Here is a 131,092-nt window from a genome sequence, read left to right on the forward strand (position 1 = left end):
ACTGAAATTTCAAAAATCTTCTTCTCAAGACCCAGATATGGTAGAATCAAATACTCTTCATAGATGGAAGGGTCTTAAGGTTTATGACCCTAGGGTCTCATGTTTACCCCCTGGGGAAGGAGGGGGGGGGGCAAAATTTATTATTGTTTATAATGGCAAATGATACTTTGAATATTACATGTTAATAACTTGATTGGAATTATAACCTTGAATTGACAGTTTGATACTTTGAAAATTTTGAGCCAGCCCTACCTCCAAGGGCTGTAGGGTGGGGCTCAAAGGAGTCAGTGTGCTAAAATTTCTTCATTTTCCTTGTTAAAAATCAAAGGTGCTAGTTTCAAATCCTTTTTAGTCTGAAATCTGTATGCTAGATATTGAGTAAGGGGGTTTTATTGTTTTTTGTCACTTTGAATAATATTTCTGTTCATGTTAAAAACAAAATCAACTCTCTGTATAAATATATTAGGTGACCGTTAAGGCCCATGGGCCTCTTGTTTCAATAAGATTCATCAGTTTGGAAATATATATCCATCAAAGTTTCTCTTTATACAAAAACAATGTACATATTAAACAAGTCGAAGCGATTCAACGCGTACTGGCCCCTTTGTCAAGCTATGACTAGGTGAGCAATTTGTGCTGAGTACTGTTAGTGTACATGTACAACGATGTGACAAAATTGTAAACTTCAAAATTTATTGTGGCTCAACGTTTTGCATAACTCTAAGGAAATCTAAACAAATTCAAGATGTTTTTGTCACAAACCCCAGAGCTGTGCTAATGTTCAGTATCATAGATTCTCGCACCTCAGACAGAGATATCCCACGTGACGTCATACCCCATGCTAGATTTTTCTATCTCGTCCGATCTGTCTTGCACCTTTACGTGACATTTCGCGGATTTTTTACACTGCGATGTATTCATCCATGCGTTGACTGCTTGAAATTGACAATCTGCATTATAAATGTTCTATTTTGTTGTTATATGTATAGTTTTGATGTTGTTAGATATTTGAATATATTAGTCTCGGGCTAAGATTCTGTAACATCCCAACCTCGGCTTACGCCTCGGTTTGGATTTTGTTACAGAATCTTAACCCTCGACTGAGATTACCCGATCTCGTTCAGTTACAGGTAATAGATTTTATTAAACCATACTAAACGTTGTTTTTATTTTTTCAATGATGCCATTGTTAGCAGCTTGTCTGTTATTCAGAATGCATTGAAATTTTGAGCTGCACATGACTTTGAAAAACCTTAACTTCATTTATTTCTGTTCAGTACTTTTAGTCAGTTATTATAAGTTACAAGTATGGCATAGACTGCATCTATCTAAAATGTAGTTTGTGTAAAGTTCTGAAAGTAGTCTTGTCACAACTGACAAAACCTAATAAAAATCCTGTTTTGGCATTAAACATCAGAACAAGCTGAATATATTTCAAACTAAAAGCTACTTGAACTAATACTATAGTTTTACTGTGTTATTTATTTGTTTACACAGGTAATGTGTATGCACTCCGTGTGAATCTCAGCATTGCTTTGGTTGCCATGACGACTAATTACACCTTTTACATCAATGGGACGCAGCAGGTATGTTGTTTATCATTAATATCTGACTTGGGTTGACATGGACTATAGACTGTCAGTGTGGAGTTACATTTTGGCCCTATGTAATAATCTATGAACTTGGTTTTTCAGATTTAGATTGTCAGAGGCTATTTTAGATATAAGTTACAACTTCATAATCATCGAAAAAACAAAATTCAGCTCACCTGGTCAGAAGGACCAAAGTGAGCATAATTGCCATATTATTGTCCATCTGCCAACAATCTCTTTAAACAATTTTTCTCAACTGTTGATTGAAATTTACCCAAATTGTACTGGAAGCATCCCTAGGGGGCTGGGGGTCAGGGTTGAAAATGAATAATTTGTCCAAATTTCTTTTAGCGACTTCTTTTCTAGAACAAAGAGATGTATATCAGCCATAGTTTGTTAGAAGCATTCCCAGGTTGTAGGGGTTCCAAATTGTACCAGTTAAAGAGCTGACCCCTTGGAGGGGACTGATGACAGGGATAGGGCCCAAAAGGGGTAATTTAGCTATACAGATTTAGCCACTTCATCTCTAGAACTAAGAGAGTGATATCAACCATATTTGGTTGGAAGCATTTCTCAGGTGGTGGGGATTCAAATATATACAAATGGGGGGGGGGGGGGCTGAGAGATGTGGCAAAAAAATATTTAAACTTAGAAATGACTCAGATCCCAACACCCATTTAGATATTCAGATCCCCATCCTTTAACCATATAGTGTCATCTCAGAGTCAGGTTTTATGTTTTAAGCTTACCTACCACATGGTACAGCGTCCTTTGTCCGGCCGGTGTCAACTTTTTAATTTAAACAACTTCTTCTCAGTAACCAAAAGGCCTAAGATGATGATATTTGGCCAGTAGCATGCTGGCATGGGATGAAGGGCTACCAAATGTGTTCAAATAAATGACCTTGACTTATATACAAGGTCACAGGGGTCAAAACCTTTAAACAACTTCTTCTGAATAACCAAGAGGCCTAGGGTGATGATATTTAGCCAGTAACATGCCGGGATGAAGGGCTACCAAGTTTGTTCAAATGATTGATCTTGACTTATATCCAAGGTCACAGGGATCAAATATGTTTAAAACATTTTAACAACTTCTCCTGAATAACCAAGAGGCCTAGGATGATGATATTTGGCCAGTAACATGCTGGGATGAATGGCTACTTAGTTTGTTCAAATAAATGACCTTGACTTATATCCAATGTCACAGGGGTCAACACCTTTAAACAACTTCTTCTGAATAACCAAAAGGCCTAGGGTGATGATATTTGGCCAGTAACATGCTGGGATGAAGTACTACCAAGTTTGTTCAAATGAATGACCTTGACTTATATTCAAGGTCACATGGGTCAAGTACGGTATGTTGAAAACTGTGAACAACTTCATCTTTATAACCAAAAGGACCAGGGTGATGATATTTAGCCAGTAACATGCTTGGATGAAGGGCTACCAAGTTTGTTACAATGAATTACATTGTACCTTCACCCATTTGCGAGGTCACAGGGGTCAAATAAGTTGAAATTTTTAAACAACTTCTGAATGATCTAAAGGTCCAGGGTAATGATATTTGGGCAGAAGCATGCTGGTATGAAAGGCTGTAAAGTCTGTTCAACTTATTGTCCTTGTTTGACTTTCAAGGTCACATGTGTCACATGTTTAAATCTTTTAATAGATTCTTTTGAATCAAACACTGGTATTTTGCCTGTAGATGTTTTTCAGTCCACTATTAAGACTACAAGTGTAAGATTAATACCAGGTGAGCGATTCAGGCCCATTGGGCCTCTTGTTTATTAATTTGAATGGGGCCTTATTGTCTGATTTTGGGAAGAAAATAGACCAATTGGGAAGGAATTTTTTAGAAGTAAACTGCACATTTTTGTAATGATGCACTAGCATGAAATAGTCCCCAAAAAGTCCCCAGAAAAAACCCACTGAGAATAGACATAGACGAAAGCATTTATGCTGTCAGGATTGCTGAGGGATCTGGCCCCACCCATGGAGACTTTGTCCCTGGGACTTAACTTTGAAACAGTCGAGATCCCCTCCCCATAACCAAATATACAGTTACTTGGCATGAAGAGACAATTACAAGTATGTTACCGGAATTGGCCATGGGGTATGCTCCCACCCTTAGGGACTTAGTCCCTTGGTCATAATATGAAAACTTTTGAGATACCCATCCTATTACAATACACAATTGCTGAGCATCAAGATTTGGATACTATACTATACCTGGGATTATATTTTTTACCATTACTGTTTAAATATCCAGGTGAGCGATACAGACCTTCTTGGCCTCTTCAAGTTCATTAAACCATAATTTTAAGTATTACAGTGAAATCCACTTATTATGATATCGGTTATTATGATATATCAGTTATTATGATATTTTTCCCATGTACCGATTTTTTCCTTCTTTAACTAAGCAAAAAAATTTGTTTATTATGATATAGTCAAAGGTAGGAACCCGTTTATTATGATATCCTATTTGCCAGAGAAAAATATCATAATAACCGATATATCATAATATAACATTGTATAAATGTGTCCAGTGAAATATTTGCGAAATATTTCTGAATTTGTATCCTATTGATCGCTGTCTCAGCTTGGCATGGTAAGAAACAAGATTCACATATTTTGACATGATTCTTATTTTCTAGATGGTGGGCCCCGAGTTCCAGTGGACTCGGCAGCAGGAGGGACTGATCCTAGGGGCCTTCTTCTATGGGTACATCGTTACCCAGATGCCTGGAGGTAAAACTTTATAGGTTTTATATTATTTTGCTCCCGAGTGAGTCATATCTCAACTTAGTTCCTAAAGGCTAAAAGTTCTGCATTGTATATACATCTGTAGAGACGAAATCATATATGTTACCAGGATTGGTCTCAGGGGTCTGGCCCCACCCAGGAAGACTTAGTCCCAATGTCGTAACTTTGAAACAGTGAGTGTGTAAATCAGTGAAAACTTTTGTTAATGTATTATAAAAATCACTGGTCCACCTAATGGTCTAGTATATAAAATTAGGTCTGATTTAATAAGTAAAGAAGTAATCTGTGTGTCTGGCCTTGAAAGAGCTAGAGTTGTTTTTTCACATCTAGTTATATCCACACTAACCTTGTTAACTCATTCACCCCTGAAATTTCATAATCAACTATTCCAACCTTTGAATTGGAAGAGTTCACATGTGTCTTCAGGAGTGAATGAGTTAAACTACCAGGATAGAAGAAATGGCTTCAGCCTCTAAAATTATGACATTATCTGTCTATGATTTGAACTGAGACATCATCGGACAAATTCTTGCATTGTATGAAATAACAGACTAGTTTACGTAACAGGATGATTTAGACACTTAATCTTAAATAGAACTGAAAATACATTCAGCTACATTTTAAAGTGGTAGAAAAGATGTAATAGACGTGTGTTAGTATAATAGTTAAGCGGAACTGGGCTGGGTCGATTGCCAGGGTCCATGTAGCTCAATTGGTTAAACACCTGTCAAGGGTTTGGAGGGTCCCTTGTTTGAATCCCGGTCTGAAATTATTCCCTAAAGCGCAAAGCTAGAAGGCAACAGTAATTCTGTGTTCAAACACGATCTGCCATATTATAATGGAACATATTTTCTGAGTTTCGAAAAATGTTGAAAAATGTGTAGTTCACACAAAAGTGGCCTTTAATAATATTGGTAAAAAAAAATCTTAGCCTCATTATATTTGTTAATTATTTATAAAATGACCAATGTAGGAATGAAAGATGAAAAATGATCAATATCTCGAGTAATTCTTAATGGGTTAACTTCAAACTTCATAGGATGGCTCAAACAAGTTAGATCACTGCAATTATTGGACTGTAATTAACGGAGTTATGGCCCTTAATTAATTTGCCCAACCATTGTCCGGTCGATATCTCTAGTAGTTTTCAATGGATTAACTTCAAACTTAATAGGAAGGTTCATTATCATGATAGCTCAGACAAGTTCGATAACCACTATTGGACTCCAACCATAATTTATGGAGTTATGGCCCTTTATGTACAACCATACAGACAACTGCCTATGCCGATGAGCGTATCATGTTCTGCTTTCGCGGTCCTTGTTACTACCTAATTTCTCCTTTAGTTTGCTTGTTTTCTTTGTGCTATTTTGTTACATTATGAAAGTGTATTGGTTGAAAAGTTGTGTTTTATTTAACTGAAAATTTATTAATCCATGCTTGACTGTACATGCATTTTGAGTAATGTGAATGTATCAATTCTAAGCCATTTTGTTGAACATTTTGCAGGTTTTTTAGCCAATCGTATTGGAGGAAAGCACTTGTTTGGAGGTGGTATCCTGGTGACTGCTGTTTTGACCCTACTGACCCCTCTCTGTGCCCGCTGGAATCTGTACCTCCTCATCACCATCCGCGTTATCATGGGGCTCTTCGAGGTAATTTAAAGATTCAATTATTTTAGACTGAAGTTGAGATTCTGCAAGTTTCAGGGTATAAAGTCATTGGTCGTCTTTAACAGCAGCAGGCTTCTTTGTATACCACAGTGATGAATCCAGTAACCTATTTCAGAATTTGTCAGAATATGATTTCTAAATTTCCAAAATAGATGGTGTGTTTTTTTTCTCAGATTGGAGTGTTTCCTGAAGCTCAGAAATGCACCCTGGGTCCACAACTGTAATAAACAAGGACAAAGAACTCAAAGAATGTGATATATAGAATTTATGGCTAATAAAAATCTATATTCTTTATATTATAAAGAAAATGAAGTCAAAAATATCAAAAATTGTCCATCCCCAGACCTTGGTGCCTTGATACTTTTAGAATCATAATTTTCGTTTTAGTGTCATGTTGAACCTATTGCCATGGCAGCGCTATATATAGCTAGCTACCACCTTTTGACCAGGATTACTGAAAATCTTGGGTGACCAGCTTGTCGACTTATTGGTGAAATTTCTTAGTGTCAAACCCTGAATCAGCATAAAAGGATTCTGATGTGATATAGAGATAATAACACCAATTATGCAAGAAAAAGCGCTTTTAAATGCCTGTACACATATATAGTAGAAAAGCTGTGGAACTCTTTACTCTTCATTATTTATCCGGCAATAAGCCCATGCCTGGTAATAAGCCCACCAACTTCTATTGCAATTCAGTAGACTAACTAATAAACTTTCTACTTGAAACTGATTTAAAATGTAGTACTAGTATAACAATAGTTATCTGGCAATAATTTTTGCCAGTTAATAAGCCCACCCATTTCCATTACAATTCAGTAGGAATGAACTCTCTACTTAAAACTCATGTAAAATGTAGCAGTAATCTCGTTAAAAGCCGATTTCCGCCAAAAGTAGCTTACTATTCATCATCTTTTAACCCCCTTTTTTCAGAATATGTAAAGGTCAGTATTATAGTACAGTATGTGAAAATTCAACCAGTTCTTTTGAAGTCAACCATCTATTTTAAAACTTGGTGAGAACACTGTAGTACCAGTATTACAGTATTTATCCAGCAATAAGCCCATGTCTGCTAATAAGCCCACCCATTTTGATTGTAGTTCAATAGAAATGCCTTTAAATGCTATATAAATGCCCCGAAATAAGCCCAAAAACTCTCTACATTGCCTGGTAATAAGCCCATACATTTTGATTGTAATTAAAAAGAAATGCCATAAAATGCTATTTACATGCCCTGTAATAAGCCAAGAAACTTCCTTCGTTGAAGTGGAAAATATGTGTTGTCTCCATGGGCTTATTGTACGATAAGTACATTTAACTACTGCATTGAAACTGGACCCTGTATTTATATATATATATATATATCTTACCAGGGTGTGACCTACCCTTCCATTCATGCTGTCTGGGCTAAGTGGGCACCTCCAATGGAGAAGACCAAGCTTGCTACCTTTGCATTTGCAGGTAAGTATTTTTTTCTTACCATGATCTGTTCTGATTTACATTACCTGTTATGTTTTACTATTATTTTGTTTTTAGCTTCAAACTGGGTTTTATTTCCCCGGTATCTTTACATCATCTAATCTCACGCAGGAGGCCTCTTAATCCCTTCATTCACTCTTCTCTTTCACATCTTCTCTCAATCTACAAATCATTCACTCGTTCTTTCTCATTCATTTCAATAATAAATAAAAGAAAAAAGGATCAAAATGATATGTGAAATTACACAAACCATTCCTTCTGTTATGTTTTACTAACCAGATCCTGTAAAGGTTGTTTTTGTTCACATGGTTTTAAATTTCAAATTTATTGTGGTAACAATTTTTTGACGAAAAAAATACAACTTCCAAAATTGGTAGGAATTTAATCTGTGCTTACCATAGCACTCCGTTCTAATGGCCACTAGACTTGAAATCTGTGCAAAACAGACCCAAACAATTGATCATTTATACAAATCTGTTGAAGTGCTGGGAGCCATTGGTGAAGTTTCTCTCATTAGGACCACATACACCCTCACATGAAGTATTAATATGTAGCTCTACAGATTAATTCAATAAAACTCTTCTTAAAAGATTTGTCAATTAGAGATCTCAACAACCTACAAAGTCATATCAATAAAAAAAAATTAATAAAAATATGTAAACTTAGATATATATTAGGTAGGGTCATACAAAAAAGACAATATTGATAATCTTACATTGTACCAGGATAGCAATTTGTTTTTGTGAAGACTATTTTGTGAGGTAAAATCAGTCAGGATTCAAATCTCACAAACCACATTTAAGTATATGATATCCAGTCGGTAAGATTCTCGTTAACAAATTATCACAACACTGGCCATTGCTTTGCTGTTCCACACATCACTTCTATAGGCTGACTACAGTTAACATTGAAGAAGGGACACAACTCTTTCAGACAGACTACCGACAAGATCCAGAATTCCAGTCTTTACATTCTCAATGGTTTGCTATCCCAGCAAAAGTGTATTTCATGATGCGGAACATCTGATCTATTGACTCTCTTTATAAATAATGTGCTTCTTGCAATCAAATCATCTATATTGTAATTACAATTTATCATTAAACACTCCTGATTTCAAGAGAATACAGCAGTTTACAATAGTCATCCATTGTCATCGGGTTCTTATCCAATGATGAATTTTTAGAGGTTATCATATGACCGTTTCCATATCCTACTCCATATCAGACCTAGGGGACAAAGGTCTGAGGGCTGATATAGAGTTAGGATATTGAAATAGTCATAGAAAAACTTTTTATGCCCACGCCATAAAATGGGGGGGGGGGGGCATATATAGTGTTGCCCATGTCCGCCCATCCCATCCTGTCGTGTCGTGTCCCGTACTGTCCCATCCCATCCATGAGCGGGGGCATTTATGTCTTACAGACATTTTCTAGTTAATCATATATATACTGCTTTATATCATCAAAATTATTAGCAGCAACATATAAAAGGCAGATTATTTATATTCCGTGTGCTAAATATACTGTATACAATTTTCACCGCAGTTTAATGTTCGCTTTTCTTGCCCGCTGTATTGAGGGCGAATTTATTAGAACAGTGAATATTAACAAACAACATAATAGGCACAGTACAATGTAATTAAATGTGAAGGACGAAACTAACACTGGGTGAATACGGACTATTCTGGCGAAGGACGAAAATTTGACGGGCGAACATTTTCAGGTATACAGTAATCACATCGTACCTTGAATCAAACACAATGAACAGAATAGCAAATACAGATGGATATGCAGATTGTACCCTACCAGTCTGAAGTGTGATTTGTATGCCCCCGCCATAAAATGGGGGGGGGGGGGGCATATAGTTTTGCCCCTGTCCCGTTCTGTCAAGTCCCGTCCCATCAATGAGCGGGGGCATTGCCCTCATGAAAAAAAATTGCTGAATTTTGCTGAACATTTAACTGAATTTTTGCTGAACACTTTGCTGAACGAATGCTGAAAACCCACAAAGCGCAATTGCTGAAATATACCTGAATTTGGCCCGAATCCAGGCATTTTTCAGCAAAATTCAGCAAAATTCAGCAAATGTATTTCAGCAAAGTTCAGGAATGTTTCAGCAAAGTTCAGGAACTTTACCAGCAAATTACAGGAATGTTTCAGCAAAGTTCAGCAATGTTTCAGCAAAGTTCAGGAACTATACCAGCAAATTACAGGAATGTTTCAGCGAATTTCAGGAATGTTTCAGCAAAGTTCAGTAACTATACCAGCAAATTACAGGAATGTTTCAGCAAATTTCAGGAATGTTTCAGCAAATTTCAGGAACAATTCAGAATTGTTTCAGCAAAGCCAACTGCTATGCATAAGCAAACCTTAGCAAATCTTAAGAAGGCAAGAATTACACAAACCCTGATGATCACTACGGTACAGTATAATTTGTGTGATCATGTCTTGTACTAATTCCCTAAGGAACTCTATCTAAATCAGAGATTTATAACGATAGATCGTTATAAATTTCTGATTTAGATAGAGTTCCTTGGGGAATTAGTCTTGTACATGTAGTTAGAAAGTGACAGTATTATTGTTCCATTATTGTTCACAAATTTCATATTGAATACTTTGAGATTGTTATATTTTATGAGATTGTGTCATCCTGTACGTATGCTGTTTTAAATCATAATGTGAGATGTTGAAGTGTGTAATTACCTAGAATCGTATGCTGAAAGCTTACATAGTCCGATATGAACACCGAAATCTGTACTCTTATTGTTACGGGAATTCGGGTGTAAATGAACTCATATTGCTGTATTTCATCAAATTGTAACATGATACAAGTATTCCATTCAAATAAGATCGTAGTAATATGTTGTGAGTCTCTTAAATTAACGATATAAGTGAGTAAATGCGTGGTGAAGACTGCATATTGAACCATTCAATGTGTAAGAGCAGACGATAAGTCCACCGCTATTTGTAATCTGTATTTTTACGGGAAACACACGTTTATACTCAAAACGATTGTTCAGCGTGTTGAGATAACATCATACCTGTCATGTGTATTCCATTTAATCATACTGTCTGAACTTTTATAGTCAATTAGAGTCGAAAGTTTGTCTCTGACTTAGCGGTTCGTCTTCTACGGCAGCCATATTTGTTTATCTTTTTCGGTTTCACTCGGGAGTCAACCACATAGTATTTACTCGGATCTCTCGGACTTTATCCACTTAGTATATTAAACGCGGGAGATATGATTGGCTAGCTATATAGCTAGCACTTTCTATAAATTTTGACCATCAACTTATATTACTTCTAACTACACTTGTTTCAGTTAATTAATGATCATTAAAAAAAAAAAAAATATATTTAATAATCATAAAAATTAGTATCATGAGCATTTAATTCTCATTTCTTTTATTCTTGAAAACAATAATGGCTTGATTTTTTTTACAGAACAGTTCAGCATTTTTCAGCATTATCCTGAACAGTTAAGCATCTTTTCAGCATTATCCTGAACAGTTCAGCATTTTTCAGCATTATCCTGAACAGTTCAGCATTTTTCAGCATTAACATGAACAGTTCAGCATTTTTCAGCATTTTCCTGAACAGTTCAGCATTTTTCAGCATCATCCTGAACAGTTCAGCATTTTTCAGCATAGTGCTGAACAGTTCAGCAGTTTTCAGCATTAACCTGAACAGTTCAGCAGTTTTCAGCAGTTTTCAGTTAAGTTCAGCAAAATTCAGCATCTGTAGAAACTGTGTAAGCAATGGTTCAGCATCCAATTTTAGTTTCAGCAAATTTTCAGCAACAGTTCAGCAAATCCTCAGCAAAATTCAGCAATTTTTTTTCATGAGGGTTATGTCTTACAGACATTTTCTAGTTATGAAAAGTGTTGAACTGGAAGTTAAACAGATACGGGGCGTGGCGGGCAGATATGGGGCGTGCCGGGCAGATATGTCGTGTGCTAGGGGAGATATGGGGCGTGCCGGGCAGATATGTCGTGTGCTAGGGGAGATATGTCGTGTGCTAGGGGAGATATGTTGTGTGCTAGGGGAGATATGGGGCGTGCCGGGCAGATATGTCGTGTGCTAGGGGAGATATGTTGTGTGCTAGGGGAGATATGTCGTGTGCTAGGGGAGATATGTTGTGTGCTAGGGGAGATATGTCGTGTGCTAGGGAGATATGGCTGGTCCAGGATATATGGCCTATGCACAACTAGAAGTATCACACATGAAAGACAACTCATATCAAGTATATGGTAATGATTATTAAACCCAAATATCCAATCAGCGCAAAGACAACATCAACATGTCGGTTCTTTATCACTCATAAACTTGCCAAAGTCCATGACCGTTTTCGTTTAAACGGTCAAACCGGTCGGACCACTGTTGTTCGTTTATTAAATAAGATCGGACCTGGTAATCTGATGCTGCTTTCAAGCGAGCCTTGACCAAGCTTTGCAAGGCCTGCATAAACATTTGCAGGTCCGCCAGGATTTATACCCGAAATTGTTACATTTATAAACGGTCAAACCGGTTGTTCCGCATAAACGAACAGGCCCCATATGTACAGTCCTTTTAGACACCGATTTTCAGCATCAGCTACAAAATCAGAGATTTTGAAAAATTACAGATCTTTACAGATTTTATCTTTATGAAAAAGTGCTAATCTTATACATCTCAATACTGTCTTAATGTATTTAAATATTAGCAGGGTCACAGTACACATACCGGTATCATAGGTTACATCAGCAGTAATTTAACATTATGGCAATGGCTTGACATACTTGCCAACTCTTCCTATCAAGGAGGGAAACTCCCGATTCTGGACCCTTAAATTTAGCATTTTCAACCAGTGAATTTGCTAAACTATTCCTTTATTCTAAGAACGAATTATTTCATCTAAAAATCAACCCAAAATATATATTTCTCTCATTTCCCTGTGTGTAAGATAGAATTGTCCAGGGTAAGAAAGGGGTGTAGGAAATTTCTATCTTACACCCCATTTCACGTGACGTGACGTGACAATGGCTCAACAATGACGTGACGTCACTAATTTGGAACTCTCTGATGCCGCAATGCGGAAAAAGCCACGTGGTGAAATTAAAACCTTTAGCGATATATTTACCGTACACGTTCGAAAGATGTGATTAATTTTTCTGCGTAAACTGTGTTTACAAATATGGGATATGCTTAATCTGGATGGCTTATTCGTTTTTGTCTAAAAAGCTCATTGGAAAATTTGATATTTTCAAAATGGTGGCCAGTCCAAATGCATTTTCATGGTTTCTGAGCTTATTCTGGTGGTTGGAATGAGAGAAAAATACTCTTTCATGCCCAAGGGTGTAGGATAGGGAAATTCCACCCTCGGGATTTCCCTAACCTACACCCCTTGGCATGATAGAGTCTTTTAAAGGGTTATTTGGTGTCTAAGGGTTATATAAGGGGTTTAAGCGAGCAGAATCTACCCCATGGAAATTTTTCAAAAAATGGAAAGTGTGGCTTGAAGCAAATTTAACCCGAGGAGCTGACACTTTTCAGTTTAAATTTTGTGAATGAAATGCCACCTAAGGTGTCTGGCTGAAAACTAAAAACCAAAATGTGAAGAAATTCACAGTCTTTGTCATTTTATTAGGTCACCTTAGACAAAGTCTCAAGTGACCTAATAGACAAAGTCTCAAGTGACCTATTGCGATCGCCTTTTGTCCGCCGGCGTCCGGCATGAGTCCGTAAACAACTTACATTTTCGACTTCTTCTCCAAAACCCCTGAGCCAATTTCAATGAAATTTTGCAGAAACCTTCCATGGCCAAAGGTCAACTAAAATTGTGAATTTCATGACCCTGGGGTATCACGTTTCTCCCTGGGGCGGGGGTACACTTTACTATAGTTTATATAGGGAAATCACATTTTGGACTAACATTTGTTTCATTACCATTGGAAGTAATTCAATTTAGGTTAGCATTATCAGTATTGGATAGCGGTTTGATTGTATGCACATATCAGCCCTGACTGACTCCCAGGGGGTGATGGGTGGGGCCAAAAAGGGTCAAATTGACTAAAATTTCAAAAATCTTCTTCTGAAGACCCAGATATGGTAGAATCAAATACTCTTCATAGATTGAAGGGTCTTAAGGTGCTTTACCAAATTTGTGAATTTCATGACCCTGGGGTGTCACGTTTCTCCCTGGGGAGGGGGTACACTTTACTATAGTTTATATAGGAAAATCACATTTTGGACTAACATTTGTTTAATTACCATTGGAAGTAATTCAATTTGGGTTAGCATTATCAGTATTGGATAGCGGTTTGATTGTATGCACATATCAGCCCTGACTGACCCCCAGGGGCTGATGGGTGGGGCAAAAAGGGTTGAATTGACTGAAATTTCAAAAATCTTCTTCTCAAGACCAGATATGGTAGAATTAAATACTCTTCATAGATGGAAGGGTTTTTAGGTGCTCTACCAAAAATTGTGAATTTTATGACCCTAAGGTCTCACGTTTACCCCTGGGGAAGGAGGGAGGGGGGCAACATTTGTTATGGTTTATAAGGGCAAATGGTTCTTTGAATATTACATGTTGAAAACTTGATTGGAATTATAACCCTAAGTTGACAGTTTGATACTTTGAAAATTTTGAGCTATCCCTACCCCCATGGGCTGTAGGGTGGGGCCCAATGGAGTCTGTGCTAAAATTTCTTCATTTTCCTTGTTTAGAATCAGAGGTGCTAGTTTTAAATACTTTTCAGTCTTAAATCTGCATGCTAGATATTGAATAAGGTGGTTTTATTGTTTTTTGTCTCTTTGAATAATACTTCTGTTCATGTTAAAAACAAAAATCAACTCTCTGTATAAATATATCAGTTGACTGTTAAGGCTAATGGGCCTCTTGTTTTTATTTTTCTAATTGTCCTTTATAAAATTTCAGGTTCTTACTTCGGGACGGTGATATCAATGCCGCTGTCTGGTGCCTTGGCTGAAAGTGCCGCAGGATGGCCGTCAATATTTTACGTGTTTGGTAAGAGTGCATTTCTACACATTTACTGTTAAAGCTATTATAATGTAGATAAGGCTGTCCATTTTGTGATTCAAAAATAAAACTATTTACAATCACAAATATATATAATTGTAACACTAGATTCTTTCTCAATTCTGCATTTCAAATTAAATCATGTATATTCATGATATATCTGTATTTCCTGTTATATCTGTTATATTTAAGTTTAGAAATGTATACACATATTAACATATTATTACCTCACCTGGCCCGAAGATTTTAAACAACTTCATCTGAATAACAATATTGACTATGGTGATATTTAGCCAGTAGTATGCTGGGATAATGGGCTATAAAGTTTGAAGGTGTTTAAATCTTTTAACAGCTCATCTTTTTGTATGACGTTGAGTGTGGGATTAATACCAGATGTGCGATGCAGGCCTATTGGGCCTCTTGGATTACTTTACTGAAGGGTTACTAGACTAGTATGTCATTGTTACTAAAGATGTTACTAGACTAGTATGTCATTGTAACTAAAGATGTTACTAGACTAGTATGCCATTGTTAATAAAGATGTTGCTAGACTAGTATGTCATTGTTACTAAACATGTTACAAGACTAGTATGTCATTGTAACTAAAGATGTTGCTAGACTAGTATGCCATTGTTACTAAAGATGTTGCTAGACTAGTATGTCATTGTTACTAAAGATGTTACAAGACTAGTATGTCATTGTAACTAAAGATGTTACTAGACTAGTATGTCATTGTAACTAAAGATGTTACAAGACTAGTATGTCATTGTTACTTAATTTGTTACTAGACTAGTATGTCATTGTTACTAAAGATATTGCTAGACTAGTATGTCATTGTTGGCTCACCGAGTCCGAAGGACCAAGGTGAGATTATGCCATACAGTGGCGTCCAAAACAACTTCTCCTTCTTAACCACTAATTGGAATTTAACTGAATTTGAATGGAAGCACTCCTAGGTAGTGGAGATTCAAAATTGTACAAATGGTGGGGCTGACCCCCCAGGGGGCTGAGGGGCAGGGGTCAAAAGTGGATGATTTGGCTATATTGCTACAAACGACTTCTTCTGTAGAACTATGCACTGGATATCAATCATATTTGGTCGAAAGCATTCATTGGAGGCGGGGATTCAAAACTGTACAAATGATGGGGCTGACCCCCCGGGCTAAGGGGTGGTTCCAAAAAAAGTGTATTAATTGGAAATGGTTGAGATCCCCAACGTATAACCACATATATACAATTGCTGAGTAGAAAGAGAAGAATGCATATATGCCCCCAGGATGGCCCTGGGATCTGGCCCCACCCTTGCAGACTTAACCCCTGGGTCATAACTTTGAAACGATTGAGATCCCCACCCCAAAACAAAAAGAGACGAATGCAGTTATGATATTAGAATGGTCCTGGGGTCTGGCCACAACCCTAGGGACCTAGTTTCTGAATCACAGATTAGAAACAGTTGAGATCCCCACCCCATAACCATACATAAAATTGCTGGGCATGAAAAATCTAATACAGATATGCTTCAAGGATAGGCCTTGGGGTCTGGCCCATTCCCTTGGATCTCATTTGGTGAATATTTTGCCATGATTGCTTAGATATTCAGGTGAGCAATACAGGCCTCTAGTCTGGGCCTTTTGTTACTAAAGATGTTACTAGATTAGTATGTACCGTTACTAAAGATGTTACTAGATCAGTATGCCATTGTTACTAAAAATGATACTAGACTAGTATGTCATTGTTACTAAAGATGTTACTAGACTAGTATATCATTGTTCCTAAATTTAAAGATGTAACTAGACAAGTATGCCATCGTAACTAAAGATGTTACAAGACAAGTATGCCATCGTAACTAAAGATGTTACTAGACTAGTATGCCATGTTTACTAAAGATTCAGCTAGACTATTATGCCACCGTTACTAAAAATGTTACTAGACTTGTATGCCTTTGTTACTGTATATGTTACTAGACAAGTATGTCACTGTTACTAAAGATATATCTAGACTAGTATTCCATCTTTATATGCCAGTGTTACTAAAGATGTTACCAGACTAGTATGCCCTCGTTACTAAAGATGTTACAAGACTAGTATGCCATTGTTACTTAAGATGTTACAAGACTAGTATGCCATTGTAACTTAAGATGTATCTAGACTAGTATGCCATTGTTTCTTAAGATGTAGCTAAACTAGTATGCCATCATTACTTAAGATGTTACAAGACTAGTATGCCCTTATTACTTAAGATGTTACAAGACTAGTATGCCCTTATTACTTAAGATGTTACAAGACTAGTAGGCCATCGTTTCTTAAGATGTAGCTAAACTAGTATGCCATCATTGCTTAAGATGTTACAAGACTAGTATGCCTTTGTTACTTAAGATGTTACAAGACTAGTATACCATTGTAACTTAAGATGTATCTAGACTAGTATGCCATTGTTTCTTAAGATGTAGCTAAACTAGTATGCCATCATTACTTAAGATGTTACAAGACTAGTAGGCCATCGTTTCTTAATATGTAGCTAAACTAGTATGCCATCATTACTTAAGATGTTACAAGACTAGTATGCCCTTATTACTTAAGATGTTACAAGACTAGTAGGCCATCGTTTCTTAAGATGTAGCTAAACTAGTATGCCATCATTACTTAAGATGTTACAAGACTAGTATGCCATCGTTACTTAAGATGTTACAAGACTAGTATGCAGTTGTTACTATGTTACGGCGTTGTTACTTTAGATGTTATGACATTGTTTCTATTGGAGTGATATGTCACTATTTACAGGTACTATTGCTATTATTTGGTTCCTGTTGTGGTGTTACATCGTCGTGGAGAGTCCTTCTAAACATACATCCATCTCAACCTCTGAACTGGATTACATCCAGTCTAAGATCGGGTACACAGAGGAACAGTCTCAGGTAAGACAGGAGTTATCTCCCCTGACTCACAATTGATTATGGAATACATCCAGACTAAGATCGGGTACACAGAGGAACAGTCTCAGGTAAGACAGGAGTTATCTCCCCTGACTCACAATTGATTATGGAATACATCCAGACTAAGATCGGGTACACAGAGGAACAGTCTCAGGTAAGACAGGAGTTGTCTCCCCTGACTCACAATCGATTATGGAGTACATCCAGTCTAAAATAGGGTACACCGAGGAACAGTCTCAGGTAAGACAGGAGTTGTCTCCCCTGACTCACAATTGATTATGGAGTACATCCAGTCTAAAATAGGGTACACTGAGGAACAGTCCCAGGTAAGACAGGAGTTGTCTCCCCTGACTCACAATCGATTATGGAGTACATCCAGTCTAAGATCGGGTATACCGAGGAACAGTTTCAGGTAAGACAGGAGTTGTCTCCCCTGACTCACAATCCAACATCAGAGTACAACCAGTATAGAATAGGGTACACAGAGGAACAGCTCCAGGTAAGACTTATCATGTCACATACCTGATAAACTGATTTTAAAAATGAACTGTGACTGACAGGAGTTATCTCCCCTTACCCACAATCGAACATCCCTCAGTAGTTTCTGCTTAATACTGTAAGAGCTACAGAGAAATCTGAGTGTGACGAAAAAAAGTTAATCATCATCTATGAAAAGAAAATAGAAATAGCCATATCAATGTAAACAATTTTGTATAAGAATTTTGTGGTCGGGTGGTGCAGTGGATAGCGCACTTGTCTTTCACCCATATGCCCATGGTTCTATTCCCCAATCGGAATTGAAAAGGTATGGGGTCACCTGCCCAACTACATGGGTTTTCACTGGGTCCTCCAGTTGCTTTCCAAATAAGATCCCCCTACACGTTAATATTCGGGAAACAAGAGTGATATATATAAGTAAAAATAACTAGTTTCATAATTGTTGTAAAATAAAAAAAGATGTTATTTTTACTTTTTTTGTCCCCGACAGGATTTGATGCCGCCGTGGATACAGATCATCTCCTCCCCTGCAGTGTGGGCGATTGTGGTGGCCCACTTCGCCGAGAATTGGGGATTTTATACCTGGCTGACAGAACTGCCCTCCTTCATGAAATTTGCTCTGAATTTCAATATTCAAAATGTAGGTACATTCCATTATATGAAGTGATATGCAAAATTTAATGTACAAACTTAAGTATTTTCTGAAGTTTGATGCAAATTGTGTAATTCTTTTTAATAGGTCATTTCTCAAAGGAAATTTCGTGAGTTCTACAGTTAAATGAACTATATGTAACAATTCCATAGCAATGCTCATAATCAAAACAAATACACCTCTCTGTTATCTATTCTTTATTACTGCAGATCACCGTAAGCAACTACAAATACATAAATAACAGATAATAAGCATATGACACTACACTACAAATGATACGAGACAGTTGGACCTGTCATTTACATACTAGTAGAGCCATGCTAAAAGACATAGTGACATCATGGGCGGATTGATCGAGTGGCTTTACCAATCTAGTAACTTTGTGTAATTACATAGAACTGTCATTTCAACAAACTTCAAAGTTTGAGGTTCCTTGAAAGTTATCAGGCAGAACATGAGCATATGTTCACGTCACACATTCACTGTAATATGCAAACCTACACTGTTGTGGCACGGCTGGTTCCAGAAGAGCATCCCAGGAGCTTTACAAGGCGAAGTTGACAACAGAGAATGTCCTTTCACATCCTTGACATGAGGGTCACTTAAGAACAAAGAAACCTTTTTTTCTTGCTTCTGTAGCGACTACCTGCTGCAGCGGAGAACAGTAAATTACAGATAATCACGGAGTCGCTATTTAGCCGCATAGCTACTCTAGAGATACATATGGGGATGAAGGGGTGGGGTTCAAAATCCTAGAATTACACGCTCAATATCGTATAACTCCATCCACCTGTGGATTTGATCATGACAAAATAAAAAAATCCCTGTATGCCCAACCTTACAGACGATACAAATTGACTTCTCTTACCTTTGATCAGGTGTTTATATTGTTATGTAATTTTACTTATATATATCTATATATCATAACTAGATTTTCAATAGTAATGTTTTCACTGCTCACCAATAACTTTATAACAGGCCGGGTTCCTGTCTGCCCTGCCTTACCTTGTGATGGGGACTGTGGTGATATCTGCCGGATTCCTAGCTGACTATCTACGCTCGCATTTCCAGCTCAACACAGGATTGGTCAGGAAACTCTTCACATGTGGAGGTAAATAAGTCACTTCAACTTTGGAGGCAATTATGTTTATATTTTGATCTTTACATGTGGAGGTTAACCCTTTCACCGCTGTAGACCAAAATGTTCTCATCCCGATCAAAGCATATGGTAGAGTCTACTAAAGTTACATAGGGGTGAAAGGGTTAATAAATAAATCATGGAGGTAGTTAATAGAGCCCTATTATGTCCATCTATCCATCCTTCCATTCGTCCGTCTGTCTGTCCTTTCACACGTTTGTGTCCATAGATTCTCAGAATCCAAAAGACTAATCTTTCTGAAGTTTGAACATGGTAACACACAGTGAAATAAATGTAGATGTGCAATAGAGGCTTAAAAAGTTTCTGAGGGTCAAGGTCACTGTAACTAAAGTAGACTATTGGGGAGGGGGAAGGTACAGTCCTTATTTCTGAATCCAAACGATTATTATTTTTTTTTTTAAATTTGACATTGTGATTTTCATAAATGCGTTAGGGGTTTTAAAAGTTTTTAATGTCAAGGTCAAGGTCACTGTCACTAAAAATAGTTCTAGTGCAGCTTTAATGTTTATCATTGGGAGGTAATCAGTGGCCAGATGATCACCCAGCCAATGTTACTACTGGTATAGTGTCTTAAAAAATGCCAAACATTATAAGATTTCTTATTCAGCATCAAGATTCAAAACCCTGTTCATTGTGAAGAAATAATATTTTGTGTTTCAGCGTTTGGATTTCAGGTTGTGTTTATGGTCAGTGCCGGCTATTCCACCTCCGTGATTGGAGCAGTCACCTGTCTGATTTTGGCCGTTGGTATCGGAGGATTTGCATGGGCAGGATTTAGTGTGAATCATTTGGACATAGCACCTCAGGTAATAGGTCGGCAACAGTTGCTAACCAGTTATTCACAGAAATATTGATCATTCTACACATACTGTAAAAAACAGTTATGACTTTTTACTGGGTCAATATCACAGTATATTCACCAAATAAAAAGTAATTAATTGTTTTACTATATATTAAAGAGGAATCAAATTTTATTTTGAAAAAATATGGGGAGTGGGGAATCAAATGTCTGTGCAAAGAGTTCCAACGAAGTTCTGTGTTACCCCCTAAAAAAGTTTGTGTTATTCCAATTTCTATGTTGAGAATTTGATAATCACCAAAATTCAACAAAACCTGATGATTATGGCATATTATTTCATTATCTGATAAAGGTCTCTCAGCCAATCAGACGTAGTTTATTTTTAACTTATAATGATAATATTTCATTTTTGTGTCATATGTTTAACATATAGGTGACATAGTTGGTTATGATGCGATAAAATTGAAAAGACATCGAGCCATATGTGGCCTAAAAAATAATATATATTAACTGTTTAGTGTCCTAGGTAAATAGCTCTTAAAATTAAGAGTTCATGCCATAAAATTTATCGGCACATTCTTTCCTACACTAAAACCTGGTAAAACGCACCAAAGATAAAAAGCGACAGTCAGTATATTTTTCAAAGATAAAAAAACCCAGCTTACCCTACTTTTAAGAAGGGATGAATAAATATTCCCCTGTAATGTCCTGTTCAACATCTAAACTATTTTGGATTCACAAATTTAAAATTTAAGATTTTTAGGTAGGAAGGTACTTTAAATACATTTTACGCAGGTATGAAAATTCTGAATGAATCTATTATGGTCTACATTGGTGAAAGGGTTAAACAAAATGAAATAAAACCAAACCAAAAGTCATTTATACTGCTTGCTTGGCTCAGATTGTTTTAATACAGCTGCATTGACACCAACTCTAATTACAACTTTACTTTTAATCAAAATCAATACGACCTGAGAATCTACAGTATTAGGGAGATGTAAATCTGACAAATAATATTGACCCTATTTTCTTGATAAATGTAAATGAAAAACATTATGACAGATTTTATTAAAAATTGTGATTTCTGTTTGCAGTACGCCAGTATCTTGATGGGTGTATCCAATACCTTCGCCACCATTCCTGGCATTGTCAGTCCTCTGCTGACAAGCATTATTGTCGAGGATAGGGTCAGTATATACAGTCCATGATCCTCGATACAACAGGGGTACAGAGAGCGAAAGTGAGCGTAACCCCTGGAATGTGTCATAGCAAAATTAAAGGCGCAGGACAAGATACTTGATTGGTCTTAGGTAAAAAAAAAATCTCTGACCAATCGCTAGGCTGATACCTGTCCTTTGAAAATTACAGAGGAGCAACATCCGACTTCAAAGCCACTCAATATTACCGTTACGCCATCTAGAGATTCTTTTGATGTACATCGAAGGATCAAACTAGACTAGATCCTTCAATTTTGCTATGACATATTCCAGGGGTTTATAGAGGGTAAGTGGCATAACCCCTGAGGTATCGAGGATGCAATTTCATTTCTCAAGTTTTAGCCTGCTATCATATATCTACTGGAATGAACTTTATTTTCATATTAAATATGGAAAGTTTTCTCTAGCCCTGACATAAAATCTGTAAGCCCCGGGTAGTGTACTTGTGGAGTTTTACACCCCAAGGCATTTAAATTTTATACTGACAGAGGGTGTAGCCTAATGTGGGAAATATAGGTTAATCTTTAAAATGGAGAGTGTTGCCCTCTTTAGGCCTGCATGGTGTGGCCCCATGTTAGGGCTGAAGGGTGTGGCCCCATGTAAGGGCTAAAGGGTGTCGCCCCATGTTAAGGTTGAAGGGTATGGTCCCATGTTAGGGCTGAAGGGTATGGGTCTATGTTTGGGTTGAAGGGTATGGTCCCATGTTAAGGCTGAAGGGTATGGTCCCATGTTAGGGCTGAAGGGTATGGTCCCATGTTAGGGCTGAAGGGTGTAGCCCTCGTCAGGGATGAAGGGTGTGCCGTGCGTTAGGGCTGAAGAGTGGGGCTCATTATAGGAATTACAGGTAATTTATTGAATTCCATCTCCTTGAGTATGGATTATAATATATTAAATAAACTAAAGGACTATGTATGGTTTGGGCCTTTTTTGGCCCCCAAATCCATCAAAATTAAAAATCTGCAATAGAAATTTCAAACGACTGTTTCTATAATTTTGAATACTTCCCCAGTATTGTTATGTTAACATTTATTTGTGTTTTCAATTTTGGCTGCCATGGTAACAAGGTCATGTTTGCATAAATTATTGAAATTTGATTATTTAGTCAATTTTGACAGGTTTTCACCTAGTTTTTCTCTTAGCTACCATAGAGCTAACTTCACGAGCCAAGGGTGTTCAATACGATACTCTCCTAGGAGAGTATCGTATTGAACACCCTTCCCAGTGGGCACAAAACGTTGTATAGACGTCGGGAGGACGTCGTATTGTAGTCGCGACGTCGGCAACCTTAATCTAACGTCAGGAGGACATCGTATTGTGGTCGCGACGTCGGCAACCTTAATCTAACGTCGGGAAGACGTTTTTTCTAGACGTTATACCGACGTCTGCATCTGACATCGCTACGACGTCTGGTTAAGGTCGTACCCCAACTTATGCATATTAAATAATTATTGAAATGCATGTTATTTAACATTATGAATATTAAAGAACAATTGAAATACATGTTATTAAAGTATGTCACTGTTAAAGGATCATCCTTAACAAACCGTAGTCTTAAATTGATACGTTTACGAAGTGAAAATGTGAACACTTTAATTCCCTCCAGACAAACTGCTTATCTCCCTTTATTTGTGTTTCCTCTCCAAAAGGGGTCACTACAAATCACGTAAACAAATTAATAATATGCATTCATATTACTTTGCACGTAGTTCATTTTAAATTAAAAAAAAAATCAAATGTATGGTCGATTGTATTTAAATATATTTACGTATATTGACATTTCGATAATGGAAATATTTGCGGGCGATTTTCGACTTCCGGTTCTTTGTTCGTTGACCATCACTGACCACGCGACTGACCAGTGAATCAGCTATAATATATTAACAGTTTTCTCCGCTGTTCCTCCACTTTTCACAAACTTCAAGGTATGTAACCCTTCTTATTTTTGTGTTTTTCAATCAGTTACCGCAACTTAGCTTAGTGAGACCACTAACACGTGTTTCATTTGTTTTTGTTTACATGCATGTTGTTGAATGCATTATGGACGAGTTCAGAATTAACTGAGCTCGCGAGTACCGCGTAAAGTGAACTGGCATTTGCTATTACTGTAATAATTTAGCCATCATATTGAAATCATATGATTTTGCTGAGTTAGGTTCGGACAAGTTTCCAATAACTTCAATATTCTTAAAAATACTGCAGTATGTTCTACGTGACAGTTTTGTAATCGCCTGGCGATTGAGCTCCATGTCCATGGCATGTGCATCGTTAATTAACTGTTAAACTTGCAGTATCATTGAGTATGTATATATGGTCGACTATGATTGAATCTTGTGTATGTTTCTGCACGTATTTGTTAATTTTAATGGTGAATAGTGTCGCTCTGAGTAAATGGATGGTTCTATAAATAGGCATAATATATAGTCTTCGTAACATTGAGAAGGGACGTAACTCGTAAATTAGGTCTATATATATGTACTATTTTTTATATAGCTTACTAGTTTGAGATAGGTTTGCAGAATTCAATACACAAAGTTTATAATTTTAAATATTAGGTCTTTTAAATGCTTAACATTTCCCATAATAATTGGTGACAATCAAATCATAATGTACATATTAATGTACCAGGTAACTAGGTGTACAACTTGTTTATCTTGATATTATACTTTACCAAATGATAATTTAATTTGTAACATGATAAATTATAGTTATTCTTTACAAAATAATTCTCTATGCATATGCGCAGCTCATTTAACTTGTCAATTATAAAATTAGTGCTTTAATTTAGAAATACAACTTTAAAGTATATTAAATTAAATGGATATATCTTTTAAATGGCATAAATTTAGCAGCATGGAAGCTGATAAATAAAAACAAAAATAATTTCAGAATCTGAAATTGTTTAAAGTTGTGCTTGGTAAGACTCTAATGTTTTATACATTTCATATACCGTTTATATTAATAAATTTTTGAGTGTCAGATTTATTCCTTCTTGTGGCTCTTTTGGCAAAATGTACACATAAGTTTCAGAATGTATTGCTATGTTTTAATATTGTAAAACAATTTATTCATGTCGTAAAATTTATCATATTTTATTAATGATTAATTGATTTAATTGCAGATGCTGTAGTACGTACTAAGCGATACACAGAAACTACAGCAGAGACCGCCATGTCTGTAGCCTTGAAGTATGCCCCAGATAGGAAAGGAGGGGGTGGAAGGAAGAAGGCTGATGGGGAGCTGCTACTTTCCTAATAAAAACATTGTCATGACACTGAAATAAGTTGTTTTTGTTGTTTAATCATCTTTATTACCGGGTACGTAAATGTATGCAACAGGAAATTTTGATTAAGGATAACTACGTCACAACAACATTGTATAAACGTTACATAAACGTTGCATATACATTATATATACGTCATATCACAACGTCTTCACAACGTCGGAAAAGACGTCTAGAAAACTTTCACTGATAACCTTACCACAACCAAATCCCAACGTCAGAAACCGACCTTATGGCAACGTTGCTACAACGTCATGTGCCCACTGGGTTGGCTCGTGAAGTTGCTATAGAGCGCACTCTTGAACAAACTTTATATTTCTCCTAAAAATGTGTTACAGGTGCTTTCTTCAAGCATGCGCTCTATAGTTTCTAGGAGAAAAACTAGGCAAAATATCACAATATTCACTGAATATTCAAATTTTTATAATTTATGCAAATTTGAACTTGTTACCATGGCAACAATAATTAGAAATATAAATAAATATATACATAGCCCTTTGTCTGGAACATCCTTGAACCAAGGGGATTCACTGTTGATTGTTGGCTCCCTTCTATAAATATAGTCAGCAGGAACTATTGTTAATTCATGTATAGAATGTAATTTGATCGAAAAACAAGGTCTTTAAAATCAACATATAATTCCACAAGAAACTAATGTTTCTTAAAAGACTTTTGGCATATTACAGTATTCTTTGAAATCAGATATTTCTGTGTGGTCCAATTTTCAGGTTTTCCTGACAAACACACCAATTTGTGAGAACATGAATTTGTGGAATAGTAGTACCCACTCCAATGGAGAACTGCTTTATATCAAACTTGTAATTACCCAGTGTACCTATGAGTTCATGGATGAAGATTGCCAATAAAATCAACAAAATAAAAACCCCACAGTAGATTGCATATTTGTTTTTCATTGGTTGTGTATTTAGAAATATATATTTTCATTGACAGTCTGATGCTGGGTTGTGTATATATAAATATATATTTCCATTGACAGTCTGATGCTGGGTTGTGTATATATATTTTCATTGATAGGCTGATGCTGGGTTGTGTATATATAAATATATATTTACATTGACAGTCTGATGCTGGGTTGTGTATATATAAATATATATTTTCATTGACAGGCTGATGCTGGGTTGTGTATACAAATATATATTTTCATTGACAGTCTGACGCTGGGTTGTGGCAGATTGTGTTTTACTTGGCAGCCGGTATATACCTAGTTGGTGGTATTCTGTTTGGTCTGCTGGCTTCTGGGGAGCGACAACGCTGGGCGGAGATACCAACTGGCTACTTGTCTCAACAGGATATAGAAAGGGATGATCTTTGATCTGTATTAACCTGTATTAGTATTACACTGATAGGAATCACAGTTGACCTTCTATCTGACCAATTGGACGTCTGTCACAGCTGGAAACATTGAAATAAATTACCTTAGACATTGTCCAGCAAGTATGCCCCAGAGTATTGAAAAGGATGACCTATGACCTTCTCTCTTACCTATTGGAAGCTTTTCTCATGAGGACAATGATAAAAATACCAATAATTTATTGTATCAGTATTACATAGACAGAAAAAACGTATGGCGCCAGTGTGATAAATGTTCCTCTATTTAAGGAGATTCCTTATCTAAAAAAAAATCCCCAAAAGTATTGCAGGGGGTGGAGATATCTTAGTTAAGAAAAGTCCTTAATTTAAGTTCATCCTTTGGAAAAAAATGTGGAACCAGAGCTCAAGGTCTGATCAATTTTATTTTATGGTTCGATAATCAAAACTTTAAAAAAAGATTGAAGAAGTTTTCTAAATAAATTAAGGAATGTTTATGAAACTGATTTATGACTATCATGCTGAAGTAGCCATGCTACTGTATGTCCTTCTATCTGACCAATCAGGTGCCCTGTTTCATAATGATATAGACAGTCATGACCTTTGACCTTAGTGTTATTCAACAGATCGTAAGGTACAGTATTGAGATAATGCAATTTATCATAAACTATTTAAAGTTATATCACGTATATCAAATGTTATGATGCCAGTGTTTATGTTAAGTGGTTTTTAGCTTGATGTTCGATGGTACTTACCTTCTATATATATATATTGACATTTCTCCTTTCTTCACCTTAGCAAACTGTGACAGCTACAAATTAATGTATACACAATGAAAAAGGTCTCGGCGGATTGATACTTGTTTCAAATATGGCTCTGTGCACGTTTCTGTGAGATGATAGTCCGATGACAACCATTGGACCATAAGGCCAATGACATATAACACTAGAAAATATAAATGTTATTTACCAAGATTAACCCTTTCACCACTGTAGACCATAATGGACTCATCCAGATCAATGCATAGTAGAGTCTACTAAAGTTGCATAGGGGTGAAAGGGTTAATGTACACCTCTTTATACAGGGAAACTTTCACCGAGTCAAACTTTCGCCACTCACAGGTAAAATCCATATTCCCCCAACATCATTTCGCCCATCACAGTGTGACTCTCAGTCAAGCAGTTGGGCCAGTTCCTACCAGCAAGCACTGTCAGGTCTCTTGAATGAAGTATATATAACATGAAGATCACATAAGCATAAATCAAGGATGATGCCTGGATCTCAGATGAGTTATGGTGAACCGTCTGGTCAACCCTAACATTTTCACAATTAAGAACTTGAGATATGATACTTGATCTATCTGCCAATCAGATACTGAGATTCGGTACTTGATATATCAGCCATTCAGATACTGAGATTTGATACTTTGTGTATCAGCCATTCAGATACTGAGATTTGATACTTTGTGTATCAGCCAATCAGATACTGATATTTGATACTTTGTGTATCAGCCAATCAGATACTGAGATTTGATACTTTTTCTATCAGCCAATCAGATACTGAGATTTGATACTTTGTGTATCAGCCAATAAGATACTGAGATTCGATACTTAGTGCCTATTTGACACGTGATGTATACAACCAGATTCAATACACAGTAAAACCTCTTTTTAACAGCCCTCGGTTTATTTGTTACCTCGCCTTCTGCCACTGTAGGTCACTGCCCATTTTACTTTTTTTCTAAGCTGTATCTCTATATATCTGCCTGAATAAAAGTGCCAACTCCTTTAAATGATGCCAACATTCGCTGGACAAATAATGGCAGTATATTGAGGTTTGATGTTTAAATAATCAGACCCCAAGTTTTGATACGTGATGTGTATATATCTACCAATATTTCGGCTTAAATTACTAAATAATTTACATGTATATATATACGTTTAGTTAGAGAAATATATATATATATATATATATATATATCAAACATTTGATGAAATGAAAATTTTGTTCCAAAAAAACAAATTCTATATATATATATATATGTATTTCGTAGTTCATAAACAATTTTGTTTGGAGAGACAATTTTATTGATATTTGATGCAAGAAAGTAGGAAAATTGATAAACCATAATGATATAAGATATCCTAGAAAGCCTCCTCTGGTAGAAATCACGGTAATGTTAATATTCTAAAAATAACCAGAACTGATGATCATTCATTTGAAAATAAAATAATCTGTTTTAAAAATATGTGAAATTTTGAATGTTATTTACCAAGACAACCCATGTCAAGTATTTGTTAGAGTAAAACAAAGAAAAAACCTATCCATTATGAACTGCTATATCGAAATTCACCTACCATTCATTATCGCCTGCCTAAATTACAAAGCCAAAACGAATTTGATAAGCCAAAAAGTTATTGCTAATAAAGATAAAATGCTGCTGTTTGTTTTTGTATTTCGAACCTTATTTCTCAGATTTGTTGTGAGTAAAATATAAATAATTTGCATTCTAGTGACGTTATATGCAGAAGAAAACTGTTTCAGTATGTTACTTAATTATTTTCTGCAGACGGACTGGTATGGTAAATTACAAAATGATTGATTCCTATTAATAAACTTGGTAACTTTTTATAAATCAACAGATCCGTACAAAATTGTGAAACTTACGAAAAGGTTTTTCAGGTTTGGTAGGAAAGAAGACAACAATAAAAAAAATACATTTGTACAAATATGTATTTTTTCCTTTGGAAAACATGTAGAAGTATGTTTTGCGTATGCATTACTGTATATTCTACTTATCTTGTGGAACCACGATTTGATAGTTCGACAAAATTTCATGAGTTTCATCTTATTATATTGTCCCTGCGGGACGACAACAACAAACAGCAAGTGACAATTATGTTACACTGTCTGCAGTTGCCTTGTCGGTTGATATTCGTTATTTATTGTTTGTGAAGATGAACAGAGGTACCGTGGACATATTGTTGTTATTGAAAACAATGGGAGCATTACATGACAATGTTATTATAGAATTATGTAGGGATATTATTGATCTGACATTGTCCATGTTAGTGTATTTTTTTGTGTTACGAATGACACCAGCTATAGTCCTTAATGGACTAAGTTTCCTGAAAGTGTTCGTAAATGTTTGGCTTTCTGTTTTGACTAACTGAACATTTGAATAGGTGTTTCGTTATTGGTATATCATACAAGTAATTATTATATCTTAGCTACATAAGCACACTATGTATACATAGTAGATGATAAAGAAACAAGTTCTTGCGAAGGTAAATATAGAATAAAATAACAAGTGTGACCGCTTGGCCTTTCTGCCTTCTTGGGCTTCTTCAGGCTGAAGTGAGGAGTCCGCCCGAAGAAGCACAAGAAGACTGAAAGGTCTAGCGGCCAGGCTTGTATAATTGTTATTTTATTCTCTATTTATATTCGTGATTGAATCTTGACAAAAATTCATGCGTAAATATTGTGTTAAAAGTTATTCAAATCACGGAATATCCAAGTCCGTGTTTTATAGTAATCAAGTGATTGGTAAAAGCTTATTATTGTGGGCAAACGTTTTGTCATATATTTTGATAAATGTACATAAATTATTCCAATGTGTTGTAGTTCTCAGTACATTTCTGATTAAAAGATCACTGCCAATATGGATATATACTTGACCACCTAATGTGTTACCGCCGTTGTGAGGAGAATGTGCTCCGTTCACAGGTTCTCTCCCGAGTTTGGATGCTATTTGCCAGTGTTGTATTATGACTATCGTCTGTGATTGATAAACAGCCCTATATAAGCCATTTATTTGTATAAACATATTTAATTTGTACCCATATACAAATTTAACTGTATAGACTGCTGTGCACGAGGACATTTTTCAGGATTATAATTATTTAGCAACTCATGACTTTGTGATTTTGATAAGTAAATACTTTTCATGATATTTTATTTTTTAATTACAATGTTTTCGATAGAACGTTGCCGTTTTGTGAATAATTTATGATGAAGTTGTTGACGTTTTCTACTTAAATGTGATCATATTTTCGTTGTCATTGATTTGTTAATTATAAGTGATTATATCAGGAAACCTCACTCTACTAACATTTAACGTAAATTTCACATTTCTTTCTTTTTGTTTACAGTGTTTTTGCTAGTTGTCCTTACCGTTTATATTATTATACTGTTAATTTTACGTACGAGGAATTATCGCCCATAAAATAAATATATTTTGGAGAATTGAGAACGTTTTTATAACATGTAGGTTTATGATTCTGAGGTCAAGTTTAAAAATGATAGTTGTTATATTTTGTGATTGATTGTTTAATTATTATATATTGTATGTGATCCTGTAAATGGTTGTACATTCCGCAATATATTGATTTTATTCATTTCGTGACATATGTTATCTGTTATTATGGAACGCTATTCCAATTCAACTAGTCAATTCATAATTTGTTTCAGTGTATTTATTGTGAGTAAATATATCCGTATTTATTGGAGATTTACTAATTGTTGTGTTGCTGTATTGCATTCCGGGGGGGGGGGTATTGCATATAATTATCTCTCCTTTCTTCTGCATGTTAAATAGACTGTCTGATATAATAAGTACTACAAACGTAACTTGAAGTTACTCCCCCTTGTATTCTGAAAACAGCACATGCTGTATGATGGTTTTTTGTTAATTACCTCCCGCTGTACACGACATATGTAATGATCGTCGGTTTCCTCATACTGTAGATTTTTGAAAAGCAAACGACACGAGGTTAAAGTCGCCAGTTACCCCCTCCACCATTGTAATTCTGCAAACAGTACACGGCATGGGTAATGATCGTCAGTAACTTCATTTTTATTCTGACAACAACACACGACATAAGGTTTACCGGTTGGAATATCTCATGCGTATTTTCGGGAAACTGTTGTTACTTCTCCATGGTTCTTAAACAATACACTAGAGGAGGTTTGACCATATCTTGTGCAGTCATTCATTTGTGTGCAGAAACATGCTTAATTAGCATGTGTTGAATCTTGTGATGTAAATGTAACTATGTGTCCAGTATAGTTTTGTATTTATACATGTTCAGAATTATCTATATTTATTTATATATACCCATGTGTTGGTGTACCTATCAATGTATAGAGATTATATTTTTGTCGTAATAAGTGATTAACGTTTAAAGGCATTTGTTACGCGTCTATATATTATCAGTAAATGTTGTTATGAAATCAGACAGTGGTCTTGTTGATATTCAGTTCCAATATCCGTGTAGAGTTTGACTGCCTCGTCATATAAAGATTTATTTATTTTATGTAAGTGTTCGAAAAGAGGTGTAAGGGAATGATTATGCGATCATTTAGTATAATCAATTTGCCGTTATTCTCAAGGTTTAAACAACGGTTAAGACTACCCGGATGCTCTTAATCAATACAACAAGCTATTTGGCTTGATGTCTCGACTGCGCCCCGCTTTGACCACCGATGCACATGTCAAATTTGGTTGGGTTAGCACTTTAAAGTTTCAGAGAAACTAACTTAAACACACAACCTTAATGTTGATGGAGATGCTGACAAAGTCAATGGGCCATGAAAGGTAGGCCGCATCCAGCATTTGCTGCATGGGTCGAGATGTACTACCTAAGATGTGCATCATCTATGGTTTGATTGGTCTAGCACTAATACTTCGAGTGAAACTAACTTAAACGCAAACACTTAATGAGCAACACATTAGTCTCGCTACTTCGTGGCGGCGAAACAAAAACGTTACGACACTTTGTTCCATCTATGTTATGATTCCTTAAAATTTATCATTAAAAGGGGAACTACAACAAACCTGAAATCAATCTCTTCGTAATATCGATTATTCTGTGATCATTAAACCATTATCGTGGTCCAGTATGATTTTGAATCAACTAACAGTGTAGCTTACTGTCAAGAGATTGAGTAAGTGATTCAAACTGGTTGTCGGATTCGTGTCTCTCTAGTTTTTTTACAAACATATATACTAAGATCAAGGAAATTGGCTTGAACATAAAATAAGAACGTTTTCTTGAATACGGCTCTGATCACAACACCAACAGACAATAACAAAATAAAATTACAATAGCTTCATAATCAATAAGTAAATCAATCAAATATTTATATATCAGTATATTTAAGTTAATGAATCCTAAAAAAGTATTTTTTGTATATTTAAATATTAAATGGTTTCCATGTTAATTTTTCTTTTATATTTTTGTCATAGATTTATTTAACTATTATACATGTTTTGCAAATTTGGAGTTTTTTGCTATTTGTTTATTAATTTTAATATCCTCACAATTTTCAAAATGTTATCAATATGTCTGGTTATTTCTATAAAAAAATGTATTTTCAGTATTTATATTTTTTTGGACAATTGCAAGTTACTTAAATTGACTTTTTTAAACCATTTAAATTTTGCATATAAAACAGTATATTTCTTAATGTTTAAACGGTGAAGTTCTGTTATGAAAAATGATCGAAGATATTTCTGAAAAATTTAAATCAAATTATACGATTGAACGAGGTTAAAGATCAAACATAAGTTAACCTCCATTTTCTTTTTTTATTTACAAAAATCACATTAAAATAATTGAACATATCTAGCAACCTTATTACACAGGGTTAAAGATAATAAAATTAAAATGATTCATTTTGTCGCACTAATGCCAAGTATTTTGTAAATAAAGTGACTACAGTTGGAATGGTTATGGAAAATGTCAATAATTAAAATATTCACCAATACATCTGTTAAGTGTTCAAAGTGAGAACACTTTAAAAAAAACGAAGCGGGCGTACATAACCTCAACTGACAAATTGCCCTGATATCTGAAAAATAGTGAACGCAGTTTGAATGTCTGTCTCCAAGAGGCGATACATAAATCCCTTAAAGTAGTTGGTCGCTGGACACAATATAAAATACTGGAAGTGCCGTCATATATCAAATGACTACATTCGCCATGGGTCCTTTAAAAATGAGCTGTATAAAACTCAAAGTGAGAACCACATTAGAACAAAACTCCAAAGGCAGCGAATTTATTTATTTATTGTGTTCTTAACGGCCTATCAACACAGACGAGGTCTTTAGGGTCAACAAAAGTGAGATAAATCACGCAGGAGGCAATGACATCAAACAAACAAAGGGATACAAAGGCAAATGCCAACGTGAAAAGCATTGTGATATTTACCGTTTCGTAGAGAGATTTGAGATTTTTTATATTACGTTAAATTCTTTTCTCGTGTTGGCTGCAAAATTTATTCATAGTCAATCAATCAATCATTAATTTATTTCAGTGTCACGCATCACGTCGCATGGAGCATATGTAGATAATAATATACCTTGCTGATATATCATAAGTACAATGTATCATTAAAAATAGGTTTACAAGAATAAAACTGATGTAACGCCCGGACGGAGTCGGCTTATGAGAAACTTTATAATTATTCACATAATTAACACAATAAAATTTATTTTACCTAGGTAATAAAACTATTATATATTTAAAACATGAGGATTAGCGACGTTGCAAGTAAATATTGTTAATCATTAGATTGCATCAGAAACGTTTAATGACTATTGAGACTGGTAAAATATTTAATATATAGTAATGCCATATTGAATAGTTCTCCTTTAATATTTTCATTAGTAGTAGTCACAAAGAAAATGTTCTTTTTTAACGGTGTTCGAACAGAACGGACAGTACCTCTCTTACAGATGGTGTAAAGATCCATAAAGGAGGCAAGCAAGTCTCAATTCCATCGATAACCTCTCAACAAATTAGTTTGTTTTGTAAGCTGTTCTGATCTGACCACATATATGTAAACCATTTTGATTCATCCATCCTCCTAAATTGTTTCTTGATTTCACACAATTTATAAATTTAAATGATCCTACACATGTAAGGACATCACCTGGTTAGTTTCCCAGCTAGTTATACTCTTTATACAATGGTGGACATACAGCCTATATACTTCTAATCGCCGCTTAGTTAGACAAGAAGACCATCAGTATTAGATGCTCGTTTACTTACACAGAGAAAAAAGTTTCGCCGCACGAATGTGAATGTTATTAATCAAACTGTGCTCCGTCTGATCCCAAATTGCTGAACCTCGACAAAGCCTTAGGTTTTACCAAATTTGAAAAAAAACTCGGTGGTAATGTCCCTATCCTAGACAACTGAGTATGAAAGAGTCATATAGTGCTAAACCCCCTTGGTGCGCCCCCGGTAACTATCGACACAGCCGTAGATCTATTCCAAAAACTGGTGATATTTGGAAGGTGAAGTAAACTCACTTTATTCCATGTGCGCATGTCTTTTTTTATGTTTCTATGATATCACAATGTTCACTGTCTTGGTTTGAAATCATAAATCAATTATGAATACACCGAGTAGGCCGAAGAGAAAACATGTCTTGCTAGATTTTGGACAGAAGTCAAAAATTCTACAATATGTTCAGGTTAATCCCAAGGCATCCCATCAGGAAATTGCAAACCACTTTACAACATTGTCGGTTGTCCCGATAAAAAGGAGAACGATGAGTGGTATTATCGTTAAAAAAGAAAATATGATCGATGATGATGATATTCCAGGGACCCCCCGAGAAAACGACACCGTACCTGACAGTATTCTGAAACGGAAAGTGTTCTATTCATGTGGTTTACTAGTGCACGGTCACAAAACATTCCGATGACGGACGAACTTTTAAAAATCAAAGCAAAACGATTCGGTGACGACATGGGAGTTCCACACTTCCAATACTCCAATGGATAGGTCATTAGATTTAAGGCCAGACACGGGATTGTGTCCCACATCAATTTGTGGGAAAGTGCGGGAATTTACCCCGAGTTAATTACAGTTGGTCGTCGAAAAGTCATGTCTGTAACGAAAGATTACGATGTGAAGGATTTAACATGGATGAAAATGTAATGAAAGATCGATCACCTGGTGATCGGCTCCCTTGTTATACGCCACCCTCGATATACCGTCATTATTGACAAGAACGGAAGGTGGCGGTTTAACGAGGTTGTACTGTGTTTACGTATTACCTGCATACCAGTGTAAACCTCCTCGATACTCCAGGGGTTACGTCCACTTTCACTCCCTGTTCGCATAAAAAACATATGTCAAGGCAAAATCGAAGGTTAAGTGTGCGCTTCCTTGTGGATGAGACTATTTTGATCCTTTGATGTACATCAAAAGAATCGCGCGATACGGCACCTGTCAAGTTGACGGGCTCTGAAGTCGTTTGTCTCTGTTATCCTCAAAGGGACAGGTATTAGCCAAGTGATTGGTAAATGTGTTTTTTTTACCTGATATAAATTAAATATCTAGCCCCGTGCCTTCAATTTTGCTTTGACATGTTCCAGGGGTACAGAGAGCGAAAATGAGCGAAACACCTGGAGTATCGAAGATGCAGTGTAAGCTGACATCAAACAATATATGAAGAATGGGTTTAATCACCAATCGACAACTATTGACCTCAGTAATGTTTAAATCCGAAAGAGAAGTCAATTTAGGTTTTTAACAAAATTCAAGCCTGCGTCACGGAAATATAATTACGGCATCAACTAAACTCAATGTAACTTCAAGCTGAGAGACAGTAATACACAGTTCTGAGACAGTTAACACACGTAAATATCCTACCTGTGAATTAAAAGGTATGTTAATTACCCGTAGGCCATACCTCTTAATACCATGACTAAAGTGCATTTACGATACCTACCTGTGAATTTATAGTTACGATAATTGCCCATTACATCTTACCTGTAAATAACATGGTCAACGGGCATTATAACCAATACATAGGTAGTAGGTGTACCGGCGAGTTCCCTTGTTTCAACTCTGTTGAAAGAAAGGTTCTTCAAGAAAGAACTATAGTCATTTTCAACTGATTTCAACTGTATTTTACATCAGGTTTTACTTGAGGCTAATTACCTGGACTAAAAGCTGACGATGTTAATAAGATCAAAATGTGTGTGTGCCATATACAGTATTAGGATTTGTATGAAATTTCTGAATTCTTAAGTTATCTTATTTTTCTTGTTATGATGGTGCTAAAATGACATTAACTGAATTTTCTAAAATATCAACATGAAAACACCTATTTAACATTTATTTTAACAAAAACAGTATCTTTAAGGAAGGATTCAAGGTTTATTATTTTCGATTTTATCATATATATGTCACCGGAGACCGCCAATGAATCCGAACAAATTCCAGTTTCCATTTATATACATTAAAAACAATCACAAAACCAAAGTTGTGTAGCCTAGTTTAATTGAGTGTCACCGATAAGAGACAGACTTATTTTCGTTTTCGAGTATGGATTTCGCGTATAATTTAAAGCTAGCGATGAATGGAGATTTGGGATGTTTATTTTCTGAAAAATAAGCATAGAATATGAAACAAAATTTGTTTTTGCTTAAGTTTGGGGTAATTACTTCAAGTCACACCTGAGTGGCGATTGGGGAAGCTGTTTAATTATTTGTAAAGATGTTGTACAGACTTATTTTAATCGTAGTTGAACGGAGTAGGCAAATAGTCTCTGAGAACTGTACACATTTTTTCATATATTTCAATACACGTTAGAAAGTACAAAATAATATATATGGTTTTATTTCATACGTGTTAGTGTTTTTAAGTGAAATGAATAAACTCAACCGTTGAAGTGAGAAAGGGACCATTTTCATTGTCGTATCCCGATCTCAGCAGACATATAAAGCAATATTTCAATGAAACCAATATTTTAAAATTGTTTGTCATTGACAGTGTTATTGTCACTAGACAGAAATCGGTTGTTCACGTACACATGTGGGGATATGATTAAGAAGTATTAAACTATATTGCCCGGTGTTTTACTTTTCACGTGATCTACATGTGCAAAAGTACACGCGTTCCATATACAATATCAAATTCGGAAGCAAAAGTTTGTGCTCTAATACTTCATCAAAGTCTGAAGCAAATGTGTAGCCGCTGTTTTAAACGGGTTTCTTATTTACGTCCTTGCATATCAGAATCGTCCTCCTAAGTAATTTTTTACGTTAATAGTCATTTGTCTTCGTCTTTTCTTTGGCTTAAATTGGTAGAGAACTGTATCTAAACTTAGTCTAACTTAGTTCATTTTTCAGATCATAGTGCATATTTATTTAATCATAATATATAACAATGTTTTTGATGTGACATCACTCCAATGTTGTTGTGAATCTCCTTTCATCACTTTCCCAAAATTTATCAATGCGGTTTTCAAAAGTTATTAGATTTGATGCTTCAATCACATTCTAAGGTAGAGAATTCCAGTTGCTAACAATTCGTTGAGTAAATGAGTATTTACTATTACTAACGTCCAGTCTGCTCCTTAATTTTTCCAGATTTATTGTGTGTCTTCGAGTCCTTTAATCTTGTTTATTGACAAAAGTCCCTGTGATGCTGTTGTATCATAGACTCCCCTCAATATTTTGAACACATGTCTCCCCTATTATGTCTATAGAATAACGACGGGAGTTTAAGACGACGCAATCGTTCCTCGTATGAAACAAAATGTCATTCCTGGCAGTAATTTAGTAGCTCTCCGTTGGTCACTTTATAGTAGTTCAATATCCTGTTGTTTGTATGGTTTTTATACGCATGCTCCATACTCTAAACTAAAGCTTTATGCCGCTTTGTAGAGTAGGCAGAATTATTTTTTATCCAAGGATATATATGTTCTTCTGATGGCTCCAAGCATTCGGTTTGCTTTGTTTACCGGGGCTTGTGTATGATTTCTAAAACTTAATTTATTGTCGACAATTATTCCAAAGTCTTTCTCTTCCATTTTCTCAGTGAGCGTTACTATTGTTCTCAGACCATCAACATCTTGGTATAAATGAAGATCATTTTAACTTTATTCCTTTCCCAAATACGTTGTTTTGCATTTGTCCGACCATTGTTGTAGAATGTCTAGGTCCTGCTGAAGATCTCCATTGACCCTGGTGTCTTTATACAATCTAGTATCATCGGCAAACCGTAGGGCGTTCGAATCTACAGAACAAATAATGATGGTCCCAGTACACGGCCTTGTGGTATTCCGCTAGTAACTTGTTTCCATTCAGAGGTGTGGCCATTGGCAATCCAAATGTTATTAGTTTGCTGATTGGCCTTCTGTGTGGGAGAGTGTCAAAGGCCTTCATGAAGTCCATATAAACCGCCCCTTCATCAATGATTCTTGTCCAGTCATCCACGTCTTTAAGAAACTGGAGTAATGTGGACCTTCCTTCCACAAAACCAAATAGCTGAGTACTTAGAAGCTTGTTGTTTGTTAGATGTTCCATAACGCGATTCTTTACAATTGTTTCCAACTGTTTGCCTATGATACTTGCTAGTCTGACAGACTTGTAGTTGCCTGTATTACGCTTATCACCCTTTTTATCATGAAAATAGCTTTAATCCTTCCATCTGTCCCCCCCAAAATTGATGGCACATAACCCGTACGCAATGATTGATTGAAAAGTATTTTGAATGGATTAGTTATAACCGGTCCAAATCAAGTTATTTTAATATTTTTTCTATATGCTTAACTGGAAGCAGAGGTATTCTACTTTTGAATCACATCTATCACTGCTGAAATAGTCCGCCAATACGTTTGCCGTTTCACTGTCGCTTTTAGCAATATGAACCATTTGACTCTTGTCCTGTACATGCATATCAGATAATTGGCGTAATTCCAAAATTTCTTCGGGTTGGTTCTTACATCCTTTGCGGTTTTTTGTTCCATTTGTTTTGTTTTAGCTTTTTACATCAAGCTCTTACTTTGATTCTTGCCTTGTCATACTCTTCATATTTGTTGTGATTCTTTGTTTCCATGAATCGTCTCCATCATCTTTGTGGGTTTTTTCAACTGATTCTACCGTTTCTTCATCTAATTGTTGTATTAGGTTTGTAGTTCATGCCAATAATCACACTGTCAGACATGTCCATTGAAACAAATCAATAAATATGAAATATACAACAGGTGTAACTCCTTGAACATAAGCTATACTGTTATAATTCAGTTTTATCTCCTTTTAAGCGAGGTGTAAATAGCATCTCACCTGCTGTGTAAACATCCACCTGATTGATTCGCTTGTCATATATCTATCTACATGAGAAATGAATGTCGCCCTTCGTAAGTTCGTAAAGCGATAAAATACATCGTACCCATGGTTAGTTTTATATCTCAAACTATAAGTATGTCGTAGGGTTAAGATTTTGTGATGTGTCCGTTAGTTTATCGTCTTTATTTGGCATTTTATGCAAATATTTTCCTATTCAGGACGCTGCGACTTTACGTAGAGAAGAACAAAATAAAATGTTTAAGAACTGTGGTGCAAAGATGTCTGTAAACTAACAGCTAAACACTTATTTAGTACGCTTTAGATACGAATAAATGTATACGTAATTGATGTGGTTATCATACATAACAGGATGTACTACAGGAGATGTAAGATACAAGTACAACCTTACTTATTGTTTTATTGTTAGTTAACAACGGTGTCTCGGTCAGGAAAATAACGCGAGAAGTTGTTGAAGCACCGATAAACTTGGCGAGTCGTAAACACATATTTTCTAAGCATGATAAAGAGAATTTTTGGAAATTTACAAATAGGTTTAGATTTGGTTTTGTTTTTTGTTTTTTTCCAATCACCCTGAATCCCACAGACAATGCTCGTTTTTAAAGTTTATTTATTTTATTTGTTCTTTTGTATTTTTTTGGTGGGTTGTTTTTATAAACAAACCAGATTAAAGAAAGATTTAAGAAATGTGTTGCAAAGTTGTATGTAAATAAACAGGTACATAACTATTTAGTACGTTTTAGTTAAGAATATATATAAATGTAAATAACTATTTATAAAATAGAATACCGAAGTGTCAACAAAACTACACTTCGAATTCTAAATCGACAAACTAGGGTATAATATGAAGAAAGGAAATATGTACACGGATACACTAAAACAATTACATGGAGACTTAGACCAGGTGTTCTGGAAGGGTAAGCGTCTTTTGCTTCATCGATGACACCCGCCATGTATATCTAAGTTGAATCCCACATCGAGACCTCGATTAGTGACAACAAAACTTCAAGGTACTCAAAATAAAAAGCATCGACTTTCCTTACACACATGCACACAAACACAACACACATTGAGGCAAGAACACCAGTATATCTTGTCTCCAGCATACACACACTCTAGCACGCATACACAACACACATGGAGGCACGTCCTTAAATGACCTTAGCTGTTAATAGGATGTTAAACGAAATAAAACCAAACTAAACTCTTGTTGGCTAAAGGTCCAAAAGCTCCCATGCAGCTCTGGAAAAAGACTGTACCTGCTGTATAAAACAATACGTCGTAATATAAACTAATGTGTGTGTTGTGGGAGTGGGGGCATAATCAGATGTTTTCTGCTGTATCTTCTGCTCAGTATAACATGCCAGAAACCAAAAGAGAGATGCTCCCCGTTGCAACGTTTGGAATACTGTGTTGGGTGCATTCGGCATGGTTCAGATCCGCGCTGCTTGGAGGCACGTCCATAACTCTGTGAGCGCCAGGAAGGCTACAGATGAGCGGTATATAGCACATTTAATTGCTAAACATTGGTATTATGCAAGGCCGTGAAAATGAAAAGTTCAACTTAGAAATAAACGCTAATGTATGATGCATATCACTTACAGTTGCTAGTTTCTGACTGCTCACAGACACTTAGCTTAATCATGTGAATGCTTTTAAGAATATTCATTTTTTATCTGCTTTTATCTTCGCTACTCACATGTTTGTTTAGATAAATAAATCACCATTGCCCTAAATGACCACAGTTGTCGATTGGCCGTTAAAAACAAACATACTTGCGTCTGCTATGTTGGTACAGAATGACGTCATGACAAACATGCAACAAAAAAGGGCAGTAACAGTCCTATATAAATTATATTTGAAATGCGAAACTCTTATATGGATTCCAAAACTGAAGGCGAGTTTGATTTAAACTACAGCAGTGATAGTGATGTAGATCTTCCGCAGGAGCCTGAGGTATATCCAAGAATTTGAATTACGTGTCCGACGCGGAACGTTACTTTCGACCACACCAAGTCATCCAGTTTCAGCAGCATAACGGCCCGGTTAATCCACCTCCCCGAGGTTTCTCATATTTGCGATATTTTGACAATCTAATCACCGAAGATTGAGACATTTCGATAGTAGTTTTAGTTTTAGAGAATAACAACTGAACGGTGCTGCTCTAGGTCATGTTCCGGATTTCACGAATGGATGGACACTAACCCTGTCGAAATATTGGCCTTTTAAGGAATATATTTGGTAATGTTTAAGAAAACCAAACATGGAGGCATACTGGAGTGATATCAGCAGCACCTGGCTACGTCATGCATCAAGCTTTTCATCCGTTAGGAAACGCAATAGGTTTCAGCTTCTGTTGCAACAGTTGCATTGTAATTAAAATGTTTCTGCCATGCCAAGGGAGACCTGTGGTCACGACACAGCACATAAAGTTCGTCCTGTACTGGACTTTGTGAACACGACATTCAAAGAATCGTATGACCTGGCACGTGATGTGACAGTAGACAAAAGTATGGTAGGCGTCAAGGGTGAGTACATCATTGTACAGTAGTGTCCCGGAAAAAATGACGCGTCGCTCGGGAGCAAAGTTGGTTGCACTGGCCAATTTCTAGACATGGTACACATCGAATTGTATGTAGTTGTGCTTTGTAATGTAAGAAAGCGAGAGAGGAGTGGGAGGACGGGGGGACGGAAGGGGGATTACAGCCCCCAATTCCAATTTATAATTGTATCAATTTGGTAAAATATGGTCGGGTTATAGTTCCTCCTAGACAAATACGGAACTATTGGTAAAATGTTCACTATTCTTAACAATTGTTGCGTCAATATACACCAATACAAATGAACGTGCTATTTTTTAGAGAAAGCTTGTGACAGACACAGCTCTCTTGTTATATAGTCATTTATAACATTTGTTATCTGTTTTTTTTGTGCCAAAAAAACGACAGCAGTAAAATGAAAAATGTATAAAGAAAATGACACCACAGAAATATTTCAACCCTTCATCTCTTTCAATTAGGAGAAGTTGAGAACTTCTAATTACTCAAACGGCTCTGTGTACTGTTGATATGAGTTGATTCTTACTACCACAATTAAAATATACATTTAGTTGTGCCTATGTTTGTTAAATTTTCATTGGCTGGATGTTTTTGTAAATATTCATGTTCATAAACAACGGATTTTCGTAACTGAAATTATTTTTAATAGTCATATGGTTTATATTTGGTGTGATTAAAATTTCGTGTTGATTTTATTTCATAGATTCTCTAAACCCACGAAATAAATGAAATTAAATCCCAACGACATTTTATGATTTTACAGTACAGTTTATTACTTATTGTATGGTCCTTATGGGTATGGAGGTAAACAGAAGAATATAACACACTATTAATTCGATATAAAACAGGGTAAACACCGGACGGTCGGGTGGCGCAGTGACTAACGCGCTCGCCTTTCACTAAGGCGGCTGTGGTTCGATTACACGATCTAATGTGAAAAGGTTTTCTCTGGCTTACCGGTTTCCTCACATTTAGTGTATACTGCATTTGTAAATAATCAAATTTTATAAATTTTACAACATATATTAATATTAAAAACTGGAACCTCCATTCAATACAGTAAATATTAAATATTATTCGTTGAATAATTTGTATTACCAACTAGTCCTCCATCACCACTACTACTCCAGATAACAATTATTACTGGGCAGCACGCTTCATCTTATCTAGGTTATCATTGATTTGTACGCAGGAGTTTTGGATACAAGTAACTTAAGTAATACATTGTTTAATAGGTGATTTCATAAAGTTAAACAAATTTTGACGTATTTATAGATACACAAAATACAAATGTGAACTTTTAGAATACCTCGGACGTAAGAAAATAATGAGAGACAGATTCTATAACGTACCGCCAATTTAAAGTTTATTTGATAACCTTTCTGTGCTGTTAATGTATGACTTTATACATTTAATTGATCTTTACAATAATATTCGAAATGTTTTACAGCCAATTCGCTTGCTATTGATGTATTTTACATCATTAACGTATTTTCACCTATTCTGTTTTCGATTGATGCATTCATTTTCATGATAATCTATTTCTACCGCGTTGTTTGGCCATTGATGACTCATCTTGTCGACAGGCCGTTAAACAATACAAAAAATATATATGACGAATCACATAGTTGTCCTGGCAATAACTGTTAAGGAAATAATACCTAGAGCATATCATACATGCCGTTGACTAGGACTCGAGGGTTGGCTGCTAAGAAGCAATCGACAAGGACGTGTACTCAAGGAGTTGATGTTCTAAAAATATCTTTGTTACAACATCAGATAATAGTTCTCGATACAATTTTTGCTTAAAAGACGCCATGTTCTCCAAAAACATGCAAAAACTTGTCTTGTCTCGTGTAAAGTTATCCAATAAAAAGACAAATTGCCAGAATCACCTCGCTATGGTGTTTGAAAAACGGCATATCTGGAGGCACGGTAGTCCAGTGGTAGGACGCCGGGCTCGTGACGGCACGGCAATGTGTTGTATCTTTGAGCAAGATACCTTACTCCGCTTGTTCCAGTTTACTCAGCTGTAAATGAGTACGTGGTTGGGCAGTGCTAGAATTGTTGAATGTTAGCTGTTAGCGCCGAAATGGCAGCACCGGGCTGTATGCTCCCCAGGGAGTTGAGAAAGGTACTGACTGGTTGCAAAGGCCCTATAACCAAGGATAATAATTTGTGAACCGCTTTGAGACGACCTACGAACTAGGTTGTGATAAAGCGGTATATAAGAACCTCCAATTTTTATTATTATTACATTAATATTCGCTACAATACATGAAAGATAAATAAAGCACTGTCAATAAACACAAAAATTAGATTTACTACGATTAATATATCCAACTTCAGGCCATGGTCTGTAAATATGGGATACCTCTGTTGAGGTGCAATAAAAATCGATTTTGGTCTCAGGTGCTTTGGACATGTTGGTGACAACACGTTAAAAAGACATAAAATTATTTCCACCAATCAAACTGGGTATTACAAACACTAAATATTTCCATTGTTCGTTTGTGATAAGGCTACACGTAACACTATACAAAGGTAAAGGTAGCGTGACTACTTGTTTAAGTACAATTGTTGGGATTAGAAATTTTAGACTCGGATCATGTACCCATCTTACTGTAAAATCGCGGTCAGAGGAAAACGGTTGATGATGTTACTGCTAGCTGGAGTTATATCTGTTTTTACAATGCATGTATTAAGTTCGGAACAGATCCTTTCATTGACAGGTAAATATGTGTTTTCTTAATTGTTTTTGATACGAGAACATCTATGTATACCACTGCAGGGACATAATTGGTCTGCTGCATCTATCTACATGTGAGTGTAAAAGACGGGGACTCTGGGATAATCCAAGGCTTTTTTCCGCCACTTCTGCTGATATATTATTGGAAAAAGTGTTATGCTTTTCTCACTTCTTCCTACTCTTTTCGTTTTTCTGTCTCTCTAGGCACACGGCTTCATATTACCTTAAAACATATTGCTGCTTGGGTATCAAACCCCATAAAAACCGTTGCTGTATATTTAGTTCTTTTCTCATCACAACTATTTCAAATAATATGATTAGGAAAACGAATTTATAACTTTTATTATAAATTGTTCCCCAAATATAAGTGCAAGAAATCAAGTCAACCTTTCTCCAATACAATACCTATCGAAATATTTTAAGTATTTCATTTATTTAATATTGCATTTTTCTATCGGGTGATAAAAAAATAAGAACAGGTCATAAGTGCGCACGGGTATTCTAAATACAGATTCAGATTGATCAACGACAAAAGCATGCTTCATTGAAAATAATTGCTCTTGTTTTTGTAAATAAAATAAAACTCTTTATGGCAAGAAGAGAACTGTTTTAGATTTAATATGAAACTACAAGGGGCAAACAAAAAGGTTAACCGATGGATAGATCAATACCCTAGGTTCACTGTGAATCAGTCATAATATGGTTTATGTTAAAAGTGCACTAATGTTTAATTCGTTATGATGTAGTAGATGTTAAGCAATATATGGAAAAAGCTATAAACTGTGCGACAAATAATGCATTTTATATTAAATTGCTGAGCCATTGTTTTATGTTCTATGGACCACAATACCTGACAAGTTCACTTCCGGCAACTATTTTAAAGGCAAATCGGTATTGCTGTAAGTAACAGAGATGAAAATACAGGTTGTGAAGAAAATGTGGAAAAGAAATGTTCACCATACTTTCAACTGAAACAATCGACTAAATGGTAACTACTAGAGAATTCGGATTAAAGGGGCATTACGCTGAAGTAACTATTTTTTTGTGTCTTTTTTTCAAATACTACATAAACATATCAAGTGAGACTCCTAATGGAAAATAACGATCGGATTTGGCTGAAATAGATTCATAAAAATGATTAAATCTAAGATAATCATCGGTATTTCTACCTGTCTGACCAACGTTTTGTTCAGGGATTTCACTCTACTAGCGCATACGCATTGCACACCATTTCTTTGTAAACAAAAAGAAAAGTGTTGTACCGTGTCAGCTACGAGGCGAAAAGTTGCCAAATGGTCAAAAGATAGCGCAAGGAGTACGTTACGGAATCATTATTACAGGTGGGAAGTATTCAAAGGAGAAAATAACTGCCCTAGAAGTTAGTGCGGTGCATGTATTCTTCCGGAGAGCCGGTTAAGCTGAAATGGAATCGACAGAAATGCTAGCGCTGTTTATGTTATGAATAAATATCTAAAACTATTAACCTCGCTATTATCTTTGTCTGAGTTTAAACACATTTTAACTTAGTTTAATATGTCAATGGGCATGTATCGGAGAGAGTTTACTTTGTGTTTCTATAATTATACAGTGGTTTATGCGAAAGGAGGGGATAAGTGACTGGTTAGTTTGATTTTGTCATGAGGCCCTCCAAGGGTTAACTGTTGTGATAGCCACGGCGTATTCTGTCTCTGTCGGTACTCGTGATCGGGGTCAAATGAGATACGTGCGCTTTTAGATTTACATAATTTATAATATTACCGGGTTCAGTAAAATGGTATGATTTAATTATATTGCTGAATTAAACGATTTTTTGTTTGTTTTTACATACAAGAGAACCTACTTCTAGTATATAGGATCGCGTAACAATTTTTTTTAAATCATAATATTTCAACAGTTCATATTTTCATATGTTGTTGACTTAGAATGCATGATCATGTAACAACCTTTTCTCTATAAAGAATTAATCTTCGACTTCAGATAGAATCGGAATACGTATTGAAAACGGGGGAAGAAACATTTGTTTACGTTGGAAAATGAAGCGTGCTCCCGATAACTACAGTCCTGTTTCGGACAAAAATGAAATGATTAAAGAAAAGTTGACTCAACATAAAAAGGGTCCATTGACAAGAATGCTTTAATCTATGAAAAGTATTGAAAAAATATAAATATCAAGTAGCTCAACACGTCCCATACCTGACACATATTCTACATGTACACGTAGTGGTTTTGCCATACAGTTTAGTGTGTGTGATGGCTAATATGACTTAATTTAGAGTGTTAGCGTATGGAGACAGTGAAAGTGGGAAAGAGAGTATATATATTTTTTGTGCATGGTATAGAAAAAAAAATGGCCAAAGATATTGAGTTGTACAATGTAATAAAAAAAATCACAAACGTTTCTCTTTTTTTATACGCGTGTAGTTTGTCATGGCATATATGCACTTTATGAAAACATTTGAAAAGGGATATTCGTCTTGTGAATATTCCTTTTGACAGAAAGGTTTGTCCCATGGTTGAAGAAAGGTGTTTAGCCCCGTACAGATGTCACATTCCGGTACTAAATTCAATATATATTTATATATATTTACTTTATGTTTATGCCTATAATCATTGTTGACATTTATTATAAATGTATGACGGGAGAAGGTTGTGATAAATTGTAAAAACGTGTGACCCATCCCTTGTTCAATTTTATTGGCAGCAAATATGTTTAAAGCTAAATAAATTTGAATTCTGAATATTGGCAAGTGTGCAATTAACGTCTGATGATGAATAACTACTGTTCAATAAGTTTTAATACGGACTTAGAAATCATATTACTTGGTTTCATAGTGCGGTAAGAGGTTGGAGTTGCCTGACGCCCCTCTCTGGGGGCCCCATTGGAAACCGTTTCATCTCGCCCAGACCGCTCGTGTTTATTGCCTAGTCAGGTGACGTTATCGGCGCTATTTTTAGCAGGGCTTTCCCGAACAATTCAAGTGGTCAAACTGGACATTTGGAACGGACTATGTATATCGGGATAGCGAGGTAACATAAGTGGAAGTGCATACAATACATACATTCATTAAAAAAAAAAAAATGGCTTTTCACGTGATGTCCCTTTAAGGGCCATGTCATAATTTGCATGGGTTGGTTAAAAAAGCAGCTGATTTTGTTTGAAAGTTTAAATATTGTTTTCTTTTAACACGCGTAGTGAGTGTATATCTATTTCACTTTTTGTGCTTCCCTTTCTTATCTTATTTTATGCCATGCTGCTTGTTCACATGGTATGACGTCAAGACTGCAAGCATGTACACTAGACAACAAAACTACTCCAGAACAATTGTGATTGTGATGGCCGTTTATTATAACGACGTTATATAACATTACACAACTGCATATGACTTTACGTATTTTTTGGTATTAAAACAGTACATATAACAGTACATAACATTACGTATTCGCCAAAGTAATGTAAAAACAAGTTTGACTAGTGTAGCTGACGGTATATCTGGCCTCATTAAACCCTCTTAAACAGATAGAGGTATTACAATGAACAAAATGCTGAAGAGAAAAATATCACACTAAAGAGCAGAGGCAATGTAAAAATTAATTACTTAGAATACCACATAATCTCACCCTATTGGAGATAGGGGAGGTGGTGGTTATGCAAAAAAATGGCTTTTTACCTTTTTAGCATTTGCTCTTTCTTTTCAGTCTTTGTGTGGGAGTCAAGTGACCTACATGCAAAAACTTCCGCCAGGCGTCAACATGTTGTCACGTGACTAATTTGAATGTCAAATCGTGTGGCTTATAAAGCACATGTAAATAACACTTTATTAAATTAAAATTAAAACCACAAGCACACATAATAAATGCAATTAAATATAGATATTTAATTGTTTATTTATTCGAATTTCACCTCCCCTGGTTGTATTTATCTCACTACTGTGGATGTTAACGTCGCTGTCACCTTAACGATTTTTTTTAAAAATTATTCAATTATTTGAAAGAAATGAAAAACGTTTGCGATTTAATAGTACATTTAACGGGGACTTAGGAAACTGTATTACCTTGGGGCAGAACCCTTTGCCTTCCTCACCTGGGCGAACGTTCAACATCAAAGCCAAAATTGAGGTATGAAAAAGCTAGGCGCTAGCAAATAAAAAGAAGTTAGAAGTAGAGAGAAAATGAAAGATCCCTAATATTGCAATGGGTGCAGCAGATTTACTTTGGTCGCTAAAGCAAATCCCCAATTATGCAGAGGGCTCCCACATTAGCCATAATTAACGATATATTTTTCTCGATCCCCAAACTGCAGGGGTGTCGACTAAAGAGAAATACGTTCCATTTAAGTTGTAAATATTAGATAAAAAAAACATGTTCCAGAACTAAAAGAAGTCCTTCAAACTTAACTATGTTGAGACATTTTACATTTAAACCTAGATTATAAAATAAATATTATCTATGAATTGTTGTTGGTGCTTTTGATTAGTTCAATATATAGAGATTTATTTCATGATCAAATATATCTATTTATTACATTTTAGAAGGATTGCAAAAAAAGAGAGGGGGGTTATTTATTCTTTGCTGATCGTTGGTCATTTGTGGTTTGTTAGTGGTTTTATTTTGTTTAACGTCCTTTCAACAGCTAAGGTCAAAGTGAAGTATTGCAAAGCAAAGCGATTGGAGGCAAAAAGGTTGCTAGGCAGCAGAGAAAAAATACAAATATCTCAAATGGTTCAATGGAGGCAGCAGATCTATTTTTGCTTCTTTAAATGTTTCCTTACACAGCATAAAATTCCCCAACCCCGACGATTTTGCATTGGCCCTACATTAATGCCTTTTATGACATCCAGTGGAATATAGGATGCCTTACTGTGTTGTCATTTCATTCTTGAGCAACAATGGGTAAAAACAGGTTTGTTGTGACCAATTCTTCTTATAATGGAAATGTAAACACATGAAAATGAGAAATACAAGTGATTTTGAAGAAGCCGCCGCTAATTATGAAAACATTAATTACTGAGTGTATGATTTAGGTGTACGTTTTAAATAGTGCTAATTCGGACTGTCTTTTACTGTACTACTTTATGGTGCTGTTGGTTGTCTTGTTAATGTTAACTATTTCAATATTGATTTATTTAGCATTATTGCATAGATGTAATGTAAATTTTATGAATCTATTTTGATAATAGGTCATTCTAAATCTCTCAAAATTAATTACATCCGGATTAATTATTCGAGTTTTTGACGTTAAATTTTATATAATATACAAAGTTCAGCATAGTATACTGCAAAATACCTTTCTCATTGTAGTGAAAACAAATTATTGTTACTAGATAGCATAAGTTGGTCGTGTGACATTGACCACGCAGGTAAAATCCAGGGTCAACTGAGGTCAAGTTTTGGATTATAAACAAAAAATTGTAACCGACGACAGGTTTTCACACCCACTTTTCCACTTAAACCTAAAGTGGGAGGATAGAACACACCCGATTGTTTATAATTCTCTCCACATTATTTATTTTCAGTTTAACTTAAAACCGTAATCGTGATAAGAATAATAAATCGAATATAAGAAGTAGCTCATCTTTCTACAATACATGGATACATGTCGTGAGAAAAATTATATTTTGAAATCTTAGCCTCTTTAAGAGATTACACAGGTAATTTACATACGTTACATCAATGCATTGTTTTTATGACGTCTGATGACTTTCCCCGAAATTGTTCAAACATTCGTTGATTCAAACCGAGCCTACACATTCTACAAAAGACATTAATCTATGGAATTTATACAATTAGATTTACCTCAAACAAGTTTCGGAAACAATATATTATATACTATATGTAAAAAACGAGGAGAGGAACGATGCCTTGTTTATTGCGAAAAATGTACATGTTCTTTCAGTAAGAGCAATCAACAATATCCCTACCAAACCTCGTCACTGAATAAATTGTATTTAATTTACAGAATCGTTAGTACATTGTTTTAAGTAAATTCTTATCTACATTTATTTCATTTATATACTTATTTGTTATGCCTTTTTATCTTCAATATTTATAACTGTCAGTGTAGGAATACTATTATGCTTGTGCTGTAAGGCGACTTAGAGTATTTTATAGGGCGCTATGTATATATTAATATTATTATCATTATTATTATACTTTTTACATAGCATTATACTGTGTACTATTTTTTATTAATTATGCGCAATGGCATATTTTTTAATCGGTAAATAAGGACTACGTTATATAATAAATCAACATTGAAAAGTTCCTTCACATTGCTTTAGAAGTACAAGAACTATTTTTGTAATATTTCCAAACTTTCCGAATACAGAATAGTTCCTACGAGAAGAGTTTAAATTTTAACAGATCTTTAACATGCATGTAAGTTGTGACCATACACAAAGGATGAAAAACCCCAGGTTCTTATACTCTGCAGTTTATTTTCCTGAAGAAGCTAATTTTATTGTCTTCTCTCATACTAACTCGTGTGGCTGTTGGTGATCGTACAGTGCTGTGTGTAAGTTGTCGTATAATGTTTCAGTAGTGCGTAAACTGGTAGCGTTCTCTTTGGCTCGCGCAGTGAACGTGCACACAGCTGATGTCTGCTCATGCATTTATACCCGCGACCAAAGTAGGACAAACCATGCAGTTGCATTTACGACTGAAAGAATGGTTGATCATGGTGACCTAACAAACAGTGACAAGATTCTGTAAAATGGTACCGATTTGGTCACAAATTGCAGAATTCTGGCGCCATATGTTACTGCATGTGCTGATGGATTGGGGGAAGTACATTTAGTACAGCAATTCTTGATTGGTCAGTCCTACAATCCATGCAGGAATATATGGAAGTTAGTCGAACTGGTGGCCTTGGCTGAAATGCAAACTAACATGTACCAAATTTTACTAACCTTACCTAGTATAGCATCTTATTAATTTCAACAAACACAAATCTCTTTTTCGAAAAAATAACTGTCTACGATTTTAGGCAATCAGAAAGCTGTTTGGTCTTTTAAATAAAATATGAGTCACTATGGCCACTTTCATTATTCAAATTGACGTTTGTCTTTCACCTTTTAGTATGTTTGATGTTGTTGTTTTACATTTGTTTTTGTCGACCGTTTGTTGGCCCGAATAACCTATCTTGTGTTGATTGGCCGTTAAGCACTTATTGATAATAATATCCCAGTGCAATGTTTACTAATTCAACTATCTAGATTATCTGTCATTATTTACAGGGCATTTCAACACGTCTGTCTGCGACATAACAGTACATTGTTTAATATTCATTCATACAAATTTAAATTGCAATACTTTAAAATCTCCTAGCACATATGTTTTGTTTACAAAATAAGCATTTTCTTACACTATTCAAATTAATATAATTACTTTCGGTTCGTCTAAACATTTCCAGGTCAACACATACATGTTGTTATACTAAATTGATGGTGGGACTTTATCTCAGAAATTACTGCTGTTATATACAGAATAGTGTAACAAATATTTGAGAACTTTCTGTGGAAAATACAATAGAAATAATTTTCTTCTGATGTTCATTGAAATTGCTTAACGTACAATTTGTAATTTCAGTCTCTTTGACAGCATACTAATTGAAAATCGTCCATTAACGAATGTTATTAAGCTAATACAATTGCTGTTTCGTCAATGTCAGCAGGTCAACCAATTTTGTCAATACCCGTAATGCTGAACGTAAAGCCGTGAATAACAAATTCCAATTTTATAGACTTCGCTATGTGAAGTGTTGAAAGGTCGTTAGAAGTATAGAGAAACACAAAGATCCCTAGTATTCCAATAGGTGCAGCAGATATATTTTGTTCTCCTTCGATTTGGTTTCGTATTGTTTAACGTCCTATCAACAGCTATGGTCATTTAAGGACGGCCTCCCCTGTGTGTAAGATGCATGCGTGTAATGTATGCGTGTGTGTTATGGGAGGCTGCGATATATTCGTGTTTGTCTCCGTATGATAGCGCGGAACTGTTGCCAACTTCATAGTGCTATCTCACTGAAACATACTGCCGAAGACACCCCACCCGGTCACATTATACTGACAACGGGCGAACCAGTCGTCCCACTCCTAAATTGCTGAGCGTTAGGCAGGAGTAGAAACTACAATTGTTACAGACTCTGGTATGTCTTGGCAAGGGGACAGAATCCAAAGCCTTCCTCACAGGGGCGAACACTCTTACGATCATGCAATGGGGGCAGCAGGTACAATTCGTACGTTCTACCTGCAGGGACACAGCCCAGGTGAGGTAGGCTATGGGTTCTGTCCCCAGGCCGGGACATAAGTTCTTAAAACTGGAAGTTGTTCTTCCCTGCTTAACATTCAGCATTAAGGGTTTTTCTTTGTATCCTCTATTTCGGGACACAAAAGTGACCAAAATAAATCTGATGCACCCATTGCAATATTTTGGATCTTTATCTTATTTCTGCTTCTAACTATCTTTTATTTCCTAGTCCCTTGCTTGGCAACACCTCACTTTTGGCTCGAAGGTTGAGCGTTCGCCCAGGTGAGGAAGGCAATGGGTTCTGTCCCCAGGCCGGGACATACAAAAGACCTTTAAATGGTAGTTGTTATTCCCTGCTTGACGTTCAGCATTAAGGGAAATGGCAACAACTGGTTCACTCGTTAGCTGTTAATAGGAAGTTAAACAAAACTAAACTAAACCAATCATAATCAGGGTCTGTTATGCATCCCCCCCCCCCCCGTCATTAAATATTGCACAGTGTTATATTTGAATGTTCTGGGACTGATTAAAAGTTGTACTTTGCAGGAAAACGAGCAACAGATTCGGTACTTCTACAATGGCTCAAGATTGGACCAGCCGGTATATCACTGGATACGAGATCACCATCTGATGATAATACTGCCGATGAATTAACGCAACGCTTAATTAACATGCGGGACAAGTGTGGCATCAATACATCGTTTCCAAAAATACATGGAAGAAAATCGATATTCTTTCGGTCAAAATCAACAAATATTTCATGTTGCAAAGCTCCAAAAACAGGAAGTTCTTTTTGGGGAGCAATAATAATGGCTATTGAATCAATAAACACGTCTCGTAACGTGTTTAATATTAACCGAAATACTATCCATGGTCATAATGAAGTTACAATACAAAACGTTTTTAAGTCTGATACCAAAGTAATGGTAGGACGAGACCCGTACACTCGACTGTTCTCGGCTTTTATCGACAAGTACTTTCTACTCGGAAATCTTGGGAGGTCATTAAGGGATGCCGTCGGTGCAGGTCCCTACCGAAAAGATGGAAATATATGTGGTTACAACGTCACGTTTAGTCAGTTTCTTGAGAACATCACACAGAGAGCTCTCACAGGGGCTCAAATGAACGAACACTTGACCCCTGTTTCTGACCTCTGTGACGTATGTGGAATGAAATACGACATGTTGATTAGACAGGAAACCCTTAATCGAGACACACAACACCTCTTACGTAAGGTCAATTTGACAGAGTCAACACAAACTGCAATTCAAGAGGCTATCAGTCCTAAGGGAATCAAGCAAACGATTCATTCGCTGATTGCCTCGTATCTAACAGACTACGCCACCTACCGGAAGGATTGTCCGTCCCGTGTCCTTCACATGGAGAAAGTGTGGGCCACTCTCCAGATACAGGGGTATGTCAACACAGGTGTACCATACCCAAAACAACTCTTTGAAAACATCCGTGAATACAAATCTGACAATATTACTTCTATTGTTCTTCATGCAATCGAATCTCGACCAATGACAAAGGAGGAGAAAATAAAACAAAGGGCGACATTTGTGCGACGAGCGTACGAAGTCGTCGAGGACGAAACTATTAGGAAAGTGCAAACAGTATTCATGAAAGATTTTATATTGCTCAACTACGACCTTACACCTCCGCACAAAAGATGACCAAAACATGATAATCTAGCTTCATTTTAATTTGCTTGATGTGTTTAGTATATTTTATCCGTCATTTTTGTATTTTGAAATTCGTGGCAGTATATCGTGAAATTAAATATAACCAAAACTGTTTTTTGGCATTTAAATAATGATTTTGATGAGTGATAAAAAGTAAGAATATTAATTCTCTATAAAAATGAAATTCACAATTTTAATAAATCACATTTTGACCTTTATCGCGGTTTAAACGGTTGAACGGGTTGGACCAGAGTTTTTTCTTTATGAAATAAGATCGGATCCAGTAATCTGATGCTGGTTTCATGCGAGCTTCGACAAAGTATTACAAGAAGTCCATACATTTGACTCATATAAGAGGTGTTGCACCATGGTGTTATTTCAAGGTCATCTGTCGTAGTAATATATCTAGCTGCGTCAAGTTTGAGTAGAACGACCACTTCATTTCGGAGTCATATTAAGGGGGGGGGGAGATTTTTTCGTTATCCCCCTTTTTTAATACTTTTATTCGTAGGTAAATTTTTAATTATTGGTAAGATTATTGTATGGTTCTAATATGAATTTATGCAATTGATGACATAATTAAGCCAATATATAAAAAGGTCACAGTGACCTACTTATCAACCATGTGTTACTCTTAATATTTGCAGCTTAAGTGTCACGCAATACACCAAAATAATGAAGGAACTTTCTAAAAATAACATGCAGTTTTGTCAAAAGGCGTCCATTTGTGATTTTGATCTCCCTCTTTACCCCCTCATATCTCGGGATTGTCTCCAAGCTGACCTTAATTTCATGTCATATCATGATGGCATAACCCCAAGGTATGTATATAGCAACCAGAAGGCCACAATTGGCATCCCTCCTTTGTTGTTAAAGAAGATAGGTAACAATTAAAGTGTTGTATATAGATGTGTATCAGACTATCATAATATATAACTACGGTAAACAAACGCTAATTTAAGGTTTTGGAAAGTCGAATCTTTGGCATCATAAAATGTACAACTCCCAGTTAAAATTAAAATTAGCTCTTTTTGGCCCCTAAATGTGAAAAAATGCACCTTTTCTTTTGTTTTATGATAAACGATTATTCATGAGTATTTATGTATATATTGTTATGAATGTCGCTAGTTTCTTGTAGTAGCAAGTTCAAAATTGTGCTATGACTGTATCGTGTAACTGAAGTTATTGTGAAATGCTTTTAAAACAAAATTAGTTTTAATAAATTGCAAGTGAAAAATTGGATACCAAAATGTATTCGTCAATAGGTATAGATGAAATTTAACCTCTTGTTTTATGTAAGGTGTTTAAATTGTTACATCACTGTATGCTTTAGAGAATAAACAATAGTATACCGATTTAACACGATCAAAACAACTGGCATCATTATTATAACCATTATATCAATGTATGTACAAAAATCTTCAACCATATAAAACAATGACAATGATGTAGATGCTGGTATTATGTGTATGCAGCGTTAAAATATTTCAACAATAGTACAAGGATGAGAGAAGACAACAGAGGGAGACATTTGTTCGACGGGCGTATGAATTCGTTGTGGACGAAACTATTGGAAATGTACAAAGAGTATTTATGAAGGATTTTATGTTGCTTAACTATGACGAAACACCACCGCACAAAAAAAAGAGTTAATATCTCGGCATTGGGACGTACAAAGCATAGCAAATCTATTCGTAATGAATTTTCCAGGTTTTGGCTTTTCAGTCAGTTCAATGTTGTTGTTCTTTTGTAATGATTTTTTTTTTTTTTTCATTCACACAAAGCCATTACAACATATAACATGATCACATATATCATAGCAATTATAACTGCAAAGGACTCACACAACTAAATCATTTACTATATGTTATTACCAAACATTTTAGCTAATACCTTTAATATTTGAAGTTCAAAACCAGTGACAACTGTCTAGATTCATAAATATATACCTTGCAAAGGCTACAAAATTACTTTTTTGGCTGGTTAAGTGGCATATTGAAGTGTCACAGCGTCCAAAAGTTGACAACCGGAGGTTACAAGCAAAACCGGTGACCCAAAACAGAAACGGCCCAGACATTTTGCCCCTGTGCAAATCCGCACACAGAAATGGAAAAATATCATAAGTATACATTTTTAAAAAGTTAAATACCTGAACATTTCATTTATCTAAAAATCTGTCAACAGTTCCATATTAAACTCCTTCAGTGGCCCAGTAATTAGCCGGAACCTATTTTAGATAGGAACTATTAACGTATGAAACACTTTGCTGATTGGCTGATTGGTTGTGCGAGTCCTAAACAATTTTTTTTCTTTCTACCATTACTTATTTTGTTGTTTCAGGTAATTATTAATATTAATTAAATAACTGTTCCCATGAGCGCCATTTTTCAGTTAATTTGTGAACTTTTTTTATCTGTATAACTTGTAAGCTAAAAAGTCAATTTCTCGATTTAGTTTAAAAAATATTGAGACACCTATTGACGGTATACTAGACCTACATTTGCAGATGTATATGTACCGTCTTATTATCAAAAAGCAGCAATTTAGCAATGTGTTATTGCTTTCGCCGGAGTAGTCTTTGTTGGTGTCCATTGTACTTATTTCAAGTTCTATATTACATTTTACAAATAGTAAGCCTGAGAAAGTTCTCCAAATGGAGTCTATGTGGATACAGTGCCACAAAAGATGATGCATATCTTCATCTTCATAGTTACAGAGAGTACATTTTTTATCATCTTTTATGCCAAATTTAAACAGAAACGTATTTGTGCATAGTATTCTGTGATAGATCTTACACTGACAATTTTGCAAAATGACATCATGAGTGCATCTCCTTAGTATCGAGTAGATTAATTTCTAGTTAACATCTAAATTTTAAGTGTCTTCGGACCATTTATCCATTGCTTTTTGGTTTGTAGTTAGAATTGTAGAAGCAAATTTTGAATAAACTATCTTTGTGAGTTTTGTCAACGTTCTTATAAGCGTTATATTTTCTTTATCTCTAGTATTATTTTTGTCCACGTACCCTGGGATGGTTGAGATAATAGCATAAAAACGAATCATATCAATGTCTGGATAATTAAATTTTCTTGGAATTTCCTAAAGGTCATAGCGTGCCATCGTTTTCAAATATATCTGCTACCTTCATTATATCCAGTTCTTGCCATGTCTGGAAATATACTGTTTTTATGCACCCGCCATAAAATGGAGGGGCAGATAGTATTGTCCATGTCCGTCCCATCCCGTCCCGATTCAATGTAAACACGCGTTCCGTCCCGATTCAATATTGGTCCAATTTTATACGAAGGCCAAGTATGAGTATACTTCGGACATCGATGTGTTTCAGGGATCCAAGGTCAAGGCCAAGGTCACACTTGCTTTATATAGAAAGTCATAAACTGATTAAATTTAAACATTTAGCAACATCGTTCTTTCACGGATTTTGGTCAAAATTTATACAAAGGTCAAATATGGGTAAACCTCTGACATCATTGTGTTTCAGGATGGTAATAACATACAGAAAAAAACATATGAATATTAAAATTAACTTATCAACTTTTAGTGTAGTTCCTTGTGTGTGTGCATGTTTCAGGGTATCAAGATCAAAGTGGTTGTAACGTTTTTATAGAACACTTGAAACTAATTTCACATGGCAGCAGGGGCATTTATGTCGTTCAGACATTTTCTAGTTTTTATATACTTTTATATTGTGATTTAACCAATTTGTCTGCGAGTGGTTTGGTTTGGTTTAGTATTGTTTAACGTCCTATTAACAGCTAAGGTCATTTAAGGACAGCCTCCCCTGTGAGCAAGATGCATGCGTGTAGTGTATGCGTGTGTGTTTTGGGAGGCTGCGATATGTTCGTGTTTGTCTCCTTGTGATAGCACGGAACTGATGCCGACTTTATATTGCTACCTCACTGACACATACTGCCGAGGACACTCAGCAGGATACCCCACCCGGTCACATTATATTGACAACAAGGAGTAGAAACTACCATTTTTACAGACTGGTATGTCTCGGCCAGGCGACAGAATCTAAAGCCTTTCTCACAGGGTCGAACGCTCAACTAAACGCCAAAAGTGAGGAATTGTCAACATAAACCTAATTTTATTAGGAAGAAAACAGTTGTTTATAAAGAAGATAAAGATAAGATCCCAAATTTAGTCGCCTCTTACGATCATTTGATGGGGGCAGCAGGTACAATTCCTACGCCCTACCTGCACGGACATTTTTCTTCGTTAAGTAATATTTTGCAATTTTATGTTCGAAATTTAATGTACTCCAACCTACAAATCTCTCCCGGAACCAATAAAGTTTTCCACGATTTTTATCATATCCTTTTTGAGGATCGAGTTATTTCCTTGTCCAAGTAAATGTTGAAGCTTTAATAAAACTTTCTATGTCTATCATTTCATTCCACCGATTTCGTAACTATTGTTAACGTAGATCTCTTAATTTTGTCTTAGTAATATTCCATATAACTTAAAACAGATTTGTTTTATTTGTCGAACAGTACGGCAAGGTAGATTTAGTAAAACTGTAAATAGTTGCACGAGATAGCAAGGGTTTTTTAGTATCCGAGTTACCTCTGCTATTTTATCATCATAGTTTACGAAAGTTGTTTCAGTTTTACTAAGGTCATGCTTGATGCCAAGGAGTTTAATTTTCCAGTAAAGTTCCATTTTAATCCTCCTTCAGCAGTTTTTCGAGGATACTCTTAATCATACCGAGCCATACTGCCTCAGTTTTATCGTAGTTTGCTACAAGACCGAAACATTTACCAAATGAATCTAAAATATCTTAAATTGATTTCAATGAATTATCATCTTTGATTTCAATGATTTATCATCTTCAAGACTGATAGTGGAATCGTCCAAATACTGACACGCAAGAATCTCTGTTTTATCAATCGTAATGCCATTTATATTTGGAGATAGCTTTAATGTAGCACTTAGTAGTTCTACATGTACTACCATGATAAACAAATATGGCGACAGCTGGTCACCGTGACGCACCCCTCTTTTGATCGGAAAAAATTGAGCAAAATCCGTTATTTATTACGCAACTGGTGACGTTATAATAAAAAAAATATATCCATGTTTTTTTATTGCTACCAAAACCAAAGAATTTTAAGTAAAGTCGAGAAAATCCCATCCCACCGTATCGAAGGCCTTTTCATATCGATTAAAAGTATTTATCCAGCTATATCTTTCTGATCTGTTTTCTCGATTAATCATAACTATATGTGCATTCGCCTATTTATCTTCCTTTAAGAAATCATTTTGTGTGTTTCTGATAATGTTATTTAAAACTCATTTTAATATGTTTGCTAATACAGAGGTGGGAAATACGTACCAATATTGCACGTGCAATTTTGTAGCTTTGACGTAAGCGTTTAGACCGTTGAAATAATTAATCTAAGCGGTATCTTAAGATCACGTGACACGTTCCTCAGTACATGGCCTCAGAGATGTATTTTATCCTACGTATATAGTATACCGACCGACAAAAGCAGCTACACTCAAATTATAACAAGCAAAAACAAAAAACCTAACAAAAATTGTTTGTGTAAATTATCAGGGTGTACCTACGTTTGGCGTACAGTAGGTTAATACAGTTACAGGACATAACGCATCCTTAATGATCGTATTACCTAATTACATATCTCGAGTCACACCCTTGAAGGTTGCCTGTAGGTATATATCATTTGAGCATAATACGAAATAGATACAGGTAACACACACACCCCCCCCCNCCTGAATATCAAACCACTGAAACGCGTGTTTAGTGTTATAAAAAGTTACCGATATATTATTTTCGCCTTAAATGTAGAGACATGATTGTATATAGTACTTAGCGACCGAAATCAACCAACGTTTATTTCATACATTTTGCCACATATCACAAACAGCTCGAGGAATGGCGCTTCTTTTAGGTAGGTCAGTTTATAGTTTGAACGTTCCTCTTGTCTCATCTGTATCCGTTCCCCAAACAGTTCGTATCGCAGTTTGGCCAGATGAGGACGATGTATCGTTCCATAAGTGACAGGAATCGAACAATAATGTTCCGCTTGCCTACGGGACCATAAGTTAACCGCTTGACACAACATATGTGTGACGACGTCATCGTGTGTTTTAAGAGAAACCTTAAAGAAGTTCCGAATAGCTACTGGAGTCGACGGGCTTAACATCCTTTAATCCTCTTACCACTAGGTTCAATTTTCTGCCCCAAACCTCCAGCGCTAATCTTCAATCTGATTAGTTTCTTTATCTTTTTGGTATGGTCGTCTCTTCAGGAGTTTTATTCACTTTATGGAGATTTTCCACAGATAACTCCAGATATTCAATTTTACTTGTCTACACTTTCTTTTATACTAGAAATGTCAGCATCAAGCTTTGGAAAATGTTGTGACATTTTAGCCTCCAACTTCTCAGAACAGTAACTTATGCTCTGGATTACAGTACATGTATACTCCGACATATTTGATTATGTGGCGTTCACCGTCCCAAGGTGTGACAGATACTGTTAGCACTTGTGATATAAGTTAGTTGTCCCCTTTTCTAGTCTTTAAGGGTTGAGAGGATACGGCTATGTGGCTATAACTTAAAAATAACAACGGAGTCGTTCTCGCGCGTCATTACCCTGTACCTGCCATACCGGCCAAGGTTTCGATATTTGCGCGTTTGCAGTGAAGTTGGAATATATAGTAAATGTATGAGTATTTTACTGTCTGCACTTTTCAGCGGTTATTAAGTAAACGGGAAATGAGGAATTAACATAAAAGGGAAAAAATTGTCTTCACACAAAACAACTAAAAAATTACTTGCGATGCGAACCCTTGCATGTTCGGTGAAAGAATATGCCTACTGTATCTCATTGCATGTATGTTAGAGACGATTAATGCGGAACCCCCTACGGAATCGGGGTTTCTTCCGTGTGTTCTATTTAGGCATCCGTCATCATATGACCTGAGGCAAGGACGTTAATGTTATCGATAGGACGTAGACCTTAATAAAACCTTGCCAAACCCGCTACAAACACATTTTCCAATAAACCGTGCACTTGCAACAATATTCCTTAATATTTTCCTTATAGCAATGCCTAAATAGGAAGGGTAAGGCATTTATTTTTGTATATATTTGAAGATTTGCTGACTAACAAATAGAAATGTCAATTCTACATCCTGTTCAGTTAACGATCAGAATGTTTCGCCACACTTACCAGGAAGCTTTCTTCAAAAAGTGTTTTTAAGTGTTTGAGGTCATTTATTTTGATTGAAATAAACATTTTGTGTTAAGTATGTCGTGTCATATATGTGGTTCTGTATCGTCTGTCGATCTTTGAAACCAATTGGCGACTATAAATGAAGCCTGTGGAATTTTATGACTCAAAATTGACTTAAGCAAGCAAAAAAAGGGCAGTTAGTCACACTGTCTGAAATGATAACAGCGCATATCTTGTTGTGAGATGTTAAGAAATAACACATGTTTGCATGCTGAAAGGAAATATACACGAAAACATTTTCATTATATTTTACTTGTTAGAATAGATATATGCGGCATTACAGCATTTGCGTTTTTATTAATTATCTGTGATACTTTCTGTATCAAGTGTATTACTTGTAAGTCAATGGTTATATTCATTAAAATACAGTCTTAAGTTTTATATTTTGAGAAATATATTTGTTTTACTTGAAAATTATATTACATGGGTGTTATGGGTTAGCGTTAAAAACTGGTTTAGGAACATCTTATATAGCTTGCAAAAACTGATAAACGAAGGTAGAATTATGTGGATGTTCAAGCTGATCCAGATTTATCAGTCGTTCATTCAATAATTAGTGATTAATAATCAGTGGATTTGACACGAGTTCTAACAACTTTCTATGACTTCTCTAGACAACATAACATACTATGACGACCTAAGATAAAACGATACGAAAATCCTCTCATTATGAAAGCTAGCAAAGAGATAAATGGTCTGAAGGAAGTGGTGATAAGAGGGAAAGGGGGGGGGGGGAGATGTTTAAATTGTACCTATTACCAAAGTTTCAAAGGTGCAATCACCGGTTTGTGTTACGTTCAATTTCCAGTAGTTGTCCCCTGATTGATTTCATACATTCTGGTTTGTTTTATGAATGAAGTTGTTTGCCATTTTTAAAATACATCCAATGCTCTTAGTATTTTGAAAAGACAAAACAAAAGGTAATGACACGTATACTGCGATCATCACATTTGCAGGTTGGGTGGAGAAATATCTACTGGAAAATATCACTTTAAATACCACCACAGTTGAGTCTGATCGTGCATTAAGACAGAAAGATTTGTTTCGAAATGTTTTGAACAAATGAAACTTTCACAACCAGAGCGAAGGATTACGTAGTAATATTAAGAAAGTTATTTTATCTTTTTCACAAACCTAATACAGACGAGAAACGTTTCTTTATGAAAACATCAAATGTATAGCTTTGCGATTTGATGGGAGTATGGAAACCCCGATGAAAATACTTTCCTTTTTAAGGAAGCAAAGATTGCAGATCACCTAGAACTATTGCAAATATTTTAGAAAGTTTGGAGGTGTAACTTTTCTTCCAGATATTAATGGTACCCGTTCGGTTCTAATGGAAAGTGTGTTACAAAAGGCTGCATACAAACGACTTGAGGGATTCAAATAGAACACTTTTCAAGACACATTTATATCTGATCGTTCGGCGGAGTCTCATAAGGAGGAGGCATATCATAATAACGGATGTGTAAACTATAGTAGTTTATGACTCTGTTCATATTTGCAAGTAACTTTTTGTTTATTATCAGGTGGTTTGGAAGAGAAAGGAACGCCTCTTATCTTTGCAGGAATGAACTTCCCAAGCCACTGATCAGATCGATCTTATACGCATGGGAATAAGTGTTGAGCCTAGTCCGCTGCTCATTATTGTATTCATTCAACAGATACAGTGTCACAATAAACAATCCAGTGAAGGTTTGGAGGTTGTTTTTTATTCAGAAAAGTTTAGATCAAAGGTTACCTCAAGGTGCATTTGCCAATGTTAACTCGATCAACAGATAAGAGAAAAGTAGAGAAAAGATCAAGCTGACAAGGAAATAATGAGGATGGTCAAAGGTGGGCGCCAAGATCCCCCTGAGATCTGTTGTTGTATTTTTTACGCCCCTGATTAACTCATTTTACTAAATGTTATCTAGCAATGTAAATAGTATCTAGCATTACACAAGAAAATAACTCTCAAATTAAGGCGTATGTGTTGCAAAAGTATGTTATGGTAAAATTGAGGACGGTGTATTAAGACCCTTCCAGCTTTCCTTGTTGGAATTACCAGATATATATATTATGTAATGATTCTGAAAAAACCCAACTTTTGATGAAGTTGTGATGTGTCAATTTGTTTATTTTCTATGGCACTAGGCTACCCGAATTAACATCGATTTGTTCAAAATACTATAATAATTATATTAAAACTGTAATATTGGAAATTCGTGTTAAAGTGCTGTACTTGTATTGAAATGAGGATTGTAAATGATATATGCACTTTCGCATATTTTATACTAACGATAAACAACGAAGCTTTGTTTTAATCCTCACGCCACGCTTTCTTGATAAGTGTTCCCCTATCTCTGCCATAATTCGATGGCGTACCCTCGCATTTCATTCAAACAATAAATTTCTCTTTTTACAATAAGGCACCTGGTCTCTGTCGGATGCATGTGGTCAATATGATGCATTTATCTCCCTATCGTAAATTATGATTCCTATAGACTGTTGATTTAACACTAGCATTGCGACATTGAAACTGTTACAAAACAAAATTTATGTAGGCTTTGAGTTACGGCATGGTACGTTACACTTGTTGATAGGCACATACATACGGGTACTTTGTGACAGGTGAGCGTTGATTTCTGTATTGATCGTTTCCCCCTTTTTAACTGTCAGAGTTAATGGAATATTTGACTTCAATGTTTTTGTTAATCGCGATAAATATTTTGATATTGAATGCGGTTGCCGAGTCATTTCGGAGCATGGATTGCGGTTAGATGTTTTATGTAGTAACGACATGTTCGTCTGAATGTTAAGTAATGTAATAATAACGTAATAGTTTTGCTTAACTTTGTTTATTGGTAGGCGGTTATTCTGGCTGCCCCGTCTACCCTTACTTTGTTATAGACTAGGCCATATTTTAACAGAAATATTTTTCGGCATTTTTATTAGGATTGGGTAACACAGAGACGTATAAAGCCTTATGTGTTATATACGTCTCTGGGTAACATAACAATTGCTTTCTAACTCGAGGTTGTGTAATCGGGCTATGAGAGTAACCAAGCTGGTATTTTAAGCTAAATTTCCCTCGAAAATTAAACAAAATTGACCGACAAAATTTGCATAATTTTTTAACAATCAACAAGAATACATTGGAGATATGATATACATAATCAATTTATCGTTAAATCATGTTGAAAAAAAAAAAGTTAATAAAAATACCTTCTACATTCTACTATAAGGATAAAGGTGCTGGCCCCTTTTTTATTAAAAAAACCCATATCTGTCATAATATTTTATATATTTCATCAGTTCTCAGGTAATAAAGCATTCGTAAAATAAGTAGTTTCATGTTGAAGTTAGGTCAATTGTAATAAAAATGGTTATTGCATTACATTTTATTGCATGCTTTAAAACTAATATAAGTTTAAGGTGGTCATTCAGTCAAAAGTAAGATGACAACCATCACCTTTCTCAACACTATGTTTAATGAAATACAAACCAACCATGTTTAATTTAATACAAATCACTTAAATAAATCGCATATTGAAATGGTAACCAATACATTATCAGCATTGTTGTTATAAACAAAAATATGTGATATATCATAACTTTCCGTTTCATATGAAAAAAAGGTATAATTTTAATTTTGTTTTAATTTCTTTTCCTGATGTGGCCGATAAAACACAATACACATGGGACATAATGACGGTGTGTACATTGCTCACTCACCATCATTTAATATTTGGATTTAAATAGCCAAAATATTTCGACACGTAATATATTGTTTAAAAATCTATCCAATAATGAGTGTTTTTAAAATCACTATAGAGTCGCAATGGGTAGTTCCACATTCCAGGAAAAATGCAGTTTAAAAGTTGATTATGTTTCTTACATTTCAATATTAGTTCATTGAATTTCGTATTCCTTCCTTACCGATGCCTAATGTGTTTTTATACTTTGTGTTGATGCGAAAAACATTTCAAAACCTTTTTGATAACATCACTTTCCAAAATCAAAATAATCAATTATGCTGGTACTATTGTTGAAATATTTTAACGCTGCATACACATATTACCGGCATCTACATAATTGTCATTGTTTTATATGGTTGAAGATTTTTGTACATACATTGATATAATGGTTATTATAATGATGCCAGTTGTTTTGATCATGTTAAATCGGTATACTATTGTTTATTCTCTAAAGCATACAGTGATGTAACAATGTAAACACCTTACATAAAACAAGAGGTTAAATTTCATCTATACCTATTGACGAATACATTTTGGTATCCAATTTTTCACTTGCAATTTATTAAAACTAATTTTGTTTTAAAAGCATTTCACAATAACTTCAGTTACACGATACAGTCATAGCACAATTTTGAACTTGCTACTACAAGAAACTAGCGACATTCATAACAATATATACATAAATACTCATGAATAATCGTTTATCATAAAACAAAAGAAAAGGTGCATTTTTTCACATTTAGGAGCCAAAAAGAGCTAATTTTAATTTTAACTGGGAGTTGTACATTTTATGATGCCAAAGATTCGACTTTCCAAAACCTTAAATTAGCGTTTGTTTACCGTAGTTATATATTATGATAGTCTGATACACATCTATATACAACACTTTAATTGTTACCTATCTTCTTTAACAACAAAGGAGGGATGCCAATTGTGGCCTTCTGGTTGCTATATACATACCTTGGGGTTATGCCATCATGATATGACATGAAATTAAGGTCAGCTTGGGAGACAATCCCGAGATATGAGGGGGTAAAAGGGGGATTAAAATCACAAATGGACGCCTTTTGACAAAACTGCATGTTATTTTTAGAAAGTTCCTTCATTATTTTGGTGTATTGCGTGACACTTAAGCTGCAAATATTAAGAGTAACACATGGTTGATAAGTAGGTCACTGTGACCTTTTTATATATTGGCTTAATTATGTCATCAATTGCATAAATTCATATTAGAACCATACAATAATCTTACCAATAATTAAAAATTTACCTACGAATAAAAGTATTAAAAAAGGGGGATAACGAAAAAATCTCCCCCCCCCCCTTAATATGACTCCGAAATGAAGTGGTCGTTCTACTCAAACTTGACGCAGCTAGATATATTACTACGACAGATGACCTTGAAATAACACCATGGTGCAACACCTCTTATATGAGTCAAATGTATGGACTTCTTGTAATACTTTGTCGAAGCTCGCATGAAACCAGCATCAGATTACTGGATCCGATCTTATTTCATAAAGAAAAAACTCTGGTCCAACCCGTTCAACCGTTTAAACCGCGATAAAGGTCAAAATGTGATTTATTAAAATTGTGAATTTCATTTTTATAGAGAATTAATATTCTTACTTTTTATCACTCCTCAAAATCATTATTTAAATGCCAAAAAACAGTTTTGGTTATATTTAATTTCACGATATACTGCCACGAATTTCAAAATACAAAAATGACGGATAAAATATACTAAACACATCAAGCAAATTAAAATGAAGCTAGATTATCATGTTTTGGTCATCTTTTGTGCGGAGGTGTAAGGTCGTAGTTGAGCAATATAAAATCTTTCATGAATACTGTTTGCACTTTCCTAATAGTTTCGTCCTCGACGACTTCGTACGCTCGTCGCACAAATGTCGCCCTTTGTTTTATTTTCTCCTCATTTGTCATTGGTCGAGATTCGATCGCATGAAGAACAATAGAAGTAATATTGTCAGCTTTGTATTCACGGATGTTTTCAAAGAGTTGTTTTGGGTATGATACACCTGTGTTGACATACCCCTGTATCTGGAGAGTGGCCCACACTTTCTCCATGTGAAGGACACGGGACGGACAATCTTTCCGGTAGGTGGCATAGTCTGTTAAATACGAAGCAATCAACGAATGAATTGTTTGTTTGATTCCCCTGGGACTGACCGCCACTTGTATTGCAGTTCGCTTAAATGCTGTTAAATCGACCTTGCGTAAGAGGTGTTGTGTGTCTCTATTCAGGGTTTCCTGCCTAATCAACATGTCGTATTTCATTCCACATACGTCACAGAGGTCAGAAACTGGGATTAAGTGTTCATTTATTTGAAACCCTTTAAAAACTTGATGTGTGATGTCCTCAAGAAACTGACTAAACGTGACGTTGTAACCACATATATTTCCATCCTTTCGGTAAGGACCTGCACCGACGGCGTCCCTTAATGACCTCCCAAGATTTCCGAGTAGAAAGTACTTGTCGATAAAGGCCGAAAACAGTCGAGTGTACGGGTCTCTTCCGATTAGTATTTTTGTATCAGACTTAACGACTTTGTGTATTGTAACTTCATTATGACCATGGATAGTATTTCGGTTAATATTAAACACGTTACGAGACGTGTTTGTTGATTCAATGGCCATTATTACTGCTCCCCAAAAAGAACTTCCTGTTTTTGGAACCTTACAGCACGAAATGTTTGTTGTATTTGAGCGGAAAAATACAGGCTCTCTCCCATATACTCGTAAAAATGGTACTTTGGCGCTGCAAGCATGCATCATATTCCTCAAGCGTCCTGACAGTTCTTCTGCAGTGTTGTTTTGGTGCTTAGAAGTTGCTGGTTTTACATTATATTCTATACTAGCCAGTCCTGTTTTGAACCATTTTTGCTGAATTATGTACATCGGATTAGGTTTGTAAACAATAACTGTTTGGTTCTTCAATGTATCTGAAATAACACAAAAGAAAATCTGCAATGAATATTCTTTTAACACAGGAAAAAACAAAATGTGACATGTTAATTAACAAAGCATTAATGTGTTGTTAGCTAAAGCACATATTGTCGTGTTTGAATACTAATTTGCTTAGCCGTTATTCCCTGCTTAACGTTCAGCATTTAAGGTAATGGCAACAATTGGTTGACCCGTTGTCAGTATAATGTGACCTGGCGGAATGCTGTGCTGTGTGCATTCGGCACAGTATTTCAGTGAGATAGCACTGTTTAGTCGGCATCAGATCCGCGCTATCAAAAGAATGCAAATACACGAACAAACCCTGTCTCCGGCACAGATACACGCAAAAAAGGAGTGTTGAATCAGATGACGGAAATCCTTGACTTCGTGCCACATGTAAACGGAAATCCTTGACTTCGTGCCACATGTAATTGATGAGCTGGAAAAATATGTGTGCTGTCTTTGGATTGTTTCCATATTGCGCTGTCATTAATACTCCGCCTCGACATACACGTGCTTACATCAAAACGCCGATGGAGTGTGTATATAACTGTCATTCTGATTGGTTCAAAGTTTTTTAGGGGTAGAGCGATAACTCGGTATATCCGCTAGATGGCAGTGGAGGGAATTATGAAAACATGGCTATATCCGCCAAGGGTAAGAGGAGTGCCACAGTTGTCAAAACTGTTGAGTTATTGTAATTTTAAATGCAAACAGATAGCTTATCTTTATGTAATTCAATGTATAAGATGGACACTGTAAAACAAGACGGATTGAACAAATTTTACAACAAACAAACATGCTCAACTGAAAACTCTTATGTCCGTAGAAGAATACCCTTGATAGAAAAGTAGGTAAAGTAGAAAAAGGATATTTTCCAGAAATTTTACTTATTTGTGGAGTATAATTGAAATAGGAATAGAAAAGTATAAAAGTATATGGTCATGGCTGGTTAGATCGTATAGAGATTAAAACAGCTGCATTTGTATATAGCAACATGTTTTATTTTTTATATCCAAAATACAAGAAGTGTATGAAGTAAAATGATATATATATATGATGAACTTAATCTTACTGTATATTACATAATTTCCATTTTTATCAATTACCAGCTATTATTTGAATAAAATGTATTATGGAGAGAACTTAATAAAGGCTTTTAGTCTGATGTTTAATCTAATTGATCATGATTATCAATAAAATATGTTGAAATTGAAATTGTTAATGATATAAAATATTATTTCGCCATAATGAATAATAGTGTGCATGTATATCTCAAAACATAATTAATTAAAACGTATTAAAATTTGGACATTTATAATGCAGCAGACACCTCATTACCTCTACATTTATTCTTAAAGTATAAGATATCTTGTTATTTTTCCACTTAAGAGATATCAATATTTCATTTAAGTATATAAAGTATTAAATAATGTATAAACAATTTCCGCAATGGTCCTTTCAACTATGGAAGCTCTCTTAAACATGCAGTCAATATGCTTAAAATATCTCAGTTGTTGGCGTAATATTACAATTATTTTTGGGAAGTTTATTTTTTTTACCAAATTAATCAATATACTCGACTTGTCCTCTGAAAAAGACCGGTTTATATTCTTAACAAAAGCTACGGATAAGCTAGAAGGTGTCTGCTTTACTTCACCTTTGTTTCGGACTGGGTCTTATCACGAAAGGTATTTTAACCGTTATGATATATAATATGTACACATTTTATAAAATGTACATGTACAAGTCTTATTCATCTTAGATATAAGATGTGACGGCCGCTATCGGCCATCGTATACATCAAACCAACTCTGACTTGCGTCCTGTGCGTTTGAATCGAATGTGATTTATTTTTTGAGTGTCTAGTCAAACTACTTAGTTTGTTGTCGTCTGACAGGTAGTCACAATATCGCGGGTCGGCAGAGAATACCCTGTCGAGTTTAGATCATGTAGAATTGAACTTGGTGTTATTTAAATATTTGTTTCGTCATTATGTATATTTTAACACATTGATGAGAATGCATTCATTGTTTTGCAATTACACAAGTGACCTAGTCGTAGTGCGCATTGATACATGCCTACTGCATTACTCTTGTTATTTATTAACCATCCGCTCAACCTGGAAGTCGTTGTAATTGTGTCAATAAAAATGCATTTTTAACAACGTTGATTTAACACTATTGGTACAATAAGTTTTTTCCCGTAATAAATGCTTATAACTCAAAATATGCCACACGGAAGAAATTTATTATTTATAGATAGAACTATATTTGGTGTTTTGTTGTCAAGACATGTTGGCACCGCCACCAGCCATAACATAAGTCACAGAACTTTTCGCCGCAAATAAGTACACTCTCTGTGCTATTTTGGTAACCATGCATAAACCAAGAAAAAATATTTGGTTTATTCGTAATTGCATCAATGAATGTAATCAAATATGCAATCAAATTTATTTCTATAATTTATGTACCATTATTTAAACATATTTGTCATGAATAGATGATATCGCGATCAGCGGAACTATTCAAATAGGAGGGGATTAAACTGTACTCGCTGGGGCAACGGGCAACATGGCAGCGCCAAAACATTCAGATACGAATTTCCACGAACTTCCATGTAATGAATTTGGTAATACTTTAAAGTCAAAAGGTATCACCTACTCCAAATTAGAAAAATGGGGAGCTAGTATACCTATGACAGCAAGCAGACATGTTAAATGGCCAGATATTGAACAAGAGGACGAAACTAACGCGTCACAGTTGTGACGGATCGTCAGCGGCGTACAGAGTATCGTGTGTTACCTTTATGTAAATGAAACGTCAGAAGGCTTGTTTTGGACAAACAGTTTGATTGGAATGTCATCACTAAATGCATTTGATGTGACCTCTATTCTTGTGAGTTATTTGTGTTGGTTCAATACAGCGAAGGTGGGGCATATTGTTTACACATGGCAGATTGTTTTGCCCCCGTATCCTCGTATTCTCTTGCGAGACTTGTGCATTTTCCAGCAAGAACTCTTCGTAGGGGAGTAGCTCGTGGATGGTCGCGATAACAAGTATTGCTAATGCGATTAATGAAATACGTCCAGAAATTCATGACATCATAAATGTTTAAAAATAAATAAGAAATCAACAGTGGTACCTATTGTGTTATATTTCGGTTTAAATACTATGTATTCAACAATTTCACTATGATTGCACAATAATTGCATAATGCAACTTAATTATATCACTCTAATTAAACGTTCGCACAAAAAAGACACCCGTCAATTATATGCACATAGTTGATACTTAAATAGTGGTTCGCAATAACTGATATATACATTGTTTTAAATCTGTTTGAAAAAGGTGAACACTTTATGATAACTGTTTTAATGTTTGAATCGATACAAGAAAGAAAGGAATGCGAATGCGTCTTAAGTTCATTTAATAAAAATAATTGGTCAAACATGTTCTTGTATTAAGTCTAATCACACACCACACTTACTTGAACAAGACAGCACATTTTCCGACTTGTATAAAAACAGAGAAATAGCTGCTAGTACGCCAACGAACAAAAGTTTCCACAATAGTTTTCTTCTCGCCATTTTATGTTTAACTAGGTGCATACTGCAGGTCCAAACTGATTAGGTTTCAGTTAACTTGCAGATATTGATCAGCAAGGTATGGCAACGAGTTCGATTTGATTGGTGGAATTTTTCACGTCAATCACTTTCTTGTTTAACAAAACAAGTCGGTCTCGATTCGGTTTGCGTGTTATACAAAATAAATTGATTGCTTTTTTTGTTGATTTCTTTTTGCAACATTTTTTAATGCATGTACACTAAAACTGGTAGCTTCTATTCCCTGCTTAATAGTTAGAATATAGGGTAATCACAACACCAACACAACACCTGGTCTACCCCTTGTAAGTATGATATGACCGGTTGTAATACCTTGTTGGGTGTCCTTGCATTTACAATGCATTTCAGTGAAGGAACATATATAGCACTATACAATATTCATCAGCTCCGCACGTTCGCAAAGAGGTTAATACACCAGCATAACCGTCTGCGACACAAACACGCAAACATTCCACGAATTGGGGCATAATCTTTAATGACATTCTACAATAACCTGCACTGGGTTTTAAACAATATGCTAATTATGTAATACGCGTATTTCAGCTGTTGAATAAACAGTAGTTGAATAACATGTCAAACCATCGAGTAACAGAATTTTGCTCTGTTGATTGGATGCAAATCTTACATTTGACCCGAGAGTGACATTTTTACCCAAACTACATTTTTTATTAACTTTGACTCTAAACCCTTTTAAGACAATCCAAACCAAACGTTTTGTAACTGATCATGAAATAAAGGAGATTACATAATTCTAAAAGAATTAATAGTAATTTGTGTTTGTTATTCATAATAATTTCAACGTAGTCATATATTACCATGTTCTAATATGCAGTTCTAAGTAATAGGCCAACAGAGAAAGTGACAATCTAGAAATGTCTAGTCAGTAAGTTATTTTTAAGGCAAGCTAGTAGCCGAGGTTTGGTGGCTTGAATTCGTACAACACTGCAATGTTTCGCTTTATTTATTTTGGGTTATACACATTGTGCATGTGCATTATTTATCTTTGCTGTGCACATTTATTTACGGTCTGCCTGTCGACAGAGATATTTTAACTGATAGTGTTACCCCAATCGACAGTGTAGCTTTGTGATAACGATCCTGTCGAGATAAGAAGGAACAGTAAAACGTTTCAGATTAGAAACGCTTCCGATTGGGAAGTGGTCTATTCATACAATTTCCGGGTGAGGGGAGTGCTGGTGATTCCAAGGGTGGAAACCATGTTCTAGAAGTGTGTGATGATGAATGATTTTTAATCATCGCGGGAAAAGAAGCAACGGTGCAAGTAAAAATTTGAATTCTACCGAAGTTGCGCCCACCTTTTTTAGATCTGCTCCATATTTTAGAAACTTAGTGACCCACCACTGCCACGTGGTATGCTATTGGTGTCCTCTCGCGACGTCACACATACTTATGTAATATGATATCCGTGGGGAGAGCCAGTCTGTCCAGCGTCGGAAGATGAAAGTGATCCTATATTAATTTTGGTTTTCCCCAAAACTACCGACAAACTGACCCGCGGCTATCCCGAAGAATGTCCAGCTGCGCCCGTCAGATGTGGAGGAGTATCCGAGTTATTAACCAATCAACAGGATCAAATGCATTCAAACCTTTGAGTCTGATCCTTCATATGGAAGAAGACAGAAGAAGAAGAAGTTAAAGGGATTATTGCCGTATATTTCATACCCAGGGCCCGTATTCATGAAACCCGTTTTCATGCTCAAGCATGGATTCTGTGCTCAAACCATCTTTTTTGCAACTCGCTTAACTTATGTCACACGATCACAAAGTCAAATGTTAACATTGGAAACAACATCTGGCATTAAGTCGCTCAAAACGTTTCCAAATCATTGACAAATTTAGATTGATTTATTAAGTTATAACAAGAATAAGAAATTAGACTTGAACACAAAATCTATGCTTGAGCATGAGAACGGTTTCATAAAAACGGGCCCAGGAAACAGGAAATTAGTACTGTATATATATATAAATATACTAAAAATAAAGAGATTTGCGCGGCAATATCGCATATGGACACGTTTTACGGGACTGGCACCCTGTGTTTCTCGGCTGCAGTTTGTATACAGCGCCATGCTCGTTTATCTCGAAGATTGCCGAATAGATCGCATGGTCCGTCACTTGACAATTCTGTCCTGCCCCGTCACAGCAAAAATGGAAACCGAGGTGTATGTAAACAAAGACAAGTGTGTCAGGTTTTATACCTCGTCTCTCTTTTCTTATGCACGTCTCGTTGCTGGATAAAATCTTTTTATCATAAAATAAACCAGGGTCCTTGTAAATCACAATTATCACGGACGATTATCGTATTTAAAATAGTTCACGTCATCGCTGGCGGCGAAATTTAGCTAGCGGAGGCCAAAAAGGGGTATCGAAATCTATCGGAGCTGCGTATATATTTAATAATTATAATAACTGAATTCACTTTTTACGTTCAATTTCGGAAGGTGACTAAATACTACAAAGGAGAATATGTTTTCTTCATATCAATGACCTATAATTTTCCTGTAATAAAACATCGTAATTATACTGTATGCTAGCTATATCAAGCCTAGCCCTAGTTTCCTCTGGCCCGAACACCAGACGTTTTGACCAGACATATATATGTCAAAATGTCTGGTGTTCGGGCCAGAGGAAACTCGGGCTATCACAAGTCCTATACATTTGACATGAAAATCAATTTCTTTTTAGTAATATATTTTTTTAAAATTTTGACATTAATTATTAACCGAATGTATGTATATTGCATTAGATATTGTATGTTTAGTTGTTTTTCTCGAAGCAGTATGAAACATTTTTCTGAATTTTCATTTTTAACTTTCACTACTAGGACTGACAAACTTACAATGGTAGTGACAGGGAGTGTCTACTTGAAATCTTTTTGATAATTGTGCTCTATGGATCTTGCGTAAATCTATAAAGCCCAGTATGCATTATAAATGCAGCAGAGTAGATCAATGCATTGACTAAAACAAGTCTACATGTTCTTGTCCATAGCACAAACTTGCATACACCTGTTCATGTCCACCGACAAGAAAGTTATATAAAACCGATTTTTCTAAAACCAATCAATTAACCAAAGTGAGATCAGAAATCTGACACTATATCACTAATAAGTCACAGAGGCGTGGCACATACCTCGGCCAACAGCCATCAGTACATATGTATTTAATTTTTATTATAACATCTATTGATAGGTTCTGCAGATCCGCAGAGCCAGTAATGACCATTTGGAATAGGCCATGGCTAAACATGTATTTATCCTCAAGAAAGATGTCTATTATTAATACACATATATGGACTTGACAGGGACTTGATAATTTGTTACATCTACATTTGGACCTAAACTAAGGTATTCAGATTAATTGTACATGTTTGTTGGTTTAGAGTGTATATATCACTATTGAGGGTAGTTTATTTTACCAAAAGTTGATCTAAAACCCTAAAAAATATTTAAACATACTCTGAACACATTATTGAGGTCCAAATGTAGCTGCAACAAATTCGTATATCGCTGTGCTTATAGGTATTGATGGTGCAGAATTAACAGCGCCAATTGATCATGACCAATGCAAATGTCAATATATACATAACCATTGGTAAGCGAAAATGTCAATACTATAAGTCCCCACAGAGAAAATTGCCAGGTGTCAAACTTTACATATTTATGATATATCCCCTACTTAGGCTTGGAACTAATGTTGTTGTTGTTGTTGTTAGACTTACACAAGTGCCTATCTCAAGAATTATGGTCAATTATATTTCCAGTTTTTAATTAAGTAATACGTATACACCGCCAACAACATTACCCCTAATGGTGCCCCACACTGCATTCTAGTATGTGTTGTTGCCAAAATATACACACAATCAATCATGTAACCAGTTTGGCAGTAAATAGTTTTGAAACGATAACCTACCCGATAGTTATCTCACTGTAAAGCATTCAACAACCGGGTAACGTTGGGTAATCGTCGCCGTACGCGTATTATCATCACTATTCGTGTTAAGTTATGTGACCTATTTACCTGTCAGTGTCAAGCAACGGCTATGAAAGGTCGGAATCAATATTTTGTCTGTTTCTTGATGTGTGTGCTGAATTTCTGTGCAACCCTCTTGGCTTGCCTCGTTTTTAAGGTATTTAATCTCTCTCTTTAGCTACTTTGCCGTCTCCGTCACGAAGTCGCTTCGCAATGTTATATTATTTCTCGGAAAAACGCATGCGCAGTACTACTCGTACGAGACTTAATATATGCAATACAAACGCAATTATTAAATATGTTATCAGACACTTTTAATTAGTGTTATTAAGAGAAAGTGTAAGTTTTGTGACATATTTTCTGAAACGACACTTTTTATGATATTCTTGAACAGTTATTTTTACCAATATAGTACCTACTAACGTTTATTGAATATCACACGGCTAAGCTAGCCGTTAAAACATGACAAACAATACGTACATTTATAACAGTTGTATATATTATAAGACAGAACAAAACCTACAGTGTAGAGAAAAGAATGTATGTTTAGTTAAGCTATATATATCAGCCCCACGTGGTAAAATAAAGCCTATAGGTAACTGTAACTATTTTACGGTGAAAACCACAACCTCCCGGAACACTGACATACGTTAAGATAACAAACCTTAAGCATACCCTAACCTTCCCTAACTTGGATGTACTGCTTTCAGTACATCGGTAGCACTGTTTTCAGCGCCTCGTTGGACGGGTTTTTCCATCCTGGTATACCCGCCTTTCCGGCCACGCACGTCCCCGTTTTTGCCCGTTCATCCCCTTTAATACCCTAGCCTCCTGGCCCTATTTAACATGTATCGGGCACCTATTCTGATTGGCTTAATATATGACGTATGCGCAGAGAGCTCGGAAGCTCTTCCGGTTACTCCCCAAAATCCGGTCGTCTCAAAAGTAACCACCCATGTAAACAAACAGACTGCACCAGTGATATCGCTACAAACGATAATAGCCCTACCGTACCTTTAGTTACACTAGGATGGCAATGACGAGAAAGGAATAAAACACATTTAGGCTAGCAACCTGTTTTCCCATAGTTACATTTTACGTTAAGGAGACCAACCTTATTGTGATGCATGTGATCAGCCATTCAGTCAAACATTTAATGATTGAATGCGCTGATTTCAGACATAAACGTGAAAGGATGTATAATGTATCGTCTATGAAAAATGTATTTGATACAATTTCTGTGCAATCAATACGATTATTGGCGGCCTAATCGAGTGGTTAACATTCCGGCCTTCCACGCAAGCGACCGGTGTCCGATCCCTGAAGTCGTAATACGCATGTGTCTTCATAGGCACCCGTCCTCATACAACCCTGACTGTTGCGAGGACGGTAAACCACAATCAAACAAACATTATCAAAACCGTATAATGAATAAGGCCCAAGACTACGTACATTTGACAAGACCCCATCGCATTGAAAAAAGTCCTCGACGTGTCATTATCAAAAAGCAACAGAAATAAATTTGCTGATAGTTGCAGCGAATAGCTTAACCATTAAGCCTTTATATACATTATCCATTAGCAAAGTGAAGTGATATTTAAACAAAACGTGCACATTTGTAAGGTTTTGGACAAAATAAACTGTACCAGGGCTATTGACAAACAAACTACCGACTACGTTTCAATTTTTTGTTTGCTTTGGTTTATATTCAGATAAAGGAACTTATGACATATGCCAGGATATTGAATCAAAATGGCGGCTAAAGGATCGGCTTGAGTGTGGGATTTGAGCTCGTTCCTTTTTGAAGCATAAAGTGGTCGCGTAAAGTGACATTAACATGTTTTTATAACCCCCGGATAAGGTGTAGATTTCTCGAACGTTACTGATAACTGTACGATTCAAAGCAGGATACAGTCACTAAATATATTAAACTTTTTTTTTTTTTACAATGTAAATATTCCAAATTATTGGATTTATACCTTTGCCAATTTAACATGAAAATATGCGTTTACGGTAAACATACTTATTTCAGTTTACTGAAATATTCATTGTGTTCGTAATGTTAATTTTTAACATATTAGCGTATTGATGAATTGGACACCCCAAAAATTTACGATAGAAAACATCATACAGTGAAGAGAATTGTCACCTGACCGGAACACATAATCCAAGTTATATTTGCATGTGTACTCCCAAGTTTATTTACTACTCGTATATTATATACAACATTCCCTATCTAGTCCGAACAACACAGCTAATTCCTTAGTTAATTTACCCGCAGCTAAGAACACTAAAGACAGACCTAACACGTCTATACCATTTATTCTCCATCGACCATCAATATCTTTATATTTCTCTCTACCTCTAGCTTCTATTTTTATTTCCTACCATATTGTTTGGCAATTACTCACTTTTGGTTTTAATGTTGAACGTTCGCCCAGGTGAGGAAGACAATGGGTTCTGTACCAAAACTAGGAAATAGCGAAGTCCAAACAAATGATAGTTGTTATTCCCTGCTTAACGCTCAGCATTTAGGGTAATGACAACAACTGGTTCACCCGTTGTCAGTATTGTGTGACCGGGCGGTATTTCAGTGAGATAGCACTAAAGTCGATGTCAGATCTGCGCTTATGCAAGGTAGCAAATACACAAATATACTGCTTCAAGCGCTCACACACACATTCAAGTTTGTTTATTTCCTTCAGCTATACAGCTCACAAGTTGTGCATATATACAGTGCAACGTGAAGTAAACAATTCAACAACAACACATATACACATCGCCTCTGCACGTACTCCTAGAAGTGAAGAGAGAAAACTTGCACTGCTAACAAATAATACTTAATAATATATAGTATTTTATGATGAGGACATATTAATGTATTTCTGACAAGCACTAAATACAATTGATTCAAACAAATTTTGTCCTCTACTAGAAATTCGTACATATTTGGCCAAATAAGCCATGCCTGTTCCACTTACTGTGGACAACAACTTGATAAATTTATACATACTTGTGCGACTGATAAAGTAAGGTTTAATAAATGGAATGCGTTAATTGGAAAAATGCACAATTAAGAACAAAGCGAAATTTATCTTCTACATCATATAAGACGCATAACAAACATATATTCCTATTAACAGCGAAGGTCCGTCATTTAATGACGTGCCTCCATGTGTGTTTTGTATATGTGTGCCGGAGGCAGGGTATGTTGGACAAGATGAACGGATCATAATTCATAACCGATCAGGTAATAAGGGGAGTGTCGCGAGACTGTTTACACTCGCTAGTTAAATCGACCCTAAGCAGGAGAGTAACTTGAACAGACTAGAAATAGGTTATTTTAGTACTCGGGGTGTCGGCGGGTATTTTGTAGACTGGCGCGGCGTGGCGTGCCGCGGTCGCCGGGTAATTGGCGTTTAACACTACGGTGGCTAGGAATAGCCGGCGCAGCGCGTTTAGGTTGTTTGAAGCTTGGCCACGACCACAGTGACGGACGGGGCATCGTTTTCTACAGTACTCATGTCGCATGTAGAAATAAACACATACACCTGTGTATCATGTCCATATTCCATTTATTCATTGTTCATGTCACAAAGGCATTTGTCTGAAATGTATCTGTACAAACATTCAGTTTTCTCGCCGACATATCATACATATATAAAGTCATGAGAAAATAATCTAAGATTGATTAGCGAATAACATTTTGACAATAATTCTCAATAAACAGCTTGATAATTATAACACTCATACAGCTGTAATTGTTCATTTACAATTGGTGCATACTATAGATTACGTGTCGATATTGCCATAAGTTACAATGAAGGACAGTATGTTGTAATACGATAAGTTAACAGTAATCACAAATAATTCATTCACTATGAACAGTATAACTCACCCTAGGGAAGGTTTGGAGTAATTCACGAATTCACTGTTTTCCTACATTGCGTAATATCGAACAGCCTGTGGTAAACAAATACAAGCGTTCAATGACACGTACCAATACACATATCTACATGATTGTAAAATACAACATAATAAAATTGGCTAATCTCTGGGATTCGATCCCACGACTAAGAGGTACGAGTAACCTGACGATTACAGGGCCACGACGTTATCCATTACGCTACTGCACATACTATGTAATGAATATACTAATAGACACTTACAATGAGCTACATGCATATATATATATAATTGAAAACAGATATACATTTGGTAGCGCACACAAATATAGAGTTGAAACTAATATACCAAATAATCTAAATAAATCCTGCAATTAATACTCCGTATTCTTATACTCAATCATAAATATATAGATATATTACTCACGTATTTCTTATATTCCTTGTCGGGGATCGGTGAGCTTTAATATATTCCAATTACATTTGTACGTCCGAATGACCAGCTGTCTAATCTGAAACTGCTCACCGCTAACCAGGAATTTACTTTTGAACTGACCGCTTGATTGTGATTGGCCGAAATAGTTCGTAAATGTCCGTTGATAGAAATTTTAATCATTATATATCTGCGATGTAATTAATCAACGTAGCCAATTAAAAAAATCATAAACAATATCTATAAAACTAACTAGTAAAAATAACATTAATATAGTGTTAACGTACTTATATGTCACGTTATCGTCACGTGATCCAGACAATTACGGAATCTACGTACTATATTAATAATGTACATTACAGAATAGGTAACAAGTAAATACAGAGCGTGTTCAATCCACAATGTTACACTCAAAACCATATAATTTTGTAATAATACCCCTTAAACTTTTACTGTTGTTTGGTTTCATTTCAACTTCATCCCTGGACTTCACCAGCTGGAGGTATTCCACATTACATAACCTTTGTCCGTGAGATTGTGACTGTCAACAACCATCAATACTAATTGACTGATTCATTAATCTGATTGATCCTATAACCATGATTATATACTATAATTATATACTATACACATCTAAATTACTATATGGGCAGACTATAAAAATATGCAAGTCACATTAATTATTTACTTTCAATCGTATGAAATATTGCTACACCTTTCCTCTAATAATTGTAAACAAAGTGTAAACTTATCAAAATTATAAATAGCAGCCTTACTAATTGTGTGTTTTCGTCTACAATGTTGCCATATCTTATAGTATACCTGTTTTTGTTTTCCCTTTGTTTAACGTCCTATTAACAGCTAAGGCATGTTCTCTTTGGTCCTTCTGTTCAAGATACACCTGTCACCTGTCCATAATGAGAATGCATCCGTCATCGACAGTATTTCTATTTATGTAGTTACGCAACTCCTATACAAAGTACATTTGTCATCGCGGGCAAGAACATATGACATTACAAGGTTTAAGTTAATGAACAAGATTCTCGTTTAGAATTATTTCTAACGTTGGTTTGGTTTGGTTTAAATTTGTTTACCGTCCTATCAGCAGCTTAAGTCATTTAAGGACGTGCCTCCATGTGTGTTGTGTATGCGTGCTGATTGGGTAATATTACCTGTAAGGAAAATGAAGAGCAAAACAGGTAATTTATCATCCTTTGTAGATATGATAAAGGTCCTGTAATGGTGGGCGCCAAGATCCTTCCATGATCTCTTGTTTGTACGTTGCTATATAAGATGATTTATGCATTGAATATACATGTATTTTTTTTTAATTAGCGTTTGATCTTTGTGGTACTTTTGTCCTACGTCGATAAGAATAATTGATTATATATTTAGACTGTTTTTAAAACCTCAACACGGCTATTTGTAAATTATTCACATCTTGACACCAAGTTGATCCAAAACCCGCCAAACGTCAGTATTTTAAGATGAAAATGAACAATAACACGGGATCTCCTTAAACTTCGGATATCCATATAATTAAGAAGATTCGTGTAAATGGATGCAGATAAATAAAAAAAGTACATTTCCAGGTATCATAGATACAACTCATCACTGACGATAGGTAGCATTACTTGTGACACAGGGAGGGATGGCTACACAGGTATGACTTCTGATATCTTGTCTAATCTATGACTCGGGCGTAAAAAACATCTATTTAAAAGGTTTGCCCACACCTGGCCCACGGCATCTTCTTGTCAAAACAGCGACGAGGAAAGCATGACAACTTTACAATTTCTGCTTGTCGTTGTGAGTATATATGTAACCATTTAAATATTTGAAAAAAACAGTATCATGTATATTGTCATCAATGAAATGTGTTAATGAATACACGTATTAATGCCATATTAATGACTTCGCCAGGAAATATTTTTACAAGTCAACGAATAAAAGATAGCAGCGTTAAATATACAAACCTGGGTAAAATAATGTACTATAATATATTCTAACTGACTTATCAACTATTATATATTTACCCTCAACAGGTATATACAAATGATGTAAAAAAATATATTAAAACTTTACACTGACCTTTTAACTGATGCTATATTTACTCTCATCAGGTAGCTATGACTTAAAAGTTTATTGTGTCATATTGGAATGCATATACAAAGGGGCCGGTTTTGTTAAAGTGATCATGCTGGTATTCATGTTGATCGATTGTAAAGTTTTAGTTTTAACAAAATGTCATATTTACATATACAGCAATGGTTGCATATTGATATCAATATTGCGTTTAAAGTGATGTTTCATTGATTTGGGTTATATATGCAACATGCATTACAAATGTTAAATACATTGTGAAACTTCTGGAAGTGGAGGTTGACTTAATCAAATGAAGCATTGCACACAAAACTTTCTAGAACGACACTAACATTGCATACAAAACGAATCAATGTATCATTTAACTCTTTTGACGAACAGTGCTAATAAATCAGTTCATTAAAAAAAATCACTTCAGCAAGAAGAGGAAGGAAAATTCCCGCTATCTCACTTCTGTTTTGAAGCTAAATGATAAAGCTAAATAAGAAAGCTAAATAAGAAAAACGCCGCTACACTTGTTCACAGTTAATGCTTTTCAATTCAGTTGAAAATATTATACTTTCTCTCTCTCTCTATATATATATACATCAAGTATGATGCAGACTTTTGTAGCTAGACATTAAACGTTCATTTTTATGTAACAAAACGCAATAATAAAATGTATGCTCTTTTTTTTTATCTCTTTACGTGTCTTTCCATCATAGTATTGTTATATTATATAATGAAGTAAATGATGATGGACGATTTTTACCATCTCTAAGTGGATCTACATGAAGGTCGTCATATCCATATGAATAATATATATTTTTTGTTTACATACTTATAATAAAGTTAGTTGGTTGGTTGAATAGGGTTTAACGACCTATCAACGGCTAAGGTCATTTTAGGAGATACCAAAGTCTTTAAAAATGGTAGTTGTTATTCCCTGCTTATCGTTCATCATTTGGGGAAATGACAAAAACTGGTTCACCCGTTGTCAGTATAATGTGACCGGACGGAATGCTGTGCTGGGTGCCTTCGGCATGGTATTTCAGCGAGATAGCACAATAATGTCGGCATCAGATCTGCGCTATCACAAGGAGGCAAGCACATCAACATATTCTGCCTCCGGCACACATACACACATGTACGCTTACACATCACACATGTACGCTTACACATCACACATGTACGCTTACACCTATACACATGTACGCTTACACATACACACACGTACGCTTACACATCACACATGTACGCTCACACATCACACATGTACGCTTACACATCACACATGTACGCTTACACATACACACATGTACGCTTACACATCACACATGTACGCTCACACATCACACATGTACGCTTACACATCACACATGTACGCTTACACATCACACATGTACGCTTACACATCACACATGTACGTTACACATCACACATGTACGCTTACACATCACACATGTACGCTTACACATCACACATGTACGCTTACACATCACATGGTCTTTAAATGACCTTAGCTCTTAATAGGACGTTAAACAATATGAAATCAAACTAAACCATTTAGGGACGTGTATCCATATGTGTTGTGTATGCGTGCATGTGTGTTTATGTGCCGGAGTTGGGGTATGATGGTGTATTTGGTTCTTTGTAATACCTGCGATTTGATGCCGACTTTATAGTGCTTTATCACTGAAACTTAGAACTGATTTAAAGTAAACGTATCCATTCTGAATAGATATATTTTGCTAGGTTGAGTCAAAACAAAGTATATATATATATATATATACACACCATCTGTGTAGTTCCTCAAATGTTGACGTTAAAGTGCACTGCTAATTTTGGCGTCAATTTTGGTAGGTTGTATTGTGACGTCATAATACATCATGACGTCATCACTTCCTGTGTTGTATTGTACTCTCAACATAAATAAACAGTTCCCTGATGAACCCCTAAAAAGGTGAACGCGCTAGGGAGGTACAAAGAAACTAGAAAGAAGTATTTGTTTATATTTATATATATACATATATACTGAAAGGATAAAGACAAGCAGGGCAACAGAATATGAAACACTTATTTTACTGCTTGGCTTAAAATTATGAAAACCGATCAGACGAGTATCTTGGTATCTGTGCACTCCAGTCGGTCTCTAAAGCTACTCAACCATGTAATGTACCGTGCCATATAGTGAAAGTGTTAAACTGCAAAAGACACGTGCAGAATAATGATGATAAGTTCGTCAACACATCTTGTCATTCCACTTGATGCTCCTGAGGTATACACACCGCTTTCCACTATTTACTGTCAATTTGAATCTCTTGCAATCATGCTACGGCTGACGGAAGTTCAGAGGAGTCAGGCTATTGCATTGCTAATGCAAGGTAAAAGGCAACAAAAGATTGCTTTTGAAATTGGTGTGAATTTTTCCACCATAGAACGTATTGTCCGTCGTCTGAGAGACACCGTGAGGTTTGCCGACCGACCGCGATCGGGACGTCCGTGCGTAACAACGTGACGACAAGACAGGATTTTTCGTCTTGCCCATCTGCGCAATCGCCACGTTACTGCCACTGTAACCGCTTTTAATACGAAGGCAATCGTAATTGCCACATTCACTCCAAAACTATAAGGAACCGAATGCGCGAGATTGGTGGCACATGCTCCCAGACGATTTCCAATGAGGCGATGGAGACGGATCTTTTTCAAGACTGAGTCCCGAATCACTCTTTTTCATCCGGACGGTCGACGTCGTATACACCGACGTCATGGAGAATGCTTCGCCGACGCTTGCGTTCTGGGGAAGGATAGCTTTGTTTGTTGTTTTGTGTCATTAAAGACTGCCTTGTTGGAAGAGTGGAACAATATCCCCATGAGAAGGATAAATGCACGGATAAACTCCATGCACAGGATAATTAGGGCTGTGACAGATACACTAAGCGGGCATACGATACACTGGCGAGTCAGTCGGTTTCGCTTTGCGATATTGGGGGTACCGTCAAATGTGCTTCAATTACTCATGAGTTATCGGTCAAAATATGATGATACTTTTGTAATTTGTTTATTAATGATGTTTTTTTATACACATTTAAATTATTTTATATAACGTTCAAATACATAACATTTCATCACCTCAGATGTTTACCCTGCGGTTTTTCTTTCTTTCAGTATATGTCATTCATACCACATATTCCACACGTATAAGCTGATATGTTATAATGCCCCAAAACTGTGGGAAAAGCCCAACTATTAAAGACACGGAAAATGCAACATTTTCCATGTCAGTCATTATTACTGATTAAATTTTCTAACCAATTGAGGTATATTTTGTTTTTACTTCAGTTTTCACTAGGATGTGCTGTTGCGGTATCTCAAACCGATGTTACAAGTAACATTACATATGGTAAGTACACATGACGATATTTGAAAGATACGTTTCCAGAAGTTTATAAGCAATGGAACTTAGTGGTATATAATTATTGCATAGTTGTATAAAGCAAATCAATCAAAAAAGTTATTTTCTGATGATATTACTACAAAACATTGAACATTGAAATTAGCCGTCCCGGTTGGTCATGTAGCATCACCGATGAGTCCTAGAACAATGGAAGATTTTCAATATATAAGATAACAGGTTTTAAAGATGCTGTCACATTTGTGTATGATTTACGAGCATATTAAACCCGTATTTGTATTACCGATCGCATAGGGGTGGGGCCCAATAGGAAAATTTGAGGTTTAAATATTTAGACATTTTATCAATATTTGGCCTGACGCGTCCTTTGGCAAAGGGAAGTCAATTTTGTATAAATGGAAGATGTGGCCGCTCTGGATGCAACGAAGCGGGTAACCAATAGGAGAATTTGAGGTTTACTTAATTAAAATCCTTCTTTTTCTGTATCATTAGAGGGGTTTTATCCAACATTTGGCCTGGAGCATTCTTGGGCAAAGGAAACTAAATTTTGTATAAATGGAGGATGCGGGCTTTCTTGGGGCGGAGCCAAATTGGAGAATTTGAAGTTTAATGAAGTAATTATATACACATTTGGCCTAAAGCATCCTTGAGCAAAGGATATACAAATTGAAGGTATTGCCCCTCTGGGTGCAGAGGGACGGCGCCCAATATAGGGGAATTTTAGGTTAAATATTCAAAATCTTACATCTTCTGTACTATTGGAGGGATTTTATCCAAGCTTGGCCTGGAGCATCCTTGGAAAAATTGAGCAATGTTTTTATAAACAGAGAGTGTGACTCCTCTGGGGGCAGAGGGGCAGGGCCCAATATAGAGGAATTTGACGTTTAAATATTCAAAATCCTTCTTCTTCTGTACTAGTGAGGTAATTTTATCGAAATTTGACCTGGAGCATCCTTTAAAGGGAGAATGTGCCCTTTCCCAATTTTCATTTTGTGTAGAGCATCATTTTGTAAAGGGGACGCAATTTTATATAAATAGAGGGTCGCTTTTAACGGGCAGAAAAAAGGGACCTAGAGAGGGACGAGTGTTGCTGGGAGACAGAGCCAATATTTTGAAATAGTTGTTAAAAGAATAATTTTCTATGATTACATTATTATCTCGGTGAGCGATAGAGGCCCTCTTGTTACAAAGATGCGTCTTCTGAAATTAAAAAAACCCACATACTATATGAAAGAGGAAATTAATGTTTTTTTCAAATCGTTTTGTAAATCAAATAAATATAAATTTGTTAATCGAAATCTTATTTTGATGAGTATTGGCAGATTTTGAAAATAAAACTTCTTTTAATAAAATACCAAAAACATCGGACAGTTTGATAGATATAACAAATAGGTATTAAAGTGTTTCTGTTTTTAGATAACATATAAAAAACCAGATATCACCGAACCAAATTAAGCTAGACTGTCTGTGTTATTGGAAAGGACAAGATTACGATATATATATATACACTGCCTGTAGTAACTTAATTATTTTACTTCAAGGCAAGGATCAAGGTATTAAGAGCTTCGACGTAGTTCTGCTGCTGGGTTATAAAACCCGAAACATCTACCATTGGTCCTATGACCTTTCCCTATATCATGTCATTGTTGTTGGGTAGATAAACTTTTGTTTTAACAGCGTTTAAAAACGCTTTGTGATGCCTGGCAAGTATACTATCCGGACACTATGACTACAATCTGACATGCGTAAAATTCTAACACTTGAATTAAATAAATTAAATGACAACGTAATTTTTGCAGCCAAGATTTAACTTTTTGTTTGCATGACCCTGACATATAAAAGTAAATGTTTTTTAATAAACGAAATTACAATCAAGACCGCACATCCATTTTGTGTATGTCCTCGAAAAATGTTGATCATGGAGCGCACTGGCAAGATTTACCAGGGTAAAATGTCCTTTGTCTCGACGGTCACGTGGTTTTTACTAGGTACGCAAACACTGGTGCAAAAGGAAGGGGGTACCCGTGGACATAGCGATCTAGCTATTTGTGAAAGCAAGTGTAACATAAGCACAAAACATGAATGTTATCTGAAACTAAATGGTGCTAATTTTGAAGAATTCTAAAAACATTTCTGCCAATTTTGCATATCGGTTCATGAAATGACTATGTAAATGTTTGACTTTAACACTTTATAAATATACTACCATTCCATTTCTTATATTAATATTCCAAAAAACATATATTTAGAGCAATAAAACATTTATGGTTACTGACCATTCCGATATACCCCGTTTCCTGCATACACACACGCACGCACGCATACACTACACACATGGAGGCACGTCCTTAAATGACCTTAGCTGTTAAAAGGACGTTAAACAAAATTAAACCAAACCAAACCTGGCCATTTTTGGGCATATTTATTTTGTCAACAAAACACGACAAAGGCAAGAAAGAAGATTCAATCGAGAGAGTTATTGAAGTTTTCGTAGACAAGACCATTCGTCAGTTGAGTGGTAGTATCTTCCAGCAGATTATTGACACACCCTTTCCTAGTCCTTCATTTTCACTTCCACGTATATCTTTGACGTCAGGATAAGAAAAATCATTACCATGTTGGTCTAAAAAGCCATCCTTAACTGCAAATTGAAGACATTTCAGACTATACTTGCAACATGACTATTATGGACGACTTCTTACTAAGCTGTTTGATAAATCACAATTTTCTAATATGATCGCGAATATTTCTTGATTGTAATAACCTTGATTTACCCAACTGAAGTGCTTTGTTGTTGCGGTTTGTTTGGTATTCAAGAACTCTTTCAGAATATTGCAGGTTTTTTTGAGGGCGTGACATTACTTTGATTTGACTTAGATTTACTTTGCGGGTTTCGCCGATGTATCAGAGGACTCCGGAATATAAAAACAAACTCGAGTTATTGTGCAAAATTGTTTATTATTATAGCATCATTTTTCTTCAGTCATGAAAACGCAACCCCTTAGATATTACTTTTTTTCCAAATGGACTGCAACTTTTCCCTTTGTGTATATTTGCCCTAGTCTCATCGATTACGAGTTTGAATCATAGATTTCCTCTCACTTCGATATTTGACAAATCATATTCAAAGTAAGATTCGGATATTTATTCCGTACAAGATATGCAGTCGCAACGCTTAAAGCAATAATTTCATTAATCATTTTGTATTTTTTCAAGTGGTCTGCATGTAACCTTTTCTTTCGTTGTGAATATTTTCCCAATCGTCTATGACAGTTTATTTGATACGGGTTCTATGCGATTGATATATGATCATTTGTACTCAATCGATCTTTACGATAAGATTTGATGAATTTTATAACCAATTCGTTCGCTATTGATGTATCTTTTTACCCTTCTAAACTTATTATTTTTTGTTAGATTTATACATTTTTGTCAATGTCTGTCATTACCATGTTGCTTGGCCCAAAATGGCTTATATTGTTGATTAGCCGAAGTAGAACACAAAAAACAAAACAAAAACAAAGGGCCCGTTTCCAGTAATAGGAGCCTGCCCCCGTATAATTTCTTATCTAGCTCAACTACTGTTTTTTTCTTTTCCGAAGAATAATTTTACACCTTTCCGACACCCAGATTTCATAATTTCAGTGAAAATGTATTTTTATAAAGTTGTCAATTTCAGCATCAAAGACATAAGTTCGTAAATAAAAGAAGGTTATCTCGAAATTGTAATTCGCAACATAGTATAAATTTCTTTTGATAAATATTTCCAAAACATCGTGTTTATTCATAAAACATAAAAAAAAAAATTCTCGGATGAAAATGCACTTGCAGAGACACAATTATGAAGAAAAATGCCATAAAATTGCAATTTTCTCCCGTTATATAGTTTTGGATGCAAATTTCCATCAGAAAATCGGATAGAGCTTTACTTGTTTCATATGTGTACCAAAAATCAGCTAATTCCATGTGGTGGAACGTTCTCATATCGCCGCCTGAATGTGGTTGTAAATTGAAAGAAAAGGGGAAATGAGTAACAACCTTGTCTGAAACCCTATTATATAGCTTATTATATACAAACTTTTATATTGAATATCAGAGCGGATATTTTCATGACAGTTTTATGATGTGTAACGACTAAATAAACAGTATCGATATAAAGATTTACACTGAGGACACCCTGATACATGAATACTGTTCTATCTCAAGTTGTCCTCTTCTGAATTTTCTGATCGTGTGGCCTTGTACATTTATCCGTATCTTCTTGTCTTTGTCTATACGTTTACGGAATCATTGACTCGACGCTAGCTATTCTTGTCTCACTTTCCTTGTTTTATTGTCCCATCTCCAAAGCGTTGTGGCTCTGTCAGGGTTGGGACCCTGACTTGTCTCACTTTCTTTGTGCCTGCCGACCACGCCACATCGAATAGATAGATTATCCATATGAAATACTTTATTTTGTTCTAAGTAATCAATCAATTCTGCGCTTCTTGGAGGTATTGAATGTGATTTATTATATTGTCTTGTTATTTTGTGTAATTAGTTGTTCGTTATTTATCACACATTTTCGCATAATTGTACCAAACTACTAAGTATTAGCTGTTTACAGCAATCATCGGTGGCTTGCTATTTTGTTACTTTATCGACGCTTCATAAACCAATCGTTATTGTTTCAAGATGGAGGGTAAATGTGTTGGAGAAGGGTGTCAAGTATACTTCAAGAAACGTAGTGGCAATAAGAACAGAAGTGCACGCAATGTAAATAGTCCACAATATAAATGGCTCCTAGATACGCTGGTGCAACAAGGATTGATGTCAGCAAAGGAACAAGCACTTATTTGCCAGAAGTGCTACATGAAGTATCTTCGGAACAAAAATCAGCCTGAACCTGAACCCGAGCAGAACCAGGAAATAGAGGAAGAAGACGACTCCCCGTCCCATATCCTGCCGTTGCTGACCCTTCATGATCTTTTGAATGGATCATCTTCACACAAAAAATGCTGTCTCTGTCTTGTTACCTTTGCAAGAAATGGAACAAAATCATCAGTCTTACCAAAACGTGCAAGACATCACCTGATCTATTCACACAAACTGTGGTGTCCCACCTCATCCCGCGTCTGCTCCATTCACCTTATTGGTAACGACTTAGATCCGTCTACAGAGGTTGTCCTTGATGGTAGAGGTTCCTTGGAATCTCAGTTACCATCAAAATCGTCCGAAATCATTAATGACCTCCTAGAGGTGTCGCACGTCCTTTCACAGAACCAGTCTGCGTTTACAATAAGCTTTTCTTCTCTTGATGACTCGGCATGCATGGCCTGGACAGGTTGGTCCAAAGATCAGTTCCTCGAAATCCACTCGCACTGTTCCCCATATCTTTCATCTGGTATATATACCAAGACTACACACGATGCTCTATTACTGTTCTGGGTAAAACTGAAAACCGACATTTCCTGGAGTCAGTGTTCTTCTCTTTTTGGAATTTCCAAGTCAAGTGTGTCCAAAACTTTCCACTCCATAGTACAGGCATTAGACACATCGATAGTCCCACAATTTCTAGGTCCGGATCACTTGACAAGAGAACAGTTGCTCGGGCACAATACTGTCTTTTCAGAAGCATTTTTTGGAGATAAAGCCACTGCCATATTAGATGGCACCTATATTTATATCCAGAAAAGCTCCGACCACAAGCTCCAGAGAATGTCCTACTGTGGCCAGAAGAAGAGAAACTATCTCAAATTCATGAGCATCGCCTTACCAGATGGCTACATTCTGGACACAGTAGGACCATTCACTGGCAGCGAAAATGATGCTACAATTACAAAAAAAGTCATGGACAAGCTAGTTACTTGGCTACAACCAGACGACAACGTTGTCGTTGACCGAGGTTTTAGAGATGTCCTACCAGTTCTCGAAGCCTCTGGCCTCAATGCTAGCATGCCGTCATACCTGAAACCCGGTCAAAGTCAACATTCTGACGTCCAAGCAAATCTTGACAGAACTATCACCAAATCGAGGTGGATTGTGGAATCCTATCATGGTCGTCTGAAACACTGGACGTTCTTCCGAACGCAATTGGTGTCTAACAGCTTTATCAATGTCATCGAGGCTTTGCTTCGAACCGTCACAGCCTGTCTGAATGGTATTAGAGGACCGATCTACCAGAGATCTCCAGAGAGAGATGCCAAAGATAGGCTAATGGCTGAACGTATGAAGGACCGTTTGACAACACCGAATGGTTTAGCTCAGAGAGTCAAGACAGATCCGGATCTATCTAGACGGGCAAGGTCCGAGTTTGTCAAGATGGATGCATCTTCCGTACTGTTTCCCCGTCTCGATCTTGATTACTTGAGAACCATTACGTGTGGAACGTATCAGATATCTCTGGCTCCTGGTTACATCGCCGAACATTTAAGTGATGACGGAGACTATGAGGTGTGGCTTTACCAGCACTCCCCAGACCTTCTCCGATGTCAAATACATTCTCGACACAAAAGCCAAACGAAATATAACGTTTGGATACGGTTCACCGTTTCACCCGATGTTGAGGCCCCAATAAAGGACTACTACTGCCAGTGCCCAGTTGGAGAGAGAACGATGGGAATGTGTGCGCACATCTCCAGTATCTTGTACTACCTTGGGTATTACAGGACGCTGGAAAACCCTCGACCATTACAACCACAGGTAAAGAAATTCCGACAAAACTTGAAATAGTTTTCCATGCGGCAACGGAGTGCATATGTCGAAAGTATGTTTGGGGCTCGATATGAAAGATCCCCGTTACCATGTGACTAACCAAACTTATAAATATAGGTATTATACAATCGCCCGTAGCTATGAACACTCCCGTAAATGCGAAAACCAACCAAAATCATAAGGAACACGTTTTGTTTGTTGTTCTGTCTATTTGTCAGCCAATGTCTTCAACCACGGGGACTTGTGAAGTAGCCATCTTGGATTTTTTTTATGAAAAAGTGTTTCTCTCACTTTTTTTCATATCTGTGTACATATTCTCAACATACCGAGCAAATACTCTCGTTTTTTTGTTAATTATCTAAAGAAAGTCGAAAATCGGCAATTCAACCATAGGCTAATTCAACCCAACATTTGAAAATGTTCCACCACTTACATTTTGATGATTTTTCCTCTCATCAATAGCATATTACGTACTGTTTAATAGGATAAAAATTGGTTTGCTTCCAACCCCCATAAAAAGGTGTATTCTCTAAAAAACACAGTTTTTGTGTTTAAAATGTTATCATCGAAAATGGCATTTTTGAGATTGTTTCTTCCATAAAACAGCCAAATGGCGCGATGGAAACATGATTTTTTGTCACAATCATGCCATGAATGTATTCTTTACGGTGACCATCATTTGATTAGCTTTTCATTAATATTTTACATAACATGCACATTTTATCAACACTTAGACAGCTTCTGAAAGGTACAACTTTGAGGAGCCATAAAAAACAAACCAAGTGACCTAAATCTTTATACTTTATAGATTTGTAACCACAACGGCATGGGCAATGCACCACCAACAGGAAATTTGAAAACCGGCCGTTTGTCCTAGTTACATCGATTTTGATTTCTAATCATTATTTTTCTTCACACTTTGATATTTTCTATACTACACTATACTAGAATACATTTTCAGACGTCTTCAGTACAAAGATGGTTGCATGAAGCGTGTTTAAGCTCACCGGGTCCGAAGGACCAAGGTGAGCTTATGACATACCGTGGCGTCCGTCGTCTGTACGTCAACAATTTCTTCAAACAACTTCTTCTTCTTAACCACTGATTGGAATTTAACTAAATTGGACTTGAAACATCCCTAGGTGATGGGAATTCAGCAATGTACAAAGGGTGGGGCTGATCCCCAAGGGGGCTGAGGGGCAGGGCCAAAAGGAGGCCAATATGGCTTATTGCTATAAACGACTTCTTCTCTGGAACTAAGAGATGGACATCAACCATATTTGACTGGAAGCATTCCTAAGTGGTGGGAATTCAAAATTGTACAAATGGTTAGGCTGACCCTCTGGGCTAAGGGGTTGGGCCAGAAAAAAGTTTATTACATGGATACAGTTGAGATACCCACCCTATAACCATACAAATAAACTGAGTATAAAAAGAAGAATGCACATATGCTTCCAGGATGGCCCTGGGGTCTAGCCCCACCCTTGGAGACATCGTCCCTCGGTCATAACTTTGAAGCGGTTGTGATCCCCACCCCAAAACTGTAAATACTGGGCATAGCGAGACGAATGCAGTCATGATATTAGAATTGATCCCGGGATCTGGCCGAAACAAATGTGTGGACGGACAGATGGACGTTCCCCATGCCATATTACGTCCCGTCATTTGTCAATTTCTTTGACAGGCGTATAATGTTTTTGAAGGATTCATTACCTCGCCACAGGCATATGAGGACTGGGGGGTTAGAGAGACGCCGCCTGAAACAGAAAGTAGAAAGTAAAGAAAGAACACAGAAAAGATAGAAAATAAAAAGCCCAAGTGTTGCAAGGACGAAACCACGGCTGACGAAAACCCCAGAATCTGCAGTGTAGAGCATATTCAACGCCTTCTACGATACAAATGCAGTTGGATACAGCGGGTACTTTCTTGATAACCTCAATGTCCCCTAAATAGAAGACAAGGAAGACATCAACCAACCACAATGCTGCAGGGGACACAGGAGTCGCCTCTTACGATCATGCAGTGGTATATAGCAGGCATATCTCTTCTCAGAATTTCCATGGGTTGGGCGTATAATAATAGGGCAAGTGTTATGTTTGTGTTACGTTATTAGGGTAACGCTTCCGTCATCTTAAAAAGTATGGATTATTTTATAAATGATCGTGGTTTCTTAACGTCATTCTAAAATACAACGTCATGTAAATTAATGTTCTCTTGCTGCTTAAACTAATATTTGTTTTACATTTACCTGTCAGCCTGTTTACCGGATGGAATTGTCCATATCCACGGTATTCCAAAGGGATATACGGTGACCAGCCTAATCGGGGGATCAAGGTGTCACGTGACGCAGATTGATGCACATGACTTTGCCTTGGGACAATATTGCACGGTAATTTCAGCAGTCATTTCTATTCTTTGTTTGTGTTGACAGATTTTGCCCTTTTTTATATCTTTTGACATTTTTGCCGTTGTATTCACGACTTATTTCTCTTCTTTCCGTCTTCATCCATGAAAAATGGAATACATTGTATTACAATAAAAAAAAACAAAAAAAAAACCCACAACATCAACATGTACTTTTTTCTTATATAAGAGGTCATCAAACATTTTGTAATTATCAATCCTTTCGAAAAAAAGGAAAGTAAAATTAGAAATTTGTAGAACATGTTCCAGTCTTTTTAATATTTTTGTTTGGATATTTCAGCAATGGGTGTATCATAACTACCCGTATTACAAAAGCATGTACCAGGCGGATATACAGCTCGGTCATTCCTCATCTCATGTCGTCGGAGGAAGTGATTTTAGTCCATTTCGCCTGATTTGTGATAAAGTCCACTCCGGCGGACAGGTGTTCGACGTCGTAACATCTCTTAACGTCAGGGACAGGTATAGTAGATAGTGTTAGCTCAAACAAAAAAAGGAGGTTAAACCCTATACACTCCATCAATCAATCCGTGACAAAATTGTATATTTCATGTGACTTGACTTGGGACGTTTCACTTATTGATAGAGAGTGTATACACACTGTATGGAATTCCCTAAATATCAAAAAGAAGATGACAGGACCAAATAAGAGATAACAAATGCGACAAAGATCAGCAATGTAAGTTCCTATACACGACATCAGAAAACTTTCCAATGTCATATTGCACGGAGAGGGCCTAAGACACTTCCCTGGTATCCACCAAACAGCAATGTACTTGATAACAGGTAATGAAATTCGTCGCAAGCCTAAAATAAACCTTACAGTGCATGTTAGTTAAAAAAAAGATTCCAAATTCAGATTTGCACCATCACTTGGCGTGATTGATCAAGTGTTTGTTAATATTTGATTTGAGATCAAGTGTAATATCCTTGTCACCTTTAAGGATTTGTTCTTATACATTTTTTATACATGCTATCGTCAGACATTCGTTTTTAAATTCCGAAGGACAACATAAGGTGTCTGCGCAAAAGAGAAAATGAAAAAGAATGTTTGGAAGATGAAACTACTAGTAGTTTTCATCTCTTAACAATCAATGGCCTGTCAATTTTGCTTGCATCATAAATGATCGTTCAATGCATTGTTAGTTTGACAACATTCATCTTTTGAGGAAAAACTGACTTTTTGAGAATTTCAGCTGTATGCTTCTACGAAAAACGAATCAAGTGCTCATTTGAATTTTAGTGGTTTTTTGTTGTTGTGATAAGGTTTAGGTCAACACCAAAGAAAATCGAAAATCAAAGGACGGGCCATTTTATGAATATTAATACTACATGACCATGCATCATTGTATTTTGAGTGTTTACAATCCATTTAGGTTTTAGCTCATCTGGTTCGAAGGAACATTGTGAGCGTATGCCGTACCGCAGAGTCCGTTGTCTGTCCGTCCGTCAACTTTTCCTTTAAAACTACTAGACCTGAACAGCTTTATATATTTTGACTAATTGTGACCTTCCAAAGTCTTCAAAACCCTGCTAAAGTGTACCTCTGTACCATTGGAGGGATTTTATCTTTTGGCCTGGAGCATCATTGTGCAAAGGGGACTAAATTTTGTATAAACCGAGGGTTTGGCCCCTTTGGGTGCAGAGGGTCGGGGCCGAATAGGAGAACTTGATGCTTAAATCTTTAAAATTCTTCTCCTTCTGTGCCATTGGAGGGATTTTAGCCAAACTTGGTCCAGAACATCCTTTGGCAAAGGGAACTCAATTCGTTTTAATAATGGGAAGGGGGAACTTAGTTATAAATGTTTAAAATCCTAATCCTTCAGTTTATTTGGAGGAATTTTAACCAAAAGTGTTGGAGAACATCGTGTGGAAAAAGAGGACTCATTTTTTTATAAATGGAGAGTTGCGTTTAGGGGGCAAAGGGGCGGAGTCCAGTAGGGGAAATTGAGGTTATTGCTTAAAATCCACCGCAATTCATGCAGAAAGAAGGGACCTAACGAGGAATGGGTGTTGCTGATAATCAGAGAGAATATTTGAAAATAGTTGTAGTATTATAATTAATCAGAATAATTTTCCATGGTTGTTTTGTTATCCAGGTGAGCGATACTGTGCCTCCCGTTTAATGGAGACGCTGTCATTTCAATTAATTTTTCAGCAGTCAATTTTTGTTACTTTGCTGTTCCTTTTAAAGACAAACTACTTTACTAAATCAAAGTTGAAATAAATATGTAACATTAGTGTAAAAGTAGATGAAACCACTGCGTTGTTTGTACACTGTCCAGTGTATATAAAAACTTCAGGATGAAATTCAACAAACCCCAGCCTCTTGTTTTACGTCAAAATAATTCTTTCACACCAAGTAACTGTTTCAATATCGGTCTTCAAACATTGCACGCATAATTTGTATGAAGTAAGCTTCAAGAGCCAGTCATGATTTGGACGCATTTTCAGCAACCAAAAATAAATATCATTAAACCAAATGCAAAGAGATTAATCTCAATCGTGCTTTATTAAGTTGGTTGATTGCTTTAGAAAAATAAAATAAAGAAATAAAAAAACAGATGCCTAACTTTGGTGATAAGCAGGTGTTAGTCAGTGCTATAACCAAGAACATGTAATATTGCTTAATTAGCTATGTGGATTGATCAACTCACCCACATATGCATACATGTTTACTGGATTTAGATTTAACATAACTTCCATATAACAAAATTACCAGGAAGATTGCAAGTAGGTACTCCCTATCACTACTATTGCAGATATTATGTTATGTAACAATGCTACGTTATAATCTAGTGACAGTTTTTACCTGCCGGTTTATAATTGTGCATGTCCGTCATACTGACAGTTAAAATAACATTCTCAAAATTGCTTCATACTGCTTTGAATCAATAGAAAATATAGCTGAAAAAACTAAATTAACATATTGCTCATTCTGAAAGTCATCATATTGAATGCACTATATATACATTCCTTATAAGTAATGTCAAAGTTCTATTTAAGGAGAATCATTTTCCTATAAAATTTGGGGCTTGTGATTATGAATATATTTTGTTAGGAGCGTGCTTTTTATATTTTGTTTATTATGACAATAAATAGGTGGAAAACATATTCTCCTTTGTAATACGTGATCACATTCGGAAATAAAAATGTTAAAAGTTGATAAATGATTATAATTCATTTGAGATGAAAAACGGCATTTGATTGGTCAATCAAAATAACTGTGTCGGTATAACCACCATAACTGTTGCGTTGTATACCACTGACCCTCTCTCGGCGATGGCGGTTCTATTCATTGGATAGACATACACAATACATTCATTATTTAAAATAAATGCTGAATACTAATAAGTGTCATTCATTATTTTATAAGATGAACAGATTACAAAAGTGTAAATATCAGTATTGACCTGCATTCAGTTCAATGGTTAAATAAAGCCCGGATAGCGATTGTTAATGACGTCGATGACACCGACTGACCCCCAAACGCCTTGGAATTGATTATGTATGACGTCACAATCAGTGGCGTGAACCCGAAAGGTCAATGTAATTCTGCGTTACTTTGAATATTCATAATGTCACCATTCCACGGTAGATTGACCCAGATTTAAGAAAAACGCTCTTAGATATCTTGAATCGTCGTTTCGTGTGGTGCCTTTAGCTTATGTGAACTAAAATGGGGATAACCCTACCGAAATTTTTAGATTTTAGCGATATATCGGGATGATACTGTCATAAATATCCGTGTTTCTGACTCCGCTCCGCGTCGCCATTTTCAAAATACAATAGGATTATCCCCTTATTATAAATATGTGCCGCCCCGACAGAGTTTCGATACCCCTATAGGGCATCCGCTAATTTCTTCGCCAGACCATGAACTACTCGCATTAATATACGCTAACCATTTGTGATGATTGTATTTTTCAGTGAACCTGGTTAAAATTAGAATCATGTTGTATTATACTGCAACAAGATGTGCATAAGAAAAAGGAAAACATGGTGTAAAACCAGATACGCGTGTCCTTATTTACATATACAACATTTTATGTTGTGACGCGGTAAAGATAGTATTGTCACGTGACATACTATGTGATCAAATTGGCAATCTTCGTAGTAAACGAGCATGGAGGTGTATACAAACAGCAGCCGAGAAAGAGTGATGCAATGGGGTCAGCAGATCAATTTTGGTCTCTTCAATCTTTTCTTAGTGGAAAACAAGGAAGAAGTCTTCCCTGTTTCTGCGTTAGTCGCAACTTACGATCATGCAGTGGGATACAAAAGGCCAGCCTTTCCCCGAATCTGAACAGGTTGCTTGTGTCACCCGCCGTCGCGAAAGTGCTCTTGGAATACCTAGAGTAGACCGCCATTAGATCGGCACCAATGGAATGAAGTCCCAAACTTTTGAAACCATAAATAGATGACATCCCAGGTATAATAAAAAGGAAGCAGTACAGGGTCACTTGAACCAAGTGGACAAACCCAATTCAATCAAATTTACCTACGAGGAGGAAAAGGACGGATCCATATCATTCTTGGACAAGCTCAAGGTCCAAAAAGAAATCAGCACCTTCAAACTATTAGTGTACCGCAAACCGACACATCAATCAGTATTTGGCCTTTAACTTGCACCACCTACTGCACAAAAAGTTTGGTGTCGTACGTACACTCCGTGACAGATTAACAACGTTATCACAGAGCAGAACGATAGACATGAGGAAGAACGGCAGATAAAATACGCCACCTTTGTGGCTACTTCAGCTGGTCAATTAAAAAAATGAAAAGCGCTGTAAAAGGGACAGAAAACAAAAAAAAACATAGCAAGAAGAAAAGAGAAATGGGCCAAACAAAATGCAAACGCTGGTCACAACACCCTTCATAAAAGGGACATCTGAGGCGTTTGCTCCAATGATGAGGAAACACGATTTCAGACCGTTGACAACACTCAGACAGTTACACATGCAAACCAAAAGAGAACACTGATATTCTTGGAAAAAGATAGGAGTTGTATATTCAGTGCAAGAAATCTCAGCAGTCATATATAGGAGAAACCGGGAGAAATTTGGAACACGTGTAAAAGAACATCAAAGGGACGTAGAAAAAAGAGCAACAACAATTGTAATAGAAACACGCAAGACATCCACAAACCAAAACAACACCCGAAAGCATATCGTACATTGGGATAATCCAACATATTTGAACGGAACACATACAAAAACGAGACAAAACTAAAAACACGAACTGAGACGAGGGGGACATCACCTAGGTCATTTGTAACTTATTCGATACAGTGTATATACACTATCTATAGGCGAAACGTCAGGTAAACAATACAAACCGCTGACTCAGTTTTAGTTTGACAAAGCAACCAGTCGATCCTGAACCGTTGCGACAAGTTCAATACGTACATTGCAAGTGTATAACGTAAAAGTTTTATTTTCTATTTTTATTTTATACAGGTCGACCTATTTTTCTGATTTTATACCAACACTACCAAGTGCCAGGAAATCAGAAAGCAATCGGATATACCAAACGTCTCCACAACTTTTTATCTCATCCACATATCCCTACTACTACTACTCGGGAAGCTTATTTTATCTTCAGCTTCAGAGCGGCTCATCGCGTATGTAACTATTTTATTTATTTTTCAGTTGACATGCCGATATTGTGACAGTATATCTTACGTTGACATATATTCACACTTCATATACGATCAAGTGTATTTTTTGTAATTAAAGAGGCAAGTTCATTTATCTCCTTAAGCTTTACAGTTCATCAGTTGTACATATATACAGGGCAACATAAAGTAAACAATTAAACAACAACACACATACACACCACTTCCGCACCTTCTCCTAGAAGTGTAGAGAGAGATCTTGCACTGCTAAAAATGATGTAATTAATAATAGAATAATATTTGACGAAAAGGTTAAGCTAATGTTTTACTGACAAAAACTAGATACAATTGACTTAATTCAGTACATTTTGTCGTCTTCTACTAGCTATTCTTACATATTTGGCCAAATTAGCTACTTTATTTCTTTTTTATTTTCTGTGGAAAACAACTTAATGAATGTTTACATACGTGTATGTCTGATATAGAAAGGTTTTATAAATGAATTGTTTCATCGGATTAAAATTGATATTTAAGAAAACATGAAATGCGTCTTTTACATCATAGAGGCATATTAAGAACAAATTAGAAGCAAATTGCAGAGTCTACGGGTATGCCAGTATACCATAGATCTTTGTGCAGTCATATTCAAGAACTCGGCAATTTTGAATTGCTCAGTGTTGCTTTTTGGGAAAACAATTTTAAAACTGGTCAACTACATGTTAAGAGCTGTTGAAGTTTATGAAAATAATGGAAAGTACAAAAAAGCAAGTGCAAAAAAGCAAGTGCAAAATTTTATAATCCTTGTTTCTTCGTTATTTGTAGATTACGCGATACGGCCAGAAAACTGTACTGCCAGCGCTAACGATCCACGATATTATTATACATCAGGAGATTCGGTTGAATTATGGGATATTACAAAGGATAGGTATATTTATTGTACAATGTATTACAGAGTGCTTCGCCCGCCTATTCAGAGGCGCTTACAATTTCATTATGATAACATTAAGCTTAAAATAGTACATGCATGCATGCCATATTGCTTAATACACTGTAATTCTGCACAAAACCTTTCGCCATAACATGAAAATATATTTGCGCTTAAATGAGTGTTCATCAGTTGCCTCACCGTGAAATGAATATTTAAAAAAAGTATGTATGGGAGTTGCTGTTTTATTTTAAACATAAACTACGAATGATGTTATTTTTAGAGAAAACTGGATAACGATATGTTAATCAGAACAAAGTTTGATGATCCATTTTTGTGCATTTCATCCTAAAACCCTCTGTTGAAATATATATTAAAAGTAGATGCGTCAATTCAAGAAGATACATCTTACTAAAATATAGACGTCGCCAATGGTGAGGTAATATTACCACCACAATGGGTCTGTATTCTTTTCAGGTTATGCCTTCATATTGCATTTAACTAAGCAATTTGACTTGATTATACTAGTATTGAAATGATTTAAGGCAGGGGTACATTCTATAATCGTATTTCTCTTTTACTCGATTTTTTTTACTGCGTTCACCAAAATAACGGCTAAATAGAATATACGGCCGTTTTTGGGCACCTTCATTTCCGGAATATCTCATCACTAGTATGAATATTGTATTTCTGCAGCAAAAAAAGGGTTAGGGGTTAACCACAAATTTCAGTTGTTTTCCGTAACTTGACATTAAAATACCGTTGGTTTAATTAAAGCACAAGACTATCTTCAAATGGAAATGGCTACAATTTCACCAATATTATAAAAGATGAAGCCCTCGTATATGTTTTTTTCCCTTTCTTCACTTTGAAGTTTTATTTATTGATTGGATTGAACAACATCTGATATATTTATTCCAATGACACGGCAACATGAAATTCATTTCAAAGAAATACTGTTTATTGTTTTTAGATTTCCCTGTTTCCTGATGTTAGATGTTAGCACTGGCAATATTACAAGATTGAACCTTGTCTCGAACATGAACAAAATTATCACTTATATTTGTATTGAAACGAACACTAGGTTTGATATAATGTCAGGGTAGGGGGAAATCATGAAATTATTTCCTCTATTAAGAAAGTTATCACAATTTTTTTTTTTATTATATTTTCATTTTTTTTGTAATTGTACCTAGATGTGTGCTGGAGCCATATCTAATGGAAAAATTTATCAGCAGCAATGCCGACCAAACTGAGGTCGCTGCGCCAGTATATGCATTTCACTTTGGAACTCGTGGAAACTACGATCACACAGTCTATTTTGAGTGTTCTGTTCGTGTGTGTAGTCGTGGATCCTTCAGCTGCAGTTTGGTAAATATATTTCTCAATGTGACTGCGTTTGTTTCTTAGCGCCGCCCTCATTTTGCTTGCAATGTCACATTAACATCGTGACAATATCACGTTTGATTAGGTAGGGTTTTCAATTTTACATGCGTGATCAGTTAGGGTATTCAATTTTACACGTGTGATCAGTTAGGGCAATCACTTTTTCACGTGTGATCAGTTAGGGCATTCGATTTTTCACGTGTGATCAGTAGGGGCATTTAATTTCACACTTGTGATCAGTAAGGGTATTCAATTTTACACGTGTGAAGGGTGGTATTTATTTCAATTTTAAAAAAACAATTTCGTCATTTCATATCCAATATCCAATCAATTTACCGAACTAACACTTTAAGACCGCAGAATAAAACTTGCCCTGCAATTCAATGTTAAACAGTTCATGGCCACGTGTAGTGATTCAATGCAGATTATATATATATATCTGTTTTAAATTGAAAACGTATGTACAGAAAATGTGTAAATACCTATATAGAGAATAGAATATAGCGTTTTAACTTATTGTGCAAAATGTAAAATGATCAGGTTTTACCCATTTTAACATTTTAGCTTTTAATGTGTGTGAGGTCTTGTGCAAGTTTCTTTTTCACGTTAAATACTTGCTATTATATTGTGTTGACTTTCAGTCAACAAGGAGAAAATTTCTATAACAAACGTTACATGTCTTAAAATTCTAGTCGAAAAAATAACTGTCTACATTTGAGGCTATTTGAAAGCTGTCGATCTTTTTAATAAAATATGAGTCATCATAGCCGCTTTCAATGTTCAAATTGACGTTATCTTTTACCTTTAGGTTTGTTTGATGTTTTTATTTTGCCTTTGTTTTTGTAGACCATTTATTGGCCCTAATGACCTCTCCTATGTTGATGTGGCGTTAAGCATGTAGTAGTAATAGTAGTTCACGTTTAAGACCCAAAATGACCTTCTTTTGTCGAGGAGCGGTTAAGCCTAAACAAACAAACTGGGGCTTATGTAAATTATTCTACATCAATCTACTTCGATTGGATATTATTCATGATAAATAATTGATCTAGCAAAATCCTTTCCATATAATTAAAAATTACAGGTAATTTACGACACAGTTTTCCACAATTTACCCCAAACAATTAATTGCAAATCTGTGCAACTTTATTTTAACGAAATAAATCACAGGTTTCGTGTAATGAAGACGGTGCGTCATTTTATATCAGGTATAATGTGTTTTAGAACGTTTGTGATGACGTAAGGCGTGAAGGAAGGAGTGCTGAAGAGGAGGAGGACGACGACTATGAACACCACCTTGTGACAGGGACACTGACATTAGAGCACAATGCCAGTGGCTCGGACAGAGGTAAGATAGGCGTTGTCTACAAAATAACTCTCTGAGAACAGTAAGGAATATATGTTGAATGTAATAAATTAGAAAAAAGTGTTAGTAGTTTCCACTTCAGTAAGTTGCTCACACGAGTCACGTCAGGTGGAAAGTCCGATCCTTTTTGATAGACTTTGTCAATTTACATATTTTGTCACATTTTATTATTGCTTAACTAATAAACAACTACAACATAAAATTTGACTTACTGATTGACATCTATGTGTTTTATTTTGTCATTTTCTTTTTCTATTCACATATCTGTATATTAATACGTATATGCTTTGTGAAGTTTACAACCATTACATTATTTATACCACTATTGATACCATTGTATGATAATGCAAGCCTTTTATTTTCGGGTAGACGCATGGATGACTTTAACCTACGTAGCGGTTGCCGAAATGAATTGCTATTTAGATCTTTGTTTTGTCTCTTAGGGAGATTCTCCCTCTTCACAACTCTACTGGGTGTTGTTGCTGTGGTATTGTGCTGGTAGTGTCTTTTGCCTGTGACACCAAAAAACCTGACATGGGCTGGGAATGGTAGTATATTCATATCCATACGGTCGGCAATGAGACCACGTGTACTTTTACGGAAACGACTGATTCCTTTGATAAACTTTGTCAATTACATATACTGTCACATTTTATTATTGCTTAACTAATAAACAGCTGCAACATTAAATTTGACTTACGTTATCTATATTTCTTTCTTTATATAATCTTTGTTTATTCTGTCGCACCTTCCAACTTCCAAAATATAACATTTTTTGTTTTATTTTTACGATGAGCTTTTATTCCGCAGCAGAAAAAATAAATAATGGATCAAGTGACTTTGGGAGGCCACCCTCTGACTGATATAAAATTAATGTCATTAGCATGGATTATGGTATGCATAATACATGATTTTGAAAACAAAATAAAACATAATAATAGTCTGTCTCTTAATCTTATTTGAAACGACAATATGACAGCCCTGACTGATTTAAAATTTGATGAGTAATAGAAAAAACGTGATAGGGGTGATAACAAAAGGTTTAGAAAAATTAGGTTGTTTAGCACGAAAACTGTAGCGAAAAACTGCATTGTTTGAAGTGAAAATATATACCAAATTAATGGAGTATTCAATATTTAAAAGATGCGTCCTATTAACTTAAGGAGATATTTCTTATTGATATATATATATATTACGTTTTACCGTACTTGTCATCAGTTGTAATGAAAACCAGGGGTATTTGGGTGTAAATAAACAACCCAAGGTCGACATTTGATTTCGAACCAGTGATTTTAATGTATGAACTCTAGCAAAACATCTGTATTATGCAAATTTGAAAGGGTTCTGCACAAAGCATTTATGTTGAGAGATAATCTGAAAACAAATTAAAATGTATGAACCAACAACAATGCATTCTCCTTCAATACATTATTTTTTATTAATATAATATATCATTAATGATGTACTTTAATTCAAATACATGTCACCTTTTAAATAACTAGTATATCATTATGATGTACATTCATTCAAAATACATGTCACTTATTTGTTTACACATGCAAACTGCCGCCCTGGCAAGCATGTATTGTATATGTATGGATTGTATTAATATCCTGTACCTACAAGTTGTAAACTTTTGGAAATGAAATGAACATTGAATATTGTAGATAAATCACAGCCTGCAACGATACAAAATACAAGACACTTGCTACACTTACACATATAACAGATACGATTACAATCTGGCAATTATAAAATTAGCTGTACAGTACGTATGTTTAACCGTGAATGATATTTTACGAAACAATGAACTGTAAATAGAAGATACACTATTTCCTTCTGTATAAGTTACAATATAAATAATAATTTACTTTTAAACATATATCATAAGTGTATGGCCTATTGACATTTTCTTTTAACGTAATTTGCAAATGGTGAAAACACTATTACGGGACATTAAAAAGGATATATACATACATGGATTTATAATGAAATAATCACCTTTGTGTGACAGAGGGTCTTTACTATGATGTCCAGCTCATATACGTCTGTACAAGTATTCAAGTCTGTAAACACAAACGATACAAATAATAAGATATTGAATATATACACAATCGTACCGGCCGGGCAATGGCGGTCACTTTTTAAACCCCGCGTATGCACTTGCTCGTGGAAAATTCCGCAAAACGCCGGGCAGGAAAAAGGGCAAATATACTAGATGGACAGGTTAGTTTATAAATCGAGAGAAATCGAGTTGATACCTCACTTGTTCTCTTGACACTCTTGTCGTTGTCGTCGTTCTCTCGTCTACCTATCTATACTGGACCTAATATTACACAACATGACAAATAAATTTAATAAAATTCAATCCTGCAAATAATTAAGCAAATAAAGAAACAAGACGAAACTTTAGGAAATATCCTATAAACACAAGTACAGATAGCCCATTAAATCCTAATTATATGAGGTTTCTCAATTTCATTTTAAGATATATCCTTTAATACTTATATGAGATGTCTTTTTAAATTTAAGCGAGACATCTGTAGGTGTAAACTATAATTAAAGATGTCCCTGTTACATTTAGAGATATATATGTGTTATCAAATTATAATAGATATTTTATTCATTCAAATATATCTCTATTTCTTTAAGAGATATACATCTTAATCTAAAGTGCACTGATTTATTATGTTAATTTGAATTGGCGTTCAATATAGTTGATAACTTCAGTTGATGTCCTTAACTCATTCGCCCCTGGAATTTCATAATGAACTATTCCAACCTGTGAATTGGAAGAGTGCAAATGTGTCTTCAGGGTTGAATGAGTTAATGACAATCGAAAACAGCAAAGGGCTTAACCTGGAACCCTGTGGAACCCCAGCTATGATAATTGCTAAATCAGATTGTTTTCCATTTTTCTGCTAGATAACTGAAGTACTCGGTAATGAAGCGTAAAACCAATCAATCAATCGCTCGGTTTGTTTACCGTTGATAACAACTCGTTGGAAGCAATCGTGTTGGTAGCTCGAATGCCAGACGAGTATTTTCTGAAACACCGAAGGTTTCTTAGGCTTCGATGCCACACTCGGACAGACGTTTTGTCACAGAAAACATGTTGAAATTCTGTGCTCTTATTTTTTTGTAAAGCATCTTAAATGTTAGAAATTTAATGAAGTTAGTTACACGTGGAACCACTAGATATGAATCCAGAATGGCATGGAGACGATCGGGACTTATTAAATAGTTGTAAACATACTTACATGCGAACATGTTCATCGTTTTGTCAATGGTAGTTTTTAGCCCACCATCATTTGATGGTGGGCTATTCAAATCACCCTGCGTCCGTGGTCCGTCCGTCCGTCCGTGGTCCGTCCTTAAACAATTCTTGTTATCGCTATTTCCCAAGGAGTACCAGAGGGATCTTTCCTAAATTTTATATGTAGATTCCCCTTGGTCCCGTGTTGTGAAGGACAACTTTTGAGTCTGATCGGATAAACAACATGGTCGATAGGCAGCCATCTTGGATTTTGATAGTGAAGGTTTGTTATCGCTATTTCGCGGGAAGTACCTGAGGGATCTTTCTCAGTTGGGCAGGGCAACTTTTGAGACTGATCGGATAAACAACATGGCCGATAGGCAGCCATCTTGGATTTTGATATTGAAGTTTTGTTATCACTATTTCTCAGGAAGTACCTTAGGGTCTTTCTCAAATTTTATCTGTAGGTTCCCCTTGGTCCCTAGTTGTGCAGGGCAACTTCAGAGACTGATCGGATAAACAACATGGCCGACAGGCAGCCATATTGGATTTTGATAGTGAAGATTTGTTATGGCTTTTCTCGGGAAGTACCACAGGGATCTTTCTCAAATTTTATATGTGGTTTCCTTTGGTCCTTCGTCGTGCAGGGCAACTTTTAAGACTGATCCGATAAAGAACATGGCCGACAGGCAGCCATCTTGGATTTTGACATTATAGTTTTGTTATCGCTATTTCTCAGGAAGAACTGGAGAGATCCATCTCAAAATATATATGTGGGTTTCCCTTGGTCGTTAGTTGTGCATATTTAATTTTGAGACTGATTGGATATAAAAAATAATAGGATGAAGAAGTGAAGATGAGTTGTCGGTTTGTCTAGTAGGTTCTGTTATTATATTTGTTAACTTATAATAAGAGAGAATATCATGAAGATACCCTCTAATAGTTTTTAGAAAGTCTACATTCAAATCACCTGTGATTATTAAATTTGGAGTTTCTTCAAATGCAATATCTATCGAGTGACGCAGACGGTGCCATAGAACAGTATCATTAAGGGAGGGTGGTCTATAAATATTACAAAGTCAGTTCTACGCTTAGCAAAGAGAGATTTAGAGAAATAAATTGCAACATCCCCACCAAACATATTTCTATCTTTGCGAAATGGTTCAAAGAAGACATCAATGGCGATTTGTGAATTTGATATAGAATTATCTAAATGTGTTTCAGTTAAGCATAGGATGTCAACATCCTCTGTTATAGTACACAAACATTTAACGTTATTTCGTAAGCTCCGAATGTTTTAATGGAATATGCTTAGAGCACTGATTGTAGAACTGCTATCGGGATTGGGCCCTGGATTTGAGTGTATATCACCAGTTATTAAAAACAAATATTATAGCTGAATTAAATGGGTTGAAGTAAAAAAATTGGAAGAATTTCTCAACTGCATTTTACTACTAACTTATCTCCCCTAGTTTAGAACTTAGGCTAGAATCAGACATCCAAGTGACCAAAAATAAAAGAGTTTTTTATTCTTTCTAAATTATTCAATATTCTAGAGACGGGGCCAATCTAGGGTTGAGCACGAATGGGACAACTGCAGTAATAAAAAACAGACCTGATGGAGACAGAGTAATCGGATGAAGAATCAAAAGGTAACTCGTTTGGTACCTTGGTGAGCCATGGGAGTGCCGACAGAAATCATAGCTTGCTCACGGGTAATAACTAAACTCTCGTCGCTTACCTGGGCATGTGTGGTAGCTCCAGCGCATGCCATGATAAGTCCGTGCAAATCCTTTGTTAGAAAAACGTATCACAAGGTAGACAACAGAGATATAAGGAGGTAGTCACTTCGAATGGCTGGATCGTGTTTATTGATAACATATATGATATTAGCCCACTTCCTTGGCGATGGTAACTAACATACAGCGAGACAGAGGTTGGGTAAAATTCGAAGTGGATATCTAAAAACATCAGCTGTTTCCTGTATAAAAGATCCCTGTCCCAGTACACTGGGTTTTCATATATAGCCAAGACGAAATTAAGGGGAGATAACTGTTTAACTGTAGCACAGTTGGGTCAGGACGCTTCCATTGGCCGGGTAGCTGATCAGTCAGTTAGAGCGATAGTATAACAATCTATAGTTCGAGGTTAGAATCCCGGTCTGGCGAGCGATAGTATAACAACCTATAGTTCGAGGTTAGAATCCCGGTCTGGCACTGCTCAATGTTAATGTCCCGCAAGTTATAGTTTTCCATTTTTTTTTAGAAATGATTTATTAAAGGTTTAGTCATACTAGGGGGAAAACGTTTCTTATGCGTATTTATATATTTTTTTTGTCAGGGGTACAGGGATCCTTAGCAAGCGTTTATCAAATGATGGCGCAGTGGATAGCGCACTCCATTTCACCAAGACGGCCTGGGTTCGATTCATCGATCAGACTTGAGAATGTATTATTTCACCTGGCCGACCACGTGGGGTTTCTCCGGATACTCTGGCTTCCACCATTGAATTCAATTTATTACCAAATGCACATTGCATATAGACGTACAGAAATATACATATTGATAAATACTTTACAAATATCTTGTACAATGGCGGAAAACATATGCAATAGATTCAATTCCATACATAACAATTACAAATTCATGAAATAGTTATAATTAAGTTGGAGAAAACTTTAAGTTTTTCCTAAGGTAACTTAGGGGACTCTTATGAAGCATAATTTAGTTGTTTATGAAATGATACAAATAAAGCCTTAAGCTAACCAAATTTCTAGGAAATAACAAAACTTCAAAGTCAATCATACAACCTTAACATGAGGTTGAACGATTACTATATATTACATAATGAAATGAGATTATAACTCTTTGTGAAGTAAAGGACATAGATCTCAATCACATTATACAGTAACAAAATGGGTATAGTGAGATGTTGATACAGCTTATATATCATACTATACGACTTCTCTTAACAGTTGCTTGAATCAAGTACTTACTTAAATTTCTAATAAGTTTAAATTTTTTGCTACTCAGTAGCTCTACTAATTTAAACACAGAAGGACGAATACGATAATATAGCTTGATATACGATACTCTTAATTTTAACAATACAGGACACATCAGAATTAAATGAAACTCATCCTCGACATCTCCAAGCACAATCTCTGGTTTCAAGGCACTGCATTATATCTTCCTGTCTCTATATTAAGGTTATGTGCTTGCAATCTATATTTCGCAAGAATACATTTATTTTTTCAAAATAGCGGTTTTGTTAAATACCATTTTAGATAAAAACGGTCAACAATGTGTTTATACAACAAACATTTTGAAGATGTCTCGATTATGTTTCTCATTTCCTGAATAAAAGTATCCTTAATGCGTTGTATATATAATAATAAAAAATAGTTCTTATTTGGTACACTTTGTGCCAACCACACATCTCCAAAACCCAACGTACACAAATCACGTCTCAGATGATAAACCCAATTTGATTTCCTGTTATAAAGCTCTAAAAGTTCATCGTAACAGGCCCTCAAAATACAGTTACCAGTCTTTAATATTTGCAGCCAGTACTTAACAATAGCAATCCTACGCTGTATATGCAAAGGGTAACGACCAAGTTCAAAATACACCATGGCATTGTTTACTGTTTTCCTGACACCCAATAAGGTATTCAAAAATAATAAATGTATATTTTCAATCTGCGGTACAACAACAAAACACCCTGCGCGCTTAACCGTCCAAGCCAACAAGAGTGGCTAATATAAGTTGATAAATTTATTTTCATAATTGTTGTAAAATAGCTTATATATATTTTATATACGATTTCATGAGTAATGTAATTATGGGGCATGCGTAGATGGGGAAAGGTGTCTATATTAATCGATCATAAATAGTAGCTTATACAATAAAAACAGTGTTTATATACATTATGGTAATGGTCGTAAGGTATCTTGTTGTTATTAAAAATGGGAAATTATTTTTCAATATGTTGCGTTTTTTTCTGCTACTTTTAGCCGTGAATAATATTTTGTTCACCCTTCCTCGGCACTCGTATTATAACTTTTTATCAAATTTTCCACGATACTTGTTTAAACTATATCATTTAGATTTACGCGACTGTGTGTTATTTGTGCTAGTGTTTGGGAAACCAGTCTTCGCCATTCTGTGTTCGCGTATCATTTTGATGTTGATACTTTCTATGGCAAGCCAACTTATTATTGAATACCGAAACAGATATCTCATATACTTTAGGAGACCTGTCATAAACGTATCGAGATTTTTTTCTATCAATTTATATAATGTATCTTAAAAACAACAGTCATATGTATATCCCATTTATCCTAATTATCTGAGATATAAATATTTCGTTTGACTTAATGAAGAAATATCGTTAAATCATTTAAATATATACTGTGCCGCAAGTCTTTCGCGTTACGTTATTTTGTCATTCGATTCTATGTTAATTTACAAATAATGAAAACATTTTCTTGAATAAATTTTCTTAAATTCGTTATGCAATTTGCTAATTATATTGTTTATTAACATGCCACGCACGTGACACTCAATTTACAGTGGAACAACAGGTTTTAATAGAATGTTCTGGTTTTAAACACATTCGTGATAATAACTTTCGAGTCCCGAATACAAAATCTCTTTTCAGTTCTGTGGACTCGAAGGCATTATTTAACTATTTGAAAGGCACCGGCCTATTTTATAGACTCTGATGTCTTTTAACCCACCTTAACCTCTTTGACGTCATATATATCACATATTCAATATAATCTATTCATTATCTCTGTTATTATTTTAACCCCTTCTTATTTTAATTATTTACAAATATCATGCGAATGCTTTTAGAAATATTCCTTTTTATCTGATTTTATCTTTGCTACACACATGTTTGTTTAAAAGATAAATTTGAAATAAATCAATCACCATGGCCCTACACAAACAAGCAAACAATTTTTTTTAATACATTTACTCAGCTTTAAAATAGAAACAAGTCTGCGACTCTTTTTTTTACAAGCTTCGTGTTTACAGATGGTACCATGCCGTTCTATTCGAATAAGATTAAACCCGAGTCTTTTTGAGTCGCTCATTATATCACGAGGCAAGGGAGATAACTCTAACAGTCATACACGACCATACCAAGCTGACGATCTGAAATGAAATGGAAATTTTGTGTGTACAATTCGTTCTTATTATTATTGTTTGATTCCTAACAGCCCATTAACACAAAAGAGGTCATTAGGGAAAAAGTAGACCAAACATGTTCAAGGAAATTACATCAAACGAACGAAAGAGTGAAAGACAATTGTCAACTTAAAAGTAAAAGTGATTATTGTTGGTTACATTTTTTAAACAGACCATAAGTAGGTTAGAATGAGTTGTAGGGGTATTACCTGTTACGAAAAGAGATTTGATATCTGTAACAAATATAACAATTCGTTTTAAAATTGCACATTTCAAAATTATTGTTTTGAAAATGTTTCAGTAAAATCTCTGGTGGTAATAATAATAATGGTATGCATTTATTATAGAGACTGAAGTTTATAACGCCGTCACGCGATCCGAAGTGAATGCGTTAGGACCTGATTATTGCTTCAGAATAAAATATAGTGATAGACTCCGTACATGTAGTTAAGCAAGGGGAAACGTTCGTTTGATCGAAGAATACTTGAAACACTGTTGGGTACAAAACAGGCGACTAAAATGGTTTGACTTCCATACTAGTGTTTGGTCCCTCGCGGACTTCATGACATCACCATCCTGAGAAAATATAGTTAACTTAAACACGTGTATTAAAACTCAACTTGGGTGTTTTAGTGTGAAACATTAAGTATAGAAAAGTAAACATTAAAAACAGTTTATAGATAGGTAAATAAGTTAATAAATAAATTCAAAAAATCCCAACTCTTTGGAACCTCAATGCGAACATATCAGCATTTTGACCTTGCAAACATAATAAATGGTATATATTACAATTACTTTCAATACTGTCATAAAATCGTCTACCTGGAATTTTATTGGAAAAAATGAATCAGTCAAAAATAGGCCAAACATGAAAACAGCATGGGGGGCAGACCGGGATTAGAACCAGGAATTTCCAAACTTTAAACAGACGTTCTAACCAAATACCACCGGCAGTCATAAGGTGCAGTCTCGTGACACTATCAATTTTGTTTTAAACCATATTTTATTCAAATCAATTAACATATATACAATAACAAAAGACATTTTACTGGGATGATTGAGGAAAAAGTAGTAAGGTACTTATTATATAAACTTTATATATTTATCAATTATGAAACATTTTTTTTACAACTTATACTAATATCAATATTTTTGGCCCGGATGTTAGCGCGCTTATACATAGTCCTTTTACATTATTTATCCACTACATTTCAAAAACAAAGTTTAAATATGCTCAGTTTGAATAAACAGTTATCCTTCAACACAGGTACATTGGGTATTTACAAAATGACATAGAGGTTATTATATTACCTTTTCCATACCCTGTCCCATGTCAACCCGCGGCCGAAACATTCTTATCAACCCGAGGGCTGATATTAGTCAAGGGCTATTATGGGCACGAACTTAGATTATTATTGCTATCAAAGTCCGTGTTATGGGATAGTATTTGGTCATATTATAACATTTTTATCATATACAACGCATTGTTAATGTTTTGTGAAAGCAAAATCAAGTAATCTACTATAGTACAGATCGAGTGTAGTTGAGGCGTGTATATTTCAAGCTTTTTTTCTGTGTTGAACCGGAAAAAATATTGATATAGCGCGTGCCGGGTAGATATGGAACATGCCAGGCTAATATAGCGCGTGTGTAGGGGGGGGNGGGGATATATGGTTCGGTATGGGGTTTGGATTTTGCAAAGTTAGCAGTATCGCACGTTCACAATCCATATGTAGTTATGTTTCATTTAATTATTTTGTTCTCCTAACGTCAGTTCGTAAAGATCCTGGAAATCAGGGTGGTCACAATCGGATCGGTGACGTCACGACATCAAGCCATTAAGAAGTATATATGTGTCTGGTCGCGATAATTGTCATCTAAGGAAACGGGGCTATATTCTAACAACACGCATTGCTTTCTTTTTGGTTTGAAATTGGAAGATGCAGAGGAAATTTAATTATATGGGTGTCTAGAAACGGAAAAAATCGCAGCGACCAGACTAAGATTCGACCCGTGACCCTTCGTACTCAAGACGGACGCTCTGCCAGTTGAACTAATTAAATCCAGTTCCGCGATCTTCCTTGCTCATTAAACAAAGTCTTCGACCCCCAAAGACACACGTGACCCTAGCTATTCCTGTAGCTGTACCGCCTTCCGTGGTCAGTGGCGGATCCAGAGGGTTTTTTTGGGCTTCAGGAAATCCCCCAAGTCTGATAATTTTCTTTAAAAATCATGTATTTTCACCAATTTCCACAAATGGAAACCCCCCCCCTGAAAATTTGGAAACCCCCCCAGATACATGTGTAGGTCTCTGGATCCGCCACTGGTGGTTATATTTTGTTGGGCGCCAAACGTAACCGGAGCGGGAAAGTGCGAAACACGAGACCCTAAATTAGCTATACCACCTTCCGTGGTCATTTTGGGTGCCCAATGTGACAGGAGAGGAACAAAATCAGGTCAGACATGGATTCGAACCAAGGACACTCGCGCACTCGCCTTTCCTCAGACGGCAGGGGATCGTTTTCCCGATCGGACGTGAGATTCCATCCGGGCCATCAATAGAAATTAATATCTAAAAAAATGTAAGGAATGGTTGTTATATCACGGACTTAGATTGCAATCTAATTCCGTGGTTATATAAAAAAAAATCCTTTTTTCCCATATGTATTATTACATCAGCACTCGGATCCCCCTCGGATCTGCATTAATTAACTCGTACACGTGATTGTGGATCAGAGATTGACAAATGTTCATTTATTAATTGTTAATATATTTAAAATTCAAGATAAAAACTAATAGTATGCTTATTTCTATGCAACACACTTTTTCGATTACATAAATATAGTAATTCATTTATTTTGAAATTTTAAACTGCAGTTTTATTTTTGCTGGAACAATTGCAAATTTAAAACAAAACACATTGCATTGCATCCGTAGATCTGTGTAGATACATCATCTTTAATTAAACAAGCTGCTGTGATAGATTCTATCTGTCGCTACGTCACGAAATCAATAATTTCAATCCAATATTGAAAAATGTTGATATTTTGTCCATAGATATCTTTTCCGAATTGAACAATGTAATCGTCATATAGATACACGACTGTCGCTTAATACCTGAAAAAAAAAGTTTTATTTAAAAATCTAAAAATAAACTTTCAAATCGATCTGGGAAATTCCCCTGCCTCGTTTTGACATAGTCGGTGTGTCCCCCTACTGTCAATTGGACGAGGACACCCCTTTAGTGACGTAATATACATAACTGGGATATACCCTCTGCAGAGATTTTGAGCTGAGTAGCAAATATGCAGCTCTGTTCTTCGTGCTTCTGAGTGGCTGCGTTGGACTCAACGCAAGGCAGTATATGGGAGAGAAAACAGGCAGAGGGGAGATCGGTTTACATGGTGCCGCCTCTGATTGGTTAGCCGTATGGCACATATCACATTCAAGTTAATTTGGTACCGGCTCGGTGAGACTTTCGACAAAATGGCTGCCGCAAGCGAAAACATCACGGCCTGGCTTGACTGGGATGACCACCTACTGGATTTTCTGTTGATTGGATGGATAGGATGGGCAGCCCTAGTTGTTGTGGTGGTCAATTCGGTACTGACCTTTTTCGGCCCCCTCCAGCCCCGTGGAGATTTTGTTATACGGACCAAGGAGGGGGCGACTGGGCCAAAAGTAATAGCAGGAACCGGAGGTGCGGAATCGTGTCAGTGGCTGAACTCGGCACTCAACTGGTTCTATCTCCACTACGATAAATTTCCGGACTTTGTTGATGTGTGGGTGAAGTCATTGAACGATCAGAGTGTGAAGTTAGGGGTAAGTGTAGTTTTAAGTGGAACAGTTCAATAATTAAAACCTTCATTATTCTTGTCAATGTCACCCAACTGTCATTCTATATTTCACGTGCATATAGATTCGGAAAATACCCGTGTGACAGTATTGAATCACACATGAATAGCTATTGGTGTTGACAACACATTTTTGAGGCAAACAAATGTACCATTACTACCTATACTAGCAGTGTCAGTCTGTCAGGTCAATGTAAACAATGGGGGGCAATTTGTTTGGATAATAAGTCAGTCACCCATGACCCACATATATCTTTACATTTCTGTGGGTTCAAATTCTCGTCTGCACCATTGCCCTGTTCCTGTCCTTTACCAGGGCCTTGTGAGATATATATTACAGTTAAACCCCATAATGAATGTTGATGTGCTACATGTATATATATGATAAAATAAGATATGTTGCCAATTATATCATGTCCATCTTACCAGAGTTTAGTTAATTAATATTTTCAAATTGTATAAAATGGAGCTGTTCTGGGTCGATCGCCGGCAATCAGGTAGCTGAATTAGCTCTAGCATCCATCTAGCGTTTGGCCGAGGCCTGTGTTCAAATCACGGTCTGGCTGGTCACTTCTCCTGCTAAACTTAATTTGGCATAAATTGAAATATACCAACTATATAGGTGTATCATGTGTTTTTGAGGTCAAAGACTTTATTAAAGGAGGGAGAAATGTAGAGGAACTGGCCTGGTGTAGCTCAGTTGGCTAGAGCATCTGTCTGGAGTTCTGAGGGCCTGGGTTTGAATCTCAGTCTGGCTGTGCATTTTCCCTCACCTATTACATAAAAAACACTAGAGTCTTTAAATTTTTACAATTTGAAAGTGAGATAAACATGATAATCAGCAGTCACTTAGGTTTCAACCTTGAGTATTCTCTCATAGCCAATGGCAATGCTAGCATTTTCACCCCTATGTAACTTTAGTAGACTCTACCATGCATTGATATGGAGGGGTCCATTATGGTCTACAGTGGTGAAAGGGTTAAAAAAAATAGAGCCCATTAATTACAACTTTTTTGCTTATTTCGAAACAAAACTGGGTTTATATGACCACTGATAGCCTCACCACTAACATTCATATCATAATTTTTTTTGGGGGAAATTACATGATTCCTGTTGCTGATCAGGGAAAAAGTGCCATGAATCATGAGTTTACTTAATGGAAGATGCTGATGCAAAGCAATTAATAGGTGACGTCATAATCAAAAGGGTACTGGGGCCCATATTGAAATTTGGTCCAGGTGGTTATTTTCACATGTTGCTATTATGCAATGTTCTGCACCAAGCAATTTTGTTTATCAATGGATGTTCCTGCCCTGTTGAAGGGGCAAAATGTTCAAGAAGAGGAAAGCTTGGGCTTACACTTACAAGAGTCTGTTTGCCAAGTGTATTATTGATACAGGACTTATAGGTAATATAGTGACAACTTGAATAATAAAACGAATAATGACTTTTACAGGAGCAAAATTTGGAAGTGAAATCAAATTTCCTTCATCTACTCAGATTGCACCCGTCCTGAAGCTCTAAGATATATTTGATGAAATATAGTTATAAAAGTTTTATTTTTGTGGAGCACACAAAATGTTGATATATAATTACACAGATTTTGTTTTGTTTTTGTTTAATCAAATGAAAAAATCAGTCATCAAGGCATCGGCAATCACCCTGGAGATGTTGTAGAAATCAGTTTTCTTGGGGAGAACTTGACCACATATCCCTGGGAGGTATATGTATCCCTCCCCCTCCCCGGAGTGAACCAAAGAGGTGTGAGTAAAGTGACAGCTGTGTCGTTAAGCGTTTGGTCAAGTCAGATGTGCAATAAATTAGATGATGGTATATTCAGCTGTTGGTAATTTTTTGAGAAGAATCATTTGTGAAATCTTCTAAATAAACAAGGTTTATTCTCTTACCCTGGACTGGTGTATCCTCACTTTTCATCATGTGAGATGTCCTTTTCTCCCCAATTTCATCACCTCTAGTCAGGGAAGGATATCTCTGTCTTACCTAGGGTAAAACGGGGGGAGGGGGGAGGGGTAGNCAACAAAAACAAATCATGGAAGATAACTCTAATTTGCTGGAAAGTATTATGAAACAAACATTAATGGCCTGTCATTGCAACATTGCATTGAGCTTGTAAAGTCAATATTGTACCATGTACATACATGTATATGACAGGGCCAACGTTAACAGGGTAAGAGAAAAGAAGCAGTCGCCCCCTTGATCTAAGATGGGGAATCTCAACCCTCGGGAAAATATGATATATATATATATATATATATATATACAGGATATTCAGTGATGTACTGTTTCAAATTTTGAGAAATAGCGGGGCTGCCAGAAAACAGAATTTTTCAAAACTACTAGCAGTCATGCTGTATTATAAAAGTAAATATTAATATTGAATATTTCAGTAGCTCTGACATAAAATCTACTAGCCCTGGGGGTTGGGACTGTGGAATTCTAGTGAAATGTGACTCTGTATTTTGGAAGTGTAAAATGCTGTTTTTTTCACTGTGACCTTCAAATGTTTCACTTTGTAATCAACAGAATGCAAGCTGCTTTTTCCTTTTTGCACAAAATAATTCAGACTAAACTCTGACATTTTACGCTTTTAGATTGTCGGGATCGGAGAAATTACAAACAAGTTTTAAGACATTACATAGATTTATGTGGGGATATAAAAACCTACCAGACAGTGTTAGTGCTTGTTATTCAGCTCTCAAGCAAGCAATGGTGATGCCACTAAGTGCACACTGTAGGAATGTAAAGGAAGATTGCTGTGAAATATTTTGAGTTCTCCATATTATTTTTACTACAGTTTGGTATGCATAAGTACTTTCAGATACACTGACGCCCGAACAATCAGGTTGAGATATATATATCATCAGACCTTCCCTATAATGTAACATAAAACATATTTGGGTCTATATGATTGGAAACTGAATAATTACCAAATTCTTCCAACTCAACTTTGGAGTAAAAAATGTTGAAATCATATTTAGATAACAGATTTAAAAATTGCAAAAGTCTTCTAATAATCTCACACTAACTTGAATGATTCAAGCAAAATATTGTAGCGAGTAAATCCCAAGTCACCGTAATGAAGAACCTGTTTGTTTATGCAGAACAACCTGTTTGTCTGTTTTTAATATTTAACATTTTTCGGATTTAAATCCTTGCAGACCTGCAAATGTTTATGCAGGCCTTGAGAGGCTTTGTCAAGGCTCGCTTGAAAGCAGCATCTAATTACTAGGTCCGACTTTATTTCATAAACAAACAACTCAAGATCTGGTCCAACTGTTAGGATCACGATAAACGAAAGTGGCCGAAGTGTCAAAACATCATTTACCATCAGTAAGACTCGTACAGTTTACCAGTTGGGTTTTGAGAGATGGAAGGTTGATTAAGAAACAAATAAAAGCTTATGGGCTAGCTTTATGGTCACCATTTCAATTTCAATTTCAACAAATTTTATTTCATTTAGAAAAAGGAGTGAACAACAGGCATAGCCTATATTAGTTCTCTTCTAAAGGTAACAATGAGTATATAAATATATATATATAATATAGTGTGTTGTTATTTTGAAATTTCAAAGCTGGTTATTTTAAACTTGTATGAAACATAAAATGTTTAAATATGAGATATATACTGAGTTTGGAAGTAAAGACAATATTTAAGAGTTGTTATAATATATATAAAATAGTGTATTCACTATGTTTTCCAAAATGTATAATTTTTAAGAGCCTTTGGTCACCATTAAAATGATAAAATAATCTTTTGCTAAATTGGGAACAGGGTTTTAAACAATTATAAAATATACACTGTACATGTAGGTAGTAAAGCCAGGTCATTGTGACAATGGAGTGCAAACATTAGAGGAAGATACTATTAGCGGTGCGTGGATTGATCCATACAAATATACATTGTAGATTTGACTGTTGCACATTGAATCAGAACAGACGATTAGGTTTATAAAGATAGAAATCTTATCTGTATTCATAGACTTCCAACATAATTACCTTTTGTCACCTCAAAGATATGTATATAAGTTACGGGTTATTGAGCATAATTGAATTACTATTTCTATAGAGATTACTGTGTATGGTGGCTGTGGTCTATTTATACTGTAGCACTGAAAACACCTGAATGATTTTAAGTGTGCATATATGTATGTAATATAGAGTACATGAAATGAATACATACATATATATACTGCAATGTTTACAATGGTATACAAAGTTAACTATTTTAGCATTACCATGAAAAAATCCTGTTCAATTTAGCAACAGAAAACATACATTGAAGGTGAGGTAGCTATATATAGTGGTAATAGGTACTAATTGGCTAGCTTTGAAGGCAAGGTAGTGGTTATAGGGACTAATTGGCTAGCTTTGAAGGCAAGGTAGTGGTAATAGGGACTAATTGGCTAGCTTTGAAGGCAAGGTAGTGGTAAAAGGGACTAATTGGCTAGCTTTGAAGGCAAGGTAGTGGTAACAGGGACTAATTGGCTAGCTTTGAAAGCAAGGTAGTGGTAATAGGGACTAATTGGCTAGCTTTGAAGGCAAGGTAGTGGTAATAGGGACTAATTGGCTATTGAAATGGTAGTCATTAGTGGTAGTGTTGGTTGATGGGTAGCTATAAAGGCAAGGTAGTGGTAACATGGACTAATTGGCTATTGAAGTGGTAGTCATTAGTGGTAGTGTTGGTTGATGGCTAGCTATAAAGGCAAGGTGGTGGTAACATGGACTAATTGGCTATTGAAGTGGTAGTCATTAGTGGTATTGGTGGTTGATGGCTAGCTATAAAGGCAAAGTACTGGTAATAGGGAATAATTGGCTAGTTTTGAAGGCAAGGTACTGGTAATATCAACTAATTGGCTAATGAAAGTTGTAGACATTTACTGGTAGGGGTCTCTGATGGCTAGCTATAAAGGCAAGGTAGTGGAAATGGGAATAATTGGCTATTGAAGGTTGTAGACATTTATTGGTAGTGATGTATGATGGCTAGCTATAAAGGCAAGGTAGTGGTAATAGGGACTAATTGACTATTGAAGGTTGTAGACATTTAGTGTTAGTTGTCTGATGGCTTACTCTAAAGGCAAGGTAGTGGTAACATAGACATATTGGCTAGCTTTGAAGGTGAGGTAGTGGCAATAGGGACTAATTGGCTAGCTTTGAAGGCAAGGTAGTGGTAACATAGACTAATTGGCTAGCTTTGAAGGTGAGGTAGTGGCAATAGGGACTAATTGGCTAGCTTTGAAGGTGAGGTAGTGGTAATAAGGACCAATTGGCTATTGACTGTTATAGACATTTACTGGTAGCTAGTGGTCACTGATGGCTAGCTATAAAGGCAAGGTAGTGGAAATGGGAACTAATCAGCTAGCTTTGAAGGTCATAAGTACATGTACACATGGTACAGTAAAGGAAAACATTGATGGTTGACAAGGTGAGAGGGACAGCTGTTACAGGGTGTGTTATCCCCATTAACAAACACTGTAGCACAGCTCAGTGTAGTCTTATATAGATTAGCGGGATGTGGTGGGTCAAGAATATTTCCTATCAGGAGGGGATTTAGATACCAACCTACCCTGGTTACAGTATCTTTTGTAGATGTGCTTGATGTAGAGCAGTCATTGATGAGAATAAATGCATCGGTATATTGATGGCAAATAATGTTGATATATCGATATATTGAGCAGCCATCTTTGAGTCTTGATTAGTGTACATGTCTATGGTTTAATGTTAATTTTAATTAATTGTGTACATATATATCTTAATGAAATGCAATCTTTTCAATTTTCAATTTCAACAATCTGTATAATATATAAGTTCATGGAATTTTCATACAACTATTTTGTCTAAATTGAATTATAGTTTTATACATATTTTTTACAAATATATACAGAATATGTAATGGTGTTTTCAGTGATTACAAATATATTTCACGAGTGTGGCCAATATTTTGATATTTTTCACAAGTGCGCAGCTTTTAACACCAACACATCTGTATTTTTGTTGGTAATCTTTTGATTCAGTGCCTCAATTAACACCTACAATGTACCTGATGCCACACACTTCCTATATCAAGCATTGGTGCTAATAGGGTTAATGTGTTATTGCGTTGTTTAAAACCCCTTAGTTTTCCAGCAACAACAGTTGCTATAAATTCAAGTTTTCAAACCATGACAGAGTTTGATTGTTTCATATAGTAATGAATTCAATGAATTTTAACAATTTTTTTAATGGATTTTCCAAATAAAACATTTATTAATCTTTAGGGCAAAAAAACAATATGATTTTCTTTAAAAAAAAAAAATGGTAGGCAGGTAATAAATAATATTTTCCAGTTTTATTGATCAGGTTAATAAAGGGGATTAATCTGGACTTCACAGTTCTTCCTTGAAAATTGACAAAAAACTTTTAGAGTACAAACTAAAAAAAGGGCAGATAAGGTAACCAGAAACAAGCGACATTTTTTTGGCCTTATATTTATAGTGTACATTTTTATGGAAAGGGCTTTATATAAGTTGTATAACTTGTGCCCAATCTAGTTGCATTATATGGCAAGAAGATATGTTTAAATAATAGTGGAAGTCACTCTATAGTGTAAGGTGATGTCTGTCTTTTTGTTTTGAGTCCATCTTACTAAATAGGATCACTTAAAACTTGGTTGAGTCTAAATGGGCGGATTGGTCGAGTGGTTAACACTCCGGCCTTTCAAGCAGACGGCCGGGGTTCGATCCCCGTAGTCATCCTACGCATGGAATATTCGGAGAACGTAGTTTTCTCCTGCCCACACAACTCTAACACCCAGGTGGAGTATAAAATGGTCTGGGGTGGATGTTGCAGTATCTGTGCTAGCCTGATCATGAGTTGGTATATATGGGACTAGTAGTTAGCGCCTGATAATATAAGGCAGCTCCTGCAAATTCCTCAAAATTGTATTGATTAATGTATATGCTAATTGTATTCATTGTATTAAATTGCATATCTATGTACTGTAAAGCGCTTTAGAGTGGCTTATGTTAGCTAGATAGGGCGCTATATAAAATGCTGTATATTTATATTTATTTATATATCTACCCTCAGCATATGTCTAACTGCAGTTTAATTTGATCACTGAATTAAACTCCATTGATTCAAAATCGCAAATCCTTTTCAGGGATGTATAGTTTTTTTATTTAAAGTAGTAGTTATCTGGACCAGATGTGACCAGGGCAGCTCATGTGTACAGAGGCCACAGATTGCATGACAATGGAAAAATTTCATCAGAAAAATATATCGTAAAAATGACGTGTTAAGTTTTGTTAAATAGAACAGATACCACAATGATCTATGATGCCACATCAGTGACTTTACGGGCCGAGAAAATATATAATATCTGGTAATATTATCATGAAAATACTTTAAGATAAGAATTAGAATAGTTATAAACCTTCAAGTTGTAAATTGAAAAATCCTAAATTTAAGTAAAACACATTTCTTGTTTTTTAAGGATTCTTGCACCACTACAAAAACTGTAGCTATGGATTGGAAACATTTATTTCTGGGGCTACAGCTTTGACAAATCATTTTTGAATAGAAATGCATGTATACCTTTTCAAACTTTTATGAAAAAAATATAATAAAGAAGAATTAAAGTACACAAAATATTAACAAAACATTTTTCATTCCTGTTACAGGAAATGTATTCTTTTTTATAGTCTGTAAATATGTGCTTCACTGATGTTGGTCTGTAAGTCTGTACTTCATGGAAGTTTGGGGTGTAAGTCTGTACTTCATTGTGCTGTAAATCTGTACTTCATGGCAGTTGTGCTGTAAATCTGTACTTAATGTCAGTTGGGCTGTAAGTCTGTACTTCATGGAAGTTGTGCTGTAAGTCTGTACTTCATTGTGCTGTAAATATGTACTTCATGGAAGGTGTGCTGTAAGTCTGTACTTCATGGAAGTTGGGTTGTAAATCTGTACTTCATGGCAGTTGTGCTGTAAGTCTGTACTTCATGGAAGTTGGGCTATAAGTCTGTACTTCATGGAAGGTTTGGTTGTAAGTCTGTACTTCATGGAAGTTTAGCTGTAAGTCTGTACTTCATGGCAGTTGTGCTGTAAGTCTGTACTTCATGGAAGTTGGGCTATAAGTCTGTACTTCATGGAAGGTTTGGTTGTAAGTCTGTACTTCATGGAAGTTTAGCTGTAAGTCTGTACTTCATGGAAGTTGTGCTGTAAGTCTGTACTTCATGGAAGTTGTGCTGTAAGTCTGTACTTCATGGAGGTTGTGCTGTAAGTCTGTACTTCATGGATGTTGTGCTGTAAGTCTGTACTTCATGGAAGGTTTGGCTGTAAGTCTGTACTTCATGGAAGTTTAGCTGTAAGTCTGTACTTCATGGAAGTTGTGCTGTAAGTCTGTACTTCATTGTGCTGTAAGTTTGTACTTCATGGAAGTTTTGCTGTAAGTCTGTATTTCATGGAATTTTAGCTGTAAGTCTGTACTTCATGGAAGGTTGGGCTGTAAGTCTGTACTTCATGGAAGGTTTGGTTGTAAGTCTGTACTTCATGGAAGTTTGGTTGTTAGTCTGTACTTCATGGAAGTTTAGCTGTTAGTCTGAACTTCATGGAAGGTTGGGGTGTAAGTCTGTACTTCATGGAAGGTTGGGCTGTAAGTCTGTACTTCATGGAAGGTTTGGTTGTAAGTCTGTACTTCATGGAAGTTTGGTTGTTAGTCCTGCACTTCATGGAAGTTTGGTTGTTATCTGTACTTCATGTTGGTTGTGCTGTAAGTCTGTACTTCATGGAAGTTGTGCTGTAAGACTGTACTTCATGGATGTTGTGCTGTAAGTCTGTACTTCATGGTTGTTGTGCTGTAAGTCTGTACTTCATGGAAGGTTTGGCTGTAAGTCTGCACTTCATGGAAGTTTGGTTGTTAGTCTGTACTTCATGGAAGTTTAGCTGTAAGTCTGTACTTCATGGATGGTCGGGTTGTAAGTCTGTACTTCATGGAAGGTTTGGCTGTAAGTCTGTACTTCATGGAAGTTTGGTTGTTAGTCTGTACTTCATAGAAGTTTAGCTGTAAGTCTGTACTTCATGGAAGGTTGGGGTGTAAGTCTGTACTTCATGGAAGGTTTGGCTGTAAGTCTGCACTTCATGGAAGTTTGGTTGTTAGTCTGTACTTCATGGAAGTTTAGCTGTAAGTCTGTACTTCATGTCAGTTGTGCTGTAAGTCTGTACTTCATGGAAGTTGTGCTGTAAGACTGTACTTCATGGGGGTTGTGCTGTAAGTCTGTACTTCATGGATGTTACGCTGTAAGTCTGTACTTCATGGAAGGTTTGGCTGTAAGTCTGTACTTCATGGAAGGTTTGGCTGTAAGTCTGTACTTCATGGAAGTTTAGCTGTAAGTCTGTACTTCATGGAAGGTTGGGCTGTAAGTCTGTACTTCATGGAAGGTTTGGCTGTAAGTCTTTACTTCATGGAAGTTTGGTTGTTAGTCTGTACTTCATGGAAGTTTAGCTGTAAGTCTTTAAGCATATTATGTCTGAAAATTGTATCCCTGTTGGTGTAAATAACTGCTGTGAAACTAGCCAGGCATTGAGCGTTGTTGGCCGTTGTTTGCCGGGTGAGTGATGACAACACCAGTAGGTTCCTCAGCAGGTGCTGGCTGAGATAGAAATGTCAGGTGTGTAATCTGTTTCTCCTCATCTGTCTTCAAGTTACCATAAAATACACAGGAGTCAAAAAGACATAAACTACAAATTATGTGCCAAGTTCACTATGATAAAATGTGTTGATAGTTTAATTTTTAGCCTACCATCTGATCAAATTGCTGGTCGTCCATGGTCTGGCCTTAAACAATTCTTGTTATCGCTATTTTTCAGAACGTGCTGGAGAGATCTTTCTCAATTTTGATCTGTAAGTTCCCCTTAGTTCGATCCCTAGTTGTGCATATTTACTTTTGAGACTATTCAGATAAACAAAATCTTTGATTTTGACAGCAGAAGTTTGTTTTCGCTTTTTCTCAGGAAGTCCTGGAGGGATCTTTCTCAATTTTTCATATATATATATACATACATGTATCTTCCCCTTGGTGACTATATAAAATATACTTTATTGACAATGTATCCAGCACTTTGTGTGTAATTGTGAATCAATTGGAGTGCTCGTCTGTTAAAGATGATGTATTCATTTGATTTGCAAAAAAATGTAATTTGTAAGATTGCTTTTCCATAGTTTTATCACAAATTGGAAATAACATTATTTCACAATAAGCCTATTTTTCTGATGTATAAAGAAATGGTTGATTATGCCCCCCCCCNAAGCTATAAAAAAAACTTCTAAGCTAATTTGATTCCATTAAGTTGTGTATTGTGTCTGCCATAAGGCTTTTACAGGTTATTCTGAAGTAAGATAATATAATTGTAGCGAAAGTGGACTGGGTCGATCGTCGGCGACCAGGTAGCTATATATAGCTCAATTGGTAGAGCTTCTGTCTAGAGTTCTGATTATCCTTGGTTCAAACCCTGTTCTAGCCGCGCTTTTTTTCTGTCTCCTATTACAGAGGTGTCTGTAACCAACCCTTGTTTCAAGCATTGGCAAGTGGATACCTGGACCTTGGTTGTAAATAGTTGTATCTTTGGGGGCGCAGTTACATAATTCTGAGAATGTATTCCTGCAACAGTTCTAATGATTACGAAGTCGTTTTCGTCTGACAGGTTTTATTTTCTGACTTGAAAACTAAAATCAATATCACTGGAAATGAAAGCTGATCTAAGAGTTGAAGAAGATCAGTTCTTAAGTTTCCGCACCTTATACAAATCTTGATAATGGAAATTAAAACCATATTTCCAATATCCATAAAATTATGTTTTTGACATTTTGATGAAATCAATATTATCCAATTGTTATGAGCTAAGGTAACTTAACTTCATTTAAGGAATATAACCAGGATTATTTTTGGGTTAAACGGTAACCAAAAAAAACCTGTAAACATTTGCATAAATCCCCAGAAGTGCACACAGTTTTGTCTGTACCTTTACTGTATAACCCCAGCAAAAATTCTGGTTCTCCCTTATGATTTAAACAGTTCGACAATATTTTTTAATTCATAGTTTGGGGATAGGGGTTTTGAGGTGTTTGTGATTCGTGGATGTTTGTGGGTGTTTGTGATTCGTGGGTGTTTTGATTCGTGGGTGTTTGTGATTGGTGGTTTGTGGGTGTTTGTGATTCGTGGTTGTTGGAGATTTATGGGTGTCAGTGGGGAGGTATTTCCTATCTTCAGTCTTACAGACATTTTCTAGTATTACCAGGTACAATAAAAAAGGAATATTACATTGATACCGTTTCCATTGAAAATGAAGCGAAAAGTTGCACACTGAACTCCACAATACCTGGGGGATTCTCCTATGGAATATTCCCATGTGTTCAATGTCTTTGGTATGGATAGGCCGGGTCACCCATCCACATGGGTTTTCTTCGGGTACTCTGGTTTCCTCCCACATTAGGACCCCCTGTTATAAACATCACGGCCAACAAGAGTGATTGATATAAATTGAAACACCTAGCTTCATAATTATTATAAAATAAATTGATATATTAATTTTTAAAAAGCTTCTGAGTTTTGACAGAGTAACAAAGAATATTACAACAATGGATGATCATTATTGTATCCGTTCGTGGCTATATGGATGAAACCGTGCCTTGGACTCTATTTAAAGAAATTTAGGGAAATAAAAATTCAGGGGCACCACGATTGAATAGACGGAAATTAAACAATGGAACAATTACTACAAAGGGGAAGTAAAATTTGATTTAAGTTTGTATCAATTGAAACATGGAGCAGCTATTTCCTTATACATATAGTACAATTGCATTTCCCTATACCGGTGTAACACCGGTACTTATTCAAACTACTGGTACTGTCACTGACAAACTACTGTTTACCAGGAAATTTTCGCTGCAGTTTAAGTTTTGCCTTCTCCACCAGCTGTAAATGAGAGCAAATTTATCATGACAGAGAATATTGACCCTTTCATCCCTATGTAACATGAGTAGACTCTACCCTGCATTGATCTGGATGAGTCCATTACAGTCTACAGTGGCGAAAGGGTTAATAAACATTATACCATATATAGTCATTACATGTGAAAGTCAAAAATAACACAGGACTTCAGCAGTAAAGGGTGAAAATTTAATTGGGCATATATATTGTTTTTGGTAAACAGTAGTCAAAATGCCAATACAGTGATATTTTTGCCTAGTTATACAAGCTGCTTCTATTCCCCTTACAAAAAGGTAAAATGAAAGAAAAATGAGGAATATCTTGAAATATCTGCCCAATTGACATCAATCATTAATCTTATTACTAGATAATAGCCTGGGACAATGGGCCCATATTACTGTTGGGAAATATCCGCTACATGTTTGATTGAGTATAAGGAAGCATTAAATAAACACAAGTACTCCTGACAAATCTGAAGTCTGCAAGCAGGTGTCTAAGGCTGTTATTGATAGAAATTTCTGAATCAAATATTGATGACTTGAAGTTATTACGATAATTACACTGTATATCAATAATGAAGGAGTAAAACTATTCAAAGCTGCCAAAAAAAATCACAAGATGAAATTTATAAATTAGATTGGTGGGTAAATGAAATCCAGAATCATGGACACGGATAAAAATATGATGCTCAAGAGTTTTAAAGTGGATCAAAATTGTTAAAAATTAGTAAAATATTATTGATAAATATATATAACTACACACCAATATCAGAGGGAAGGTCAAGGGATCACCAATCACACAAGATCCTTGATTGTGAATAAGCTGAAGCAAAAGGAAGTCCTGTAGCAATGCTGATATATTGAATTAGACAGTCAATATCATGGGATTTGTCTTTTCGTATAAATCTAAAAAAAAAATGGCTGAGGGGAATTTTGGCTGATGAATTTCACAGCATTTGGCTCATCTCTCTCTAGACGTCTAGCTGGCTGTTTCAGTGATTAATATCACAGTTCTAACCCACACTTTATAAACGTGAGACATGTAATGTTATGGATCCGGATCCCTGTACCAGCGACTTACAGAGGTAAGACATGTAATATTAAAGATCCCTGCACCAGGTGTCTGTAGATATTTAGTATTCAGCAGTATGTATACGTTCAACAGTAGGCGTTCTACGCTGGTTGAAATATACAAAAGGTATATCTATAGTTAATGTCTGAAGATTTTTAGTACAAACATGAATACTTAAAAGCAGACTTTTACAGTCAACAGTAGACCATCTACGTAGATCAAAAACGGAAACAAGATAAAATATGTCTGTACGAATTACTACTCGGCAGTATTACATGTTTTATACTCCCAGAGGTAACAAATTTACAGACACATTGGTGATCAGACATATGTGTTCATAGGTTCCCCGGCCCCCAACAGCAATGTTCTACAGAACCAAATAAAACATCAGACGATTTCCCCATAGTTTTCCTTGTGACATTAACAAGCTAAGTCACATGCATTTGTGCAGGTCAATAACTTCCAAAGCCTGCACAGGTTGTTGTATATTTTGGATTCCTACGCTCGACTGCTTCTCCAAAAAGTAAAAAATAATTTCTTAAAAAATCACCATTTTAGAGCTTTGGATATTTAAATACTCTTGGAAAAGATCCACTAATAAAATAAAACGTAAAATTTAATAGCAATAATGCCGTTCAGCGGATTTTGATAACTTTGAAAAGTTAACATACTGAAATGACCTAGAACTAGCTTGCTTGATCTGCATATTGACCATCAATGACCATCATTTTATTGCTGAGAATAGGTATTACATGATACCTACAGTACTTATCCAATGAAGAAAAGTCAAGTTGGGTTTAAAGATCCCTGTCCCACTGCAGGCAAAACTTGAGATAATTCCACTGTAATATATAGTACATGTGGTTACCTCCCCTTAATTCAGTGATTATACATCACTGTAGCGTGACATGGTGCTTCCACTGTAATTTATAGTACATGTGGTTACCTCCCCTTAGTTTAGTTTTTAGGTCACCTGAGACAAAGTCTCAAGTGACCTATTGCGATCGCCTTTTGTCCGTCGTCGTCCGTCGTCCGTCCGTAAACAATTTACATTTTCGACTTCTTCTCCAAAACCCCTGAACCAATTTCAATGAAATTTTGCAGGGACCTTCCATGGACAAAGGTCAACAAAA

At 35.9% G+C, this 131,092-nt stretch overlaps 5 protein-coding genes across 9 annotated transcripts in view; 4 read left to right on the forward strand and 1 right to left on the reverse strand.

Annotated features, from left to right (window-relative positions):
• LOC110451284 (sialin-like) overlaps positions 1-28,304 on the forward strand; it is a 29,701-nt gene extending 1,397 nt beyond the window's left edge. Inside the window, exons 2-12 of the mRNA XM_021499209.1 lie at positions 1,498-1,586; positions 4,252-4,345; positions 5,870-6,015; positions 7,407-7,494; positions 14,431-14,520; positions 17,313-17,446; positions 18,453-18,602; positions 19,593-19,725; positions 20,434-20,579; positions 21,667-21,759; positions 26,241-28,304. Coding sequence (XP_021354884.1) covers positions 1,498-1,586; positions 4,252-4,345; positions 5,870-6,015; positions 7,407-7,494; positions 14,431-14,520; positions 17,313-17,446; positions 18,453-18,602; positions 19,593-19,725; positions 20,434-20,579; positions 21,667-21,759; positions 26,241-26,402 — 1,325 coding nt within the window. The 3' untranslated portion in view covers positions 26,403-28,304. The remainder of the gene's footprint in view (positions 1-1,497; positions 1,587-4,251; positions 4,346-5,869; positions 6,016-7,406; positions 7,495-14,430; positions 14,521-17,312; positions 17,447-18,452; positions 18,603-19,592; positions 19,726-20,433; positions 20,580-21,666; positions 21,760-26,240) is intronic.
• Positions 28,305-44,612: 16,308 nt separating this feature from the next.
• Positions 44,613-54,838, forward strand: LOC110451298 (carbohydrate sulfotransferase 14-like). Its single transcript, XM_021499230.1, has 2 exons — positions 44,613-44,799; positions 53,607-54,838. The coding sequence occupies exons 1-2, from the start codon at positions 44,676-44,678 to the stop codon at positions 54,734-54,736; spliced, it is 1,254 nt and encodes a 417-aa protein (XP_021354905.1). The 5' UTR covers positions 44,613-44,675; the 3' UTR covers positions 54,737-54,838.
• A 12,254-nt stretch (positions 54,839-67,092) lies between these two features.
• On the reverse strand, positions 67,093-81,798 carry LOC110451290 (carbohydrate sulfotransferase 10-like). 3 transcript variants are annotated; one of them, XM_021499222.1, is made up of 2 exons: positions 81,518-81,798; positions 67,093-68,736 (listed from the first exon to the last, which is right to left on the reverse strand). In XM_021499222.1, the coding sequence occupies exon 2, from the start codon at positions 68,690-68,692 to the stop codon at positions 67,565-67,567; it is 1,128 nt and encodes a 375-aa protein (XP_021354897.1). In that variant the 5' UTR covers positions 68,693-68,736; positions 81,518-81,798; the 3' UTR covers positions 67,093-67,564. The 3 variants fall into 3 exon arrangements, with proteins under 3 accessions (XP_021354897.1, XP_021354896.1, XP_021354895.1); XM_021499221.1 differs by lacking the exon at positions 81,518-81,798 and adding an exon at positions 80,690-81,067; XM_021499220.1 differs by lacking the exon at positions 81,518-81,798 and adding an exon at positions 72,230-72,359.
• A 610-nt stretch (positions 81,799-82,408) lies between these two features.
• On the forward strand, positions 82,409-105,278 carry LOC110451294. The gene is made up of 9 exons (XM_021499226.1): positions 82,409-82,504; positions 86,120-86,180; positions 95,141-95,274; positions 95,590-95,771; positions 100,769-100,932; positions 101,749-101,851; positions 103,048-103,222; positions 104,459-104,582; positions 105,044-105,278. Exons 1-9 carry the CDS (start codon positions 82,475-82,477, stop codon positions 105,100-105,102), a joined length of 1,032 nt encoding a protein of 343 aa, XP_021354901.1. The 5' UTR covers positions 82,409-82,474; the 3' UTR covers positions 105,103-105,278.
• An 11,069-nt stretch (positions 105,279-116,347) lies between these two features.
• LOC110451288 (phospholipid transfer protein C2CD2L-like) overlaps positions 116,348-131,092 on the forward strand; it is a 115,119-nt gene continuing 100,374 nt past the window's right edge. For 2 of the 3 annotated variants that reach the window (XM_021499216.1, XM_021499217.1), the window contains exon 1: positions 116,348-116,873. In XM_021499216.1, the coding sequence (XP_021354891.1) occupies positions 116,481-116,873 (393 nt within the window). In that variant the 5' untranslated portion in view covers positions 116,348-116,480. The remainder of the gene's footprint in view (positions 116,874-131,092) is intronic. The other variant, XM_021499218.1, reaches the window with a different exon arrangement.

This window comes from Mizuhopecten yessoensis, unplaced genomic scaffold (genome assembly GCF_002113885.1).
Source record: "Mizuhopecten yessoensis strain PY_sf001 unplaced genomic scaffold, ASM211388v2 scaffold5913, whole genome shotgun sequence".
NCBI classification, from domain to species: Eukaryota; Metazoa; Mollusca; class Bivalvia; order Pectinida; family Pectinidae; genus Mizuhopecten; species Mizuhopecten yessoensis.

Coding starts and splice junctions, on each gene's coding strand:
- LOC110451298 (XM_021499230.1), top strand. CDS start 44,676: ATGTACCCATCTTACTGTAAAATCGCGGTCAGAGGAAAACGGTTGATG. Junction 44,800..53,606: donor ACAGATCCTTTCATTGACAG/GTAAATATGTGT, acceptor TGTACTTTGCAG/GAAAACGAGCAACAGATTCG.
- LOC110451290 (XM_021499220.1), bottom strand. CDS start 72,350: ATGCACCTAGTTAAACATAAAATGGCGAGAAGAAAACTATTGTGGAAA. Junction 68,737..72,229: donor AAATGTGCTGTCTTGTTCAA/GTAAGTGTGGTG, acceptor GTGTTATTTCAG/ATACATTGAAGAACCAAACA.
- LOC110451294 (XM_021499226.1), top strand. CDS start 82,475: ATGACAACTTTACAATTTCTGCTTGTCGTT. Junction 95,772..100,768: donor TCTCTTAACGTCAGGGACAG/GTATAGTAGATA, acceptor TATTTTATACAG/GTCGACCTATTTTTCTGATT. Junction 100,933..101,748: donor GCTTCAGAGCGGCTCATCGC/GTATGTAACTAT, acceptor CGTTATTTGTAG/ATTACGCGATACGGCCAGAA.